Source organism: Lithobates pipiens, unplaced genomic scaffold (genome assembly GCF_037356315.1).
Source record: "Lithobates pipiens isolate NorthernLeopardFrog02 unplaced genomic scaffold, aLitPip1_a1.2 Scaffold_18, whole genome shotgun sequence".
NCBI classification, from domain to species: domain Eukaryota; kingdom Metazoa; phylum Chordata; class Amphibia; order Anura; family Ranidae; genus Lithobates; species Lithobates pipiens.
Genome location: NW_027507758.1, coordinates 363,124,267 through 363,268,445, shown reverse-complemented (window position 1 = coordinate 363,268,445; position 144,179 = coordinate 363,124,267). Strand labels below are relative to the sequence as shown.

The 144,179-nt window shown below is 41.8% G+C and overlaps 1 protein-coding gene and 1 long non-coding RNA gene across 6 annotated transcripts; one reads left to right on the top strand and one right to left on the bottom strand.

Annotated features, from left to right (window-relative positions):
• Positions 1-30,792: 30,792 nt before the first annotated feature.
• Positions 30,793-142,614, bottom strand: BCL6 (BCL6 transcription repressor). Of its 5 annotated transcripts, none has more exons than XM_077487564.1 (12): positions 142,465-142,614; positions 142,192-142,335; positions 82,831-82,989; positions 43,196-43,237; positions 42,768-42,941; positions 41,426-41,647; positions 39,236-40,192; positions 38,493-38,668; positions 37,708-37,875; positions 36,559-36,689; positions 35,948-36,085; positions 30,793-33,898 (listed from the first exon to the last, which is right to left on the bottom strand). In XM_077487564.1, the coding sequence occupies exons 5-12, from the start codon at positions 42,926-42,928 to the stop codon at positions 33,755-33,757; spliced, it is 2,097 nt and encodes a 698-aa protein (XP_077343690.1). In that variant the 5' UTR covers positions 42,929-42,941; positions 43,196-43,237; positions 82,831-82,989; positions 142,192-142,335; positions 142,465-142,614; the 3' UTR covers positions 30,793-33,754. The 5 variants fall into 5 exon arrangements, with proteins under 5 accessions (XP_077343690.1, XP_077343691.1, XP_077343693.1 ...); XM_077487565.1 differs by having other exon boundaries at positions 142,461-142,594; XM_077487567.1 differs by lacking the exon at positions 37,708-37,875 and having other exon boundaries at positions 142,192-142,596.
• On the top strand, positions 46,677-63,240 carry LOC143988188 (uncharacterized). Its single transcript, XR_013276783.1, has 2 exons — positions 46,677-47,886; positions 58,257-63,240. It is a non-coding gene; the product is annotated as an uncharacterized LOC143988188 (long non-coding RNA).
• Positions 142,615-144,179: the final 1,565 nt, after the last annotated feature.

Below are 144,179 nucleotides of genomic sequence, written 5' to 3'. Positions count from 1 at the left end.
GGTGTTAATGTTTTTTACTGAATTTCTGAAGGTTTCTCTGTCAGTGTTGGCAGGTGTTGCGGGAAAGTCACCTCCCGGAGGTGTGTGTCTTTTCCCCAGTTGTCAGGGAAGTGGGGTAAGGAGATATCCCTGGGTGGGGGATACAGAGAATCCCAGTTAGTGACTAGAAGATACTGAGCGGTGTATTACCTCACCAGTGATATCGGTTCTATCGTGGCTACAGGGAGGCACTCTCCTCCTCTTAACTCAGTTACCATTCCATATTGCCAGCTCATAGAATAGACACGTCTCAATCCTGGGATGTTCTCACCCCATGCTCCCCTCCATTCAGGAAATTACTCACAGCTTCTCCTCAGCCAATGAGAACAGAGGGGTGTGGACTGTGGAGGCCAAAGTGGAAGCCCAGTACTGGAGCGTGGCTGTGGGGCCCTAGGACCTGGACTTTGTGGAGAATATGATAATATGACAGAGAGGTGGCAGGGGACCCCTGGAGCTAGGGACAGGGTTGCGATTGTGACACCTGCAAACCCTTTTGCCATGCCCATGGATACTTCCCATTGGCCATACAGTGGCAGGATCCTCTTGAACACCAGAAGGCAGCCTAATATTAGCAACACAACAAGAGAAATTGGCACAGGCACACATTGCAACACCGGATCATCATCTTCCATTCTGAAAGAGAAGATGGCACATAACATTGGGCTTAGGTAAGCCAAAAAATGAGTTTACTTATTTTCAAATGTGAATGGGCAGAAAAAGGAGGGGAGTGCTTAGATGGTAAGGTACGGAGATGGAGGTGTAAAGTAATGGTCCAGGGGTTAGCTTTAATTTTGTGCATTTGTGTGGCAAACACATTTCACTGAAGGAAAAGGGACAAGTGTGAGCAGTGGGGTTGATTTACTAAAGGCAAATAGACTATGCACTTTGCAAAGTGCAGTTGCACACTGTAAGAACTGTTGCTCCAGAGCTTAGTAAATGAGCAGAAGCTCTGCTGACTTCCATCATCCAATCATTTGCAAGCGAAAATGCATTTTTTTTTTCCATGCACTTGATTGGGTATTCTTTGCAAAGTGAAGCTTTACCTCATTTACTAAGCTGTGGAGCAACTGCACTTTGCAATCGCACAGTCTATTTGCCTTTAGTAAATCAAACCCATTGTCTTATAAATGTCTTCACTGAAGCTGGGATCAGAATAACTTCCTCTAAATCAATATAAGCAGATGATGGATTAAGCTATTAGTTTGCAGTAACTTTTATGTCATCAGCATCCCACTCAAGGAGGTTGTCTGAGGCTGGCCTAATTTCCTGCTACATGGCAAATATTATATGGAAGCTTATCTTATCTTACCTTACTAAAAGTAAACACAGGTAAATTCCTTTTACTTTACATATTTATTACTGAAATATTTATTTTGCCTTGAGTAATAATCTGGCCTCCCATGGCTCAATTTATACCACAGTACATTGTGTGCTGTAAAAAATAAAGCTTTCTGCTGATTCATTATAATACTATAGTAATTTATTCATATTTCTGAGATAATTAGCTACCTTTATGAAGGGCAATCTAACCACTGATTTTGTGTAGCTTCTGATATTGTATTAAATTATTGAATATGCAAAGATTCTCATCATAATATATCAGGTCTATGACGAACCGCCATGGAGAAGACAGCCGCTTTCCTGTGCATTTGGTTTGGTTGAAAATGATTAAGCATTGTTGTGCTTAGCGAATGGTTGTCCAGCCTATACGAGTTCATGGTTAAAGGTTAGATTAGGATTAGAGTTAGGGTAAGCATTATTCTTTAAAGGATTTATGCCCTGTACACACGGTCGGAAATTCTGATGGAAAAGGTCAGATCGGATTATATTGTCAGATAATCCAATCGTGTGTGGGCTCTATCAGACCTTTTTCCGTCGAAAAATCCAACGGAAAAAATTTGAGAGCAGGATCTAAAATTTTTCGACAAAAAAATGAGATCGGACTTTTTACGATTGTTTGTAGAGAATTTCGATCGGACAAAGTGCCACGCATGCTCAGATCAAATTACGAGAGCAAAGCTATTGGCTACTAGCCTCTACGTAGTCCCCTCGTACACAACAAACGTCACCACGTTTCCGAAGAATCATATTTTCCGACAACTTTGTCCGACCGTGTGTGTGCAACACAAGTTTCGGACAAAATCCGTCGGAAAAAATCAGACGGATTTTGTGGTCGGAATGTCCGGCCATGTGTACAAGGCATAAGTGTTCAGGCTAAAAGGATAACTTTTTTTTCTACGTATGGACATCCTTTAAATGGCCTCTGCCCCCACATCAGGTGTAGCAGAATCCCTCAGTTGGGCTTTTCTTCTTTCACACATGGGCAGAAAACTCTCAATTTGTTTCCACAGGAAAGGTGTTTATTGTACAGTATGTCCAAGAAATAAAGGAAGATTATTATGTGCATATGCCCGAAGAAGAAGAAGGGGGTATGACTTTGAGGTTTAGCAGTGGCAGCTATACAGCTCCCAGTGAGTTGAAGAAAAATGTCCCCAAGGAAGAGGACAGATGAGTATAAAACTTGGGGAGCTTGACAAGAGGTAATTTAAAGGATAACTTTAAAATAAGTACAGTTATTTTATACGGTTAAGTGTTAAAAGTTTTTAAGTTATGTTAGATTTAGCATTAAAGTCAAATTAGGTTGTTTCAGGGGTTCGTTTTAAAGACTAAAGCCCTGTAAACATGGTCGGACCATCCCGATCACCAAATCCATTGGATAATTTCCAACGGATTTAGTCCTGAACTGGTGTGGCATACACACGGTTGGACAAAGTTGTCAGAATTTCCGGTCGACAAGAACGTGGTGACGTAAACCGCATACGACAGGATTAGAAAAGGGAAGTTCAGCACCATGTGCGGCACCCTTTGGGCTCCTTCTGCTGATCTTGTGTTTATTCGCGGGTTAGTAGAAGTTTTTTTAGAGATGCTTTACAGTGCGTGTAGTCAGTTCGCATTTGTTTGTCATTGCGGACTATATCTTGGTATAGTATGCTTTGATTTTCAGTGCTTATTGTCCGCTCGTTCTGGTTTTCAGTATGTTCTTTCAGGCCTTGCTGTTTAACAGTGCTTTCTGTTAGTCCGTTCTGACCCGGCGACCGTTTTGAAGCCATGTTTAAGCCGTGATAACGTGCTATATAAATAAAGTCCATTGACTAGGAAGAAGCCAGTATGACGAAACATGTCGGGGGTCATGGCCACGCGGACATAGATTTCATTGATTTCAGACGGTACCGATCGGAATGGTTCGTAAACAGTCAGAGCAGGTCGAAATTGGTCGGAGTGGGTGTTAGACTGCTCAGGACTCGCTTACCTTCCTCACAAACGGTGATCACCGTTTGTTTCATCAAAATAGCAGCTGTTTTTTCACTGATATTTTGTTGTATTTTATTGTCTTTTTTGGCGCGGTGGAGGTATTGAAAAAATTTTTGTGGAGGTCATTTTCAGTACCAGTAGACTAATAACATACAGAACACAGGAACTTTCAAAGTTCAACTTTGAAAAGTGAAGACAATGTCAGACATGAGTATGTATAAAACTGTGTTGATATTACCTTCATCACATGGGGTGTCACCCCTGTAAAAGCCAAATTTGGAAGATGCACACAAATTGTGACTCAAACTGGCCATTTTCCTCTTAATCCCATGCCTAATGTCAATGTGTGCTATCTCCCATCATGGGGGATCAATGTACGTGTTTTGGGGGTGCAACCCCTTCATCTCAGCCACTTTAGTAGCAAGGAAGGGGTAATTCCAAATTTGGCTTTTCTAAAAATATAAAAGTGTTTTTTAACAATGAAATAGGATGCTAGCTAGTTTTGGGTGTTTCAGATTCTCCCTAAAACATCAATGATGTTCTTCATTTTTTGTTGAACTTCATTGATATTTTTCTTGATATTATCTAAATCGCGATTGCACCCCATTATCTTCCCGATGATGATCTGGGCACTTTCACTGGTAAAATAAGATTCTTCTTCCACAACATCCACATCACCTAAAAATAAACCAAAAAAAAACACTGTGTATTATAAATATGCAGGCATACATTGATTAGCTTACCTGAAGCTGTGGTCTCAGACACTCACCTGTTGTGGTGCCAATTTCGCCAATTTCTACAATCTCTCCTTCCTCCTCTGCTTCTGGTGTTGGTATTTCCCCTTCTTTGGGAGGTGTGGGGTCCCTGGTGTCCTCAGACATCCCGAGTCTTCTCTCCCCTATGAGAATGTAAAAAAGGAATAATTAGCACACAGATATTTGAGGGCAGTAATAGGAATATGAAACATTGCTTGGAAGTGTCGTACAATTGTGTTTTTTGGCAGAGTTCAAAGCTGAAAACATTAAATGTGTCCTCAAATGGTAGAAAATAAAAATAAAAGTATAGAATTTGTACCATCATCCAGAAATCAAATAGTGTAAGGGTTGGTAGCCTGATCCCCAACCAGGTTACCAGAAATGGAGGCAGTTTGGACTATTGCGGTACAATAAGAACAGTACAATGAATAATATAACAAAGTAATAATAATGAAAGATACAGGTGATTTTATTGATGCCAGAAAACAAATCATCATTTACATATTAAAAACATAAGCACAGTACACATGTATATCATCAGTGAGTAGTCACAATACAGCTGTTGATCACAGATATCAGTTTCCTCGACTAGTTTCGCGGACTTATACCGCTTCATCGGGAGGTTATCTGTGATTAGATCAAAAAAGCGAAAAAGTAATCAAAAAATGAAAATAATAATAATAATAAAATTTTATACAGCATCCCAATTAAGAAATCTGATTCAAAAAAGTTAAAAACGGGTCAAGAGCGACACAGCTTACCCATGCTCCAAACAGGCGTCAAGCTCACAGTGCTACCACCTGATAAATAGCTGAAAACTTTATTTTTGACACTTTCTAAAGCTGGAATACTTACCTGTTTTGTGAACAAATGTAGTCAAGTGCAACTTGCCAAAACATTGTCTTTTAGAGGGCTAATAAACGATGTTTATTACGAACGATTGAACCAATGAACATGAAAGTGGCCATTTTAAACTGTACAACATTAAATCAAAGCACATGGAGCAGTATGCAAGCAATTATAATAATATGAACACACAACAACTATTTACTTTTTTGAAGCACTCGCTTGATCCTTCTGTACTGATCGTGCTCCCTCAGTTTCAGGTCTGACCATCTTTTCCTCAGTTGATCCATGGATCGTCGTACCCCAAAATTCTTCTGAAGACCCTTCACAACTTTATTCATGATCTTGGCCTTTCTGCCATTTGGGTTTAGGTAAGGTCCATACTTTCCATCATAGTCGTTCCTCTTCAATATGTCTACCATCTCCAACATCTCTCCAAAAGACATATTTGAGGTCTTAAATCTCCTCCTCCGGGATCAGGACATTTCTGCCTCTGGGCTTTCCTCGTCCTCCTCCTCGTTACTAGTATGCTTTGTGTGCACCTGCTGTGCCTCCGCCATGTGCTCTCCCCACTGCGCTGAAAGAGAAGGGGCGGGGAATAGACTAGAAAGGACGTCAGGGGCGGGTGGAGTTTCACGCATGCGAACTGTATATAAACCACAAGACGCGCGTGTTGTACATGTCTGTGAGCAGAGGGAGGAGCTGACGCGCCGATCATTCAAAAGAATGTACAATTTTAACTTGGTACATGACTAGCCTATACTGCTTCTAGATTGAGGCCTATATTGGGACAAGATTAGGAGAGTTTAGCCTGACATTAGGGTTTGTCTTGTGTTGTGTCTTGCAGATAATAATATGGATGGGTTTAACGACCACGGCTTTCTCCTCCTGTTCATCGACAAGTACAAGGAGCTGCCATGTCTGTGGCAAGCTAAACATTCCCACTACCGCAACAAATTAAAGAGGCAGACAGCAATGGAGAAACTGCTGGAGTTTGTGAATCCAGTGGTCCCCAGGGCAGACATCACCTATTTAAATCAAAAATTGGTGGAGTACATATCTGAGGAAGTGCAAGAAGGTGCTGGAGTCCATGAAAACTGGTGCTGCAGCAGATGAAGTTTATGTCCCCAGGCTGTGGTACTATGAGAGGATGCATTTTATGTCAGACCAGGCTGAGGTCAGGGAATCCCTCTCTACTCTTCCTTCCACGCTTCCTTCTATGCTTCATTCCACCCCTGAGTCTTCTGACACCCAACCTGGGCCTTCCAGTCAGGAAGGTGTGGAGGAGCCCAGCTTCAGCCAGGTATAGTATTGTTATACATATTTTTGGAGTAAAAATGAATGATGTTATCTTGATTTTTGCTCACTAATTGCTGATTTTAGAAAGTGTTTTACATATCAATAGACAGTAGTGGCCAAAATATTTGGGCCAAAAATGAAAAATGCTGGGCTCAGAATGATAGTCTTTTCTATTTGTTAACAATTTGCAACAGTCAAGAGCTGAAAATTGTGTGTATTTGATGAACCAAAAACTAAAACTATGTCCCTTTTTCATACACAGGAAGACCTCAGCCAGGAGGAGAGTGTGGAATGCAGCAGCCAGGAGGAGGCAGTGGTAAGTGGCAGCCAAGAGGTGGGCAGGCCTAGGAGCCTGACTCAATCCCAAGTCCCTCCCCTCCGCCTTCCACCCAAAAGGGCCAGAAAGGGGGGAATGTGGAGAAGTCAGCGCTCAAGCTAATTGGGGAGGCTTCTGTGGCACTCAAAGCCACCCCCACATTTTAAGAGGCCTTTGCCTTCTTGGCTGCATGCAAACTGAAGGAAATGGAGGAGGGGCAATACCTCATGTGTGAGGAGCTAATTATACAAACTCTAAATAAGGGGTTGAAGGGCCAAATGACACAAACAACACACTTGTGTGACTTGGACCATGCTCCTCCTCCTTCTGACACACCTCCAGCACCACAGCCACAGCCAGGAAGGAAGCGTGGAAGGAAGACCAGAGAGTGATGACCTGGGTTCAGTCTGGTCTGACAGAAGATGCAGGCTCATGTATGACCACAGCCTGGGGACATAGATGTCATCTACTGCTGTTCCGGGTTTCTTGGACCTCTGGACCAGACTGTTCTCCCTCAGATATGTACTCCTCATGCCACCAATTTTTGCGTTTAAATAGTTGATGTGTGCCCTGGGGACCAAAGGCTTCGCTAATCTCCCCAGTTTCTCCAGCGCTGCCTCTCTCTTTATTTGTTTATCACAACTAAATAAACGTTTTTTTTTTTGGTTCAAGAAATACTTGCCTATGTGTTTTACTTCAAAAGGGACAGCTTATTTGTGAGTAGGCAGGTATATTTCCAAAATACAAAGTCAAATTAATAACAAGGGGCACCAACACCAAACAACCTCCTGGAGATTAAAAAAGAAAACAATAAAATAAAAAGATAATAATGGTGTTGTGGTAAGTTGACACAGAAAACACACCAAAAAATTACGAAGATGAGCAAAATGTCAAAAAAGTGATCTTGATTAAAAAAACAGCCACAAAATGTAAACAAAAAAATTTGGGAGATCTGACGAATCAAAATATTGTATTCATGAAATCAGGAAAAAGAGTAAAGAAATATGTTTTGGAGTGTGTGTGAATATGAGCAGCAAAACAACTTCATTCATGTAACATTATAGAGAAAAAGAAAATGCGCTGCATTAAACAATTTTTAACATTGCAGCATGACAAATGTGCTATATCGATTACAAACGCTAGTTTTACCTGACCGAGCGCTTCCATCTCAGAATTTATTCTGAGTATGCGTGGCACTTTGTCCGTCGGACTAGGCTACACACGATCGGAATTGACGCGCATCGGATCATTTTGTCGGAAAATTTTATATCCAGCTCTCAAACTTTGTTGGTTGGACATTCCGACGGAAAAAGTCAGATGGAGCCCACACACGTTCGAATTATCCGACAACACGGTCCAATCGGACATTTTCAGTCGGAATGTCCGACTGTGTGTACAAGGGCTAAGAGTTACAAGTTAGCTGTTAACATTGAGAACAGGTAAAATTTAGGGCTCAGATGAGAGTGAGTAAAGGTTAGCATAAAAGGCAGGTTCGAACACTATCACTGAGCATTGAAAACCACAACCAAAGGGCCTCTATATGGCTTTTTCCTATTCCTCAGAACTTCAGTCCACCTCTGGCTGCATACTTTGATGCCACTCATAGGCCTCATCAACCAACAGCATACCACTCAATTTTTTGATATGGGAACGAGGGACAGAGGCGGCTCTAGGATTTGTGAGGCCTTAGGCGAAACTTACACATGAGGCCCCAATCACGCCCATAATGGGAAAAAAATTCAAGCAATAAAAATGGCTGCAAAAAGATGCACCGATCTAGCAAACAGTTCATCTGCACCACTTCCAGGGCACTCTCCTCACCCATCAGACATATGCAGCCATTAAAACATCTGGGGCCCACCAAGGTGGCAACCCCTCTAAGAATTTCCTGTGTCTTGGGAGAATGGGGAGGGGTTGTCACTGAGCCATTCCACATCCGCAGAGGAAGTAGAGTGGGGGGATCCCAGCACAGTGCAGGGGGAGCAAGAGAGGGGAAGGGAGACAGAGAGAAGGGGTGAGAGAGGGGAGGGGGAGCGAGAGATTGTGAGAGATAGGGGGAGGGAAAGATAGAGAGGGGGAGGGGAGAAAGACATTGTGAGTGAGAGGGAGAGTGGGTGACCGAGAGGGAGGCAGAGAGGGGGGTAGATAAAGGGTGCACAAAAGGGGAAGAGAGAGGTGGAAAGAGGAGAGGAGGGGTGGGGGAGAGAGAGGGAGGAGAGGGAGGAGAGAGGGAGGAGAGAGGGAGGGGAGGAGAGGGAAGGAAGAGGGAAGGAAGGGGGAAGGAAGAGGGAAGGAAGGGGGAAGGAAGGGGGAAGAAAGAGGGAAGGAAGGGGGAAGAAAGAGGAAGGAAGAGAGAGAGGGAAGGAAGGGAGAGAGGGAAGGAAGGGAGGAGAGAGGGAGGGAAGGAAGGGAGGAGAGAGGGAAGGAGAGAGGGAGGGAAGGAAGGGAGAAGAGAGGGAGGGAAGGAAGGGAGAAGAAAGGCAGGGAAGGAAGGGAGGAGAGAGGGAAGGAGAGAGGGAGGGAAGGAAGGGAGAAGAGAGGGAGGGAAGGAAGGGAGGAGAGAGGGAAGGAGAGAGGGAGGGAAGGAAGGGAGAAGAGAGGGAGGGAAGGAAGGGAGAAGAGAGGGAGGGAAGGAAGGGAGAAGAAGGGGAGGGAAGGAAGGGAGAAGAGAGAGAGGGAAGGAAGGGAGAAGAGAGAGAGGGAAGGAAGGGAGAAGAAAGAGGGAGGGAAGGGAGAAGAAAGAGGGGGGGAAGGGAGGGGAAAGAGGGGAGGGGAGAGAGGGAGGGAAGAGAGGGGAGGGGAGAGAGGGAGGGAAGGGAGGGGAGGGGAGGGGAGAGAGGGAGGGAAGGGAGGGGAGAGAGGGAGGGAAGGGAGGGGAGGGGAGAGAGGGAGGGAAGGGAGGGGAGGGGAGAGAGGGAGGGGAGGGGAGAGAGGGAGGGAAGGGAGGGAGGGGAGAGAGGGAGGGGAGGGAGGGGAGAGAGGGAGGGAGGGGAGAGAGGGAGGGAAGGAAGGGAGGGGAGAGAGGGAGGGAAGGAAGGGAGGGAGATAGGGAGGGAGAGAGGGAGGGAAGGAAGGTATGGGAGAGAGGGAAGGAAGGGAGGGAGGGGAGAGAGGGAAGGAAGGGAGGGAGGGAAGGAAGGGAGGGGAGAGAGGGAGGGAAGGAAGGGAGGGGAGAGAGAGGGAAGGGAGAGGGAGGGAAGGAAGGGAGAGAGAGGAAAGGAAGGAAGGGAAAGAGGGAAGCAAGGAAGGCAGAGAGGGAGGGAAGGAAGTGAGATAGAGAGGGAAGGAAGTGAGATAGAGAGGGAAGGAAGGGAGATAGAGAGGGAAGGAAGGGAGATAGAGAGGGAAGGAAGTGAGATAGAGAGGGAAGGAAGTGAGATAGAGAGGGAAGCAAGGGAGAAGAGAAGGAGGGAAGGGAGGGGGGGAGAGGAAGGGAGAGGGAGGAGAGAGGGAGGGAAGCGGAGGGAGAGAGGGAAGCGGAGGGAGAGAGGGAAGCGGAGGGAGAGAGGGAAGCAAGGGAGAGAGGGAAGCAAGGGAGAGAGGGAAGCAAGGGAGAGAGGGAAGGAAGGGAGAGAGGGAGGAAGGGAGAGAGGGAGGGAGGGAGAGAGGGAGGGAGGAAGGGAAGGGGGGATAGAGGGAACGGAGAGAGGGAGGAGGGGAGAGAGGAAGGGAGGGAGGGAGAGAGGAAGGGAAGGAAGGGGGGATAGAGGGAAGGGAGAGAGGGGGGAAGGGAGAGAGGGGGAAGGGAGAGAGGGGGGAAGGGAGAGAGGGGGGAAGGGGAGAGAGCGAGGGAGGGGAGGGAAGGGAGAGAAGGGAGGGAAGGGAGAGAAGGGAGAGAAGGGAGGGAAGGGAGAGAAGGGAGGGAAGGGAGGGAAGGGAGGGAAGGGAGAGAAGGGAGAGAAGGGAGGGAAGGGAGGGAATGGAGGGAATGGAGAGAAGGGAGGGAATGGAGAGAAGGGAAGGGAGAGAGAAAGGGGTGGGAAGGGGTGAGAGAGAGAGAGAGAGAGAGAGGGGGGGAGGGAGAGGGGGGTAAGAGAGAGAGGGGGGAGGGAGAGAGGGGGAGAGGGGGTAAGAGAGAGGGGGGAGAAAGATAGAGGGGGATAGAGGGGTAAGAGAGAGAGAGGGGGAGGTGAGAAAGAGAGGGTGAGGGAAAGGGGGAGAGAGAGATCTAGAGATCTGTCCCTGTCTGCAGTCCCTGGGGGGGAAAAGAGCAGGGAGGAGCTGTAGAGTGCTGGGGGTGGGGACCGGAGAGTGCTGGGGGGTGGGGACCGGAGAGTGCTGGGGGGTGGGGACCGGAGAGTGCTGGGGGGTGGGGACCAGAGAGTGCTGGGGACCAGAGAGTGCTGGGGGGTGGGGACCAGAGAGTGCTGGGGGGTGGGGACCAGAGTGTGCTGGGGGGTGGGGACCAGAGAGTGCTGGGGGGTGGGGACCAGAGAGTGCTGGGGGGTGGGGACTGGAAGGTGCTGGGGGCCAGAGAATGCTGGGGGTTGGGGGGCGGAGAGTGCTGGGGGCCAGGGAGTACTGGGGGGTGGGGGGCATTGCGTGCTGGGGGGTGGGGGGCGGAGAGTGCTGGGGCCAGAGAGTGCTGGGGGTGGGGGCTGGAGAGTGCTGGGGGCCAGAGAGTGCTGGGGGTGGGGGCTGGAGAGTGCTGGGGGCCAGAGAGTGCTGGGGGTGGGGGCTGGAGAGTGCTGGGGGCCAGAGAGTGCTGGGGGTGGAAGGTGGAGAGTGATGGGGGCAAGAGAGAGAAGTAGGGGGTGTAGGGTGGAGAGTGCTGGGGGCCAGATAGTGCTAAGGGTGGGGGGTGGAGAGTGCTGGGGGGGAGCTTGAGAGGGGAAGCAGAAAGAATTGGAGAGCAGGGGGTGCTGGCGAAATGGGGGTGGAGCCAGGGAGGACAAGAATTGGCTGGAGCGCAGGAGGGGCGGAGCCAGGGAGCAAAGGGAGGGGCTAAAGAGCAGGAGGCGTGGAGAAAGGGAGTACAAGAAGGGGCGGAGCCAGGGAGCACAAAGGGGGCTGGAGAGCAGGAGGGGCGGGGCCAGGGAGCGCGCGGAGGGGCGGAGCCAGGGAGCGCACTGAGAGGCAGAGCCAGGGAGCGCACGGAGGGGCCGGAGAGAACGGGGATGCAGAAAAAGTTAGATAGGAGGAGCGGTGTGGAGACTGCACATAGATAGTGGAATTGATTTTTCCATATTCCTTCATGCAACCGCTGAATGATCACTTCTCCTCCTCTCCTCCCTGCAGACATTCAGCGGCTGTATGGATTAATATGTAAAAATCAATTCCACTATCTATGTGCAGTCTCCCCACCGCTCCTCCTATTCAGGCACACAGGGAAGGCTGCACGGCACGGGCACTCACCTTTGCTCTGGTCGGCAGCATAAGAGTTCCTCCCTCTTCACACTCATGGTGGGACTATCCAGCTGGGTAGTTTTTCAGAAACACCCCGCTCCGACTCCAGAACCAAATAGGAGGCAGGTGCGGAGGAGAGGTCTGGTGAGCGGCACAAGAGAGAAGCTCAAGTGAGGGTCCCACATGGACATGCCGCCCTCATGCCGTCTGTCATCCAGCCGCTGCGCCACCTAGAGGACTCTACTGTCCCGCTCCCCGCACTTGCTGCCACCGGATTATTTACAGGCAAATTACTCGATTGCGAGGCCCTTAAGACTGCGGGGCCTTAGGCAATCGCCTAATTTGCCTAATTAGAGAGCCGCCTCTGACGAGGGACACCTATTATCAAAAGTGTGTAGGCATAGAACACACCCCCTGCTACACCACTTTAAAGGAGAATTAAACAAACAAAATTAGTTAATATATAATATAATATATAAATAGTTAAACCTAAAAGTGCTTTTTTTTCTACTGGTTTTTGAAATTTACAAATGCAGCAATTTAGAATCCGTATGAAAGGTTTAGCACTGGGAAATACTTTTTGAAAGATAAATAGTGCATTTTATTTACAACTATATGGATTAGAGCAAAATGAGGGACAAATGAGGAGGAAAGAGTAACAAAGGGTCTTTGTTCCAAATCAGGGACAGTCCCTTGAAATCAGGGACAGTTCGGAGCTATGTAATAGAGAGACATTGTAGTAGGCAGGCAGGCTGAAGTTCCAACTACACAACCTAGAATATGTTTGTGCAGGTGTTTGGAATAAGGAAGTGCTGTTTTGTCTGAAATTAGTCTGAAGAACAAAGCTCTGTAATATAAAAGCCTGTAGATTTATCAAAAAGATACATTTACATACATTCCTGATAGTTCACAAGAAAAACACCCTGCACCTTGTGATATCTCCACTGCCCTTCTGGAATATGTCTCAAATAAACTATATGTTTTTGAAAATTAATATTCCTGAAACCACAGTTGGGTTTTAGGGGTAATTTTGCTAAATTATGGTTTCAATACCAGTCTGGCTGGATTGCACTTCTCCTTGACCACAGGTTTCGCTGTCACCGCCGGCAAGTGGTAGAATGCAGTTTAGCTGGGTGTATTGAGTGCCACATTTTCTCAAAACCAGCCCAGTGGGAGTGTTCTCCTGCTGTGCACTCGGACAGGTGGTATTTAAGGTACTGACATCACGTGTTTCGGGGGGTTCCGGTCCAGAAAATATTTTCTGTCTGTTTGGTCCTGGTCCTCCTGACCAGCCCCCATGGCCCTCCTGGCCTGGTGTGCGGATCCATGCAATTCCAAGTCTCGAGGCTGGACTGCCCGAGGTGAAGTAACTGCAGGGACAGGCCTGAATGGAAGTTGAGGCCTGAGAATTCAAAGGTGGTCTGGTGCCGTCTCATCTAAGGAGAGGCCCAGCAACTGGAGAAGCATCCAGGGGAGGACTCTTCAGGCGAAGGCCATGCACAAGGCTGGTTTCTCTGCAGGAGCCTGGAGGCTCAGTTGAAGGACACTTCATGGATGTGCATTCATACGGTATCGCCGGACCGGCTGAGAGATACTGGTACCGTATGATAGTTCTCTAAATTTGTCTATGACCCTCAGTTACGCTTAAGTCTGTGGCAAAGACTTTTCTCAAGTATTTCACATCCAAGTCTGTGGCAGAGACTTTACTTAACACCCTACTGGTTCCTAGGCCTAGTGAGAGGAGGTCAATCCGGAGGTTGCGAGAATCCAGCTGTGAAACGGTTATTCTCTGGATTTCTTCTATAAGAGACTTTCTATTTCTGCAGTCCAAAAGTACCTGAACTTCCTCCTAACCCTCTACCCTCCATTAAGAGACTGTGTTATCTTCTAAATAAACAACCCAAAAGAAGATCCAGTTTCTGCATTCTTTGGGCCATCTACCATGGGAAACCTTAGACAGAGACGAGGATAAGAAGGTAACGGTAAGCCCAATAAAACCAGCAGCTCCTTCGGGGGTCAGTGCTACATGTGACTGAATTTAAACCTCTAATCTAAATGGAATAAATAATGGCACTGTAATTAAATATGTGCTAATAACCCAAACCAGTGAAGAATCTAAGTAGACACTGAGAATATATATATATATATATATATATATATATATATATATATATATATATATATATATATATATATATATATATATATATAAATATTAAACAACAAAATCCCTATTGAGTAATAATCATGTGAAAGAAAAATTGACAAAGAAAATTATGAAAAACAATGTGAACAAACACATCATATCATATAATAAACAATACACCCTGTGACAAATGTGGCATAATAAAAGTGTTGGCATAAAGTTCATAAATATTGAGTATTCCGATAAATGGTCAGAAAGGTATTAAAAAGACTGTTTGTTGTTCTTTGTGCGTCCACCACACCTCAGTGCTTGTGCTTCCACTCCCACTTAAAGATTTGCACTCACCAGCTACAATTGCCTCCCACTCTCGTGTTTGGCATATTACACCTGAATCCCACTATTGGGGGTTAAAGGTAATCTCTAGATTTTACACGTGATCTCCAAACAGTAAGTGTAAATGCCACAAATCATTTTCCGATTTATTTATTTTTAATAGGAAAATGAAGGGATACTCCAAGGAAGGTGGGATCTGAAGCAGTGATAATTGCTGTTCATCTATTCCCGTGGCCTGATAGATAATCATAAATGGTCTCTTCAAGCAGCTTTTGATAATAGCCTTTGCAATGGACCTGTGGAAGAACCTATACATACATTGCTGCAGATAAAGCATGCCTTTTATTGATTACCACACTGCCTTCTATACATTGTATATGGTATACGGTATAAGCTCTGGGTGTCTTTCTTTTTTAAGGGAAATTCTTATATTAAAGTCTTGAAACAGGAGAGGCTCGTGAAATATAGACTTGTCAAAATATGTTATTTTTTTGTGGTTTTTATTGTAGTCAGGGGACTAAAACAGCAGTTCTAAGCAGCACTACTGAGCTGTAGAAAACTAGTATAATGTCCACTACATCTCTCAGTTCTTGGACAATGTGGTTTTCTTTTTCTTCTTCTCAGGGGTACAGATCAGCTTCTCTTTACATCTTCAGGAAACGGATCTCAAACCACCACAGACAGCCTGCCTTTTAGCTGATATGGGCACCAAACAAGCACCAATCAAAGAACAGACCTTTGTTACCCAACTATGGTAAGAGAGAGCAGGTCAAACTAAAGTTGGCCATACTGTAATCGAAATTCGGATAGTTCAGCATGGTCGACTGGTCCAAGGTGTGGCCATCAATTAATCAACTTCTGTTGAAGGGGCATGCTAGAGAGTTTTTCTCAATTGGCTGTGGCCACGAATTAGCTGCATCTACTAATCAGTGTATTCTGACAGCTGCAGGTCCCACTGTCATAATACAATGTCCTGGTGGGGGGGGGGGGGGGATTCCTCCATCCACCTTGTTTATGAAGATGGAGGAATCTGTTTATTCTGGCTGAATGGAAAACAAACTAACAGCTTATAGACAGACTTAATAAGAACCACTTACAACCTCTATATAGCAACAGTAATAGGAGCATACCTTCTGTAGTTTAAAGTTTGATGTTTCCTGCATCACCTGCATCATTTGTCACTTAAAAAGTAGATTTAGGCTGGGTTCACACTAGAGCACTGAGCAGCTCACAGCAGGGGTCCAGTGCATCTCCATTCTCCTATTCAGGTCCGATTTCAGCCTGATATTTTGGCTACATTCGGACCTGAAACGGACCAAAAGACGCATAGGACTCCTGTGCAATTTGCACCAGAGACGCTGCAGAGATAGGTGAACCAGCTCCAAAGAGAGCCGGTCACAATATCCTGCTATGCTAGTTGTATGTGGGGAAACCTGCATCCAAGTCGCAATAGGTTGAACCCAGCCTGAATCTGTTGGTATTGATGATTTTACATCAAGCTTTCTGTGTGAACGAGACAGAGGATCTTCCCTTATGACAAGCATGTGCATTCTAGAATCTCCAGATTACAGGTAAACTGTATCTCAAAGAACAATAATAATAATAAAAAAATAGAGTACTTGGAATGCATGCACATTTTGCCATGTTGTATTCCTCTAAAAATGCTGCAAATAATGAAAAATACTCAACATCTGCCAGAAACGAAGTGTGCACCTAGCTTCATTTTTAGGCCTTTTTCATACTTGGTGTACAATACGGTTCACCCATGCAGGGCCAAGTGCATGCACCAGGTGTTCCATGCATCCCTGTGCAGGCAGTCCCATTAATATCTATTGGGACACAGCAGCTGCATGGACACAGTGGGGGTTATTTACGAAAGGTAAAATGCACTTTGCACTGCAAGTGCACTTTAAAGTGCACTGAAAGTGCACTTGGAAGTGAAGTCGCTGTAAATCTAAGGGGTAGATCTGTAATAGGTGGAAGCTCTGCTGATTTAATCATCTAATCGTGTGCAAGCTAAAATGCTGTTTTTTATTTTCCTTGCATGTCCCCCTCGGATCTACAGCGACTTTACTTTCAAGTGCACTTTCAGTGCACTTTCAAGTGCACTTGCAGTGCAAAGTGGATTTTCCTTTAGTAAATAACCCCCAGTGTGGCAAACTGACATCCATGTTGGTGCTGGTGCATGTGGGTGTGGGTCTTCAAACTCACACTGTCTGCATTTAGGGACCTGCAAACTGCACCCACACAAATGTCATGTAACATGAGGACACGGGGCCACACAATGAGATTGGAGGAGAAGCAGTTCAACCTTAAACTGCGCAGGGGCTTTTTCACTGTAAGGGCAATAAGGATGTGGAACTCCTTCCACAAATGGTGGTGTCAGCGCGGAGTATGGCTATTTTTAAAAGACTCTTGGATGTACATCTTAAAGAACACAACATACAGGGATATGGGAAATAATTATAGACACTGAAACACGTACACCTTCACAGGTTGAACTATTGTCTTTATTCAACCTTTTAAACCAAGAAGAACCGCGCTCTCTAAATACACACACTTCCCACGTGATACCAATATTCCAACAGATAGACCGTGTTAATAAATATAAAAATATATATATAAGAATAAAGTGCACAAGTGTTTTTAAATAATCATAGTGAACATGATTACCACTAACCCATAAATACAATTATGAATCACATATAAACTTGCATATTGATAATCTAAAGGCTAAAATTGAAAAAAATATAAAAAAATACATAAAAAATTAATCAAAAAAAGTCCTCATTGACAACTGAGTATATCCTCATATGATAGTCCTCAAAAAAACAAATCTGACTTGTGAAGTCAATTATAGACAAATAAAACACCACGTGTTGGTTATAGTGTCCAAAGGTTCTGATTCCTTGCTTCATAAACCGTGAGACATGACGTAGTGTACAACCACCAAATATCAAGATTGGCTCCTTACCAGATGTCAAAAATTTATTCGCACATCAAAGGATCAGATCATGCTACACATGCTCCTCAGTCCTCCAGAACTCCACCCTCTTCCGAGATCATGGTACAAAAAGGACAGTATCAGACAATTCCAATCACACAATGGCAGCACGGTTACAGCACTGTTTTTCTTGGGCACCTGTGCATTATTTTTGGTGAAGGTTTCTCAATGACACAAATATAAATCTTTTGTTATTCTGAAGAAATCCATGTGTGTTTGTCTGTGCCTTTATTCAACCTTACCTACTATGTAACTATGTCATATTGGGAAACAATAGCTGCTTCCAGTGGTGGCTGGTGCTCAAAATTTTTGGGGGGGCGCAAACAAACTGAAAAATTCTGAAAAAAAACATCAATTGCTGTCACTGTGCCATCAAATCAGCCACTGTGCCCATCAAATGCTGCCACTTTGTCAACAAATGCAGCCACTGTGCCATAAAACGCAGCCACTGTGCCAATTAAATGTATATCTGTGAGCTTCCGCGCTCTATGCAAAATTGGGAAAGGTAAAACAAAAGCAGCAGCAATCACTATATGAGTGGATTCTCAATCTATGGACCAAATTAAAAAAGGGGGGGTGTGTGCGCTCGCTTTTAAACCAAAAAATCTGAAGAAATAACGAACAATCTTATAAATAGTGACCAGGTGTAAATGAATGTGGAATATGTGGACCAACAAAGGTAATAAATAAGTGGACATAAAATATGTGGACCAGCACGGGCAATTAAAAATAAAAGGTGACGTTAGTGCAAACTATAGGTAGAAATTACTACATACATGAGAAATACATAAAACTTGTGCATAAAGTATTCAAAACAAATCAGTGAATCGCAGCAGTAAAAACAGTGGAATGCAATATGGTACAAACCATATATGTGAAACACAGTGATATTAGTGCGTCAAACAAAATAAGATGCAGACATGCAACTAAAAAATCGCGGCAAAAAAAATAGATCAATAAATTTAAAGTGCAATGTGCCAAAAGTGGGACGATCCTCTGGTGGTGATCCGTGCCAGTAGTGCTATCGCTAGGTAATTACCTCCCCGCTGCGGGATTAAGCAGCGAAAAAAACACCAAGGCAATCAGGGAGCAGAGGATGATCCAGGAGATGGCTGTACAGCAGAGTCTTGGGGATGACACAAATGTCTCCAATTTCCTCGTGTATGGTCACCGGGCTCAGAAGGATAAACCAAAAGATACCGCCATAGTGTAGTATTTAAAACACAATTTTATTTCAAATAAAAATATCTACTCACAAGGGAATGTAAACAAAAGCACAGCAGACCGCCGAGCGTCTTGCCCGGATGTAGACGTCACTTCCGGTTCCTACGCGTTACGTCATCAATAGGACTTCAACTGCACTCAACTGCACTTTAAATTTATTGATCTATTTTTTTTGCCGCGATTTTTTAGTTGCATGTCTGCATCTTATTTGGGACACTTTAGTTTGACGCACAAATATCACTGTGTTTCACATATATGGTTTGTACCATATTGCATTCCACTGTTTACTGCTGCGATTCACTGATTTGTTTTGAATACTTTATGCACAAGTTTTATGTATTTCTCATGTATGCAGTAATTTCTACCTATAGTTTGCACTAACGTCACCTTTTATTTTTAATTGCCCGTGCTGGTCCACATATTTTATGTCCACTTATTTATTACCTTTGTTGGTCCACATATTCCACATTCATTTACACCTGGTCACTATTTATAAGATTGTTTGTTATTTCTTCTGATTTTTTGGTTTAAAAGCGAGCGCACACACCCCCCTTTTTTTAATTTGTGCCAATTAAATGCTGCCAGTGTGCCCATCAAATGCTGCCAGTGAGCCCATTAAATGCTGCCAGTGTGCCCATCAAATGCTGCCAGTGTGGCCATTAAATGCTGCCCCTGTGCCATTGAATGCTGCCAGTGTGACCCCCCGCCCGCTCACTCGTCTTGGTGGGGTAGCAGGTGACGGCGACGATCGGGGTCCTTCAAGCCAGTGTCTCGTACTGTCCTTATCTCCCAACTCCCATCCTCTCCTCCTGATAGGCATCCAATAGCAGCGCCTGTCATTTAAACCAATCAGGTAACAGGTAACAGACCTGATTGGTGGATAGGCGGTTCAGTGTTGACACCTATTAGAGCCTATGGCGCTAATCAGGTGCGTCAAAAACACTCCAGCAGCTGTAATTCAAGCGCCCAGCACACGGAAAGGGCCCAGACGCCTATATGGGGGGTGGCCGCGGCAGCCATGGATAGATTCATGCAATGCATGAATCTATCAATAGTGCACAGAGGGGCTGGCAGGAGAGAGGGGATGGTGCCCATGCGCCCTTAATGAACAGGCTGCCACTGGCTGCATCTGTGCAACACCTGTGTCTCAATAGATATCCATGGGACTGCCTGCACAGGGATGCAAAGATGTAAACACAACCCTGCACAGGCATACGGTATTGTTTGCCTTGTGTGAACGCTGACAACATAGTGCTTTTCCTGCACTGAATAACCCAACCAACGTAGTCTGGTTTTCCTTCTGGACTACAGGATTTCACTTATCCCCCCACCCCTCTCTGTCCCCCTCCACATGAATGTATTTATTTATTTCTTAGCAAAACAGTGTTGCTGCTTTGACTCCAAAGAGCCTATCTGCATACTGTCTACATACTATGCAGTACAGGGACAGGGCTCTTGGGAAATGTAGTTCTGGGGGATGCCTACATCAATAGGAACTGCGCAAGCAGGGGGGAAGGGAGACGTTTAGGGTTAATTTGGGTAAAGCCTAGACATATGCTTTAATTTCTATTTGAGAATACATTTCACACTTAATATCTCTCAGTGTTTAATTTTGCAAGCCTGGAAAGCTTCTCATCTATTGATCTGTATGTAGTTCAGTGTTATATATTGCTCATTAAGTCACCACAGGGCATAGATATCCTCAATCTCATTTATCAGGTATTTCCTGTAGAAGGGGCTTACCTTTCACTTGTCCTATCTTTTGTTTCTCGATATGTATTCCATTTCATAATAGTCTGCTGATTTTTCTCTGAGTAACACAGTATGGTTATCCAAGAGGAGATGTTGTAACAAAAGCATGAGGGTTGCCATTTATACTTTTAGCGGCTACTAGGAAGAGCTGAGTCGTTTATTTTAGGAATGTAAAAATGGATAACAGCGGAGTGTGAGTTTCAAAAATTGAACCTTAACACAGAACACAAAAGATTTCCTACTTTTTCAGTACTGTGTTACCTGCAGGGTTAGCAATTTGACCTGAAAAAGATTTATTTGCCGTGGACTTGCAGCATGCCAGTTTGAAATAGAGTTTACTTTCCCTTTTATTCCACTTAGGGACTGATCCTGTTTTACGTCATATCACATCTTTAAAATAGGGCCCAATGTCAAGAATTTGCTTACAAGTGCCACCTAATGACCTTCAATGATCTGACTAGCAAAGTTGAGGTTAAATCTCACACAATAAAATAAAATAAAATATGTTGTAGAGCAGGGGTGTCCAACCTTTTGACCTTCCTGGTCTACATTGGAAGAAGAGGAATTGTCTTGGACCACACATAAAATACACTAACAATAAGGATAGCTGATGAGCAGAAAAAGTTGGACAGATCACAAGTTAATGATCATTGATATACTGTATATAATACACCCATCTGAGTAATAAAAATGTATGTTATTTCTTATATGTTTTATTATACAAGTAAAGAAGGGCAACATAAAAATAACAAACATGTTATACTTACCTGCCCTGTGTAGTGGTCCTGCGGACTCGATGTCCGCTACCCGCGATCGTCTCGAGGAGAGGAAGGACTGGGAAATACAAATGTAAACAAGCATTTCCCTGTTCTGCCTAGTGACACTGACATTGATCACAGCTCCCTGTAAACGGGAGCGGTGATCAGTGATGTGTCACACACAGCCCCTCCCCCCACGGTTAGAATCACTCCCTATGGCACACTTAACCCCTACACTGCCACCTAGTGGTTAACCCCTTTACTGCCAGTCACATTTACACAGTAATCGATGCATTTTTAATCACACTGATCGCTGTATAAATGTGAATGGTCCCAAAATAGCACCAAAAGTGTCTGATGTGTCCGCCATAATGTTGCAGTCCTTATAAAAATCGCTGATCGCTGCCATTACTAGTAAAAAAAATTATAAAAATGCCATAAAACTATCCCCTATTTTGTAGATGCTATAACTTTTGTGAAAACCAATCAATAAACGCTTATTGTGATTTTTTTTTTACCAAAAATATGTAGAAGAATACGTATCGGCCTAAACTGAGGGAAAAAAAAAATTTTTTGGGGGATATTTATTATAGCAAAATGTAAAAAATGTGTTTTTTTTTTTCAAAATTGTTGCTCTTTTTTGTTTATAGCGCAAAAAATTAAAACTGCTGAGCTGATCAAATACCTCCAAAAGAAAACTCTATTTGTGGGGAAAAAAGGGCGTAATTTTTGTTTGGGAGCCTTATCGCACAACCACATAATTGTTAATTAAAGCAATGCAGTGCCGAAGCGCAAAAAGTGTTCTGGTCTTTGGGCAGCCAAATGGTCCGGGGCTGAGTGGTTAACATTAGTTAGGTTTTGCCTGAACTTCCACTTTAATGCAGGGAATGCATTAAGGTAAAACATATAGGGGGTTATTTACGAAAGGCAAATCCACTTTGCACTACAAGTGCAAACTACAAGTGCAAAATGCACTTTAAATTACACTGAAAGTGCACTTGGATGTGCAGTCACTGTAAATCTGAGGGGTAGATCTGAAATGAGGGGAAGCTCTGCTCATTTTATCATCCAATCATGTGCAGATCTACAGCGACTGCACTTCCAAGTGCACTTTCACTTGTAGTGCAAAGTGGATTTGCCTTTCGTAAATAACCCCCCATTAACTTTTGAACCATTTTAAGTATCTTTAAATGTATAATTTATCATTGGAATGACTGTTTCTGATAGATTTCCTTGTTTATATTACTGATGTGAACTATTTTACCATTCATTTTAGCTATATTTCCACCAAGTGACAAGACAAATTAATATATATTAGTTTTAGAAATACTTTGCCATTTTGCCAATAATTGTATGGCTAACCATAATTACAGTGGATTGAAGCTAGGGAAGAAACTTCATTCCAGATATGATATCTGCTTTGACCATTTATTCACTTAACTTTGATATCACAAGTTTCCCTTTTTGATTTTTTTTTACCCTGGAGAAAACTCCAGCAGCAAACTTGCAGGCTGAGACAGTGCAGCCCAGTAAAGGAAATTTGGCTTGATCAGCAGGGAACATTGGAATTTCAATCAACGAGTGGCCGTCCCTGCTTGACAGAAGTCAATCATTTAATTGACTTCTGTCAAAGTGACATGTACTATAGTTTCCATGAATGAAAAGCACTCTATGAATGGAGGAGGTTGATATTTCATTCATCTGCCTGTCCTTAATTCATAAAGTGCTTTTTATTCATGTAAACAATGGTACAGTTTCTATGAATGGAGGAGGGGGGTGGCATTATTGACACTCTTGGCAAGTGCCCTCGTGACAGGTTCAGTGCTTGTATTAACCCTGCTGCACTGGAAGATTATGGCTGCAGGGTATGGGAGGAGTGGAGTTGACATAGGACTTCAGATTTCAATAAGGACAGCCAGCACCAGCACAAGGGACACGTCTCATTAAATGTAAGAACCATCCCTTGTGCTGATTAAAAAATTAAAAAAAATAAACTTAGGTTTTTGTTTTGTTTCAGAAGTTTTGCTTTGATGTAACTCTATATGCATCAATACATTATAGAATGCATTTCTTTCAATGAAAGTAGCGTAAGTTCCTAGATTTTACCTATTAGCAATCCACTGTACAGACTGGGAGAAGAAAAGTAGAACAACGAGCAAGTCAGCTGTGCTGCAATGCTCATGTGTTAACAAAGGATATGCTGATAGGAGGATGGAGCAGAATGAAAGTGCAATGGGGTTTTCAGCCTGCTGTTTCTCCTTTCACTGTCCAGTCACAGGCTGAAGGTGAGTGGGAAAACTGGAAAGTCAGTGAACTGCAGCAGGGGAAAAAAATCAAGTCTCCTCTGCCAGGATGGATTGTACTAAGTGGCAGAACTGTGTAAATCTAAGAAGTGAGTGGACAGAAATATAAATCGTTAGGCAGGTTAAACAGCCACAACATATGTATTTCATCTTTGTAGTTAGCTGCTTTCCTAGAGTTCAGCTTTAATCTCTGACACATTTTCAGGCAGTTATTAGCTGCAGGGAATATGCATGAGAAGCAATTTCTTGGTACTGCTCTTTGCACGGCAACATTAACCCATAAATTGAAAGGTTTTTTATTTTTTGTTATTTATGAATAAATACATATCAATACATGTGCTTTAAAGGCATAGCCAACCATCTGCAAACATTTAATAAATGCACTCATAAAATAAAAATGTGTGTTTGTTACATTTCTGCGCTCAACCATGCAGAGCAATGCAACTGAGAAGTTCCACAGAGAAAAGGATTGAGCCAGCAGTATCATGTGACCACAGCTTCAGGTAAGTAATATGGGCATTTGGATTTTTCTTAGTCGTGGTTAGTAAGATAGGGTTGTGATGGAAGTGTGGGTGGAATCCACCAAACACAGAGATCAAGAGGGATTTTAGGGCCCTCGACCAAGGGGTTCTTTGTTTGGGGGGGTTAAGAAAACAGGGAGTCAGATAAGGGGAAGGCCACTGGGCAATAATTCCAACACTGTGAGGGACATGCAGAAATATAACAGAGTGGCAATAGGGCACATCAAGTGATAAATCCAGAGGCACAGGGCACCAATCTAGTACAGCAGGGACATTACAATCACATGGGCACAATCTGGGCACAGGGAGTAGAAAGCCACAATGACAGTCCAGGGTCACAGGGCAACATTCCAGAGACAATGAGGAGCAGGCCACAATCTGGTACAGCAAAGTCCAGGGGCACATGGTAGCAATTCAGTACAGCAGGGATTTAATCCAGAAACACAGGGCACAATCTGGGCACAGTGAGTATCAGGCTACCAAACAGTACAGCAAAGTCCAAGGGCACCGGGCAGCAATTTAGGAACTAACCAGTGAACAGTGGCCTCAGCAGAGGAAGCCCAGGCAGCTTGGTAGGGAAAAGGAGGTCTGGCAGGCAGAGGTTCTTTATAGGCACATCACAGGTCCTCAGATGTCTGTGTGTCCTGGATAGACATATAGCTGTTGTAGGAGGGGCAGAGAATAGAGTAAAGTCCCAGTGTCCAGAATGCCACAGAGACAATGCAGAGCTACAGGTCCCAGCAGTGCAGAATGCAAAGTACAGAACAAACTATCTGTCTGCACAGTTCCAGGTGTCTTCTAACCTCCTAGTGAGACCTGTAGCCATCAGCTCATTGGTTTATTACTGAAGAGACTCTCAACAGTCTGATACCCTTCCTTGTTATCAGGGTCCTTTGAATACAGCCAGAGTTCAGGGGGTGCCGAAGTATCTGGCTCCTTCCTGCTTCAGTATACAATAATTTATGCACTACCTACTGAGTGCAGCTTCATGTCGTACCCCTGTTGGGACACAGGAACGCACAAACCAAATTAGGCAGATAAGTTGACTTCATTACAAACTGTATCTGGACCAGAGACTGTCAATTTTATAAAACAAAATTTAAAAAAATCCAATATTTCTAGCCTCTGTTACAGGGGCAAATATTTAATAAATGCACCCATGTAATAAAAATGGGCAATTATTTCATTTTTGCAATTAACCATTCCGAGTATTGTAATTGAGAAGAAGTACCCCAGGAAGTAAATGGAAGAAGAAGAGAGAAGGACTGGGCTGGAAGTGCCATGTGACCACAGCTTCAGGTAAGTAATATGGGCATTTGGATAGATTTTTTTCATCCACGTGGCTAGTTAGATGGGGTTGGGAGGGAAGGGTTTAAGGGGGTTAGGGGGTTCTAGTATTCTTATGTTGAGCTTTCAGTCTGTCATCAAAAACTGGAAGTATGTTTTTTTACCATATGGACATCACCAATATTTCCATTATATGTTAGAAGCCTTTGACTGAAATATTAAAAATTGTTGAATCCTGGCTAGAAAAACTGAAGAAAACCTGAATGGTAGATTAACTGTTGGCCTGGTGCCAAGCATTATGTCTCAAGCCTCAGTGCTATCATTAGAGTACTATAAGCTTGTGCTTTTGGAACATTCATTTAGTTCAGTACAAAAAATGTGAGCAGCATAATCTAGATGGGAAAATGAGTACAACACGTAGCCTAAGACATGCCACATAAGGACACACGCTCTGTGGACTTTATCTCTCTTGGCTGGGTTCCAAAACACTTACCATTTTTGTTTAAACTAAATGTATGTTTATTATCGTCTGCTACAAGGCCTTGTCCATGTGGTTGCACCATGATCTTGTTTACAAGCCCTGCCTGTCCTCAAAGGAACTCTTAGTCACACAAAAACAAGGTGGGAAACACACTTTTCTTTTACTTTACATATATAATAAACTACCGAAGGCTGGCTGCTCTGCCTTTTAGTGCATTGTCTGTTATATTTATGTATAATTCAATGAATAAAGTGAACTGTTCAATTTCCAGTGTATGGGTACAAAGTGGTGCATTTCTAACCTGCTCCATCAGCTTTTTTTTAAATCACTCATTCTTTCCCCAAATCCAGGTAGACAAAACAATGTTGTTACTGAGATGCAAATTTTAACTACTTGTCAAAAGTCAGTGAGCCCCCCGTCTTCAGCCCGCCTCCCCCCAGCTTATGACATATGCAGAGAGCAGAGAAATGGCATGGTCACAGGAAGGTGTTTTTGTACTGGGTACTGTGATTAATAGCCTGGACAAAAAGGCACCCAAAGGGCGAATCTCTGGGTCATTTGATCAGACTAGAGCGAAGTTTTGGTTCACTGATAATGCACCAGCACATTTATTAAGCTCAATAGATTTGCAGTGGTTTTTGCAGAACAGGATAATTTTTTTTTATTTCCATAAAGGACAAAAGTAAAGGACAACTGTACACCCTGACAGTCCTCAATGGGTCATCTTAAGCCTGCACATTCATACTGTGATACCATTTATAATCTGCAGGCCCACAATGAGCACAGATCCCTATAGGAATAAACAGGTCTTTTGGCACACAGCTGAGGAAGACTTGGCAAGGAAATGTTAAGACTGTGCGACTCATGGTGGGGCTGAACAGTGAAGATCACTTTATTGAGGACAACGGTGACTATTGGACCAGGTGGGCTGAGCTTAGCAGAAAGGCTGCATTCCTCAAAGGATATTTTGTACCAAAGGTAGAGTTGTATTTTAAGATACTATTGATACACAGCTTTTTCAAAGATGGGTCAGAAACCTTCCGATTATGTATTGATATAGATCTATACACCGATTATGTATTGATATAGATCTATACAATATCTCACAAAAGTGAGTATACCCCTCACACAATGTAAAGTAGTGAGTGTACAGCTTGTATAATAGTGTACATTTTCTGTTCCCTCAAAATAACTCAAACACACAGCCATTAAAGAGGAAGTAAACCCTGATGAGTTTACTTCCTCTTTCATTCCCTGCAAAAGCAAAGCATAATGGACTACTATGCATCGCATAGTAGTCCATTATGTGTCACTTACCTGACACAGGAGCCAGCCAAGTCGCCGCTGTCCCCTGTAGTCCGCCGCATCCATCTTGTTGGTGGCGTCTCGCAGCCCCACCACTGTCATTCGGCGAAGCCGCGATGACGTCACTCCCGCACATGCGCACGGGAGTCGACACGCGCGGCAGCTCCATTCTTGGAAATGCCGCGCTCAGTGCGCCTGCGCGCCGCTGTCTACGGTGCATGCGCCGTAGACAGCGGTGCCCGTTTTCGGGCAAATACCTCCTAAACCATATAGGTTTAGGAGATATTTCTTGGACCTACAGGTAAGCCTTAATCTAGGCTTACCTGTAGGTCAAAGTGGTTTGTAAGGGTTTACAACCACTTTAATGTCTAAACCGGACTGTTGGACATTTTCACTTAGGGGTGTACTCACTTTTGTTGCCAGCAGTTTAGACATTAATGGCTGTGTGTTGAGTTGTTTTGAGGGGACAACAAATTTACACGGTTATACAAGCTGTACACTCACTGCTTTACATTGTAGCAAAGTGTAATTTGTTCAGTGTTGTCACATGAAAAGATATAATAAAATATTTACAAAAATGTGAGGGGTGTACTCACTTTTGTGAGATAATGTATATATATCTTAAACAATACTGGGGTTTAGGCCATTTTAAATACAAAATAAATTCTCTTGGAATTTATTTTTATTTTTTTTCAATTAAATTAGGCCATGATAAGGAAAGGACTCTAATGCCCCATACACACCATCAGATTTTTTGCTGATTTTTTTCCTTCAGGTTTGCCAAAACCATGTAGTGCAAGGGCCTGCCTGATTCCATACAAATTGAAACTCCTAAGGTTTGACCTCATATTATATGGTTTTGGTAAATCTGATGGAAAAACTCAGCAGAAAAACTGAGCGTGTGTATGGGGCTTAAATCATGAGCAGAATGCAATAATACAATTTGTAAAACTGTGTAAATCACAGTAGGTTAGCTGGAAAATGATCAAAGGTCTTTCATAAGGAGATACCAGTGATGATAAAATTAATGGAGTTTTGATTTGAACTTATTTTAAAGGTCCTTGCTTCTTTATACAGCAAGTGAAATACATGGCGGAAGGACATTCATATTTTCCAGACTTTACTAGATACATGCTTGTTCCAGGCCAGTAACTCAAAACAAAGGTAGTGATGATGACTTTTAAAAATTCACATCCACACTGAAGTGCCTCAATTGCCTTTGTGAACTGGTAAGGTTTTGGTCTAGTTCTGAAAACATCCAAAAATGGAGCGTCCTGAACTGAACATGGTAGCAAATTCCAAGAATTCAGACAAAAGGAAGTAAGAATGATTAAAAGGTACTTTTTCCTTCAGTAAGATTCATACTCAATATTATCATGTCTCTAGCTCATTAGAAAGGAAACTGAAACGAGACATTTGGAAGAATTAACACCAGACAGAAAATCATCTGTGTAAAGGGGAATGCCTTCATCTCCATTTCTATGTGCAGAGCACTCACCTTGTGATCCAACTACACCCTGTTAGGTTTACATATTACATAACTCAACCACGACCCCAGAAATCCCCTTCTCCCCAACACACACCCTCATTCAAATAGTGAGTGGGGTCAAATTTTACAATGGGCGGGTCTTAAAGAGCATTAAATACCAGGAGTGCATTACATACAGAGGGCAGAGTTCAGGGGTACACTACCTACATAGTGCAAAGTTCAGGGGTACACTAACTACATAGTGCAAAGTTCAGGGGTACACTAACTACATAGTGCAAAGTTCAGGGGTACACTACCTACATAGTGCAAAGTTCAGGGATGAGCTACACAGAGTTCAGAGCTAAGCCTTCTTCCACAGCTGCTTACCTCTGCATCCTTCCTTCACATCTCACTTTCACCCCTCTTCAGCTCTAAACATCTGCATGCAATCCCCCCCCCCCCATGCCTTATTCTACCCCCTCCTTAAAAGCTTCCACATGTCCAACTTTTGATGCTGTGTTAAGCAGAAGCACCCAGCCGGCTCTAGTACCCTCCCTCACACTGTAGTTTGCCCCGTCTTTCTCACTTGCAGGGAGATCATCCAGTGGGGGTGTCGGCATGCACACTTTACCCTCAACACCTGCATCTCCCTTTTCCCCATCCTGCACTCAGTGGGAGCTGCTCAGGAGATCAGATCTGTAGGAGCCTTTGGGAAACAAGCTGTCACTTATAAACACAGAAGCCAGACTTCTGTGTTTACAAGTGATGGTGGTGAGCAGAGAGCAGAGGTGGTGGAACTGAGTTCCACCAAGTTCCAGCTGAAAAAAGCCCTGCTTGTAATGATTATTAACCACTTTAGCCAATTTACCCTCTTCCTGACCAGGCCATTTTTTGCGATACGACACTGCATTACTTTAACTGATAATTGCGCAGTCGTGTGATGCTGTATCCAAATATAATTGATGTTACTTTTTTCCCACAAATAGGGCTTTCTTTTGGTGATATTTGATCACCTCTGCAATTTTTATTTTTTGCGCTATATACAAAAGACAGACAATTTTGAAATAAAACCAGTGTTTTTTTATTTTCTGCTATAATACATATCCAAAAAAATATATATAATGATTGGTTTGTGCAAAAAAGTTATAGCGTCTACAAAATAGGGGAAATATTTAGGGACTTTATTTTTTATTGCTTTTACTAGTTATTGTGGCAATCTGCATTTTTAGTGGGACTAAACATCAAAACATCAAGTCCTTTGATGTGGTGGTTGCATTGCATTTCTTTTTTTTTTTCACCTAAGAAAATTTTCAGCAAATACAGAAAATACCAGTTGATCCTGCCAGAAATGAAGAGTCCTTGTCACTTCCTGTGACCAGCACCAAACAATATCTTCCTTCCTAGCTAACTTCGGTAAACTACTAATTGCCCTGACTCCTATGTAATGGAGATGGAGATATGGAGATGTTGGTTGTCCATATCAGGAGAGAAAATGGGTGACAACCATGGCTCACAGGGGAGGAGTGACATAGCCACCCAGAGACAGAAAGTGTGTTGTTTGCAAGATTACCAGGTGAAAAATTAATGCAGCTACCACACCAAGGACCAGTAAGCTGCCACATATCAAATTTTTAATTTTGGGTTTAGATACAGTTTAACCGTTTCAGTACGGGACACTTTCACCCCTTCCTGCCCAGTACAACACAGTACCTATATGAAATTGTAGCTTTTTTTTATAGCAGATAGAGCTTTCTTTTGGTGATATTTAACCACCACTAGGTTTTTTATTTTTTACTAAACAAATGAAAAAAGACCGACATTTTTGAAAAGAAAAAAAAAAAATATTGTATGATAGGCACTGGTATGCTGCACTAATTATCAGGGAACTGATGATCATTGCCCTGATAGCAGTGCAAATATGCCCTGTAAGTGGAAAGCTGGTTGTTGGCTTTCCTTTCCTTAAGACACTGACAGCGCTGAGGAAAGGAAATGCCCATACCCGGGCATTTGTTTACATGTGATCGACTGTGATTGGACACAGATGATCACACGGTAAAGAACCCTGATCGATGATGTGCTGTGTCTGAGGGACACAGCTTACCGCCAATCGAGGAGCATGAGTGGCACAATGCAAATAACGTCATGGCATCAAGTCAGTACAGTAAAGCCACCAGCTGTCATCATGCTTTAGGCTAAGTGGTAAGTGTCAACATTTTAGACACGAAGTTTACAAATTTGTATGTAGAATACATAAATCTTTCTAACACACAATGCAAGAAAACACTCGGACGCAGCTGTCTTGCTGTTAAAGATTTTATTTTTCTACTTGTACAGCTATTGTTTACATTGCAGTTTTAGAAACAGCCCAAACCCTGTTTCCCGGCAGTTCATTATTAACAGAAGCAGGACAAAAAGCATATGAAGTCAACGAAAGGAGAATAAAAACAAGAAAAATGATTGACCTTTCCTAAAGATTAGTGACTAGCTTTAGGCTGTACCTTGGAAAAAAAAAAATTGGGTTCAAACATTCATTAACCCCTCCACTGCCAGGAGGACTAGCAACACGTTGCTGTATCCCTCTGGCATTGATGAAGTTAAAAGGCACCAAAGACAAAAAAATTTACATATTTACAAACATACAATTAGAACAAAAAAAAAAAAAAGTTACACAATCCTTCGACAGGGTGTCTGAGTTTTTTTTTTTAAACGTACTGTAAACCTTCACATCCAGAAAACAAATAAACAAAAAATACAAATAGACTGTTGCGTTTAGACAAAATATCTTCTCACGTACACTGGTGCAATACATTAAAATATCTTGTAAGTGCTCTATCACAATAAAACAAATCTCAGATTGGATTCTGCCCGCAGATACAATCTAAACGTTTGCTGTATTTCAGACTTTTTTTTTTTTATAGCGCTTTGTTTTGTTTGTTTTTTATCTTTTTTTTGTCTTTTTTTGTTTTTCATCTTTATTACATAGGTATATTTATATATATATATATTTTACAACTCTGCCATAAATTCCATTTCCTTTGGTTAAAACTATAACAAAAGTTAAAGCCCTCTCTTAAAAAGCATTCACAATAATTCTTTGTTCTATTTTTTTTTAACTCGTTATATTGAGTGCACATGTTGCATACCGTAAAATTAAATACTTTTGTATATTTTCAAGGGTGCAAGAACGTTTGAGACTAGAAAAATATTGGATTTAGGTGCCTCCTAGTGCTGGTAAAATATTGCAATCATAGCAAAAAAAGGCACCTTCTGGGTATCACATCAGCCTAATTTACAAGGCAAGGCTACTTCTGGACACCACAGACCCTCATTGCTTTTACAGGACAGGGGCTAAGGCAGGGTGGGACAAGTGCCAAACTGCTCAGGCACAACAAAAATCAATCCCATTTGAAGAAGGTCAAGTGAGTCTATCATGTCTAAGGAAATTCCTACCTTTGTGCTGCCTTGACCGAGATCAGTCTTAACTTTGTATTGCCCTGCTACTCTGTAGCAGATGGTATTGGGGATTAAAGAAAGGAGTATGCATTCATGCTCCCCCACAATCATTAATACACTCGGCACCCGAGGCAACACAGAGCCAATGGATGGTGAGGCGACAGCAAGCCAAAAACACATAGGTTAGAGCCTTACTTCTACCATCCTTGACAAAGTGCACCTCAGTACCTTACTGCAAGGTAGGAATTTCCCTAGCCACACTTATGTACTGAACAAAAGCTTGGTGCATTGGTCTTTTAGCAGCCAACAAATGTACATTTCTAGTTCCCCCTGATTTCCGAGTACATAAGACCTGTGGCACTAAAGAATACATTTGATAAAAGTGCATTCAGTACTGTGTGCACATTGAGCACACAGCACTTCGCCCTCTACAAATAAACACTTGGGGGTTGATTTATTAAAAGCAAATATACTGTGCACTTTACCAAGTGCAGTTGCATTCTGCAAGAGCAATTTCTCCAGAGCTTAGTAAATAAGCAGAAGCTCTGCTGTCTTCCATCATCCAATCACGTGCAGGCAAAAAAAAATATTTTCCTTGCACGTGATTGGGTATTATTTGCAACATGAAGCTTTACCTTGGCAGAGTGCAAAGCCTATTTTCCTTAATAAACATCTCACACAGGAGTTGATTTACTAAAGGGCAGTGCCAAGTGAGCATTTTCCATGCTAGTATTTAAGCACAAATGTAGTATTTCCATTACAAGTTCATCCACTGCTAAGTGCTTCAAAAAGTTTGCCACCTACCTTGTGCTTAAAAAGTGCTAGCATTGAAAGCCCTGTTTCTTAAAGATTATGTTTGTAACTATTGTCTTTGAAGGTCCCAAACATCACATCAAAATTCTCTGTATCACATCAAATATCTGTAGGGGTTGAATTATGGGTTCAAGAGTTACTTGTAGACAAGGTGCTTAGTTCAAGTGCTTAGGCTTTGTTGCATCCATAGAATACATTTCCCCCAGTATAGGGATTTAATTTTGTAACATTGTTCTAAAGATTCACGTCTAAATGACTGGTATTCCCATTTTGTACCATTTTTCTTTCAGTCACAAAACATTGTGGTTTTGGTTCTAATACCATTCTACCAAATAACACACTATAAGCCACTAAAAAGGTGCTTTCTGCAGGATTTCTTGGCAAATATTAGCAAAGTAAGTACGTTATAATAATGCCTTAATGTAGGCTTCAAACACTTTGATCCTCCAATTATTGTTGAAGTAGAAGAACCTTAAATTTAAAGCTAGCACTTATACTTCAGCAACAGATGTTTTCCAACATGCTAATCATCTTCTGAAGCAAGAAGGCCTTACTGAGCCGCTTTACATATAGACTGCATTTCATCCATTTATATGGCTGATGCTTCAGACATTATAAACTGCCCCACAGGGGAGCGCCAGTGCATTAGAAGCTGGGTCAGCACAGCTGGCTGTAAACCTGCCTTTTGCATCACCAGCCGTCTCTCCAAATTCAGTCATTACCATATCACTCATGTTCTCTTGTGCTGAGAATTACAAGGATGAAATGATAAAAGAGTGCATGGATACTACACCATATGAATATAGGAAAAATATATTTTATATATTTATATATATATATATATATTTATATATATTAGTTTCTTTACACTAAAGGGTGCACATTTCACATGACCAGGACAAAAATAAAATAAAAATAGCTAAACCCGTTTTGTTTCACCCATCTGCACTAACAGGTCAAAGAGAGGCACTCCAGAATCGGTGTGGGCAGAGCTCAGCAAGACTTAGGGAGTTCTACTGGAAGCTCTGTGGAGGACACACGATACTGGACTTTTGTGTTAGTGATTGCTCCATGTTTTTGACGTAAATGAAGTCTCAGTTGGCTCTTGTGGCGGAAATGGAGGTTGCACTTTTCACACTGGAAAGAAAGGGAGATGAAAGTTAACATATTTAAAAGCTGAAGGTCATCAATACACTTTAACACTGGTAAAGTAAAGATACATGGAACACAGTACTTCAGAACATATTTTCATTGCAATCACCACTGCCAAATATTGAAATGGGGGCTTGTATAGCTACAAGGTGATGGCTAGTCCTTATCTATATAAAGATTTATTGAAAAAGCTAATACTGTACAATAGCCCATAATAGACTGCAGTCTACTGCCAGGTCATTAAAAGATCAATTCCTGTTAGTTTCAAAGGGTTACTGTATGTTGTCTTTTGTTGCGAAGATTAAACTAGAAATTCTTTACTTTTCAAATTGAAGAAGGCGGTTAGGAACCAGTTTTTGGTTAAAAAGTCAAAGTATGATAAAATACACATTACTAGCACTTATAGTCCATGGTTTATTAACATCTGATAACCATTAAGTAAAACAAAATGCCTAATATTGATCTAAAGCAGAAAGAAGGCAGCATTTCTCCACTATTCAAGATTGTTTTTTTTTTGTTTTTGTTTTTTTAGCTACAGATAGACAACCCCTATTAAATGTCTTATATTTGTTCTGCCCTAATAAAACCCAGATAAATGCCTCTGTATTAGAACAGAGTGGCTGCCTTAGCGGAATCACCTCCACTGAGCCTGAATAATGTGAATGCATGGAATGCAGTAAGTGTTGGAAAGTATTTTTCTCTACTGATTACAAAATTAAAATTTCTAATTTAATGCTATTTCAAATTCTGATGAGTGGCTTACAATAGATGCTGCATTCCAAGGTTTCAAAATTTAAAGTGTTACTAATCCCACATGAGTTAATTCAGTCTAAATATGCAGTAATGCATGCTTGTTATACTCAGTGTGGAACCTAAGGGGTTAATCCTCTGCATTATGTAAAAGGGATGTTTGAACCTGTTTCCTGTGATCCTCCCCTTCTTTTACTGTCCCCAATTCATCTCCTGATAGAACAGAGCCTTGGAGGCACTCTGCACATGCTCAGTTAGATATGTATTGCTAGAGAGTTTTCTTCTTCTTTTTTTTTGGGGGGGGGGGGGGTGCATGTGATCGGCACACAGCCAATCAGCACTGTCCAGACAGAGGGTCAGGGGTTCTGCAGCCCCATAGGACAGCCAGCAGAGAATGAAAACTCAAGCTTTAACCAGTGCTCAGCCAGACACTGATAGAAGCCACAAGACTGCTATACTACACAGGCATACCCCACTTTTAAGTACACAATGGGGTTTATTTACTAAAGCTGGAAAGTGCAAAATCAGGCTAATTTCTGCATAGAAACCAATGAGCTTCCAGGTTTTATTACCAAAGCTTAATTGAACAATCCGAGGTTAGAAGATCATTGGTTTCTATGTAAAAGTGAGACTGATTTTGCACTTTCCAGCTTTAGTAAATAAACCCCATTGTTTACTTAAAAGTAGGGTATGCCTGTATACTGCTGATGAGAAGAGGCATTTGGCAGTTTACATTTAATAAAATAAATGCATTCTATGTTCTGTGTACTGTGGGAGACCAGATATAGTGAATGTAGGGTCCTAGGTTTAGTAACAATTTAAGTTTCCTGTAGAATCAGCAGGAGTGCTGTGCACTGGCACCGATCTAAAGGATCTCAGGGCTTATGGTGGCTCCTTTCCCTTGGATGCTATCAAACCACAATTGTGTGTGTCTCCACAGACACACAGACAAAAATCCTAGGATCAGAAGCCACTCCCTCCTCCAAGCAAATAGATGGATAGCTGCTGGTGTCTGAGCTGTCCCTTGCGACTTGATACTTGATGCATGATCTTCCCGAAAGGAAGTTCACAAAAGCTGAGCTAATGGATCTGGAATCAGGGGCAGTGAATACTAAATAATGTTAATGTTTGTGCCTCCAAAGATCTCAAATTATGAATTGGGAAATTACTGGGAATTGGGTATATCATTTTTTTTTTAAATGCGTTACCGAATAAACTTGGAGCATTTATTACTGCTTTAAACCTTTTCTGATTGAAACATATTGGACTGAATAAGTGACTTACATGGTAGGGCTTCTCTCCGGTATGAATACGGAGATGGCTCTTTAACGTCTGCAAGTGTCTGAATCTAGTGCCGCAGATCTCACATGGGTAGGGCTTTTCTCCAGTATGGATCAACACATGTGCACGAAGATGGGCAACCTGTGAGCATAAAGCAACAATTATATGAACACATGATTTCTCTAAAACAGACATAGTGGCATTATGAATGATATCGATACATGTTAATTAGGTACAAACGGAAATAAACTGAAATGCAATGCAAAGAGTAGGAAATGTCTTTTCACATTTGATGCTCAGAAAACTGTGGATCAGAGTGCCAAATATAACCCTATCCAGGTGGAATATATCAGAAGGCTTACAACTTGGTGCATTGGGACAATAGGGTACAATAGTAATGTGGGAATCAATATTATATATTACCCACCAGCTTCCCAATCCACCCAAAACACTTTGTGGATGGTTTTGTTTATTAGCTCCAAATGTAAGATGATAATACATTTTAGTTATTTAGAATAAAAGGGTTGAGTTTAGACTGTTTCAAGTAAACAAGTATTTGGCATTTCTATTTAAATGCTAAATTAATCCTAACAATATTCCGATAAGAATTGTACCTGTACAAAGCGGGCTCCGCAGGTCTCACACTTATATGGTTTTTCTCCAGAATGAATTCTTGTATGGGTCTTTAGATTTGCAGGCCGGTTAAACTGTGCACCACAGATACTACAGCGATATGGCTTTTCACCTAATTGACAGAAGACAAGATTCATTAAAATACAAATCTTAGATTTAAAGGAATAAAAACATTTTACTGTAGCCCTTTCTAATATATGCATACCTATAGGAAACTTAACATGGAACGCAAGGCAGAAAGTATTTTCTAGCTATGTAATGGTGCTGCATTGCATGTTTCTCACTTTTTTTTTAAGTTTTTCCCTTACAGAGGTTGGAAAAGTCTAACCATTTTTTACCTTAATACATTCTCTGCATTAAGATAAAAAATGTCCACTACCTGTTGCTTACCCCTCTCTTCCCTAAATACCTACCTGAGCCCTCACTTGATTGAGCACTGTGCCCCTCTGCAGCAGCACTAGTCTCTATTCCTCTTCTCACAGGATTGCTGCAGTCAATCAAATCCTGTGAGGTGGGATTAGGGACTAGCAACGTTGTGTGTGTGTCTATGGATGCACAAAGCCCAGTAAAGGATCAGGCCCCAATGTATGCCACCATAGCAAGCTAGTTGCTTTGGAGGAACATGCAGAGAAGGCAGAGTGGAGACTTCTGGTGGGGGACCCCAGAAGAGGAGGTTAGGGGCCACTCTATGCAACATCATTGTGCAGAGAAAGTAAGTATAAACCTATTTTTTATTTTAGGACAGAAAAAAAAATCAAGCCTTTACGGTCACTTTCAATTGAGAGATTAGGTACCTGTCTGACATACAAATATCAGTCTAAACTGTACATCCCTATAGCAACTTGCTACACTATAGGCACTGGGAAGCATTGTCATCACTCAGCAGACTTTAGGTGATGTGTGCACAGAAACACCACCCACCCATACCCCCCAAGGAGTGACTAACATTAAGCTGCATTAAAGTGGTTGTGCCTTGGGCAGCCGTGTATGTAGAATGTCTTCCCAGCTTCAAACCAGTGAAAATGATGCAGCCACAATGCTTAAAAAAAAAAAAAAAAAATTCCCCCACATTTAGCTGTATAAAGGTGTACTTGGCTAAGTGCAAATAGGCAAGGATATCAGCAACACACCAGTATGAACTGTCTTGTGGCTGGCCAGGTTCCCCTTGTAGCGGAATGATGCTTGGCAGCGGTCACACTTGTAGGGCTTGTCACTGTGCATTTGTAGAGTGTGTCTTTTCAAGGAACCCTCTTCAGAGAAACGAGAGTCACATTCATTGCAGAAGAATGTACCATTTTCTTTAGAGGGGAAATGGAAAAAAAACACACACACAACATTAGAAATACCAAAAATGGGATTTAAAGACAAAAGTGTTTTGACCCTTACCAAACAAAATTCAGCAATTGAAATCTGTTTGCCATAAGTTACTGTATTTGCAGTGCTTTACTAAATAAGCTTATAAAAAGGACAGATGTGCATTTTTTTGTGCATAAACTCAGAACTTACTGCACTGGCATCATGAGCCAAAATTTGAATTCTCATTCTAACTCGGAACTCAGTTAAGCGCTTTCTTTTTTTTTTTATAGCCAGCAAGCATTGGATTAATGTTAATTTGCCATCAATGCAGAGACAAATAAACTGAATAGATACGGGTATAATTTCACTAAACTGTAACTATATTATTATCAACTACACATATAGGTATACCTTGTACAACTACTGTAAAAATGTATCAAAGTACTCAAGTCTGTGGGATTCACAGAGCAAGATGGTATGTTTAGTTTAAGTTTTTGTACAATTAGTCAATAGATGGGGACAATGAAAAAAATATAAAGCATATCCCAAAAACAGGCCAATGGGATAAAGTAACATTTTTATACGTTATTATTAAATAGTTGAAAACTTGGACACATACCACAGCTTGAATCTGAATATTCTGACCGAGTCTCAGTTATCTCTTCTCCGAAGTTAGAACCAGGGGTGTGAGGACACATTTCAGGAGGGGACTGTGATGAAAACATGCTAAACTTAGATGTGTGGATGTAGAGAGGGGAATGTCCTTCACTGCTTAGGGGTGATCCTTCCATTGTCCTGTGGAAACAAGCCATATAACAGGTTTAGAGGGCGAATGTACAGCAACTGACTATTAACTGTCAAACTGAACGTCTACTAAAAGAGTATACTTTTAAAGAGTAACTCCAGCCAAAACTTTTTTTTTTATGGGCAGAATAGGGAAGGATTGTGTTACTTTTTATTTTCATCTGTAGCCCTTGGGGATGTCCCCTTCTTTTACCAGATGAGTGCAAATCTTTATTTGGGGACACATCCTGGCAGTTTTCATTGCTGTAGCATCTCTCTTGGAGATATTTATCCTCACTTTGTGTCCAAATTACAGCTTTGGGACAGGATGTGAAGAGAAAATCTTTCCAGCGGGCATACAATCAGCAGCCAAAAAAACAGGGTCTATCTTGTCCCCAACCTATCTAGAACAAAAAAAAAAAAATGTTTTGGCTGAGTTTCAATTTTAGGAAGAATATGAAAACGAATCAACAATAACCAACCATAGTCATTTTTTACTGTTATAAATGCTCTAAAATAGAACACGTTGAAATTCAGTTGTGTGTTACATTGTCTTGTTAAGTAGGCCCATAAGATTACCTGTTAACAATGCCATTAAGTTTGCTAGCTTGTGATACTGCCGAGTCATCAGTGTTCCCATTAAGCTTAGATGACGTCTGGATGTCCAGGTTTTCAGACTTAACTGGCTGTTGACAGGATGATTGAGATGTGTAGAACTGTGGAGACAGGTTTTCCATTTCACTTTGAGCGGTACAACCTTTTTCATTCTGGTTGAGGGAATTAAGCAACTTGTATTTTTTCCAGTTGCAAGCTTTTGGGTCAGTAAAGGCTTTGGACACTGGAGAACCAGATCCTTGTGAAATGCGGGCATTTTTACTGCTGCTGGATTCTGTAGGAGAATTAGGCTGGCAATCTGACTTTTGAGGGCTTTGAGGGCTTACAAGTCCCTTACGACTGACAGGAGAGTTTGTTGGTTTAAAGTGCTGAGTGATTTCATCCTCTGAAGATGTCCGCTCCTCCTCTTTCCCTTTGTCACAGCTGTAGTATGGACTGCTTCTAACAGAGGGACCAGCAGACCGAGAGCCTGCCAGGACATTATAGTGAGAGTCACTATGAGGGTCTTCCAGTGCTGCCTCCTTTGGAGAGTAGACATTGTGGCACATATTTACAGATATATCCAGGACGCCTTTCCTGTATTCTCCTAGCACAGTCCTTGAATTTTCTCCAGGTAACACACTGTCCTTAGGATACCTGCTGGTTCTTTGCATTTCAGTCATTTGTACATCTCTTGCCTCATCCTCTGGAAATAGGAACCCATGCACTGGAATGTGACTGTACAGAGGGTAGGAGGATGGAGATCCACTGTAAATGTTGGGAATGTAGGACCTTCCATCACAAATGGTTGTGTTACGAACCGATACAGTATTTTCTGGCATCTCACAGTTTCTGTAGGCCATAACATCTGGAGGTAACATTGTCCTGCCTTGCAAGAATTCCTCTCCTCTGGATGGCTTCACAGAACTCAAAATATCCTCGCTGAAAAAAATAACACACAAATCGTTAGACTTTCACAGAATAGGACAATTTGCTTTTTTTTACCGTAAAACCATTTTATGCCAAGCCCTTTTCTGACATTTCTTGCTTACAAGTTAAAATCCGTATTTTTTGCTAGAAAATTACTTAGAATCTCCAAACATTATATATATATATATATATATATATATATATATATATATATATATATATATATATATATATATATATATATATATATATATATATATTTTTTAGCAGAGACCCTACAGAATAAAATGGCAAACATTGAAATATTTTAAGTCACACAGTATTTCAAACACAATTTTTGGAGGAAAAAGACATAATTTCATAATTAAAAAAATAAATAAAAAAATAGTAAAGTTAGCCCAATTTGTTTTTATAATATGAAAGTTGATGTTACGCTGAGTAAAAAGATACCCAACATGTCATGCTTTTAAATTGCGCACACTCGTGGAATGGGGACAAACTACGGTACTTAAAAATCCCTGCAGGTGATGCTTTAAAAACCTCTACAGGTTACATGTTTCGAGTCACAGAGGAGGTTTTGAACTAGAATTATTGCTCTAGTTCTAACAATCACGTGTGTGATACCTCACATGTGTGGTTTAAACACTGTTTACATTTGTGGGAGCCACTTACATATGCTTTCGACTTCTGCGCATGAGCATGGAGGGATGGGCGCTTTAAATTAAAAAATGTTTTTTCTTATTTTCATTTTTTTTTTTTTAAACTGTCCCTACAAAAAAAAAAAAAAACAATTCTGATCATGCTGTCAGAAGGATGTCCCTTGTGACAACAATAAAAATTATCAGAAATTTTTATTTTTTAACCGGAAGAATTGGCTGCTCAATGACCAGGCCATTTTTTGCGATACAGCACTGCATCGCTTTAACTGACAATTGCGCGGTCATGCGATGTTGTACCCAAACAAAATTGACATCGTTTTTTTACACACACACACATCCCTGTTCTGCCTCTTGTGCCCACGATCGCACGTGGGTGGCGGTCATCGTGGCGGCTGGTCCTGAGCATCCGCACTCCTGCCTGCTATTAGGGACCGACACATAGCTACGATGGGTAAAGTTCTGCTTTAAGCATTTGGGTTCTACCAAAGAAATTGAAAAGCTTGGGTGGACTGGCTTCTTTAAAAAATGTACTTCAAGTGGAAGAAAGAAAACACAGATCAGTTAAGCAAAATAAAATAAAAGTTACCTGGACTTGAGGAACCTCTGACAGGTGTCTACAACATGTTCCATTTGTAAGTAAAGTGCAGTGCTCATAACCGCCATGATGCTGCTATCCCTTAAACTAAGCCGAGAAGTGTACATGAACTCCAGCAGGACTCGGAAACCCTCTGCACTGATTTCTGGATCAAGGTTTATGATGTTCATATTGCACTTCATCTGGTCGGTGAAGATTGTATAAAACAGCCCGCTGTGAAAGAGAACATTTTTTGAGATTTGTAATCTTCTCAGAATACAGAATACATTGCATACACATTTATTCTGCTATGTTGTCTGCTACTGAGGGTAAACAGTGTAAAAGTTCAAAAGAGAGGGGAGCAAGGAAGTTGGGACTTTATATGAAGCACAGGATAGCGATGGATAATTAGGCTGAACGAGGGAATTTTATTTATTTGTGACAATTGCATTATTATTATGGGTATTGTTACTGTATTTACCATTCATTTTGATACCAACAGCATGTGTATGCTTACAAGCTATCTATGTGAATAAAATTCCCTTGTACAGCCTTATTATCCATCGCTATCCTGTGCTTCACCCAACTTCCTTGCTCCCCTCTTTTTTTATAAGGGATGGAAGTGCATGACCTTACCGGGTCATGATTTTACCTAAAGTCCCATAGGGATGGACATACGTGACCTTACTAGGTCTAGGCTTCCTAAAAGTCCCTAAATGTCTCTTCGTTTCTCAGTGTAAAAGTTCAAGGCATCTTATACTCAGCTTGCACTTTTTTTTTTCCTATAGGCTCCTTTGGGAGTTATTTACTAAAACCGCATGGTGTAAAATCGAAACCAATCTACTTCTAAGTTTTATTGCCAAAGCTTAATTGAACACGCTGAAATTAGAAGCCGATTGGCTACCATACATAGCTACACCAGTTTTAGTAAATCTCCACCTTTGTGTCCTGAGTGGCCATGACAGGGATCTGAAAACTTGTTCACATCTAAGGTATTCCATATTTCTTCTACTGCTGAAGAAAAGGTCAGTTAGCAACTCTAAAATGTATTATCCCAACAAAGATGATTTTTGGAGTATATGGTGACGCAATGCCCTGCAAGTGTTTTCTCCCATAATCAAAAACATGCTAGTAGTCAAATTGGCCTCCACCCAAACTGACTTTAGTGTGTCTGTTGTAAAGTATTAGTATGTAAAGTCATTTGGGTCAATGGCTCTCCATAAACACTCTAGGGGTGAAAAGTATTGGCACTATAAAGAGAGTATAATAGGCAAAAAACAGAGTAGGATTATAGTGAAATGCAGCTTAAAACCTAATAACTATCATGCTGAAGTTTGACAAACTTCATTTTTACCTGCACGCCATAAGGACTGTCTTGTGAGCTCGAAAGTGTTCCCTGTTCACAACGATGATCACATCTGTCAGAATGTCCCTACTTCGGAGACGGTTCAGGTTCAGGAGAACATCACTGGCATGTCGAGTGAACTGAATACAGCTGTCAGTTGCCGACGTCATTTTTGCCCCTATCCTAAAACATAAAAAAAAAAAAAGGCTACATTTAAGGTCAGAATTTATAATACCTGAACAACTTTTCAAGTTAAAGCACTTAGGAGAATGCTTTGGCACTCTCCTAATTCAAACAAGTTTCAACTTCCACTTTTAGCGGTTTGTGTTATTTGTGGATCAGTGAATCTTCAGCAGTTATGAAAGTGATGAAATGTGCAGGTGCAACTCCCTCTGCTCAGACAAAAAAAAAAAAAAAGGCAAAACATAGACACTTACCCCAATTCTCACTTCAAAATTCAAATTTCTCTTCTTTGGTGGCTAAAAGAAAGAAATATATATTGAGTATGCTAGTGAAAACAAAAAAAAATGGACAAAACCTTGAAACAGCAGCGACAATAGATCTTGAAGGCCAATAAAGCCCAGCATTGTCCTCCTAAAGAGGGGTCTAAATATTTTATGCAAATCAAAAGCTGCCAATCTGCCATGCCTTTCTGTAGAATTATGAATATAATTGTTAACATTCTATACATGAAAGCTACCTACTTGTTCAGAATAACACTGAAAAGCTAAAGAAGACTGATATTGCAGACTGCAACCTACTTAGTATAGAGATTAATCCATGGTCTAAACTGGAGGGGGTCAACCTTATACGGGTTAACATGAAAATGGGACCTAAAGTGGAGGTGTAAATCGTTAATCTTCCTCTTCTTTGGAACTTTGAAACTAAGCATTTCCCCATGCTGTGGTTTCTTCTTTTTCCTGAACACACACCTTCACATACACAAAGGGCTATAGAAGGATGCTTGAAAAAAAAAAAAAAAGTACTTTCAACTGAATTCTGAAGCTGATGCAAGGCTCCCTGGCAGTCTACAAAAATACTGTTGCAATGGATTTAGATTACATTCATTTACGTACTGTATAACTGTCAGCACCCCACTGGTGCTTCACAAATTCCTAGTAAAAGGGTCCAAGTTTGGGCGATTTCAGCATATTATACAAGAGTTTCACTGTACCTTAAAGAAGGTCCAAACCATCTGCAGAGTTTTATATATATATATATATATATATATATATATATATATATATATATATATATATATATATATATATATATATATATATATATATATATACATATATATATATATATATATATTAAATACTATTTATTTAAGAAAAATAAGAGGTCAAAACTATGGGGTTGATTTACTAAAGGCAAATAGACTTTGCCCTTTGCAAGTGCAGTTGCTCCAGGGATTAGTAAATGAGCAGAAGCTCTGATGACTTCCATCATCCAATCATGTGCAAGCAAAAATTTGTTTTTGTTTTTTCATTTTCCTTGCAGGTGATTGGGTATCCTTTGCAAAGTGGAGCCTTACCTCATTTACTTAGTTCCGGAGCAACTGCCCTTGCAGAGGGCAACTGCACTTTGCAAAGTGCAAAGTCGATTTGCCTTTAGTAAATCAACCCCTATATGTCTATGGGATCATGTTATTTATTTTAGTATAGGATACTTGCCAAATCCAAAACTTCAGTTCCTCATGTAACAAACTGTTTTCTTACTATGGTAAACTACTATACAAAGCCAATGCCACCACCGGCCTCAGTATCTCTGGGGAGTTAATAAACTGAGAAAGAAACTGTACTCATGACACAACAAAACTATTGTCACACTTCTTTTCCATAGAAATAAAAATACGCCCCCATGGTTTCACTCACTTCTTTGGCAGCCTAACTTTTCAAACAAACATGTTAAGTAAGGGAGATTGCATTTGAAGCCACAGAACCAATTTTCTCCATCTAGACATTAACCCTTTCTATGGCAGCTTACAAGCATCCTAATTGTAACTGTACAAAAAAACAATAATTGCAGGTATCATAAATAACCCAAATCATATTACCTGACACATAAGAGGCTGACAACAGTCTCCTGTGCACATGGATTTGCTGGTAGAGTATTAACTGATGTGCATCCCATTTTACCACTAAACATCACCTGCCCACAGATGCTATACATTAACATTGTTTTCTGCAGAGGAAAGGGGGTGGGCATTCCAGCCATATTATTCTGGGAAGTATTTGACTCAGACCTGGATTACTTAATCCATCCAACTCTGCTAGAGTAAACTTTCCAGGAAAGCCAACCTAGGACAGGCTTCCCACAGTCTGCATACATATACATACTGTATATCAATTCTTCACAGGCTCTAATGCATTTGGCAAAGTGTTCCTATTCTCAATTGCAGCAGCTCATGGGAACAATTTAGAAAACAACCTGCTGCAGGATAAAAGATTCTAACTGATTGTTATTGGTTGAACTAGATGGACTTCTGTCTTTTTCAATCAAACTAACTATGTAACTATTTTGGGGTCTGCACATTGGATGAATGAGGCTCAAAACAGCTTATTATGTTAGGTAATGCAGAATGATGATGATGATGTATGATTAAAGTCACCTATAGCAACAAGATTATGTTTAAACTGTAACTCTAGCCTTTTTTAGTTTTGAACAGAGTGGGAAAGTTTTAAAGCAGAGTTCCACTCAAAAATGGAACTTCAACTTTAAGTGCAAGTGACCCCCTGACATGCCACATCATTTTTTTGGATGGGGAACGGATACCGTCTTTTTGGGATCCAGCTCCCACTTCCTCCTGGGGCACCGCGGCGCGGGAAGGAAGTTCACCCCCCCTTATCACAGGTCCCAGATGCTTGCCCAGCCAGTCACTGTGCACAGCGTGTCTCGCGCATGTGCATGTGGTGCCTGGCTGTGAAGCCACAGCTGGGCGCCCACACTGACAATGCCAGTGCCACAGAGAGGAGGGGGAGAGGAGCGAGGCTTCGTTCGCCCGCATGGCTGTACCATGGGACAGGTGAGTGTCTGATTAATAAACGTCAGCAGCTACACTTTTTGTAGTTGCTGACTTTTATATGGGTGGAGCTCCACTTTAATAGCTTCTATCATTGTTTTATTGCTCTACTGAGATTTACTCTTCACTTCCAGTGATTGAGGAAGGTTGGGGTTAAAAGAAGAGGAAGTAAGGAGAAATCTCCCCAAAGGGAACACAGGTAACAATTCAAACCTTACTGTACATGTTTACAACTCCATCCAAAAGGTAAAACATATTCTGGCTGGAGTTCTACTTAATAGGCAGTAAAAGGTGAATTCTACTTGGTCCCCATGGTTAGTACAGGCTTCAGCTTTTTATCCAGGCCAATGCAGTATACATAGCAAACACTTAGGGGATGACTACTAAAACTGAGAGTGTAAAATTGTATGCAGCTCTGCATAGAAACCAATCAGCTTCCAGGTTTTGGGCCTCATGCACACTTAACGTTATAAAAACACCAATAGCTTTAGCTGTAGAAAGCTGTAGCATGATTTTTTTTTTAAATAGAACAAGCTGAAGTTAGAAACTGATTGGCTACACAGCTGCAGCAAATTTTGCACCCTCCAGTTTTAGTAAATCAACCCCCTAGTCTATGAAAAATGTATTATACATTTTTAAATATGGTCGTTTATTCGTTAACATTATTAGCATGTAATAGTAAATCAAGCCAGTCTTTTAGAGGAATTAACAAATCCACCAGTAGATGGCGATAAAAGAGCTCATATGTATAGACTGAAGTGCTTTGCTCAGTTTTGTCATGCCTAAAATGAATATTAAGCTCCAGAGCCAGAAATAAAACATCTGGGGAGAACCTCTTTCATTCTGCATTATTATATTTAATGTAATAGCTTTCCTCTGTACAACACAAGGCTGGAGAGACCTCTGTACTATCCAGAGCGGTTAATCCCTATGCAGCCAATAGGTTTCTCCGATATGTATATATAAAAAAGGCCCAAACAATATATTTTTCACTGCTGCTTATTTGGCGTTATCTTAAACTTTACTACAGTGATCTTGTCTCACATGTGCCGAACACACGTCATGTTCACTTCAAATATTATGCACAGTGCGATACTTAATTCAGACCTCAATGTACAAAAAGGTACATTTATGTAAACCGGTCCCCAGCTATGGGGTTGCAAACTGGATGACACACAACAATAACTAAATGCTGTATTGAATATTGTTAGCTGCAGCCATAAAACTGCTTTATTAGATATATGGTAGCCCAAAGAAGATTCATCAGAAACTGACAAAGACTTAAACTATCTAACACCACCAGCAATCATTCATATCTGCACAGTTAGCTATAGCTGCGAAGAAGCTTGCTATGGTTTCGGTGATGGGTCTCTACAAAGCCTCAGAGAAAGTGTAGGTGGCAGATCTTTCTAATGGAAGCAGTGGAGATTAGAAAGCAGAGTGGGATGTGTGATATCACTCAGTGTAATGTTTGTTTCATTATGAATGTAAAAAGAAGACTGCATGCTCTGAACACTCAAGACATACAGAGCCCTTTTATTTTCACTGGAATCAGTCTGCTCCTGCTAAGGTTCAATAGTAGTAAAGTCTTGATCCAATATTGTAAGTCCGGCAGTAAAAATGTTTAATACCCCAAGATTAAAAAAATAAAATAAAGAAGGGGGACCCCGTCAAAGCAAGAGTTAAAGTAGAAACGATTCAAGACGTAGACAGCGCTCATACCACCCAGACACTTCAAGGAAAAAGGAAGCGTTTACTTGATCTTAAACAGGCTGGCTTGGGAGTCTAATTTGGATGGCTTCTTCGTAGGGAGAGGAAATAAGGGCCGATTCTCCTAGTTTGCTTTCCAGCTGAGAATCACTTTCAAGTTCATTGGATTAATTATTTAAAAATACACAAGCCGCCTGGGATTTGTGACTGACAGAGAGATCTCCCTGCAATGTTACTCATTCCTTATTTAACCAACAACTTGTAACAGTACCAGAGAAGTGCCCGTTCCAAGGGTTACACTCACAGGAAAGCGCCGGACTGGTTAACCCTCTTGCCAAGCAGCCAAGAGAGATCAAGCGAAGACACAAGCCTGGGACACCTTATAGGAAGGTATGGCACTGGTTATGAGTGTACAGGAACAAATACAATTCCTCTATTGTAGGAATGCAGATGTTATATTCTATCAATAAATATACAAATATATATATCCATTTAGTCGTATCCAACTCTATTTGGGCCCGGCAATCTGCTGACTTTTTCAATAGAATTTTCTTGGCAAAGTAGGTCACCAAAATGAACGAGCTTGGGTTGAGTCTGAACCTGGAAGGAAGCTGTCAGTGCCAAGCCGCTCAGCTGCCGCTGGGGCATTCCTTGCCCTGCAGTTGGATGTAAACACAGAGGCAGGGATTCTCATGACATCATTGACCTAATATGGCCATATGTCTATATCAAAAGCATCTCCGTCCCTCTAAGCATCTGCGGTTTTAGGGTAGGGCAGACCCTACAGCTGATTAGGCTGGCACTGACAGCTTCCTTCCAGGTTCAGACTCAACCCAAGCTCACCCTTAGTCATCAGGTCTTTCTTCAACCTCCCTGCAGCTGCTTAGCTTGGGAATGTGATTACACATACTAGGACTCATTTAGACAGGAGCCATTTAACCTACCAACATGTCTTTAGAGCAGGTGTCTCCAAACTTTCCAAAGAAAGGGCCAGTTTACCGTCCTTCAGACTTTAGTTGTGCTGGACTGTGCAAAGTGGGAGTAAACAATACCCGATCTTTGGTATTAAGGGGAGAAATAGTTGGTGTCAGTGGGAGGAATAGTGTGCTAATGTTGGTGTCAGTGGCAGGAATAATGCCTCAAGGGCCGGATAAGGGCAAGCAAATGGCCTCTCGAGTTTGGAGACCAATGTTTTAGAGTGTGGGAGGAAACCTACTCAAGAACAGGGAGAACATAACCTACCCAAGAACAGGGAGAACATAACCTACCCAAGAACAGGGAGAACATAACCTACCCAAGAACAGGGAGAACATAACCTACCCAAGAACAGGTAGAACATAACCTACCCAAGAACAGGGAGAACATAACCTACCCAAGAACAGGGAGAACATAACCTATCCAAGTGCAGGGAGAACATCCATGCAGGGCAATAAATATAGCAACTAAAAAGAAGTTACTCTGTTTAAAATATTTTGGAAACTTCAGGAAAAAAAAACAACTAAAGGGAGCAATAATACTGTTTCATTAAATAAAAAACACAAAATGTAAACTAGCTACATGAAATATAAGTGCTGTATCTGGCTCCAGGGCCACCGTTTGAAGACCACTGCTTGTGGGAGGAAACCTACACAAGCACAGGCAGAGCATGCAAACTCCATCCAATATAGCAACTAAAAAAAGTTACTTTGTATTCTGAAAACCTCGGGAAAAACAACTAAAGCAAACAATAATAATGTTTCAGTAAATAAAAAACACAAAATGTAAACAAGCTACATAAAAAATAAGTGCTGCAGTTTGGAGACCACTGCTTTATAGTGTGGGAGGAAACCTACCCAAGAACAGAGAGAACATACAAACTTCACGCAGGACAATAAATACAGCAACTAAAAAAGTTACTCTGTTTAAATTATTATTTTTTCAATAATAAAGTACAATTTAAAACAGTAAGTTTGGAGTTTAAGTGATACACTTTATTGGCTAAAGAGTAGCCTTAAAAAAAAGGCAACATGGAAAATCCTAAACTATATATCTATTAATAGATATTTCTGTATCCAATGTCCTGTAGTTTTGACACTGCAGTGCTGACGTTTCGTAATAATCCCAATTCTGCAAGGCGAATATAAAAGCCTTTCTGTGCATCTGTACCACGACTTTGATTAATGTTGTGGAAATTATTAGGAACATACTTTTCAGGATTATATATTGTAAAAAAAAAACTCATGTATTTACACAGACATTCTTGAAATAGATGCCGTACATTCTTGTGCAGCACATCATTTCAGTTCCCACCGGTCTCCAGAAGGCCAAATGCCTTGTGCGTCCAGTGGGTGGCGCCAGCCCCACTCTTTTCGCTTTCTGGCATGCAGTTTCCATTATGGCTCAAAAAGTTGTTATTGGATAAACACACTCACACGGTCGCTCTTGTGTTTTGGCTTTCCTCGCTTTAAAAAAAGAAACATTTTTTTATGGCGTTTTGAATCTTGACACAACATGTGATTTTGTTTTTTTCCACCAAGTCACCCTGGCTCCAGAAGCTTGGCTGGGAAATAACAGTGTTGAAGTGAAATGGCTTGCGGAGCTGGCAGGGAGCTGCCTTGGAATGCATTAGCTAGTAGCACTGGGAAGAGACACCTCCTTTGTAATAGGACCTGAGCGGGCTCACTGACAGTGCCAAACACATTCCTAGCCTCCCAGGGATGACAGAAAGGGGATTTCTATTATGGGGACAGCTAACCTGTACTTCTCACTCTTTTTGTGGCTTGTGCCACCCAACCGGCTCCGCCACAGCGTAAACCCAAATCAATGGCACAGAGGCCAAGTCTAAATGTAGTCAGCCTTCCAGTAAGTGCCAGATAGCCCTGAGCAAAGCATACGATAGCCCACTCTCAAACTATCCGCTGTTATTAGCATGCCACATAATTCCCTTAAAGTTCAAATTAACTCTCAGTTCAAATCAGCTAAATACATTCTGGGTGCATCAAGACAAAAGTTCCTTCAGTTCTTTTATTTTCTAAAGCAGCCACAACCTAAATAGAAAAGCCTGTCCCCTGCCAACAGCTGCAAACTAGGAGCCTTATTCCTTTTATGTGAAAGCAGGAATCTCTCTGCTTCTTACTGAATGAAACCTATAACTTTGCAATCAGCAAAGCAAATGCCCCCTGCTGATTGGTTCTGGGGGTCAGACCTCTGCAGAGAGACTGCTGTTTCCACACAGAGAGCAAGAGACATTCTCTACAGCAAACTGGCAAGGAGAGGACTATACTGCTCAAATCGAAGGTGCTTTCTAAAAAGAAAAAAAACTGCAAGGGCTCTTTCTCCCAGGCATGGAGTTTATGTAGATATTGGGGTCTATGCATATATTGGGATCTATACAGATATTGTGGTCTATGCAGACATTGGGGGTCTGTGTAGATAATAGGATGTATGCGGAGGTGTATGCATATAGTGGAGTCTATTTAGACTTTAGGATCTATACAGATTTTGTAGTCTATGCAGAGTCGGGGGTCTATGCATATATTGGGATTTTTCTACAGATATTGTGGTCTATGCAGACATGGGGGGGGGGGGTCTATGTAGATTTGGAGGTCTATGTAGATATTAGGATCTATGTAGATGAATTACATTGGAGTTTATGTAGATATCAGGGTCTAAGCATATACTGGGATGTTTACAGATATTGTGGTCTATGCAGACATTGGGGGTCTTTGTAGATTTGGAGGTCTATGTAGATAAGGTCTATGCAGATTTGGGGATGTATGCATATATTAGAGGCTATGTAGATATTAGGGTCTATGCAGATTTGGGGGTGTATGCATGTATTGGAGTCTATGCAGACATTGGAGTTTATGTAGATATTGAGGTGTAAGCATATATTCACTGGGAACTATACAGATATTGTGGTCTATGCAGACTTTGGGGGGGTCTATGTAGATTTGGAGGTATTAGTGTGTGTGCATATATTGAAGTTTATGTAGATATTGGGGTGTATATATTGGAGTTTGTGTAGATATGGGGTGTATGTATATATTGGAATTTGTGTATATATTGGGGTGTATCTATATATTGGGGTGTATGTGTATATATATATATATATATATATATATATATATATATATATATATATATATATATTGGAGTTTGTGTAGATATTGGGGTGTATGTAGATATTGGGGTGTATCTTGGGATCTATACAGACATTGGGGGGATGGCAGAGAACAGAAGAGCAGACAGGAGAATTTGCATGCCTGACTGATGGAAGGATTTTGCTGAAACCCGAGCAAAGGCTAGCGCCTCATTGGAGCCTTCCAGCCAGTGCAGAGGAATGTGAATCCTCGGGTTAACCTGTGCGGAGCCGCAGGGATGTTAACCCTTCCCTGTCCCGGCTGAGTGCTCGGCGATCCCGGCTCTGTGGTTTCCCCTGCACGCTGCTGAAGGTTCAGAAAACAAGCGGCGTGTCTCTAAATTTAGCGAGTCACCGGGGAATGGGAAGCAGGGTGCAGAGCGCGCGGCGCCCGCCAGGGGTCGCCCCCTCCCCGGCCATCTCCCAGACAGATGTTATTTACCACGATCGGGCAGAGGGCTGAGTGTCACCCTGCACACAACACGACACCCCACAAACCTGCCCACCCGTCAATCTCCCGTGTTTATATCAATGTGGAATGTAGAATAAAGAAGGAGCACCCTGTATATATATATATATATATATATATATATATATATGGAGAGAGAGATCTATGTGTGACACCCCCCCCCCCCATGACACCTCCGCACCCCATCACCACACATGGGGCTCACTGCCTGACATATAAATTAGTGGGGTGCGGACATGGATGGCTTCCTCCAGGAATAGCGTGTGGATCCCGGCCAAGACACTTCACTGTGGGACGATGATTTACGAGGCTGGATGACGGTGCCAACTTCCTCCATAGTAAACAGACAGAGTACATAGAGAACCTTCCATCCTTCCACCTGATCCTCCATACACTGCACTGTCTAGACACGGGCACCCCCTCCCTCCCAAGAACCCCACAACTTCCACACAGGACCCGGGATGAGACATCTCATCAGCCCTACAACACAACACTCATCAACATCACAGCACACATGTCACCAGCACTGGGATCGATCAAATAGAAGAGATCACAGGGGGGGGGGAGAAGTGGTCAACCCTACAGCACACAAGTGATCAGCTTTAGAATCCACAAGCGATCAGCACTGGGATCTATCAAATATAAGGGATCAGCCCCAGACGAATAGAAGTTATCAGCACTGGGATCCAGTAAATAGAAGGGATCAGCCCCAGAAGAATAGAAGTGATCATCAGTGGGATTCATTAAATAGAAGGCATCAGCCCCAGAAGGGCAGAAGTGATCAGCACTGGGATCTATTAAATAGAAGGGATTAGCCCCCGAAGGACAGAAGTGATCAGCACTGGGATCTATTAAATATAAGGGATCAGCCCCAGAAGAATAGAAGTTATCAGCACTGGGAGCCTGGGAGCCCAGTAAATAGAAGGGATCAGCCCCAGAAGGGCACAAGCGATCAGCACTGGGATCTATTAAATAGAAGGGATCAGCCCCAGAAGGACAGAAGTGATCAGCACTGGGATCTATTAAATAGAAAAGATCACATGGAATGAGAAGTGATCAACCCTACAGCACACACGTGATCAGCTTTAGAATCCAGAAGTGATCAGCACTGGGATCTATTAAACAGAAGAGACCGGCCCCAGAAGGATATAAGTGATCAGCACTGGGATCTATTACATAGAAGAGATCAGCCCCAGAAGGATATAAGTGATCAGCACTGGGATCTATTACACAGAAGTGATCAGCCTCAGAATACAAGACAGATCCACCCTACAGCACACAAGAGATCACCTGCACCGGAATCTATACAAACAAAAAGATCAGATCTCTAAAAAGATCAGCCCTCTAAAATCACAGAGATCAGCGCTGGAGCACATAGCACCGATCACAAGTCCAATAACATATAGCAGAGATCAGCCCTAGAATAGAAAAGTCATCATCCCTAGAAAACACAAGTCATATCAGACTGAGAAAACAAGGAGAGACGATCGGTGTCATCGATACCACTGATCATCCCTGGAATAAAAAAGTGATCATTCCTATGCCTCACACAGCATGACGATCTCTCTAATATAGCAGTGAGGATCGGTGGCACGCACAGGTGGCACCGATCACTCCTAGAATATAATAGTGATCATCCTATAACAGTGATCATCCCTAGACTAAAAAAAAAAAAAAGTAATCAATCCTAAAGTAATAAGTCCTATACCATATAACGTGATGGTCCGTCTAATATAGCAGTGACGATCGGTGTCATAGATAGCAGTGATCAGCCCTAAATTACAATAGTGAGCATCCCTAGAATAAAATGTGATCAGTCCTATAAAAAAAAGTCTAACATACAACAGTGGGGATCGGTGTACTGGATAGCAGTGATCAGTCCTATAATACAATAGTGATCAGTCCTATGATATAACAGTGATCAGTCCTATAATATCAGTCCTATAATACAACAGTGATCAGTCCTATAATATAACAGTGATCAGTCCTATAAAACAACAATGATCAGTTCTTGAATAAATTGTGATCAGTCCTATAAAAGTCATATAACAGAGTGATGACCGGTGTCATAGACAGCAGTGATCAGTCCTATAAAAGTCCACTAACACAGAACAGTGATGATCGGTGTACTGCATAGCAGTGATCGGTGGTATACTAGTGATCAGTGGTATAATAGTGATCGGTGGTATAAAAGTGCTGTGAGATATATGAGCGGTGATCGGTGTGGTAGGAAAGTGCTGGGTGGCATGGCCGGTGTATATTAGAGGAAGGCAGACAGACATAGAGAGGCGGCATGCAGACATCCCGGGAAATGTCCCCAGCGCTCAGTGTGTCATGTCACAGAGGAGAGAATTGTAGAATAGGGGAGACAAGAGAAGGTAGAAGGAGCAGACATGGAGAGCTGACGACTTCAGCAAGTGACAAGCTGTAATAAAAAAAAAAGTGAATTAAAAAGAAAAGCGGATCACCTGGTCGGGCTTTCCTAGAAAATCCTTGCATCACCACTTCTAAGAACCCCCAGTTCTAAGAATCAACAGGGCTCAATTCTCGGAATTTTAGCTTCTGATCTTACCATTATAAAGAGGCGGGGGAGGACCGAGTGTCCGCCAGCCAACCCCTTTCCCTTCTCTCTCGTCCTTCCCGCTCCTCACACGGCTCCCCTTCTCCTTCCACGCACATTCCCCGGGCACCACAAAAAATGCCCGATATCGGGGGGCCCGCTTGTTTGGGGGGTGCTCCAGGGGAAAGGCATTTGGCATTTCTCGGCCTCCCCTTGGCAGCTTGGTACGGTCCGGCTGGACGGATCACGTGGGGTGTCTTAGGCTCTGACGTAGGCTTTTAACTTGGAAGGACAGCCCAGAAATTCTGAGAACTAATTTGCTATTCTGTGACATAAGAGAAGGGAGAGAATTGTAGGAAATGTGCGCTCCCCGGCATCCCTGCGGACGTGCTCGCTCCCTGCGCGCGGGGCTGTGTTGTGCGCATGTGCGGAGGGTTAGACACAGGCCGCTTCATGCGGAATAGGGCCAGCTCACGCTACTAGTGCCCCATAGACGTTGTTTGACACCTGTCACCAGAAGGAAAACTACTGTAGCTCGTGTGTCCCATTCACACTGCAACGCAGCACCAAAAAGGTTTCATTGCCACTTGTATAGACTTTTATTAAAGCAGAACATTACCCATAACAACCTGATAAAAAGGAACTTTTTTTTAAGCAAGGAACTAACATTCCACATTAATTATTCTCCCAACATTAGTGTGTGCTGAAAATGGTCTCCAGTATTGCCCCTGTTAATTCTTGCTAGAGGCTGCCATTTGGCCGAAGCCCAGAGAACCCGAGCAGCAGTAAATCTTAAGCTGGAAATTAACCCATTAATTTAACCGCTTCACCCCCGGAAGATTCTACCCCATTCCTAACCAGAGCACTTTTTGCAATTCGGCACTGCGTCGCTTTATCTGACAATTACGCGGTCGTGCGATGTTGCACCCAAACAGAATTGACATGCTTTTTTTCCCCACAAATAGAACTTTGTTTTGGTGGTATTTGATCACCTCTACGGTTAAATTTTTTTGCGCAATAAAGAAAAAAAAAAAAGACTCAATTTTGAAAAAAACGCATTATTCTTTACTTTTTGCTATAAATATCCCCCAAAAATATATAAAAAAAGGATATTTTTCTCAGTTTAGGCCGATACGTATTCTTCTACGTATATATTGATTGGTTTGCGCAAAAGTTATATCGTCTAGAAAATAGGGGATAGATTTATAGCATTATTATTTTTTTTAATAGTTATTTTTTTTACTAGTAATGGCGGCGATCAGTGGTTTGTATCATGACTGCGACATTATGGCGGACACGTCGGACAATTTTGACACATTTTTGGGACCATTGGCATTAATTGAGTGATCACTGCGCTTAAAAATGCATTGATTACTGTAAAATTGTCACGGGCAGTGACGGGGTTAACACTAGGGGGCAGTCAAGGGGTTAAGTGTGTGCTACTTTATGCTCTAACTGAGAGGGGGAGGAACTGTGCAGGAAAGGTAACAGATTGCAGTTCATACTCTGTAGCCTCCTGCAGCACATACGTGCGCCCCCTATTGGCCACAGGGTGAAGCGACGTTGCATAACGTAGTTTTGCCCAGCCGTGCCATTCTGGTCAGCATGTGTTTAACAAATACAATCCTGGAATGCCAGGATCGCTAACTGTAACATTGGCTTGTGTCCTCAACCAAACTGTCAAACCATCAAATGTCTGGTGTCATAAATGATCACATGTGCAGCACCATGCCAGTTGCAGATCAAACAGAAGCCGCTTCCTTTTCTGTAAAGGAGAGGAAGGTTTAATTCCGCTTTAAGGTTGTCAGTTGATCAGCCTCTAAAAACTCTGCCTAAAAATGGAGAGCAACTGAGCATTAGATCCGCACGATTAATCATTAAGAATCGTTATCGCGATTTTTTTCCCGTTGCGATCTTGACAAAGTATTTCCCAATTCTTTCTATGCAGAGAATTCTCTCTGTTCTGCTAAAGCCGACAGCTGTCAAAAGAAAGGGGAAAAAAAAAAAAAACAGGGCAGTCTGCGAAGAATCACTACATTCTTTAGCAGTGGAACTTAAGTATAAACTAAAAATGTATTCTTTAGATCAAAGGAATAAACTTTGGTGTGTAAATGAGGGAAGTTTGACTACACTAAACCTTTTTTTGACATTTGTTGGTTTCAAGTTAAAATCTTTTTTTTTTTTGCTAGAAAATTACTTAGAACCCCCAAACATTATATATATATATATATATATATATATATATATATATATATATACACACATATGTATAAATAGGGGCTAAACACACAAAAACACCTGAAAAATAACCAAATATGCTCAGGTGTGAATTGGGTCTATACAATACATTTTTTGGTCCCTACAGACTTCAATGGAAGCACCTAAAAACATGCCTAACACATGGCTCCACATTGTCCCTGATTTTGATGGACTGTCTCTGATTTCAAGGAATTGTCCCGGATTTCGAGGGACTGTCTCTGATTTCGAGGGACTGTCCCTGATTTTGAGGGACTGTCTCTGATTTCGAGGGACTGTCCCTGATTTTGAGGGACTGTCTCTGATTTCGAGGGACTGTCCCTGATTTTGAGGGACTGTCTCTGATTTCGAGGGACTGTCTCTCATTTCAAGGGATTGTCCCTGATTTCGAGGGACTGTCTCTGATTTCGAGGGACTGTCCCTGATTTTGAGGGACTGTCTCTGATTTCAAGGGATTGTCCCGGATTTCGAGGGACTGTCTCTGATTTCGAGGGACTGTCCCTGATTTTGAGGGACTGTCTCTGATTTCGAGGGACTGTCTCTCATTTCAAGGAATTGTCCCTGATTTCGAGGGACTGTCTCTGATTTCAAAGGAATGTCTCAGATGTGGAAGAATTGGAAGAATTTTCCCTCATTTTGGTCTGATCCATATAGTTGTATATAAAATGCACTTTCATCTTTCAAAAAGTGTTTCCCGATGCTATACCTTTCATCCAGTTTCTAAACTGCTACATTTGTAACATTTAAAAGCCAGTATAAAGGAATAGTAGTGGTAAAAAATAAGCACTTGTGGGTTTAACCAATCATTTTTTTTGTATAATTCTCCTTTAAGGGGGTGTGGCAAGGGGTGTGTCCTATGCCTATATACTTTTGCTAATAGGTGTCCCTTGTTCCCAACTTAAAGAGGAGGGCCAGTTTAAAAAAAAAATAATTAAAAGTCAGCAGCTGCAAACACTGTAGCTGCTGACTTAATAAGCACACTTACCTGTCCAGGGCGCCCGCGATGTCTGACCCGTCCCTCGGCTCTCGGGTACCGGCGCCGCCATTTTGGCTAAGGGAAACAGGCAGTGTAGCCTTGCGGCTTCACTGCCTGTTTCCTACTGCGCATGCGCGAGTCGCACAGCGCTTTGTGAACGGGGCGCGCTGTGTTCTGGGACACAGTTCCCAGAACACAGCGCGACCCATTACCCAGAAGACGCAGCACAGAGGAGAGAAGACAGAAGATCTCTGCGGAGGAGGAAGAGACAGATTATGATGATGTGTCTAGCAACAGGCATTTCTGGTAAGTTAAAAAAAAAATAGTTTTCATTTTTTTTTGGATTTTATTCTAATTTTTAATGTATTTTTTTTTTCAGGGTGGCCCTCCACTTTAAAAAGTTGAGGGGTCTGCCTAATATACATTTGTCATGCTTCTCCTAGTACCTAGCTTTCTATTGGCTAAAACAAAACACTCAAGTCCTAAAACATCTGTATTAACATTCGGAACACTCCACACTTGCTGTGCACTTGGAAGTGCAGTCGCTGTAGATCCAAGGGGGACATGCAAGGAAAATAAAAAACAGCATTTTAGCTTGCCCATGATTGGATGATAAAATCAGCAGAGCTTCCCCTCATTTCAGATCTTCCCCACTTTAACAACTGCACTTCCCAGTGCACTTTCATTGCACTTGTAGTGCAGAGTGGATTTGCCTTTAGTAAACCAACCCCCAACGTAACAACCCTAACTGATCAGCAGTGAGCGGAATTCAGTTCTGCACATGCGCAGCACCACTCTAAGGCAGACGTGGACGAGCGAGGAGCGCGCACCTCTGCAGGGGTTCTGGGGATGCCGTATTTCCCACAGCACCGGATCCTGTTCTGTACTGTGTGTTGCACATAATCCACTTTCTGCACCCAGCACACAGGGGGACACTGCATAATGCAAACAAATAAAAGGCTTTCTTTTCAATATTCACCAGATGCCATCTTTTCTATGAACGCCCATGTCCTAGGCAAGGGGCCAGTGTCAGGTCTGTGCCCCACACAAGCTGCTTTTGGGGTCCTATCTGCTCCCCCTCCCCCCCAACCCATGTGCAATTTTCAACCTGGACTAGGAGCAAATCCTGCTGGATCTCTATTGGACACCTTGCATGGGAAGAACGGATTCTTGTTTTATATTGGCAGATTTTTTTTTTTTTTTTTATTATTTTTTTTGTAGGTACATTCATTTCTTGAAGCATCCGGCCTTTTCATTTCTAGGGGGCATATGTTACTTTTCAGCTGTTTCAGAGGACTCTCTTGGCATCTTTTATTCCTTGGACTAAAGTGGTATGGTATTGTGGCATTTGTTCTATTTATTTACACAAATATAATGACATATTTTGGAGTTTTTTGTGTCAAGGTAATGTACATTTATTTAAAAAATGTGTAAAGACTCTGGATGTTTATTATTATTATTATTATTACTGTGAATGTCATGTTTGTGTGTTGGTTTGGACCTTTCCGTCACAATCAGATCCCTGCCTGGTTGAGGACACTCATTGAAAGCCATAGAAATTGGCCTGGAAAGTTTACATAGAAGCTAACCTCCAACAACCCCAGCTCTCAAAGCGTATGTTTGGTTGCATAGGTGGGGTTGAATGTCTACAGGAAATATACATTGATTGCTCTGTAACATAATAATACAAGTCAGGTTTCCCTCCCCTTATTGCATTGGCTTCTAGAGAGGACTGTGGAAGCAGCAGCCCATAGACTGATGGACTGAGAAGAAGCAGCACTACTCTTACCATCAGTAGCCAGAAACAGGATTATAGCCCTACTAATCAGATTGACCACGGTTTATTGTGGCTGTCTGTGTCTATAGCATGGCAGCATTAAAAAGTGACACCATTGCATGCTACGTTTGTATTTATTTATTTATTTATTTAGAGGATATCAAACGTTCTGTATTTTATAGTCTGACATACCGGAAAAGGTTATTTTGTTTCTTTTTTATTCCTGCAGAAATCTGCACAGTGCCTGCAGAAGCTTATTTTTATTAGGTATACATTCATTCTTTTTGGTTTTTTTTGGTTTTTAAATAGTAGTAGTTAGTTACATCCAACTAGACTTGTTCTGTTATGTTAATGTGATGACTATTAGCTATATTTAATGACCTGGATAAATGGGAACCTTCACAGACGTGATTTAAAAAGAAAAAAAAACAATGCCAAAGACAGCCCAGTATAGGAATAATGGATGGGATGCTTTTTTTTTTTTACTTCCACTGTTTACAATAAACATTTTATCCCAATACCCTGTTCATTTTTTATTACCATACTGACTTACTGATATTACTATTACTATTATTGTAAATGTATTTGGTAAACTGTAAGCAATGATGGCCACCCGGTTCTGAAATTGTCCCTTATTCAATGTTAAAGTGTTATCCCGATACCCTGCTGATTTTTTCTATCACTAGGCATACCCCACTTTTAAGTACACAATGGGGTTTAGTTACTAAAGCTAGAAAGTGCAAAATCCGGCTCACTTGTGCATAGAACCCAATGAGCTTCTAACCCCAGCTTGTTCAATTAAGCTTTGGTAATAAAACCTGGAAGCTCATTGGTTTCTATGCAGAAGTGAGCCTGATTTTTCCCTTATTAGCTTTAGTAAATAAACCCCATTGTGTACTTAAAAGTGGGGTATGCCTGTACTGACTTACTGGTAATATTGTAAATGTATTTGTTAAAATGTAAGCAACGATGGCCGTCCGGTCCTGAAATTGTCCCTTAATCAATGTTAAAATGTTATCTCAATTCCCGTGTTTATTATTTTTATCACTATACTGACCTACTGATATCAATGTAAATGTATTTGTTATGTCTTTAAGCTGTGATGACACTCCTGTTCTAAAACGATGCCTTATTTCACGTTAAAATGTTACCATTCTTAATTACACCCATACAAAAGAAGCATTCCTTTTTCTTTCTGTTCCTTTCTAAAATTCTTAAACTGGCCTCACATTATACAATTTTCTTGTTCAGTTTTCTTTAGATTTACCTTCAACTATGTAATGCAAGGGCCTGATTGCATACAAACTGAAAGGTCTGACCTCATATTATATGCCTTAATATAATATATAGGAACTGAATGTAAAATCTTGCTTGACAGGTGCAGTAATTAATATGGTAGAAGATTATCTGTGAATCCCAATGTAATACATGTAACTTGTCGTTGAAAATATACATGCTAATCATGTTATGAACCTCTGTAGCCTAAAAAAAGCAGTTTATTGATTTATTAAGAGCCAATAACAATATTACTGAACCAAAAGATCTTTTAGTATATTAAAATGCATATCTTTGTAGGAAAAAAATAAATAAAATATACAAGCTGATCATGTTATGAACCTCTGTAGCCTAAGAAAAGAGCTTATTGATTTATTAAGAGGCAGTAACAATATTGCTGAACCAAAAGATCTTTTAGTATAATAAAATGCCTATCTTTGTAGAAAAAAAAAGAAAAGAAAAAAAAAAAGGAAAGAAAATATTCATGCTGATCATGCATGCAGCGAGTATAATTCACCGTAGCATGTATTTACTTTTTTCATTTCTAGTAACCTCCTTTGAACCTGACTTTGTTACTGCCTTCAGATTAGGATGAACCTGGCTGTTTCAGTAACTAGCCCCGTCTTGATAACCAAAAGCATGTAACGAGTGTAAACTGGTTATACAAGCTGTATTTCATTACCTGCCCAAATGTTAGTATTTTAGCTAGGCCCTAGTACAGCCTCAAGGCTCATCTGGCATGTGATAGGCTGTGTGGATGCAGTAGTGTTTTGGCCTTTTTTTTTTTTTTTACGTGACCTACTTTTGAACAACTCGGCAGAGCACGCTTAAGTTGTTAAAGGCCCAACATCCAGTGAGTGTGCAGGTAGCACGTATGTCTGATTTCTTCCCAGACTATACAAAGTAGAATGCCCATCATAGCTGTACCCTACTTAAGCCTGGTGACCCAATTTATTCAAAGAAGGTAGAACATTTTAATGCTTGTTTCAGAAGACAAGAGTGACGCTCTACTATGAGTTGAGCAATTTAACCCTTATATAACAGTGAACACATCGACAAGTATGCTCAGTGTTTGCTATTGCATGAATACCTGTTGATAGTATAATGTTGCAAGCTATATGTTTATATGTTTTTGTAGCAAAGTGCAATATAAAGTGTCCTGTTCGATATTGCTCTATGGCACATCTGACAACTCATACATGTCCCCGGCTTAATGCCACCTGAGTATGTGTCTTGTTTCAATGCCCTTCTCGCTCATGATCCTATTGCCGAAGATTTAAGCTGTTTCTGATCCTTGTACCAAGTAGAATATAATAGACAAGCCCTGGTACTTTTCCATTGAGAACAACTGTTGCTTGATTTGTTTGTACCCTGCATGTAGAAGCCTTTCACATTACATTCCAGTCATGGGTGCATTCCCATGGGTCCTAAGCCATAACACAGCTTCTGCCCTGAATCTTCACTTACTGCTTTCCACCCATTTCATTACAAAATACCCCACTGCTAATCCTGGTTAATCAATAACAATAGCCAAGACCGGTCAATTTTTAACTCATCATACAGAGTGCAAAGTCTAACTATTACAAGAGCTGCACCAGCTGCACACTACAATTCATGGGTATGCAGAACCTGCCAAAAAAGTTCTGCGTTGTGCTATAATCTAACATTAGAAAAGACTTCTTGAAAATTCTGAATCAATTAGTGGTGTATAAAAAAAAGAGGAAGTGTCAATCACCGAAGAATGCATTACAATACCCAAGCAGCTTTTGCATCAGCACTTAGCAGACACTGATTATGAAGTTTTCTTTCCTTAAAGACACTATACTTATATAAAGATCACCTAAATAATGTGATGTTCTTTTATACTACTACAGAACACCACAAAATGTTTTGTCACTTTTTAAAAATTTTTAAATTATTAATACTGCTACCACCATGACCACTGCTGGGTATAATAGGAAATAACTTTTGCACCATCACCTAGTAGACTACTTTCAGATGGGGTGATGTCACAGTCAAGTCATCCCACCTGTGCTTAGCACTATTCATTGTTCCCCTAATCATATCTAAGCCATTTGTTTCTATACTGTGACAGAGCTACTTTCACTTGAACAGTTGTGATTAGCTATGGTGGCATTTAAACAGTGTAAGAACCCTGGCTGTAAAACAAAATGCATACTAATATTATTGTTAACATTATGTTGCATTAGGAGGTATAATGGCAAATGAAATCCAATTTGAGACTCTGTATAACATGTGATGAAGATGCTGCAAATAAATAAAGAAAAAAATAAAATATTATATACATATACATCATATGCATTCTAAATTATTCTCCAATGAAAAAAATATCTGAAATTACTTACAGCATCAATTTGGTTATGTGGCACTGTGGTATATATATATATATATATATATATATATATATATATATATATATATATATATATATATATATATATATATATAGGAGACTAGTGACAGTGAACAAAATAATAACATGAAAATCAGGTCACACTGTATAACAGGATGACCAGTTGCCAGCTGCCGCACTGCGGTCCATATATATATATATATATATATATATATATATATATATATATATAATATATATTATAAATATATTTATTATATATATTTATATTTTTATATATATTCTGTATATGTGAGATCAGGGACATTGATCATGAAAAATCATAAGACCAGTGACAATGGCCATGAGAATCATGTCACACTGTAAAGCAGGATGGCAAGTTGTTGCACTGTGGTCCATGTATATATATAAATACATTGGGGCTATATAAGTCATAATCATAATATATATCTATATATATGCGAGAACAGTGACAATGAACATGAAACATCATGAGACCAGTGACAATGAACTTGTAATGTTTAACAAAATGACAAGTTGTTGAAAAGTAGATAAAAATTGTAATATCTTATTTAGGAATATTTTTTGCAATTTAATCACTGTAGCGCCATATATATTTATTTAAAAAAAAAGTAAAATATTTTTGGAGAAGGTTAAATCTTTACAAATAACTCTGGTTGGCAATGGTAATAATAACTACGAGGGCTTGACAGAATCAGACTTAACTGGAAAATCAAAGCACGCAAAATAAATATTCCTAATATTCCAACTAGTTTAACTGGTTTCTCAAGTCTGTTATTAATGCTTACATGCACGATTTATACATATTTATTGTAGGTAATCTCTGTCAAATTTATATAAAACCAAATAAACTGCTATTCCACAGCTAAAAATAGATTATGTTATTTTACATTTTATTACATGTCAGCTAATCCCAATATTAGACGTGAACATTATTTATAGTAGAAATAACTTTTCTCCAGCATAGACGACACAGCCAAATCATCCTTGCTGATTTCTTGTGGATTGGTACATAGTTTCATACAAATAGTGTATATTTGTAGTTATATGATACTACTAATATTTTTCAGCTGAGAACATTTAAACACTCACTTCATTCCAAGAGATCTAGAGCTATCCTAAAATTAGATTAGACTTCCAATAACTACAGTGTTAATCCATGTGTATTATGGGATAGTTGGGGGGGGGGGGGGGGTAAAGAATCGCAATGCTCAGAAAACAATAAAGTGTAAAGATGGACAAAATCAAAAATGACATATATGATACAGCCTGTCAATAGCATTACCACAGCAGTCTTTGTTTTTCAGAATTCGCCGTAACATACTTTTATTATCTGTTGGTAATGCCAGTAACTCTGTTACTTTTTAGCTTCCTTTACTAGACCGAGAAGTCCAGCAAAAGTGGCCGTCAGAGTGTTTAGACAAACCATTTAACACTTACAACGGTCAGCTTTTAGTCATTTGTTTAAAACATTTATCCCAAAAGCAAACACACCTGTTGCTGTAACTGCTTTAAGGTGTTAGCCGGGGTTCAGCTTTAATTAATTGGACACCTAATACTACCATACTAGTCCATCTAATACTACCCTTTCCACTGGTTAACAATGCTACTGTCGGAGGGTTGCTAAGTTGTCCCTCCGTAGATACATGAGGGAGTGAACATAGCCACCCTAAGACAGGAAAAGGCTGATTTACTAAAGGCAGTAGGCTGTTCATTTTACAAGAAAAGTTGCACAAGGGAATTTTCTTTACATCTTAGTTAATGCGGTGATATTTCACTTTGCAAAGAAAGCATTTTTGCTTGTACATTATTGCATGATGGAAGTCAGCAGCACTTCACTTAATTCACCAAGCTCTGGGCAAAATTCACTTGCAAAGTGCAACTTCCCAGTATTGCACGATGGAAGTCAGCAGCACTTCACCTCATTCACTAAGCTCTGGGGAAAATTCCCTTGCAAAGTGCAACTTCCCTGTATTGCATGATGGAAGTCAGCAGCACTTCACTTCATTCACCAAGCTCTGGGGAAAATTCCCTTGCAAAGTGCAACTTCCCAGTATTGCATGATGGAAGTCAGCAGTACTTCACCTCGTTCACTAAGCTCTGGGGAAAATCCCCCTTGCAAAGTGCAACTTCCCTTGCAATTGAACAATCTATTAGTTGCCTTTAGTAAATCAACCCTGACGTGTCTGGATCAGCAGTTGAAAATAATGGGAAAGAAGCCTGAAAAATGAAAACTAATGTATCCACCACATCCGAGGATTGAGCTTGAATACCTTAAAGCGGGGTTCCACCCTAAAGTGGAACTTCCGCTGATCGGAACCCTCCCCCCCTCCGGTGTCACAATTGGCACCTTTCAGGGGGGTGCAGATACCTGTCAAAGACAGGTATTTACACCCACTTCCAGGCATAGACTCCTGTGGGAGTCAATGCCATTTCCTGTCCTGCCGCGCTGTCTGATGGGACACACACGGGTCTCAGAGACATCGCAGAGAATTCCTATTGTGCTGCCCGACTCGCGTATGCGCAGTAGGGAACCGGGAAGTGAAGCCGATTCGCTTCACTTCCTGATTCCCTCCCCTAGAATGGTGGCGGCAGCAGCCGAGAGCCGAGCGATCGATCGGCCTCGGCTGTCGGCATCGCTGGACTCCGTGACAGGTGAGTGTCCATTTATTAAAAGTCAGCAGCTGTAGTATTTGTAGTTGCTGGCTTTTAATATTTTTTTCCGCAGTACAGTCCCGCTTTAAGTTATTTTTTTGGGTTTACACACACTTTAGGATTGACGTATGTCTATGTTTTGACATAAATATGTCCTAATAATTAAAAAATGTATCATTTGTGAGTAAGGGGCTAGACTAATTTACTGAAGACCCAAGCAAGCCTCCTCCTTAGATATGTATTTTTATCTGTAGCCATTTATCTGCATGTACAAGTCTCCTATACATACACATTTAAGCACAAACATTCTTGAAGCGCAAATATGTCTATTTTGAGTCTTTTTATATTATTGAGATTCATGCTATAACTTAACACGGGAATTTAAGGCAGGTTAGCTATGCAAAGCATGCTGCCTTTTCTGTGTTTTAGTACTCTGCTTTGCATCATGTCATGTCTACTGTAACAGACATGCTTTGCAGACAATGCACTTTGATAAATTTAGACAAGAGGGCCATAATGGCCAAACAGAGATTATCTTGCTTGCTTTGCCTTGTTATCTAAACTTTATCAGATCTCGCTTGTGCACTGTCTAAGAATTGTGGGGGTGGCTATTAGGAGCTGTTTATTAGCTTCATGTTAAGTCATTTTCTTTTTCAGTCATCAGTGATATTATAATTGGATTTGTGTCATTTCTGTTGCCTTGCACACACATGGCTTTGCAGAGTAAATGCAGCATTCTTGCAGTACACACGTCCAGAAATATTTGAGTGCATTGCTAAGTGAATTAATATGAAAGGAGTTCCCTTGTTTCATTCTACGTACCTTTAGTCCAGTGCTTAGGAAATGCAGATAAAGCACATTTTACTACTAGTCTTTATCTGCAGATAACACTTGTACATGTGAATACGTGGTTGACACTTCAATTTATTCTTCGATTATTATTATGCAGGGATTTATATAATGCCAATGGTATATATCAAGCAATCAAAAAATAACTCTTATATGCCATTGACTAGTTTGAGTGCAGGAATATTACTGGTCGACTTTATTTAGATAAGTGATCCTGTCTATATATGAAATAAATAGGTGCCATTTCACAGAAATACTCATAAGGGGTTATTTACTAAAACAGGAACAACCAGAATCTGGTGCAGCTATGCATAGTAACCAATCATCTTCTAACTCCAGATTGTTCAAGTAAGCTTTAACAATAAAACCTAGAAACGGATTGGTTACTATCAGGGGCGAACTGACCATTCAGCCACTCGGGCACTGCCCGAGGGCCCCAGGCCACTAGGGGGCCCATCAAGGTTGCCAGCCTCAGTAAAACCAGGGACAGTATGTAAAAATATGTGTTTTTTTTACATCTACCTCTGAAATGTCCATTAACGACATCCTTTTGGTCTAAAAATCCAGAGATTATAGCTGCCCCAGGTCTCCAGTACATTCTCAGCCAATAGAAACATATCTGTGTATACTGTGTGTACATGTATGTGTAACCTGTGTGATTGTATACTGTGTGTATGTGTTTGTGCTTGGGGGCCCCATAATCTCCTATTGCCCGGGTGCCCCATAATCTCCTATTGCCCGGGGGCCCCATCAGGCATGTACTGGCCATTGAGACTACAGGGAGTTTCCCGGTGGGCCGATGGCTCAGTGGGCTGGTTTCAGTGACAAAGTAATGGCTGTGCGGCTCGCCCTCAACTTCACGCAGTGATGTGAGAAAGATGAGAAAAATACAAAGGAGAATAACTGAAATAATAAAAGAGGTTAGTGAGGACTCCTTATGTTATGCTACTTTTTTTTTTGCACAATTGCGTATAGTTTTATAAACGGTTTTTGTGCTTCTTTGCAAAATTAAAGTGGGCTGGTCTGGATGAAGTCCAGGACCAAATTTTTGTCCCAGTCCAGCTCTGGGCCCCATGAGTTGTCAGTCTGCCCCTGGTTACTATGTAGAGCTGCACCACATTTCCATGTGCACCAGTTTTAGTAAATATTGCACATAGGGTTTTATTTACTAAAGGCAAATCCACTTTGCACTGAAAGTTAATTAAAGTCGCTGTAGATTTGAGGGGGACATTATAAAATCAGCAGAGCTTCCACTCATTTCAGATCTACCCCTTAGATTTAGAGCGACTGCACTTCCAAGTGCACTTGCAGTGCCAAAGTGGATTTACCTTTCATAAATAACCCCCATAGTCACAAATGGGACACCGCTGTTTATGTTGGCACCATCTCAAACATTGTGACATGATTCCAGCACATTGTTTTGTCATTAGACATGACAATGGGTAGCTCAAAGATGCAATGCAGCATATAGCAATATAGCAATTACACATAATTTTGCATATTGCACAAAGTGACGGAATTAATGATATGAACTTGTGGTCCTTTCATATGTTCAGTCAGTGCAGGGAATTTAAAGAGGAAGTAAACCCTGATGGGTTTACTTCCTCTTTCATTCCCTGCAAAGGCAAAGCATAATGGACTACTATGCATCGCGTAGTAGCCCATTATGTGTCACTTACCTGACACAGGAGCCAGCGAAGTCACCGCTGTCCCCTGTAGTCCGGCGCATCCATCTTTTCGGTGGGGTCTCGCAGCTCCGCCGCTGTCATTCGGCGGAGCCGCGATGACGTCACTCCCGCGCATGTGCACGGGAGCCGACACGCGCGGCAGCTCCGTTGTTGGAAATGCGCACTCAGTGCGCCTGAGCGCCGCTGTCTACGGCGCATGCGCCGTAGACAGCGGTGTCTGTCTTCGGGCAAATATCTCCTAAACCGTATAGGTTTAGGAGATATTTCTTGGACCTACAGGTAAGCCTTAATCTAGGCTTACCTGTAGGTCAAAGTGGTTTGTAAGGGTTTACAACCACTTTAACTGCTACGAATTACCGGATGCTTGATGCAAACACAAGTTAGCTTCACTTTAGTAAATCAGCCCCAAATTTTTAGGTAGCCAGCTAGAACTACGAAACCTGTCTGTTATTACAGCTGCACCACTAAAAGATATTGAATTCTTCTTGCTTGTTGCCTGTTATGCTCTGCCACATAAGTGTTTGGTTTTTTTTTGGAGACGCCATCAATAAATCTAGAAAGTATAATCCTGTTTCATGAAAACAGTCCTTCTTGCAAAAAAATTACAAATCAAATGAGGTAAAATCCCAAAGGGTTGATTGACTAAGGCCCCATTCACACCTGAGCGTTTTGTAGCTTGAAGCTACAAAACACTGGAGGGAAAAAATCTTTTATTCTCAATGGAGATGGTTGGTCCACTCCAAGTTGACCGAAACTGAACGCCTGAAGCTCAAACAAGTTCTGGGCCCTTTTTTGTCGCTCGAATCGGGCAGATTTGGGCGTTTTTCTTCTTTTTACATTGGTGACCTTATGCCCTGCACAAAATCGCAGCAAAACTCAGTAAAAAATGCTGCGAAATCGTGGTAGAAACGCTGAAAAAATTGCGGTAAAATCACACAATTTTCTGCCTGAAAACACTATGCTCAGGTGTGAATGGGGCCTAAAGGAATAGAGTTTGTCTACTTGGCTGTGAATGTTCACTTAGTTTAGTGAATAAGGTAACGTTGTGTTCACTCTAAATATCTTGTTATGTGAATAGGAAAAAAAAAAATCCGGATTTGTCCAACATGACGGAATGATTGACGTGAATGCAGCTTTGTCTTATTCAATAAGCTAAGTGAACGTTCGCTCTGCAGACTAAACTTTCTAACTTCTTTTGTAAATCAATCATCATGTGTCAGATGGCTGCAGTTATGTCACACGCTTTACACCCATGATGTCAAACAGTTTATATTAGATTAACTATATCAGAATTTGCTGAATGGGATCTCTTTATGGCAGTGTGCTTAGAGGTTCTTTATCAGTAGCATAGCTAGATATGGTGGGGGCTCTTAGCAAAGTCATAAGGCATTCTAACCTCCATCGTAAATAAAATTACTACCACTACTGTTACCCATGCCTTTCTAAAACAGTAACTAACAACATTGCACATGTATTCCCTTACATAACAATCTGATAGGGGGTACATAAACTATATGCTTTTATTGTGTCAAGCCCTATTTACTGTGCTGCCTTAATAAATGACTATGTAGCCCAGAATTTCCAGTATCTTTTTACTGCTTAGCCCCAGAGAAGTCAGGTGGTCTTGGAATGTTAGTTATCCTGCTTCAATTTGTATTATAGCTGACATGTGCAAAGCTACAAAATGGGAGTTACATCATAGCATATGTCGTAATGTAAACCTATAGTGACAAAAAATACATAGGCTGCCATTGTTGACATTATTTGAAAAAAAATGATGGCTGCTGTTTTCAGCTTTATTTGAAAAGGCTGGTTGCCTGGTTGTTGCTAACTTTAAGGCTTCTAATCTCTGATTTTAAACAAGTATGCAGAAAGTAAAACTCAAGTGAAGTTATAGGTTGGGGTTGTTGCCATTTGTTTGTACTGTTGGTCAAGTAAAGTTAGAACTACTCATTTGCGTACTTGTTTCAGTCAGTGTCTCAAAAAGTAATGAGTACAGTTAGTCAATAAGAGCCAGGCACTTAGCTTTTTCATGAGTAGAAGTAAGCAATGGCAAGCTCCATGTTTCTCTCACTGCAGTTTTACTTTGATTGACAGAGCCAGTGTTTAATTCATTATGCTTAACATCCCTGGCGGTATTCCCGAGTCTGGCTCGGGGTGAGATTTCAGTACCAAAAGCGGTAACCCCCGAGCCACACTTGGGATCTCATCGCAGGATCCATGTAGAGGTTACTTACCTTTTCCTCATCGCAGGATCCATGTAGAGACTACTTACCTTGTCCTCTGGATCCCGCGATGTCTCCCCGCTGTGATATGCGAGCCACCATGTCTCTCTCGATCTGTCACAGTGCTGGGCTCTGTTCCCTGTGAGCGTTGCGACGCACGGGAATGGAGTTCAGCTCCAAATTCAAAAAGTAAAAAACACAGTATAGATACAATACACTGTAATCCAGGGGCGGACTGACAACTCATGGGGCCCCAGGCAATAGGAGAAAATTATGGGGCCCCTGGGCAATAGGAGATTATGGGGACCCCCAGGCAATAGGAGATTATGGGGCCCCTGGGCAATAGATTATGGGACCACAAAGTATACATACACACACATACAGTATACACACACAGTATACACACACAGAATACACACATACACACCGAAAAGGTACTGGAGAGGCGGGGCAGCTATAATCTTGGGATTTCTAAAAAAACACAGATTTTTACATACTGTCCCTGGTTTTATTGAGGCTGGAAACCCTAATGGGGCCCCTTAGTGGTATGGGGCCCTCGGGCAGTGCCCGAGTACCCGAATGGTCAGTCCGCCCCTGCTGTAATCTTACAGATTACAGTACTGGATCAAATAATTAAACACCCCCTTTGTCCCTTGTGGTTTTTCCAGTATCCTGCATGTAGTTTTATATTATAAATACTATTCTTTCTACCAGGAAACTGGAGATTGTCCATAGCAACCAAAAAATGACGATTTACGTCAAAAGTGCTTTTAGCGATAATAAATTAGAATCACTTGCAGAATTGAGCTTTAGTGATTCGTGAGGAAATTCATCATCAAACACTAAAAGTAATGACAGCGACAATTCTGCAACTGAGCAAATTTCTGTGTTTTTGATTTGATTACATTATTGAATAATTTTTATTATTATTTGTTATAATTATTTATAGTTATTTATTATATTATAATTTATGATTTTGTGTTTCAAACTTTATCATACCCGGGATATCTACTAGCCTCTGATTTGGACAGATTTATGTGAGTTATTTCTAAGAATTACAGGCCTACAATATAAAACGCAAAATTTCCATGAAAAATAATGGTACCGCTTAGCACTTAAAATCTGAAATAATCGTACCGTCAAGGAGGTTAACTTGCATTAAAATGACATTTTCAGTTTTCCAGCTTTTTAGAGGTAACATCATGATGTTTTTTTTAAATTTTAATTAAAGCACCAAATAAAAAATAAAAATTCATACAATAACCTGGTTGGGTGATTTATATATCTTCCCTCAAAGTGAAATTTGTCAGATAAAGAAAAACACTCCAGTCTGGGTGAACTAATATCGCACCTAAGTCTTCCAACTTTCAGAATGAAAAGCTTTCTAATCTTCACACAATGGGGTTGGTTTACTAAAGACATATGGGCCATATTATTAAAGCAGTGAATGTGGCTTTCACCAAACATTCAGTGCAGGTAAGTCTTTCGATTTCAAAGGTATTTAATTGCAGTGATTAACCCCCTAAGGTCTGTGTCATTTAACAGATGTGTTTGACTCTAACAAAGGTCACATTATCACAAACCCATATAGCTTGCAATTGGAAGCTTTGACTGAGAGCTGTTGGTGACAGCTTAGTTAGTGTACTGGAAGCATGCAGCCATGAAGGCATTCATGCAGTGCTTGGGGTTGAAGCCTACATTTTTTTACTGCTGCATATATGCATTACAGGGTCAACAACATCATTAACCTACAGCAAATGTTTGGTGAATAGAACATTTACTGTTTCATAAATATGCTCAATTGACTGTTCCCTTTGGAAAGTGGATGTTCGCTTAGCTTTGCGAATAACATGAAGCTATATTCACTGGGAACCTTTTACCAAAGCTAAGGGTGCGGCTCAAGGCTCCAACAGGTCCTCATCTGCTATCAGCCACTGGGAGTGCAGGCATAGGGTAAAGGGTAGTGAATAGAGTAAAGCTTTATTAAGTTTAATTGTCTCATCACTTGTGAGTAAAAACCTTGTTTTAGCAATAATCCTTTCACATGTTTGGGTTATCCATGTGAATATAGCTTCATTGCAAAAGAAGAAAGGGCCCAAAAGACACACACCACAACAAAACCCTATGTGTGTAAAGTGAAAACGGCCATAGACAGCATTCCATCCAGACCACACCTTCAACATGTTTCACCCCACTCACGAGGCCCATTCATGGGGATCCCCATTATTAAGCCCCATGGGTGGGGGTGAAACACATTGGCGGGTGTGTGGCCTGGACAGAGCCCGGGCTGGGGCTGTTTTCACTTTTCACACATAGGGTTTTATGGTGATGTGTGGCTTTTGGGACCATTGTTCTTTTGCAATGAAGCTTTATTCACTTTGATAAACCAAATATGTGAAAGGACTATTACAAAAACAGGGTTTTTACTAACAAGTGATAGAACAACTGAAATGTATACAGCTTTAGCCTATTCACTCACTTAAGTGAATGTTCACTTTGTACATTAAAAATGATCTACTACTTTAGTAATGTAGCCCCTTTGACTTAGCTAATGAATATCCAGATCCCAGAGGAGCAATATTTGTTATCGATTCTGAAGGCACAGACTGGCAGTGGAGCAAATTTGGGGAGGTCTGCCAGTGTCTTATATTGGTGTAAGCTCATCAATAGTTCATCAATAATAAAAGAAAGCATATACCCTAGTCACAAGTATTCTATGTTTTAGATTTGATAGTTGACACCACATGGCACTTACATAGTGTAAATAATATATGTATAATCCTCAAGTATTTAATGATAATACTTCACATAAGTTTTGGATAATTTTCTTCATTATCATTACTATCATTATCCAGAGTCAAACTATTATGCTGCAGTATAGCACAGGGATATTAAGCAATCCACAGATGTCCTTGCCCCTCTGGAGGTTGCAGGCTACTTTCCATTCCATGCACCCAAAAGGGACAATTAAGTGCCAATTAACCAACAAGTGTGTTTTTTAGACAGAGTGTATGGGTTCTAATTCATGATATACACCAAGCCATAGCGTTGCATGATATTTACCTGCCACTTGATCTCATTTGTGTGATTGATGATAAAGCATCAATGCCTACAAAGAGCTAATAAGATCCTAGCCAATAAGATCCTAACTGACCACAAACAAGCAACACTGCAAAACAGAATAGAGTGAGTAAGTTTCCAGAAGAAAAGCTGTGATTCATTAAACAGAGCTTACTAAATGAATGGGAGCTCTGCTGACTTCCATCACCCAATCATGTGCAAGCGAAAAGGCTGTTTTTGTTTTCTTCATTGTCCTTGCATGTGATTGGGTATTTTTTGCAAAGTGCAGCTTTACCTCATTTACTAAGCTCTGGAGCAACTGCATTTGCAAAAGTGCACTGTCTATTTGTCTTTAGTAAATCACCCCCTATGTGTCTTCCACTGTAATTCCCTACAGTGCTTTCTATTGGATGGATTGAGAGCAGTGCAAAGATCCTCAATTTTCAAGGGACAGCTAAAAAAAAGTAACTAGCAAATATGAGTGCTTTCATGTACATTTATTTTTATTTATTTATTTCAGGTACTTATATAGCGCCGTGAATTTACGCAGCGCTTTACATATACATTGTACTTTCACATCAGTCCCTACCCTCAAGGCGCTTACAACCTAAGGTCCCTAACATACATTCATATATGTATATATATATATATATATATATATATACATATATATATATATATATATATATATATATATATATATATATATATATATATATATATATATGTATATGTATATGTATATAAAATATATATTGCAATCTATTCACTAAAAAAGGTTTAGAAAAAAAATGAGGACAGTTTAATACAATTACATCAACCTACATCTAAATATCAAAAAACAAATAAATTAATCCTATAAATTCAATTTGAAGCTGAACTCTGGAAATGAAATAGGTTCTACCCTTGCAGTTGGCCCCTCTGTACTGCATTGGTGGAAAATTTGTTTAGTGAGGGGCGAATGAATAAGGGATAAGGACGCAGTCCCGGAATGAAGAGGGCCCCAAGATATTCTCATTGGTCAGCATTTGCTAAATGCAAAGGTAAATTAAGCCTTTAAACCGAGACCCTGCGCTGCATAGCAGTTCACAGAGTACAGTACACACATATTTCAGAAAGTGAGCTAAGAGTAACTCTAAAATTACTATAAGATAAGTGCTATTCAAGTATAAAAATTCCAAAAAGTTATCCCCCAGACATTTACTTCTCAGTGTTGGGCTATTTCACAGTCCAAAAAAAACAACCCACCAATCCAGTACTGGGATACTGTATTTAACTTCCTTGCCTTGTGGAGTTCAAATCTTCTAGTATTATATAGGCAATTACATTTATAATATAATTCAAAAATTATTAAAATGTAAAAAAAATCATAAGGATTGGATAATTTGAAGATTTGCAGATCTATTTTAAATCATATTTGATGGTTCTTTCTTCTTTGTTATGTGTCTTAGACGGTCATGTCAAAAGAACTTGTCAGTGGAACTACTCTTTTCAGTCTTTACAGTGCTATTGCATATATATTGTATATGGTAGGGTTTAGTTTGCCCATACCTGATCCAGTTGCTGTAAGGAAGGCACCTGATTTGAGCTTTACCTACTGTGTTTAGCGTTCCCTAGGAGCCAGTGCCGATTATTGAACATAATGTTGCACTGAGAGATTTTTCCCATAGATTGCATAATACAAAAATCTGCAGTCAGTATGTGCATGATACCAATCCCTCAAGCTTTTAAAGGACTGTGGGAAACAGAAGGGAGTCTTTGATGTGACCTTGTGGATTTGAGGCCTAAAGCCTGCTCATAGATATGAAATGATTGTCACCTTACCTAGCCCAATACTTCAGGATCAGGAAATATTTGTGTATCTGTGAACAGTCTGCAACCTTTGCTAGTATCCCACAATTTTGCAGGACAAAATTAGTCCAAGTTGTATTTTTCCAATCAGTGGGTGTTATTCCATGAAAGAATGTCAAACATGTGTATGTGTAGCCTAAATGAGCCACCATGCTTATGCCAAAATTACTCAGAACAGTGATTGTTTAGTTTTAGATTTTCCAACCTAAATGTAATGCTTTAGGTCAGGGGTCTCCAAACTTTAGCCCTCCAGTTGTTCAGGAACTACAATTCCCATCATGCCTAGTCATGTCTGTGAATATTAGCGTTTTGCAATGGCTCGTGGGACGTGTAGTTCCACAACAGCTGGAGGGCCGTAATTTGGAGATCCCTGCTTTAGATGACTGTGTGAAAAGTGGGCGTGGTTAAATTGCACGCAATCTTAGGTGTGGCTTAAGGAGGCTAAGAATCTCAACCCAATCCCAGTATACATTGCATGCATTTGCCACACACCTTGCACCCACAAAGTACTCCTTAATTCCTGTGCTATGATTGAGAGTCCAATAGACACACATTAACCTCCCTGGCGGTACCATTATTTCGGATTTTAGGTGCTAAAAGCGGTACCATTATTTTGCATGAAAATTTGGCGTTTTATATTGTAGTCCTGCAATTCTTAGGAATAACTCTCTTAAATCTGTCCAAACCAGAGTCTAGCAGACATCCCGGGTATGATAAAGTTTGAAAAATTAAATCATAAATTATAATATAAGAAATAATTATAAATAATTGTACCAAATAATAATATAACAATAATAAAAATTATTCAATAATGTAATCACATCAAAAACACAGAAATTTGCTCAGTTGCAGAATTGTCACTGTCATTACTTTTCAGTATTTGATGACGAATCTCCCCACAAATCGCTATCGCTCAATTCTGCGAGTGATTCTAATTTATTATCGCTGTTTTCTAGCTGCTCTAAAATCATTTTTGATGTACAGTGACAGTTTTGGTTGCTATGGACAATCTCCAGTTTCCAGGTATAAAGAACAGCTTTTATTATATAAAACTACATGCAGGACACTGGGCAGACCACTAGGGACAACGGGGATGTGAAATGTTTACATACAGCAATGTTATCTGTAAGATTACATTATACTGTATGTATACTGTGTGTTTCACTTTTTGAATTTGGCACCGATCTCCGTGCCCGTGCGTCGCAACGCTCGCAGGGCACGGAGATCGCCGATGTGATAGATCGAGCGAGACACGGCTCGCTCGTACAGCGGGGAGACGACGCTGGATCCGAGGGAGAAGGTGAGTATTCCTCCTCCTGGATCCAGCGATGCAGTCCCGAGTCTGACTCGGGGATACCGCTAATGGTATAAAAAATCCACCCCGAGTCAGACTCGGGAAAACCGTCAGGGGGGTTAAGGTAAATATGAATCCTAACCTTGAAAAACAACCCAATTCCATTTAAACCCTTAGAGTCGGCGCTTGCTGGCCCTTTAAGGGGGTTTCGTTTGCAGGAAGGCAGGGTGGGGCTTATGGTCATGTGACCGCCGTTATTGGCGGTCACATGATCATGAAGCTCCCGCTCGCAAGCTGCAAATGGGAGCTTTCAGTTCGTCACCAATAAATGTGCCAGGAGCGCGCAAGGTGCACGCTTTGGGCACAGCGTGCGTGCGTGCAAATATGCAGTTACTCGGCACCAAGTTCCGGCCGCATAATTGCATTCGCTCAGCGCCAAGGAGTCAGAATAGAAATAAAAGGCAAAAGTAAATACCTGTATATAAAATCATTATAAATACGTATTTTTTTCTTTTTTTATAAGTGATCACATATTCTCTGTTCTCAGCTGCATAAGTACATCAATCTTTCTAGTGAATGGCTGTGTGAAGGGGAGGGGGGAGTTGTCAGCACAAGACTGATCTTTGAAGGACAGGCAGGCTGTTCTCCCAGCACAGCCAGAAAACTGACCACTCCGGGATGGATGTGCTCTCATGCCCTGGCTTGCTCAGTTTGAAATAGGAGTAGGTGCGGGAGGATTGGACAGGATCACGAGGTACTTCAAACAAAGGAAGCAATGCAAAAGAGAACAGGATGATTTTGTAACACAAGTACAACAGGCACATATCAGGAATATGAAATGTGGGAGTAACATATTCTTTATAGGCTGAATGCCTTCAAATAAACAATATTTGGGACAGGGCCAAGCAGCCTTGCTTTAGAAAACATCCCTGTTGTGTTTTCTTTATTCTGTGCATGTGTGTCATGGCTCCATTCATTCCTATAGGGAGAGGAACGCACTGAAGAACTGCTCGAGGCCGCCTTGAATACAGCTCCCCATAGGAAAGAATGTAGCTGCTGCACACATATGCAGGATAACTAAGACACAATGAGGAACCTTTTCAAGGTAATGCTGTGTGACTCCGGGCATGGCCACGTTACATAGAAAAACTTGTTGAATTGAGGAAAAGTGTTCCATTTTTCTACTACACTTTCTTAATATGACACTGCCCTGTCCCCTAGTACAGCTACTGCCAGGACTAAGAACATGAAAGACCAATCAAACGTAGCAACAGAGTAGAAATAAACATTTGTTGAATGGATATTGGTTAATAAAAAATTTGTATTTTGTTCAATTTGAATGTAAAAATGCAGATAACATACTTTGTTGTCAGTTTAACTTCTATTCAGAACATTTTAAATAACTACAGTTGATACTGGGCTAACTGGGCTATTTGAAAAAAAGGATTTTGATGAAATATCACAGAATTTTCAGTAATATATCGTTGCTTGAGTTTAGTTTATTTTAGTTACCTGAAGAACTGCAAGATATTGCAGCCGTAACACACCATAAAATAAACTGACATAAAGGGGTTGAATTATAAAAGGCAAATAGACTGTGCACTTTGCACAGTGCAGTTGCATTCTGCAAGTGCAGTTTCTCCAGAGCTTAGTAAATGAGCAGAAGCTCTGCTGACGTCTATGATCCAATCACGTGCAGGCAAAAATGCTGTTTTTTTTTATTTTCCTTTCACGTAATTGGGTATTCTTTGCAATGCAATGTTTACCTCATTTACTAAGCTCTGGAGCTACAGGGATACCCATGTGACCAATGCCATGGTGCTGGTCACATGACTGCCACAGTAGGAAAACTGGCACACAGTTTTCTTTATGAAAGGTAACTATATATCAATGTTTTTTTTTTATTTTCATTAGTTTAATGGAACAAGGGTGTTAAGAAATCTGGGGGTTGTGACTAATAAGTAACAGCTAGGCCACTAGAGTTTTCTGAAGCAATGGCAACCATATATCTCTTATGAAATGTTTACTTTAAATGGCCATGTGATATGTCAGCAAATGTATACAGACTTTATTTATCTCTTTAGTAAATGTAGGCTGTAAGGGACACACGGCACTGCTGAGCACAGTAATACATATTTAATAGCACGGTTGGCATAGACCTGCCTTCCCATGCATACAGAAATGCTCTGTGCCTTTGCCTGTAAAAGGTGAATTCCATAACAGGACAATTGTATAACACATCACTAAAATGTGACTACAGGCATACCCCACTTTTAAGTACACAATGGAGTTTATTTACTAAAGCTGGAAAGTGAAAAATCAGGCTCACTTCTGCATAGAAACCAATGAGCTTCCATGTGTTATTACAAAAGCTTAATTGAACAAGCTGGGGTTAGAACAGGGGTCTCAAACTGGCCCTCCAGCTGTTGCAAAACTACAAGTCCCATGAGGCATTACAAGGCTGACAGTTACAAGCATGACTCCCACGGGCAGAGGCATGATGGGACTTGTAGTTTCACAACAGCTGGAGGGCCGCCAGTTTGAGACCGCTGGGGTAGAAGCTCATTGGTTTCTATGCAGAAGTGAGCCTGATTTTGCACTTTTCAGCTTTAGTAAATAAACCCCATTGTGTACTTAAAAGTGGGGTATGCCTGTATAAGAAACGATGTTGCAAGGGCCTGAAAATAACAAGTTTAAAGCCTAACTCCAGGAATTGGATGAAAACTACACTTGCAGTGGGGCCACTTCTAGTTTAGGGGTGCAAGGATAAGGAGTAATACTTAACTTATTCCTCACCCCAGCAAGCTCCCTTCAGTGAAACATCCTCTCTAAGGCACTGCTGGCCATGATTGCACTTCTGCCTAATAGCTCTGCATTGTACATTATGACATTGAGATACTGCCCACAGCCCAGATTACTCGAGGGAGAGGAAGAGATTGCTGGAGCCAACTAGAGCAAGGTAAGGGTTACAGCCTTTTAATCTTGACTAGACTGGGATCTGTGATGTGCAGACAAATGCAGCCCCTGTGTCAAAAAATTTCTGAATTCAACCTAAGCTTATTGTAACAGCCAGACATGAGTGGTCTACCATGGTGCAAGTCACATAAGCCTTAGTAAAAAACTGAGATTTTTTTTTCTTTTGCTCCAAGCCTGTGCACACGATAACTAAATAAACTGAAATTTTAGCTAGTACCTAAGTATATGTCATTTAAAATATGCAAGCACAAAATATATTCAAAATGAGATATTTTATAAAAAAATTATTAGTGCAAGGATTTTATTTTAAGTAAAGCTACAAGTTAAATGTACTAAACTGCCAGACTGTATTGATTCTGTTGACAAATATTTTGCAAGGCTCTTTATAACTGCACTAGCTACACTTTATTAGCTAACAGTTGCCAGCTTTCTCTACCAAAATAAGGAAATAAATATTCATAAATAGGTAGCAACTACAGTCCAGTGTTATATTTGTGTTCTATTACTGTGGCTGGTGTCAAGTCACACTTCTGCTGGTCAAACTGATAAATTACTGGCCAGGTGGCAGCATTAATAGATACACTGTCAGCGTTGAGTACACTTGCAGACAGTTTGGGATATTCAAGGGATTCAGTATGATAATATGTCAAAACAAGACCTGCAAAACAGGCTAATCCCCTTCATGTACTTTTACCACCTGGTAAAGAAAATCATTTTTCCTTTTACTAAAAAAAAAAAAAGTCAAACCAGATTTAATTTTTTTTTCCAAAAACAATATGTATATAGTAATTACAAATAAGCTATTGAGCCAAAATACAGTTTAGGTATGTACCTACGCCATTAGTGCAGAATATTTCCAAGAAGTATTGATTTAATAATGATTCTATCCATGTAGTTTAACTGACACCAGCCATTTATATTAATATATGCATATATATATACATTTAGCTGCAAAATTCAAGTTGTACTACCCTGGGTACTCTGTAATATAAATTGTGACCTAAATATTTAGCATAGACTAGATTAAGTATTATATTCCAGGTTTATTTTATTTGTTATTTATTTTTTATTTAGAACGAATAGGTTTCATAACTAAATATTTATGTCTGCTATTTAATATTTTTAAGTTGTATTTGTGTTATCAATATCTATTAATACAAGTATCACTGCTGCAACATAATAAAGAACATTTGGAAACTATAATCATGAAAACATTAAAATGTTTGAAACCGTGTATAATATAGTATGCAGTAATGGAAATGACTATGGGATTGAATTCAAAGTTATATTTTTTAGTGACGGTCATTGGAGCCAATTTACCAAAGGAGTAGAGAATGCCCACTTACCTCAGTGAATGAAACAAAGATGTTTTCACCTTTAATAAATGTGCAGCATTTTTTTTCCTGGCACATTACTGTATGATTATAGTGAACACAGTTTAAATATTTAGTGATTATTTAGTAAATCAGCCAATTATGTCAAGCACATGCAATAAAGATATATAAATATGACATCAGATGTGTATCTCTACACAAGAAAATGCAATATTGGTGATATCATTAAAGCTCTTGACAAACATCACAGGCATTTTAATACAACACGTTATTCTGCATCTCAGGGAAATGTCCAGACCCCTTGATTAACTTCCATTTTTGCTATGCTATTTAAAATATACTCATACAAAAGTTTTATATTATTGGATAGTATTTAATTAAATTCTTCTTTTCTCCATTTCTAAGAATATTATTAAACATATATAATGCAGTTTTAATATTATCTCTATAAAACAGATTGACAAGTGATTCCTTCCTGATGAAATAAAGACTGAAGAACTCCCGACTAGGTCATGAAAACTTTGCAAAAATGTGTCCATTTTAACCAATAAATCAATTGTGTCCATTACCTCCTGCTAAGTGAAGAAGTAGATAATGTTTACTTAGCAAAGATAATGTTTACTTGGCTAATTACATGAGATAAAGCTGTTTACTTTGTTTACTTTGAATATCCAATCATATGAAAGGGAAATTATTATTATTATTATTATTCAGGGTTTATATAGTGCCAACAGTTTGCACATCACATCACAAAATAAAGGGAGATAGTCACAATACAATGCAAGACAAAAGGCATACGTACTGGCTAGTATTCCATTGTTTCACTTCTCCCTCAGTTTTTCTCTATCACTCAGCTAATGTGACCCTAACACTGATGGAGAAGGGCGGGGGAGGATCAAACAAGAATACTATACATGCGAATGGCATCCTCCATATCTACTGATGATGTCATTGGTCGTTAAGATGCTGGCAGCTAGAAGGTAGTAATGGTGCACAATGAAAACCTGTGGCTTTGTGTAACCTAAAAGGCAGGCTTCATCGACACACTGGCTTGTATACAATTTTTGGTCAATTTTTTGGCATTTTTCCAAGGCACCCCTGAAGAAACATCAAGGTACCCCTGAAAAGGATGAAAAGTGAATTTCTTTTGCACATGATTGGATGGTAAAGAGGACACAGCTTCACCCTATTTGCTAAGCTCAGTGAACGTTAACTTACATATTGAACATTCACTTTGCTTATTGACCAAGCTCTTCTCAATTAGTAAATTAACCCTAATGTCTTTTAAAAAGAAAAATCCACTGGAACACATAGAAGCCTTGGCAAACTGGTTCAGCATATCTGCCAATCTCAAATAACATTATTTTAAAATCATTTTCTTTTAAAGCCAGCTCTGCACTAAAATCCTGAGCCCCAAAGTGTCCCACCTGCTGTAAAGGTTAGTGCCCACAGTGACGTCTGTCCCACACTGACATAAAGTGTATCCGAACCACCAAAAAATTTCATATATTGCAGCTTATGAGTCATAAGATGTGATGGCTGCATTTTTCAGCCTGTTTTCTGTTTATTTTTACCTGGTGATTCTGCTAGTAACACACTTTCTGTCCCTGGGTAACAATGCTCACTCACTCTACTGCATCAAGGCAACAGGAACTGGACCGGATTACTGGAACCTTCTGCTCTCCTCTTCATCATAACATACAAGGGAAGAGTTTTGAATCCATCAGAACAACCTAATTGATAGGAAGGCAGCACAGGCAAAGAATAAAGAAAATTATCAGCTATAACAATTTCTGGCAAGATCAACATTTAAACATTTCAATTTAATTTATCAAACAAATATAACTAAAACATTTCAATATTTAACAGACCAAAAAAGGAAGCAAATGAGAGAAATTCATAGCCAGGGTGTGCATGCACTTTGAGGCCTACCTGCATTTACAATAAAAAAAAAAAAATATATGATATCCATAATATATAAATAATACATATATATATATATATATACATTAAGGTATGCATTTCATGGAAATAACATTATCGGTGTTCGATAATAATTTAAAAATCTTATTTCTTTGTGTAGTTTGTTGTTGCATATGTGCAGATAGACAACCTTATTTTTTCATTACATGTGCAGGTTCTGCTTCCTCCTACTGATTCTCTTATCTCACTGCAAGTCTTGCACACAAATTTGACTGATAACAACAGACTCTGCATTCTCAAGTGAGGTGAAATACATCATTCAGAGGCTGATTAACTAGAGTTGAGAATCTTTACGGAAAAAAAACTATAGTTTGATCACTTTGAATACCTTCTGTACAGATTAAATAAAAAGAAATTTGCCTTTCACATGAATGAATGATTGAACTGCATTGTAACTGAATTTATTAAATAAAGGTATTAATTGCAAGGAAAAAATAAATATAAATAAGATGTGTGTCTATATATATATATATATATATATATATATATATATATATATATATATATACATTTTTCTTTTATTTAATAAACTAATTTAAATCTAACTAATAAGTGTCCTGCTTGTTCAATGTTATTTTATTGGTAGATCCACTAGAAACAGATCTCTATATCCAGCCAGTCAGTGTCCCTCTTAATGTTGTGTATGTAATGTTCTGCATGTAATTAATACCCAAATAATTCTGTCTGCAGGCATTTTCAAAACTGATTTTCAGTATCCAGGTACAAAACAGTATTGGTAACTTGCAGTGTAACTTGTTGACATAAAGTCGGAGATTTAAACAGAATGTGCCAGAAATTTGGATTTTCCACATTGCTATTAAAGCAGCAAGACTTTGTGATTCCATATTGTTTCATTCAGTACGGCAACACTTTGATTTTATATTATGTGTTATTTATGATTTGCTTAACATTATGGATGGATTTTCGGTTGTATTCACTGCTTTATAATAAAGTCAATAAAAATGATGTAACTCACAGCATTTTCTTTTTAGTATGTGGAATGTTTGCAAAATATTTTTTGTCAGAAATGGGCAACCTTTAACACTGCAGCTGTTGCTGAATGTTCTCCCCCACAACATTTAAGCAATAGATGCCAAATCTTACACCCCAGTAATATTTTTATACAATAAATCAGATAGTGGAGCTTCCAATGCCTACTGAAATTTGAAAACATATATGTGCTTTGTGTAGATTTAATAAAAAATGAGAATGCTTATGAGAATATATTTTTTCTTTTTTTCAAAATAATGGAGAATCCTTAAGAATACTTTGTGATTGCTTTGTATATATTCTTTACAAAAATAAAAAATAAAACTGAAACGGGCACTGTGTATATATATCTGAAGAATATAAAGTGATTATAAAATAAATCAAGGTTAAGCACATTCCTATGAAAATGTTTATATTAAAAAAAAATAAAAAATCTTGTTCACATGCTTAACATCTGTGATATCAGGAAACAGCACACCATTCCAGCGTATTATATGTATCAGTCTAAACATTTACAGTATGTAATAAAATGGAACACCAAAGTTAATAATCTGATTTTTTTTTTTTTAACAGTTTTGCAGTTGGAGCATGGATTTTAATTGATTGCAATTGCATATTATTGTTTTTCTTTTTTACAAAGTAAAAGGGAATCTGTTAAGAATCATGATACCAACTTAAGCCAGCAGCTGTCATTCTCTGTCCTGTGCCATACATTCCTTTTTTCTGTAGTGAAGCTGAATATTTTCAGCTTCACTGTTAGTAACATCATTGACTGATAACTAGAATGCGCCAGAGAATTTGAAGATCATATTTTGAGGCTTTTCTCACTAGTATTTTATTTAAAGTGGCTTAATCATTAAAAGAGACTCCTTACAATCAATCGATCAAATAACATATGCCATCATTACAAATTATTCTAATTCTTTAAAAAAAATAACTCCTTCTTCCTATGACTAAAAGAGCTGTTCTCCCAGCTTGCAGCCCCAATCACATGGTCTCTGTCTGCCCCTCTGTCTGCTCCCGGACAGTGCATATCCAGGGAACCCAATTCCATTAGGCTGTGATTTTTTTATACCTTTTATACAGATGCATTTTTACTGCCTTTGGAGGTTTCATCTGCATATACACTAGCTCAGTGGTCATCAACCCTGTCCTCAGGGCCCACTAACAGGCCAGGTTTTATGTATTACCTTGGGGAGATGCAGACTAGAATACGGCAATCTCTGAGCAGCAAATTATATCACCTTTCAGTATTTCAGTTATCTTGCAAAGCTGGCCTGTTAGAGGCAGGGTTGATGACCACAGCACTAGCTTATTTTATTTTATATAGAATTGCTTATGACATGGTCTTTCCACAGATATGCACAAACAAAATCTTGGTTGTCTCCTGAGGAAGCCTACGTTGCGCCACGAAACACGTAGGAATATCAGACAGAATATGCATCAATTCAAGTGCTTTTGCAATTTTGAATATATAAAATCCAACAGGAGCACATGTATATTGTGTCTTTTGTAATTTAATATACACAAAGCTTAATATGTCTGATTTTAACTTGAACATTTAATACATTTTGTATCTTTTTTTCCTTTTTTTTCTATCAATTTTATTTGGCACAACTCATGAAAGTCCCATGAAAAAAAAAATCCTTCTTGCTTCTCATATATTTTAGAGTTATGCCATTGTCTTAGCAACTGTAGCATTTTCTTTATTTGTACATTAAAACACCGGTTCTACTGGTTTTAATCAGTAGGGCTGCCCCCATGAACATAGATAATTACAAAATATACACAGAAACAAGTTCTTTTTTTTTTTTTTTTATATATATTAACAATGACAAATTTGTTTATAAGAAGTTGGGCTGTTTGATATGAGTATCTAAAATCAGACCATAGTTCCAATTTAAAGGGCCACTACCTTAAACAATAGTTACTTTTGTGTTTCTTTATATGCTATTAGAGTTTAAAGGGAACCTAAAGCCAGCCTCCAGTCCTCAGATCAACTGTAGCTTATTGCACTCCCCTATTAGCTTAAGATACATCTTGAGCTTTTTTTGTTGTTGTTGGTTTACTTTTTTGTTGAGCCCAGTCCCCCTGCCACCAGTCATGCCTAGGTGAGGATGATGTGTCCCTGCTCCTACAGCCTTCTGGAATATCCTTGTCACATATTCCAGGAGATTGCAGGAGCAGGACTCACAGCGGCCAAGTCCCACCACTAGTCATCGGGGGCCAGATATAGAACCTGGAACAGACAGCTATCTCCCGATTGTGTAAGAGAAGAAGATGGTGGTCATGTTATATGACGATCATGGCATACACTGTATTTGTTGAGCAGGTGAATATGTTTTCTGGAGAGTTCCCAGAAATACGGGTAAGAAGGTACTGAAAAAAGTGAAGAGGGGAGTTATTTTTTAAGTGGGCACCATTCCATTCAGACAGACGCTCATTAACAGCACTGCCAAGCTCCTCTCAGAACTGGGCATATTTTTTTGGGCTGCATGATGCTAAAGTATACAGAGCACCTCAAGGAGAAATGGTAGCCTTGGAGTCGTCAACATCTGATCAGCTAGGGTGCCAAGCAAGGAGACTGCTACTGATCAGCAGCAAGGGGTTGTAAAATATCTCCTCCACATTCAAACACATAAAAACACCGGCTTCCATTCTTTTCAAATAGACACAGTTCTATAAACTCTCGGGAAATTTACTTTTTTGTCTGTGAATATTATTAAACTGTTTTACATAAGCCAACTCATAAATTATGTTTTTTTAGGTCCTTCAAACACTATAAAGGAAGATAATGGAATATCCTTCGTCTGCAGTTTTGACGGGAAAGACGAAGAGAAGGGTTAATGTGCTTTTTTTTAAGCCAAAGCCCACAGGAATGCCAAAGGGAATATTATTTAATCAAAAGTGCAAATAAACTCTGCACGATCAGGGTTGTAAAACAGCGAGAGAAATAAAAGGATGTTGTGTTATACTCTGAAGATCCATATCCGAAGAGCTACTGTGAAGTTTTCCAAAGTCATCTTTAATATGGGGGCAGACGGCTTATTGTTGTTGTATTTTAAATATAACATTTTAACAGGGCCTAGTTACTGTTGAACTGCATATGATAGATCTCTGTTGGTAAATACATAAAAACTTTATGTTCTCGGGCGGAATCCAGTGCAATAAGAAAGGCAACTATTCAAAGCAGCCAAAACCATGTAATGTGCATACACATATGCATAATTAAAGGAAATCATGAAACTACAGGCTGGCAAGGAGATAATAGGGACCATTTAAATTTAGAGAATGGAAAAAGATAAAATAAGATTGTTGCTTAGAACAACCAATACGGTGTCAGCTTTCATGTTTTACAGCTGTACTCCAAGCAAAGGGATACAATATACAAACAAATTATACTTTTGTTTTACCTGCCAATTTTTTTATTTCCATCTATTTATGTCTGTCCTCCTCCCTTAATCTTTGACTGGACACAGAAAAGAGAAGAAACACATTGGTGAGCTTAGCTTTCTGTCATTTTTCTGTCTCCTCACATCAGCATGCACTCCAGCACAACTGAATGACTTTGCCCTCCCCCCCCCCAGTCTTAGCTCTGCTGTACCATATAAATCACGTCTGTAAATAAATTGTATGTGCAGTTATACAGTTTTTCCTAGGATTTAATTTGCTTGTTTATAAATAATAGAATGTGCAAATCCATTTACTGGCAAAAATAAGATTATCATCTTTGTAAAGAACTGATATAAAATCAAATTGCAGTATAGCCCCTTTAGCACAGTGATTATATACACATACCTCCCGACAGTCCTGTATTGTGCAGGACCAGTGTTATTTTTTTTCTCAGAGAATAGGTGCAGGAACTACACGCTTCTAAAGCCGCGTACACACGGGCGGACTGTCTGGCCTACTTAGTCCGCCGAAACACATTTCAGCGGACAGTCCGCTCGTGTGTGGGCTTCAGCTGACTTTTTCAGCGTGCAGTCTGGCGGACTAAGTATTTCGGAATGTTGGAAATACTGTCCACTGGACTCGCATTTCGGCGGACAATCCGCCCGTGTGTGTGCCAGTCCGCCATACTTTTGAAATGAGCGGACTTTTCCCGCCCGGAGAAAAGTCCGCTCATTTCGAGCGGATATCCAGGTAGGCGGGCCCGCGACGGAGACGTCGCTGGCCCCGCCGCCTGGTATGGACTTAAAGGGGAACCCCAACGCCGGAAAAAATCGGCGTGGGGGTCCCCCCCAAGTCCACAACAGACCCTTGTCCGAGCACGCTACCCGGCCGGCCAGGAAAGGGGGGCGAGCGAGCGCCCCCCCCTCCTGAGCCGTACCAGGCCGCGTGCCCTCAACATGGGGGGGTGCCTTGGGGAAGGGGGGCCGCGCGGCCCCCCCACCCCAAAGCACCTTGTCCCCATGTTGATGAGGACAAGGGCCTCTTCCCGACAACCCTGGCCGTTGGTTGTCGGGGTCTGCGGGCGGGGGGCTTATCGGGAATCCGGGAGCCCCCTTTAATAAGGGGGCCCTGGATACCGGCCCCCCACCCTATGTGAATGAGTATGGGGTACAATGTACCCCTACCCATTCACCTGTGGAAAAAAAGTACAAAAAAACACAACACAGGGTTAAAATATTTTATTGCACAGCTCCGGGGGTCTTCCGTCTTCGGGGGTCTTCTCGCCGGACTCCTCCGCTATCTTCTTGTAGCTCTTTTGCTAGCGGAGGAGTCCGGCTTTCTTCCTCGCCGCCGGCCTCTTCTCCCGACTTCGGGGGTCTTGTCCCCCTCTTCGGTTCTTCTGCCGGGCCACCGCGCCTTCTTATAGCTCTTTTACAGGCGGTGGCCCGGTCTCCTGTCGCCGCCGTCGCCGCCGCTTTCCGTTCTTCTTCTTCTTCTCCAGGAGATGTTGCCTCGACGATCTCTCCGGCCGGAATGCCAGGGACGCGCTCCGCTTCCACTTATATAGGGACAATGGGGCGGTGTCACATGGCTTTATGTCACATGGGTTGGTCACATGGTGACCCCGCCCCCTTACGATGTCATAGTCCCCATGTGACATCAACCCTTGTGACCAACCCATGTGACATAAAGCCATGTGACACCGCCCCATTGTCCCTATAAAAGTGGCCGCGCAGTGCGTCCCTGGCTTTCCGGCCGGAGAGATCGTCGAGGCAACATCTCCTGGAGAAGAAGGAGAAGAAGAAGAAGAAGAACGGAAGGCGGCGGCGACGGCGGCGACAGAAGACCGGGCCACCGCCTGTAAAAGAGCTATAAGAAGGCGCAGTGGCCCGGCAGAAGAACCGAAGAGGGGGACAAGACCCCCGAAGTCGGGAGAAGAGGCCGGCGGCGAGGAAGAAAGCCGGACTCCTCCGCTAGCAAAAGAGCTACAAGAAGATAGCGGAGGAGTCCGGCGAGAAGACCCCCGAAGACGGAAGACCCCCGGAGCTGTGCAATAAAATATTTTAACCCTGTGTTGTGTTTTTTTTGTACTTTTTTTCCACAGGTGAATGGGTAGGGGTACATTGTACCCCATACTCATTCACATAGGGTGGGGGGGCGGTATCCGGGGGCACCCTTATTAAACGGGGCTCCCGGATTCCGATAAGCCCCCCGCCCGCAGACCCCGACAACCAACGGCCAGGGTTGTCGGGAAGAGGCCCTTGTCCCCATCAACATGGGGACAAGGTGCTTTGGGGTGGGGGGGCCGCGCGGCCCCCCCCTTTCCCAAGGCACCCCCCATGTTGAGGGCACGCGGCCTGGTACGGCTCAGGAGGGGGGGCGCTCGCTCGCCCCCCTTTCCTGGCCGGCCGGGTAGCGTGCTCGGACAAGGGTCTGTTGTGGACTTGGGAGGGACCCCCACGCCGATTTTTTCCGGCGTTGGGGTTCCCCTTTAAGTCCATACCAGGCGGCGGGGCCAGCGACGTCTCCTTCGCGGGCCCCGCCTACCTGGAGACGCGCTCGAAATGAGCGGACTTTCCTCCGCGTGTGTGGGCGAGTCCGTTCATTTCAAAAGTAGGGCGGATAGTATGGCGGACTTAGTCCGCCGTATTAGTCCGCTCAAAAAGTGCCGTGTGTGGGCAAGTCGAAAGTATGACGGACTGTCCGTCGGATTGTCTGATGGACTAAGTTGGCCAGACAGTCCGCCACGTGTGTACGCGGCTTAAGTCACTTCATGTCTCTGCCCCCTACCCACCTCCGAGCACTGACCCTTGTTCTGCCCCTACCCACCTCTGAGCACTGACCCTTGGTTCTGCCCCTACCCACCTCTGAGCACTGAGCCTTGGTTCTGCCCCATACCCACCTCCGAGCACTGACCCTTGGTTCTGCCCCTACCCACCTCCCAGCAGTGACTCTTGGCTCTGCTCCTACCCACCTCTGAGCACTGACCCTTGTTTCTGCCCCTACCCACCTCCAAGCACTGAACCTTGGCTCAGCCCCTACCCACCTCTGAGCACTGAGCCTTGGTTCTGCCCCATACCCATCTCCGAGCACTGACCCTTGTTTCTGCCCCTACCCACCTCCAAGCACTGACCCTTGGCTCAGCCCCTACCCACCTCTGAGCACTGAGCCTTGGTTCTGCCCCATACCCATCTCCGAGCACTGACCCTTGGTTCTGCCCCTACCCACCTCTGAGCACCGACCCTTGGTTCCAACCCCTACCCAGCTCCCAGTACGGCCCCTTTTACAGCATATAGAGCCAAGTATCCTTTTGTAGTGTTAAGTTATTTGTATGGAATTTGGTAATGATAACAAGAAAAGCAATAAAATAGATCCCCTGTAGCCAGCAGCAATAGACCCCCTCAGCACCAGCAGCAGCAACAGATCTCCCAGCAGCCTGCACCAATAGACTCTCTAGCAACCAGCAACAGTAGACCCCTGCCTAAACAGTAGATCCAGTTCCAGCAACAATCCCCCCCCCCCAAGTAACAAAAGATCATCCACCAGCAACAATAGATTGCCATGCAAAATTAGATCTCTTTAGCAACTATAGATACATACCTCCCAACTTTTGTGATGTGAACGAGAGACACCTTTTACTAAAGGTATGTAGGCATAAGACACCCCCTGCTGTGCCCTCTTAACTGCTTCCAGACCGCCCACCGCACGTATACTGCGGAAGGGCAGACCAGCTGCATGAGACAACGTACCTGTACATTGTTCAGTTCTTCAGGGTCCGGGGCATACGTGCGCCCCCCCCCCCCCTGCAACCTCCTCCCCCCGGGACCATGCAAGCCAATTAGGAACACAGACCTTTCTCTTCCCCCAGTCAAACCATCCCACACACAGTTAGCAAACACCCCCTAGGAGCACATTTAACCCTTTAATCGCCCCCTATATTAAGCCCTTCCCTGCCAGTATCATTTTATACAATGACAGTGCGTTTTTTTTAGCATTGATCACGGTATTGGTGTCACTGGTCCCCAAAAAGTGTCACTTAGTGTCAGATTTGTCCACTGCAATATCGCAGTCCCACAAGAAATCTCCGCAATTACAAGTAAAAAATATAAAAAAAGAAAAAGTCCATAAATCTATACCATATTTTGTAAACGTGATAACTTTTGCGCAAACCAATTAATATGCGCTTATCTGGATTTTTTTTTATACCAAAAACATGTAGCAGAATACATATTGGCCTAAATTGCTGAAGAAATTAAAATTTTAATTTTTTTATTGGATATGTTTTATAGCAGAAAGTAAAAAATATATATATTTTTTTAAATTGTCAGGTTTTTTTGCTTATAGCGGAAAAAACAAAAACCGCAGAAGTGAACAAATACCACCAAAAGAAAGCTCTATTTGTGGGAAAAAGGGACATCAATTCCATTTGGGTACAGTGTCACACGGCCGCAGAATTGTCAGTTAAAATAATGCAGTGCTGTATCACAAAAAATGCTCTGGTCGGGAAGGGGGTAAAACCTTCCGAGGCTGAAGTGCTTAAAGGAGAATTATACAAAAAAAAAATTAGTTAGACCCACAACGGCTATAACTGCCTATGACTGCTTTATATTGGCTCTTGACATTTAAAAATGCAGCCGTTTAGAAATTGGATGAAAGGTTAAGCACGGGGAAAAACTTTTTTAAAGATAAATAGGGCATTTTATTTACAATTATCAGACCAAAATGAGGGACAACGGAGAAGGAAACAGGGACAGAGGGACATTGTTCCAAACCAGGGACAGTCCCTCAGAATCAGGGACATTTGGGAGCTATGTAGATACCCTAACAGCCTGCATCAGTAGACTTGATGGAGATGCTGGAACTGCGTTCCTCCGCGTTCCTTCTGAAAAAAAGCCCTATGCAGGTCTATCCCACTTTTTAACCCAAATCTCACAGTCCCATGGACTTTAGGTTTGTCCCGCAAAACCCTGCATTAATCCATCTGCCTGTCACTATAACTATGGGCAGCAGGTCCTTGCTGCCTAAACACTCCCCAAATTAGATGGAGTTGCTTATCTTTGTCCCACTCGGTCCTTGGTTTTTGCAAAGGAGTTCAAGCTCAGTGAGCTAACGGCAGCAATGTAAAGTAATTTGTTATCTGAACTTCTGCACACTGGCCAAAGCAAGAGTCCAGGTGCAGAACCGGTGGGCTGCTGTGTAAAATTTAGGTTTATCTGTACTTCATATTCTGTCAACAATTTGACTGCCTCACCAATATAAGTTACTTTTATAGCTAAAACATGCACTGTCTGCAGCAATACCAGGTGGTGGGAATTATCTGGTATGGATTTTGGGGGGGACCCCTACGCCATTTTTAAAAAAAATTGGCACAGGGTTCCCCTTAATTTCCATATCAGACCTGAAGGGCTTGGTATGGGTTTTAGGGGGACCCCCACGCAATGTTTTTTTAAATTTTGGTTCTGGATTCCCTTAATATTCATACCAGACCCAAAGGGCCTGGTAATGGACTGTGGGGGGGGGGGGGGGGGGGGGCATGCCATTTTTTTTCAATGAGTTTCATCTATATTGCTGAGATCTGACAATTCATTACAGCTACGATCAGTTTTAAATGACAATTTTTCCTTTAGGAATGTAATTTTTCTGTGGTACTGTTCTAAATACGGGAAAAATTTGCCACTTTACAGGCATAATATAGACACCCCCAGGCACGATATTTTAAGGAATATTTCATTTTTATTGTTTCACTTTAATCATTAAAATAATCACTGATAGTGAAAAAACATCAGTTTTTAAAAACGTATTTTGCATTGACACATGTCACCTGGGGCATGACCCGGGTCCCCAAACACTTTTTATGACAATAACATGCATATAAGCCTCTAAAATTAGAACTTTTGATTTTTCAGGTTCGTGACTTTAACGGTGTTCTTGTGTTCTTCTGAATTTTTTTCCTGTTCTGTATGTTCTGGTGCGAACTGAATCGGGGAGTGTTCGGCTTATCCCTAGACACAAGCAGTATAGTTTCAGCAGAGGGAGGCCGCATGACCACGAACAGATGAGGAATCCATAACTCCCAATTTTTGAATGTGAAAATGAGGGACACTTAAGGAAGACATTACCCTGTGGGGCTTAATGTGTGCCACAACAAAAAATAGGTCTGGTTAAAGAAAGCCGATTATTGGTTGTGGGTTAATACAGTATTCTGATAAGAATCAACAAATAAATTGAATAATCTCATACATCTCTGTACACATTACCCCCCCCCCCCCCCATACCTACCTGTACCAATAAAATATGCTTCGATAACTGTGTCGCAAGTAAGAAACCTACAGGCACACACAAATGCCATTACATATGCTTTGTGCACACTGAAAATAGAGAGCTTATGCTTTGCCTGTGCCTACCTTAAGAAGAACTTAGAATTGTCAGGATCTGTTTAGCAACCAGCAGCTGTTGAGAAAGTGGACACTTTGGTCAGAAGCAACAGTACAATATAGTGTATATAATGTAGGAATCTGTAAGGCAGAGTCCAAGGGCCAGTAGCTTGTAACACACAGAGTGCTTCAGTCAATGCCAGGTTTAGGAGTACATAACACACAAAGAGCAGGGATCAGGGGTACATAAGCCACAGTAGGGGCCAGGATTACTGAACAAAAAGAGTGCAGGAGTCAGGGGACAGAAAATTAAAAATTCCTCACTCCCCCACTTAAAAAAAAATCCAGTACTAATCTTTCTGTCCCTATCCCAGCACACATTTTACCCCTCAAATCCCCCTCCCAACAAAAATCGTATACTCCTCCAATTCCCACTTCTAGTACAAATCCTCTATCCCCCCCATCAGAAATATTCTTTCTCCCAATCTCCTTATCCCAACATAAATCCTCTATCACAATACAATACCAAATATGCCTTCTCCTACCACAAATCGTCATCCCCACCATGCAAGACATGTCAAAGCTGAGGAGTAGCTCAGGGGACACTTCCCTCGACTCTGATGCTTTTGCTTGTGACAGATACTTGGTGGATACAAATGACAGCGGCTGCAGTAATCGGGGATCACAGAAACAGGGACGCAGCAGGAAATGCAAGGCACGTGCCCTGGCCTCCCGGTGCTAGGGCGTCCCTATTAGAGTTTTAATGTAAATTAGTGGAGCAAAGTGGCATAATTTGTTCTGGCATTGGGCTCTGGGGAAAGAACCTGGATCCACAGGATGTCAGGATTTTGTTTCAATTTTGGTATTATCCCACAGGATCTAGGATGGTTGGGAGATGTGGGTAATCTACTGAACACCATTGACCTACACTGAACACCAATGACCCCACTTACACCAGCATTCCTAACCATCCTCTCCTTCCATAGAGTATCAGTCACCCCAGAGCACCAATGCTCCCCCCAATGAGCACTAGTCCCAACCCTTTCCCCCACTGGAGAACTTCTTCTCATATTGACCGTCAGTGAGAAGCATTTTCTTCCTCCAACTGACCACCATCTTGGGACATTTTCTCTTCCCATTAACCGCCAATGTCAGACATTTTTCCTTTCACTAACCACCATCACTAATCTTTTTTTTCCACCTGTTGACCACAGACACTAAGTATTTTTCTGCCCACCAAGACTGAATTTTTTCCTTACACTGATATTTTTCTTTCACTGACCATCAATTCCAGGCATTTTTTTAATCCCGCTGACCACTAACGCTGCCCATTTTTCTTTTTATAAAAATAATTTACAAATAACCAGCCATCCATTCTTCCTGCTGACCAGAAACATGAAGGGGACTATGACACTTGCTGACCACTGCACTCTTTACATTGTGTTGTAAAAGTACTTAGCATTTTACATTTTATACTCCTGACCAAAAATTGATTGTCTTAACAACAGCTTACAACTATTTTAATGACGGTATTCTTTGAGGTGGGCTCAGACAAGATGTTAGCGCCCTGTTTATGTTCTGTTTTTTTTTTTTTTAAGATGATCCTTAAGCTTTATGGGTGTCTGTGTTACTCTCACTTGTCATAAAGTAGGTAAGGAGTATTTTTTGGGTACAAGGACTGCAGCATACGTGTGCAGTATGTTCTATAGGCTTAGACAATATTTACCAATGTTCCTTTAGGTCAAACACAATCCAAAGCAATTTAGCTCCACTCACTTTTCGCCCACTGTTTTCTACTTTCTGGGTTGTCCCTCTTTCCTAACTTCTAATGTTGGGAGGTATGCATAAAGTATTTTTAATCTGGTATAATAAAAATGCTGATAATGATTTCTGAACTCTTTGCCATATTTTAGGTTGTAATTCTTGTACAATTTAATATTAAAAAGATATGAATGGATTCATTTAATTTTTTTTCTATTTTACTAAATAAATGTAGCTTCGTCCACACTGCAGATAATTGATGATGCCAGGATTCCTAATTTTTGTGATTCTCCACAGACAGCAGAGATCTACATGGCAATATTCAGGGTAATGAAAAACTGATAAATTATGGATTCTTTTTATATGACCATCACTATAAATGATGGCCAATATAGTATTTCTACCTCCTAATTACAGTGACAGTGTTACGGTTGTAACATTTCTCATGCAGCTGGATAACTATTTTTATTATTTTAATAAAGAAGAGGAAGACAGAGAAGAAGAAGTTACTGTCTGGAACTGACTTTGGCCGTGCAATGGGAATCATAGGGTGAAAGTGCTACTGTGCAAAATGCGGTGCAAGTTAAAATAGATGCAGCTCAATTACAATATATATATATATATATATATATATATATATATATATATATATATATATATATATATATATATATATATATATATATATAAACTCTTTAGAATGTTCCTGTTATTTCAAAAATAATTTTCAGTCTTTTTGAAAGCACAAAGAAGCTGGAGGAGATGAGAATCACCAATATGCACAAAAGGATTTAAACGGTAAAAGCATTTTCTTAAAGTGTAACTCCACTTTTGTTGAGAAAAAAACATTCCCCTCTAGGTAATCTATGTACATTACTAGGATTATAACAACCTTTGTTGCAGATTCCAACCTTTTGTTATTCTGAAGAAATCCATGTGTGTTTGTCTGTGTCTCTGTAATGAGTGGGTCTAATGGGAGGGGTTTCATAATTATTAGTCAGCTGCTGGGCCTTCCTCCCTTTAGATGTGTTCCCATTGGAAATATCTCACCAAAAATGACATTTTTGTTGCCGGGGATGCCTGAAATCTGACTTGTATCTTAGTGCAGACTTCTGGGAAAATTGGTGAGCCAATCACACAAGCAGGAATTTATGTTTCTACAACTCCATGTAGCCATATTGCATTGCATTTATAGAAAATTACAGAGGCTGCAGATTGAAAAGAAAAGGTAATTTTTAATAACATTCAATTACAATATGACTTGTATCGAAATTGTACACACTATATTATCTTTCTTTATTTGCCATTTTATTTCCCCAAGAAAATGGAGTTACCTTTTAAAGAGAAATTATGGCAATTGTTTATGACATACCCAGGTGGAAGACACCTATTTATCCCAAACTTGGTCTGCTGCCACCAATAGCCATTATCTATTACACACCTATTATTTGGCATTGTTGGACTACACATTGGCAGTGGGTGTTTTTGGGTTGTCCCGCTCTCTCTTGCTTCTCCTTGTCGGTGGCGGTATTTCACCATCCAGCTCGGGAGCTCTTCTGATCTCCTGCTGTCCCCGCCCGCCTGTCTGGAAGGGTGGAGCCACCCACATATCGGCATCGTGTTTTCCACGCCCATCGGGTGACACCTACCTGGCGTCATTGTGTATGGGCTGTGTATACCATCTCAGGTATGTGGGGTCACTGCGCCTGCGCAGTCCCTGTGGCCGGGAACATCTCCAGCGCTTGCACACCTCATTACCCCTAAATGATGTTGGGGGCAGAGCAACTGGCCCGCTCAGGGGTCCAAGTTGGAGGCCTGACATGGTGGTGATTCTCATTCACAGCTCTGTCCATGCACACAACAGCTGCACTTCTATGAGGGGAAAACATCCATCCACTTCACTCAGGTAACCACTGATGTTTTTCAGTTTATTTCGCACTCTAGTATGGTTCTTCATTTGTACTTATACTTTAAATTTTTTCACACCCCCCCGTGCACCTTATACATAACTTATTATTATCCTCCTCTGACATTTTTAATGAATATTTTTACTGTCCCTTCAGTCTCCCAGTCCATACCAGCGTTTACCTTATGCTAGCTCATGTATTTTTACATGCATACTAATTTATCTCATTAAGCTTGACTGCATTTGCAGGGTCTTTCAGACACACATATATACTCTTTGACTATTTTTTAGCTGTGATCCATGGTGGACAAGGTGAGACTCCTAGAGACACTTACACACGCACCACAGCCATGTTGGCCCTCCAGTTGTTCCCTGTGGGGGTTACTTTTTGCTCCGCTTCCTCAGCTCCCGAGCTGGATGTCTGTTGCTGCCGCCGCCTGTGAAGTCAGTGATTGATTACCTGGCCCACCCCATTGGTGAGTATGGGGTCTTGCACTCAGACCCCTCTGACCACTCACCTTCTTGCCAATTCTGTGTAACATACATTTATTTGGTTTACTGCTTGTATTGCGGATACATTAAAGCATCTACCCCTGAAGAAGCGAGTGTGGTCTCGTGAAACACGTTGGGTATTACTGATGCCTGTATACTTTTGATGCCTAACATGTTTTTTATACACACTGTATGTATACCTCATTGGCCTTTTCATTGTTGCTGGTAATGGACTGGGGGGGGGGGGGGACTCTTGTCATTTTTTTCAATGATTTTTATCTATATTGCCGGGATCCGACAATATATTACAGCCGCAAGCAGTTAAATGACATTTTTTTCCTTTAGAAATGTCATTTTGCTGTGGTACTGTTCTAAACATGGGAAAACTGTGCCACATTACAGGCATACTATAGACACCCCCAGGCACGATATTTAAAGGAATTTAATTTTTATTGTTTCACTTTTTGCATTGATACATGTCCACTGGGGCCGGACCCAGGTCCCCAAACACTTTTTATGACAATAACTTGCATATAAGCCTTTGAAATTAGCACTTTTGATTTTTCATGTTCATGTCCTATAGACTTTAGCGGTGTTCGCACACATTTTTTGCCTGTTCGCAAGTTCTGGTGGAAACCGAACCGAGGGGAGTTTGGCTCATCCCTAGTGGGAATGTGTTCAAATCGCATGCTTTCCTGCACCCGCAGCAAAAGCACTCTTCTTAATGGCACTCTCACACATTCCTGTGCTGGAAAACACATAGCACTATGTGGTTTCCCTGTGGCTGCGATTTTAGAAAAGGTGCAGGGACTTTTCCCCATGTTTTAAATGGGAAACCTCAATAGTGTTAACCTGGCCTTGGTCAAGCTTTATCACTTACTAGCTCATCCTTACTGCTTTTTGCATATGCTTGCTGCTCATTGTACAGTACTGAACAAGCTAGTGATAGAGAGGTGACATGAGAAGGTTAACGGCTACACCAGGAAGTTACCTGCCTGTCTGTGCAGTGGGGCAGAGGTATCCCAAGACTGGCTTTCTGTGTATTTGTTACCTCTATGGTAAAAAGCACAAACACAACAGATGGAGGGTGTGCGTGTGTGTTTGTGTCTATACATATTATACATTTGTACAACTACAGAGCACAGTATGTGTAATCCTCAATATTTATCAATCATGTTGATCTACAACTTCCTTTTTAATATTCTTTAAGTGTGTTTACCACTAAATTAGCTCCACACTGTTTTGTTTTTGTTGTTCCTCACCACTGGACGGCCTAGCTACCTCATTAATCATTCTCTGCACTCTTTAGGCTGTCAAGTTTGAACAGTTTAATTTGCTTTTACTGGACTTAAGCCTGGAACTCAAAAACACTTTTGGTAGTTCCTCTACTTTAAACAAATACACGTTCACTTCTACAGACTGTAAATATTTCTGTAAATAATTTATTCAAATGATAGGAAATCTATTGTAATTTTTGCTAATTTAGGATTTTTTTCTAGCTTGCAGGAAAGCTTTTCTCAGAGTAAACAATACAAATAAAGGAGAAAATGAGCACCCTTTATTATTTCAATAAAAGCCAGAGTGTTATTCTCCGCCTTTGCTCACACAGTAAAACTGCCAAGGAGACACAAGAGGTCATTCTACTTCGAGATGGACCTTTTGGTTTGCTGGTAAGCTGCCTTTGACTTCATCTGTAAGACATTCAAGCCAAAGGTACAAGGCTCATCTCTTTCCTCTTGCTAAAGAAGCAATGACGAAGTTACAAATATAATTACTAGGTTGTCGCTACTTTTCTATTTAGACATTCTGCATTGCGTGATCCTCTGTTCAATTATCAAAGTACAAATGATGACGGTTGGGGAACAGTCCACAGCAGAAGTCAATGTTAGTGTGTATATATATCTATATATATATCTTTATATATATATATATATATATATATATATATATATACTTAGATATATACTTTGAAAATGGAACATTCAAAGTTTTTGTTTCAGATTTCATCTGACAATTAGTAAAATTTACCAACAACTTTGTCATATAAGAAGGGTCCACCTAAACATCCATTTACTTTACATCCAATCAGGCAGACCTTTGCACTCCACAGTAGTTGGTAAACTTGCTGCACCAGTTTATAGACTTTGAAGATGACACATAACATCTGATCTAAACATGTTATTTTTTTGGTATAGACAGTAGCTATTGGTAAAGCCATATGTGTAAGTATAAGCTAATAGGAAGGCCCAACACTATCATTTCTAATGCTGTCCCCTTCTGTGCATACTATTCTGATTCCAAATAAGCTGCAGCTGCTTGTGCAGTAATGGGAGGAAATTATTGAATGAGTTGCCTGTCACAGGATTAGGCCTACAAATAAAACTAAGTTTTAGGAAGGTCGTACACCCCTTCTTGTTGCATCATGAAGCTGATGCTTTATTATTATTATTATTATACAGGTTTTATATAGCGGCAACAGTTTGCGCAGCACTTTACAACATGAAGGCAGACATTAAAGTTACATTACAATTTGGTACAACAGTGCTGGGACAAGGTCATCCAGCGCCCAGGGCAAAGATGCCAAACTGCGCCCCCCTTCCCGTAGGGTTAGGGTCAGGGTGCCCCCTACCCCTGCAATAAACCATTGCGCCAGGGGCAGCCGTCCCTCCTGCCCACCCCTTGTCCCGGCCCTGGGTACAAGAGGAATCAGAGGGCCCTGCTCGTTAGAGCTTACAATCTAAAAAATCACAAGCTTTATGTCTATTTGGGAACCCCTCTGTAATTATGTCCATTTGATTTCACATACTGGTCCTTAAGTAGGATGTAGTTTGGTTGCTAATGGCAACAAACTACACTTTTGTGTTTTTTTCTTTCCTTTCTAAATATCTATATTTGCCTAACAAAATATTCTGAGGAAAGTAGCCTTATCTTATATCATCTTGTATCGCTGGAAATCTGGCAACGATAATATCCAAAGCAAACATCTCTGATGGTATGCAAACCTTTTGACTTTATCACGTCTGTGCAAGAATTCCAGATGGGATAAATAAGGAACTGGAAAACCATCCTCATACATTGTTAATTGATCTGCTTTTAATAATATTCAATACATTTATTATTTTATAAGGGAAAAAGCAATGTACAGATAGCAGAAACAGGGCCATATTCATACTACCTGAAGACTTTCCTCACACTAACGCCTATGTGAAAAATTATTTATTCTGGCCATTGAAATTAATTAACACTCAAGTGCTAAATTCGCCTAGCGTTAAGGTGCATTTAGATGGATTTAGCAGCGTCAATCGTTTTTTCTGCCAAAACTCTGCTGCTCCTGGACGCACTGGCAGTGGATATTTTCGCCTGCCTCTAAAAGCCTCTACCACTAAATGCTTCTGAAAGCCTATGTGTGCATGGGAAATTGAATATCATGCAGGGGAGTTAGGAGACAGGAAAAAAAAAATGCCTGATGCCACTAAAAACAACTGCAAAAACATCCAGTGTGCATGAAGCCATAATCTGTCAGACAGATAATTTTCCCATCCAGCTCAGTGGATTTATAAATGGACTTATGTTGAGCTTGGTGGTGCTTGCAGGCCACCCCTGGCATGAATTTCAGCAGGAATCATACAATTTGAGCCATCCATGGAGGGCTTTAACCCTCCCCGTATGTGCTAACCCTCACAATAATCTTCCTCATAATATTAACACTTGTTAACAATTAACAGTTAACAATTTTTAACAATTTTTCCTTTCCCAAATAACACTAACTGTTCCTGGATCCCTAACAAAATCCCTGACATTAGCCCTCAGAATAACCCGCCCTGTAGCACTAATCCTTAACCAGATGTAGACCACCCCAAGCACATTTTACTGCGGCAGGGTGGCCGCTCTGTGCCGTTTAACGTACAGATACTTGATTGTGCACTCCCAGGTCTGGGGCGCGCACGCGTGCCGCTGACATTTTGCTCCTGCTGTGATTGTACACGGAGTCAATCAGCGGGTCTGGTGAACGCGATGTCCGCTGGGACCTGCCGATCATTCTGGGCACAGTCAGCATGGCGATCTGCCTATGGAAAAAAGGTAGGTCGCTGTTCTGTGACAAGGGAAGGCAGTGATCTTGTGTTTTTGCTAAGCAGAAAAACGGATCTATGCCTTTCCACAGTACAAGTACTCTCCACACCGTTAGCAAGCACTCCCTAGGAACACATTTAACCCTTTGATTGCCCCTGATGTTAACCCCTTCCCTGCCAGTGTCATTAGTACAGTGACAGTGCATATTTTTAGTACTGATCACTGTTTTAGTGTCACGGTCCCCAAAAAGTGTCAAAAGTGTCAATTAGGTGTCTGATTTGTCCGCCACAATATCACAGTCCTGTTATAAGTCGCTGATTGCTGCCATTACTTGTAAAAATAAATAAATACATAGAAATTCCGAAAACATATCCCATAGTTTGTCGACACTATAACTTTTGCGCAAGAACCAATCTATATATACGCTTATTGTGATTTTTTGGGGATTTTTTCTTTGCCAAAAATATATAGCAGAATACATATTGGCCCAAAATGATGAAGAAGTTAGATTTTTTTATTGGGTATGCTTTATAGCAAAAGGTAAAAAATATTGGGTTTTTTTCAGTTGTCGACTTTTTTTTGTTTATAGCACAAAAATTTTAATCCACAGAAGTGATCAAATACCACAAAATAAATCTCTGTTTGTGGAAGAAAAGGTCATCAATTTTATTTTGGTACATCGGCGCACAACCACGCAATTGTTGGTTAAAGTAACGCAGTGCTGTATCGCAAAAAACGGCCTGGTCATGAAGGGGGTAAACCTTCCAGGGCTGAAGTGGTTAAACTAACTCTTCCTGGAACCTTAACCCTCCTTAAAGTGGAACGTCACCCCCGCTTTATTACCCTCCCCTTACTGCCCTTCCATGCTACCCTTTTTAAAAAATCCAGTACTTGCACATCTCTGCCAGGTATTCAGAATCTGGCAGAGACCTACTGCATGTCTGCACAAGCACCAGAGATTCTCACGCATGTGTACAGAAGCTGCTAATTTTCATTGTCTGGGACATGGCTAAGACTCGCAGCATCTTTTCACAAGCGAGTTCCATACCATGTCTGCAAATGCACAGATTCTCACAGCGAGGAGATACTTGGCTTGCTTCCTCAAAATGTGTGACATGGCAATCCCAGGAAGCAGAGGAGGTCCGTATGTAATGTAACTCTCATCTAGATTAGAAAGCAGGAAGAGCTGCCTTGCAGCACATAAACTTGTTCTAAACTTTACCAATAAACATAAAACATTTTCCAGTTCCGTAATAGGGAAGGGGAAGAACCAATAGAGAGCAGGTTCATGTCATGCAGTGGTTCTTAAAGAGGAAGTAAACCCTGATGAGTTTACTTCCTCTTTTTTTCCCTGCAAAGGTAAAGCATAATGGACTACTATGCATCGCATAGTAGCCCATTATGTGTCACTTACCTGACACAGGAGCCAGCGAAGTCGCCGCTGTCCCCTGTAGTCTGCCGCATCCATCTTGCTGGTGGCGTCTCGCAGCTCCGCCGCTGTCATTCGGCGAAGCCGCGATGACGTCACTCCCGCGCATGCGCACGGGAGTCGACAAATGCGGCAGCTCCATTCTTGGAACTGCCGCGCTCAGTGCGCCTGCGCGCCGCTGTCTTTCGTTTTCGGGCAAATATCTCCTAAACCATATAGGTTTAGGAGATATTGCTTGGACCTACAGGTAAGCCTTAATCTAGGCTTACCTGTAGGTCAAAGTGGTTTGTAAGGGTTTACAACCACTTTAACCTTTCTAGTGCAGTGACCCCTTGATAAAATTTCCTAACTTGTAGGGACCCCTAGTTTTATTATTTTCGTAGCGTGGGTTGTCAGCCCAAGGCAGGACAAGTAATTTGTGCCCCTAACCCATGGACATTTAGTGCTCCCTGAGTCCCTTCCACTCGTACAGTATTAAAACCCCTTATGGTACATCACTCTTTCTCTTTGTTCTCCTTCCTTTCCCTTTTATCTCTCTCTATCCTAATCTCTTGTTTTTTTTTCACCATCTCTCTTTCTAGCCGTCTTTCTTGTTCTTTCTCTACCTTTTTCTTTGTCCCTCCCCCTATTTTCCGCTCCCTTTCACGTATTCTCTATTTTTATTCCTTCTCTTACTTCTTGGTGTGGAGGGTAGGGGTAATGGGATGATTGGCAGTACTGGTGGGAGGTGGGATCAGTGGCAGTGCTGGGGGGAGATCTGATCATCCAACTTAGGTGCTCTTAATCAAGGTCATCTGCTGATCTGAGAACTGTAGTGGGGACTTTTAATGGCAACTCTAATCACATGTAGCTTTACTCACTGTGTCTCCAGCTTGTGGTGTCTCACAGCAGTGACAACTATGCCAAAATCAGGAGATAGGGTCTCCTCCAGCCCTTCCCACTTCACATTCCTCACCAGTCAGCTGAACTCTAGTCTCTGCCTCCCACCCATGCTGTGAACTGAATGGGTGGCTGCAAAAAGTCAGAGTGGGCAGCCCGTGGGCTCCAGGAAAAGCCCTGCTTGGCGGCAACGGGCACCAGGGACAACCCTGCTGGGTGGCTGCGAAAAGGCTGGGAGAGCATCGGATTCGGTGACCCCTGGAAAATCGTCATTTGCCCCCAGGTTGGGAACCCAGATGTAATGGGAGAACTTAATGTGAACTTAATGTAAACCTTACAAACTCAACTCTCCTGAGCCAGGATTCCCTGTGCTTAAAACTGTCCAGCACCAAATGAATCCAGCAGAAGGATCCAACATATTATATATTAAAAATATTGATGAAATGTGTTTTGTCATGGCAATTGCTGATTTTTTCTTTTTTTAATTATGAATTTTGCACTGGGCCTGTGAGGAAGTGAAGATTTGTTGGACAAAAATAGCAGTTAGTAACTTTGTGAAAGAAAAATAAATATCTGGATAATGGATTCTTTGGTGCATGGGATGGTTGATCCATGCAGAAGACAAGTAACTGACAAGCCCAGTATTTACCAACGCTTCACTTGCAACTTTAATTTTCTTTCCTGTGACTTCCATTGCCTAACTGACCCTGCCACGAAACCGGACACACGGGTTGATTTACTAAAGGCAAATAGAATGTGCACTTTGCAAAGTTGCACTCTGCATGAGCAGTTGCTCCAGAGCTTAGTAAATGAGCAGAGGCTCTGCTGACTTCCATCATTCAATCATGTGCACGCAAAAATATTTATTTTTCTCACACATGATTGGGTATTCTTTGCAAAGCTTTCCTCACTTACTACGTTCTGGAGCAATCCCTCTTTGTTGCAATTTTCACTAAACCTGTTCCACTGAGAAAAAGTCAGAAAAAGTTAGTAACAGAATGTAGTGAACACTTTCATTTGATAAATGCACTGTATGTTTATGACACTGAATGATAAATGATGAAAAAGAGTGACACGCTGCTATAGTAAACACTGCAATTTAAAAAATGCACCATGATTGATGTTAGAATGGCAACGATGAGTGTGAACAAGACTCCCCCGGTGCATGCTGTGATTGTGATGTGAAACACTATGACGGATAGAATTACTGATGTGCGGCAATGGTAAACGCTGCAATTTAACAAATACACCATGACTGATGCGAGCATGACAATGATGAGTGATAACAAGCCTTCCTCAGTACATGCTGTGATTGTGATGTGAAACATTATGACTGACTAATGTTCTGGACAGCTCTGAGTGGAAGCATCCAGCTACTCTATACTGCACTGAGAAAATTACTATAGTTGTGCTTTCCTATGTGGCATATCTGATGGCGCAGTTCATCCTAGCTGACTATGGGACTATGGCAATGGGCAGCAAAGCACAGGGAAGGGAGATAACCTGAAGTATTCCGGACACCAGGAATTCTTTGGGCAAATTATCAGCCCTAACACTTTAAAAAGAGATAAAGTTACTAGCTTTATGTTCTGGTATAGCAAACATTAAAAATGTGCTATTTAAGAGGCAGTGCTCATTTATGATAATTTACAAATATTATCAATAAAGTAAATAACAATATGTGATCATATAACATTCCAAATCAAAAAGTGCATACTATAAAGAAATATAGTACATAAATAAAGTCCATGTGTTTTTAAATCCAGCAAGTATGCATCTCTGTTTGTATGTCCCAAAATACCACAAATAGTCCAGTATTAGGAATAAAACCTTGAATTCACCGTGCGTCACTGTTCCATGAATTTACACTATACTCTTCAACTGTGCAAAGTGCCACCATTCACCCAAATGAATGAAGGCTCACCAAAACTCCATGACCCGCTGAAATCTAGTGATCATGGTAACCATGTGTATGTAAACCAGCTTGCTCAGCTCCTCTCCAGCATTGGGACACTCAGTCAGTTCCGTTCCAAATTTAGCCCAAGATGCATATAAAAGTTTATTACAAAGATTAAGAACATTCACATACGATGAATCAGAATAGCACATCTCATTATTCCAGCAAAGGTCGGTACGAACTGCTGTATCAGGCCATGCCCCTGCTAATTTTGCCAAATAATGACATCTGCAGGAGACTGCCCAAATGCTATTCATCACACAAAGATATAATCTTTGGAGAAGGAAGGTGGAAGGAAACAAAAATGCTTGCCACATCAAAGAGTGATGTAACAGTAACACTTTCACCAATAGAACCATCTTGTGGATAAATATATTAAAAAAAAAAACAAAAAATAAATATCAAAAATATATACTAAAACAACAAAAAAAAATTGATTGATTATTTTCTATTAACAAGAGCTAATTTTTCTATTACTAAAAGCAAATCAAACTGAAGTCATAGGTTTTTCCACAACCCGTCTTTCTCAGGGGGAGACAAATAAAGTGGCACCAAATAATTGTTGTGGTCAAGGCTCAGAACTGCGTATTGCACAAGGTGCAAGGTTAAGGAATGTGTAACACACAGAGCACAGGACTTAGGACTACGAATCACACAGAGCTCAGAGAAAAATCAGCACATGGGACAGTGCATTTTAAATTCAATTCAAACTAAGCTGCTGGCTTAGTTAAAAGTCCTTTGCCACCTGTTTCGGGTCCTTTGGTGCAATTAACACCTGTAGCGCTGGAAGATCACAGCTGTGAGGGCTATATGCACACAGAATATAGGTGGAGAGCTTGCTGAATTTCCCTTTTCCTCCCCAAGCAAAAATCTGTCTTCCTTCATGTGTCCCTTCCCAAAGTAACCATCAATTGCTCACCTCTGCACCTCCATCCTCATTAGTGATGGACGAACGTTTCGCCCGGCGGTCGTTTCGCGGCGAATTTCCGACTTTCGCCGTCCGCGGGTTCGAACGCCTTTTTCCGTCGTTCGCCCCGGCGGACTTACGTGTTTAATGTATACAAGAACTTTAACCTTTCGTGACACGTTTATCATGTGTTACAGGACAACCAATTGAGACATGACAGCTCATGGACACTTGGACATTCCCCCTAACCTATAAATACACCCGATCCGGTGGCCATTTTACATTCTTTCTTCTGTCACTGTAGGGAAAGGATCCTGTGTGGAGTAGGGACAGAGAAAACGCTAGCTATTTGGTACACAAAAGTTCTTTTCAGGACTGGTATAGGTGTTAGGTCAGCAGCCTGAGTTTCTTTTGTCAGTTTAGATAAAGGGACAGAGCGCTGTATGCTGCTATTTTAGGGACAGCTCAGCCAGATTAGTCTTTCTTCATCATCATCATCATCATCATCATTAGCTGTTACTATCAGGTCCACAAAAGAGCTATTCCAGCTAATCGTTCCAGCCTACTCTTTTTTGCCAATTTGTATAGGGACAGGCAGGAAGCAGTGTGTCAGGCAGTGAGGATAATTTTAAAGACTTGCTGTTACTATTAGTTCCACAAAGGTTCTTTTCAGGACTGGTATCAGTGGTACGGTAATAGGCTTGTACACGTATAATATTCTTTCTTCCAAATATAGAAAGAATATTATACTTGACTGCTGCCCTTCTGCTGCAGTCTGCTAATCATTCACAACTCACTTGTTCCACAAAGCTCTTTATCAGGACTGGTAACTTGGTCTGTCTAGGGTGCTACGGTACATAGGCTTGGGTGCGGTACAGTCTGCTGTTCTGTAAGGACCGCTATCGGTCCACAATACATAGGGTTGCCGTGCACTACTGCTGACCGCTGCCCTATACTGCAGCAGTCCTTCAGCGGTATAGGGACTGACGCACAGTCTGCTAAACACTAATACACAACCTGCTTGGTCCACAAAAGTTCTTATAAGGACTGGTAACTTGGTATAGGGTGCTACGGTACATAGGCCTGAGTGCGTTACAGTCTGCTGTTCTGTAAGGACCGCTATCGGTCCACAATACATAGGGTTGACGTGCACTACTGCTGACCGCTGCCCTATACTGCAGCAGTCCTTCAGCGGTATAGGGACTGACGCACAGTCTGCTAAACACTAACACACAACCTGCTTGGTCCACAAAAGTTTTTATAAGGACTGGTAACTTGGTATAGGGTGCTACGGTACATAGGCCTGAGTGCAGTACAGTCTGCTGTTCTGTAAGGACTGCTATCGGTCCACAATACATAGGGTTGCCGTGCACTACTGCTGACCGCTGCCCTATACTGCAGCAGTCCTTCAGCGGTATAGGGACTGACGCACAGTCTGCTAAACACTAACACACAACCTGCTTGGTCCACAAAAGTTTTTATAAGGACTGGTAACTTGGTATAGGGTGCTACGGTACATAGGCCTGAGTGCAGTACAGTCTGCTGTTCTGTAAGGACCGCTATCGGTCCACAATACATAGGGTTGACGTGCACTACTGCTGACCGCTGCCCTATACTGCAGCAGTCCTTCAGCGGTATAGGGACTAAGAGTTTTGTCACAGGGTGATTTAAAAAATGACAGGCAGAGGAAGAGGCAGGCCCTTCCGCAGGGGTGGTAGGGGTAGGGCAGGAGCAACAGCCTTGAGCCAAAGTGGGAAGTTGCAGAAGGTGCGTTCAATTACTTTAAAGGACGCACCAGACTTGGTTGAGTGGCTCACTCAGCCTTATTCTTCTGCACCCTCCTCATCCTCTCGATCTGCACCCTCTTCTTCACTCTCTGCTATGTGCACCCCCAAAGACACTACCACCAACAACACCACCACCACCACATACCTTCCGCTTGAGTGCAAATGGGGGCCTTCATGCTCCAGTGTTTTAATAGGGACCCCCGTATAAAAAGCATGAGGGTCAAGGACCAGTACTGGGTGGCAACGTACTTAGATCCCCGGTACAAACACAAAATGGCGGAAATGTTACCGCCGTCGCAGAGGGCTGTCAGAATGCAGCACTTCCAGGCCTTGCTTCGAGAAATGCTGCATTCTGCTTTTGCGTGCGCTGGCAGAGGAGCAATTCCCACTCCCAGAGAAGGATTTGCGGGTACCAATCCAACAGCGCCTGCAAGAAGAGGCCGGTTTGAAGATGTGTTGGTGACTTCGGATATGAGGTCATTCTTTCAGCCGACCCATCGACAGGTGTCATCCGGATCCAGCATCAGGGAACGCCTAGACCGTCAGGTGTCCGACTACATTGGGTTAACGGCCGATGTGGACGCTCTGAGGAGTGATGAACCCCTAGACTACTGGGTGGGCAGGCTTGACCTCTGGCCAGAGCTTGCCCAATTTGCAATCGAACTGTTGGCTTGCCCCTCATCCAGTGTCCTGTCCGAAAGGACGTTCAGCGCAGCAGGGGGGATTGTGACCGATAAGCGTACTCGCCTAGCTCACGACAGTGTTAACTACCTCACATTTCTAAAAATGAATGAGGCATGGATCTCGGAGGAATTCAACACATGTGATCAGTAGACCATGTATATGTCTATAAACAATTTTTGGAATCAAGCACACAGACCTTCTTAATTCATTTGGCTCACTTCCCTGACCCAAAAAAGCACACCGTACTATATGCCCCTACCCTCCTCTTTGAAGAGGTTGAGCGGTGTCATATTTCTACTGGGGCTGCTTATTATGAGGGGTTCCCACCATCCCTGTGCTGTGCTGACTTCCTCCTGGGTGTTCTTATTATGAGGGGCTCCCACCATCCCTGTGCTGTGCTGACTTCCTCCTGGGGGTTCTTATTATGAGGGGATCACACCATCCCTGTGCTGTGCTGACTTCCTCCTGGGGCTGCTTACGGTGCTGCTGTCAGCGCTGTATGTCACGGAGCTGCTGTCAGCGCTGTATGTCACGGAGCTGCTGTCAGCGCTGTATGTCACGGAGCTGCTGTCAGCGCTGTATGTCACGGAGCTGCTGTCAGCGCTGTATGTCACGGAGCTGCTGTCAGCGCTGTATGTCACGGAGCTGCTGTCAGCGCTGTATGTCACGGAGCTGCTGTCAGCGCTGTATGTCACGGAGCTGCTGTCAGCGCTGTATGTCACGGTGCTGCTGTCAGCGCTGTATGTCACGGAGCTGCTGTCAGCGCTGTATGTCACGGAGCTGCTGTCAGCGCTGTATGTCACGGAGCTGCTGTCAGCGCTGTATGTCACGGAGCTGCTGTCAGCGCTGTATGTCACGGAGCTGCTGTCAGCGCTGTATGTCACGGAGCTGCTGTCAGCGCTGTATGTCACGGTGCTGCTGTCAGCGCTGTATGTCACGGAGCTGCTGTCAGCGCTGTATGTCACGGAGCTGCTGTCAGTGCTGTATGTCACGGAGCTGCTGTCAGCGCTGTATGTCACGGAGCTGCTGTCAGCGCTGTATGTCACGGAGCTGCTGTCAGCGCTGTATGTCACGGTGCTGCTGTCAGCGCTGTATGTCACGGAGCTGCTGTCAGCGCTGTATGTCACGGAGCTGCTGTCAGCGCTGTATGTCACGGAGCTGCTGTCAGCGCTGTATGTCACGGAGCTGCTGTCAGCGCTGTATGTCACGGAGCTGCTGTCAGCGCTGTATGTCACGGTGCTGATGTCAGTGCTCTGTATTACGGTGCTGCTGTCAGTGCTCTGTATCTCCTGCACCCTCTTGTTTGCCTACCCTGGTCCCTGACCTTCCCTCTCCTCCATTGCCTTCATTAGCTCCATAGTCCTGAATTGTCAGAACAATTTCCCAAATAAAAAAAAAATGCTTGTAGTTATCGATCCCAAATTCACCTCATACATGTATTATGCTATTGTCCAGGTGGTGGGACTACGTGCTACCCCCTAATAATTACCCCGTGGCCGCAAATTCGACCTAAAGGTTTGCGAAATTCGCCTCCCATTGAAGTCAATGGAGCCCGCGGCGAACGGTCGTTTTCGCGAACGTTTGTGTCCGTTCGCGTTTCGCGTTCGCGAAACGTCCCGTCGGAAGTTCGTCCATCACTAATCCTCATCTCACCTTTGCAACCCTCACCCACAGCTCACTTCTTCTCCTGCCCACAGTGCACCATCTTCTCCCCCATCCACAGCTAAACTTTTCTTCTCCCTATCCACAGCTCAACTCTGTTCCCCTGTCCATAGTTCACCTTAGCACCCTCTTCCCTCCATAACTCCTCTGTCCACAGCTTACACCCCCTGTCCACAACGTACCCCCATCCACAGTATATCCCGACAGCTCACCTCTGCATAAATCCCACCCTCCTTCCCAGCTCTTGCCTTTGCACAAACCCACCCCAGCTCTTACCTCTTCATAACCTGCTACCTGCACTCCAAAGTGCTATCTTCTGCACAAGTCCCCCCCCCCCCCCCCCCACATCTGTCACCCCTGCACAACCCCCCCTTTACAGCTTTCACCTCTGCACAAATCCCCCCTTCCCAGCTCTCACCTATGCACAAATCACAGGTCTAACAGGTGGCAGGTGGAGACAGAAGCCGCCTCTTGAATCCCCACAATAAAAAAAATGCATGGCTATGGCTACGGCGTAGGGACCCAGGGCACCTGCTAGAATTCAGAAGCTGGTAGAGGATGTAAGTAATGCAGAAAACCTCCTCTACCGCCTTCTGTGACAGGTTGGAGAGGACAGACCTGCTGGAGAAGGCGGAATGGAGTTCCACCACGTTTCGGCTGAAAAAAGCCCTGGGTTTCTTCACATAATTTTTTTGAATATATTGCAATTAAGCAACAATTAAATCAAAAATGTTTGATATGCAGCACTGTAAAAAACACCATTATAATTATGATCTCCCTAAAATGTCCAAAACACAGTCATGTAGACAAATGAAAATGAAAACATCTACACCAGAGGCATATTGGCCAGAGATCATAATGTTTGTTTTGGGTTCTGAAAAAAAAAAATGGAGCACCCACATGGGGAACAGTCCTGCTACTTAACAAAGCAAATGTAGTATTTACATTGTAGCAGCCAACATGTGGCCTATGGTAATGAATGCCTAAATTAAGATTGAGATACTTAGCCTGCTACATTCTTTTCACCAGCAGTAACCAGTCAGATTCCAATAACTATTATTTTTTTTGTTCCAATAATTCTTATTGAAATTTTAAAACAGCATACAGAAATTTATGCTCAAATATTCATTAGGGACTTGTTGAAACAAAGATGCAGTGTCCAGTATGATCAGTGACCCTGATCAATTACACATAAACAAAACATAGTAAGAAAGGATATAACTTGGTTAAAGAGACTCTACTGTCCCTTGGTAGCATCCTATCCCTCTCCTCTTTCTTTATTATGGCATAACTGGACCAATGTCAAGAAAAGTGAGGGACAAAAAGAGAGAGAAGGAAAGGGAAAAAAATGGGGGGGGGCAAAAAACAAAACGGAAAGAAGAAATAAAAAATCCCAATTATTATTTTTAAAGTTCAATTTAAAAAAAAGAAATTGATTGCCTGATGTGGGCGCCTGAGCCTATTAGCCTTATAGGAATCAACCCGATAAGAATTTATAATTTATTTTAGTGCCACATCCCTAAAATTTAAGCTAATATTCTAAAATTTAAGCTAATATTGAAATTTTAGTACTGGCATGGGACTTCTAAGGCACAGCATTGGTTTTACTGTTAAAATACATTTTTTATTGTTTATATTGGTCTAAAACATCAATATATGTTATATAAATTCTACATATAAAATGATATAAATATATAATTTCAATGTTAGCCCCACCAAAATAGTGTGTTAAGTGAGGCTACACTCTAATATAACAGTAAATAATATCACATTTATAGAATGTGATTTATTTATAGGTGGTACGTTGTTCCCCAGTTGGTAAAATACAATGGTAGCCATTAAGATCACAAAAAAGCAGACAGAGAAGGTTTTAAAAGGTAAGTCGATTTACATGGGAAAAAAATATTGCAAATAAAAAAATAATATAACATTTGCAATGGGGGCACAGGTCATATTGTGACATAACATTATTTGGCAATAACATTATTAAAAATGAGCTTTCCTTTTGAATCGGCAGCACTATAAATTTCTGTAAAATGCAAAGCAACATGGCAACCTGGAGGCCTTATGCATACAGTGTACAGAACGCCCACCGGAAATGGCATTTCCTGCTTTTGTGATTGACTCACTGATTTTCCCAGAAGTCTGCACTAAGATACAAAGCAGATTTTGGGCATCCTCACATTCTCTGCACTAAAAATGTCAGTTTTGGTGAGATACTCACAAAGGATTAATCACGTCTTATGGAATTCAGATCCTGACACTTTCCTCAATGCAACCCTGCAAATACAGCAGCTGATTGATATTTTTAAAGTCACTTCCATTTACATTCACTTTGCACATCAACACAGACAATCAAACAACAGATATTTCTTCAGAATAACAAAAAGTAGGAATCTACAACAAAATGTATTAAAATGTTTGCAAAGTACAGAAATCACCCAGAGTGGAATGTTTTTTTTCTCAACAAAAGGTGAATTATTCTTTAAGGTATTCAGAAAAAAGGTTTTCAGAAAAAGGTTTAAAGTATGTCTTATGCCCTGTACACACGGTCGGAATTTCCGACGGAAAATGTGCGATCGGATCAGGTTGTCGGAAAATCTGATCGTATGTAGGCTCCATTTGACTTTTTCCGTCAGAATTTCCGACACACAAAGTATGAGAGCAGGATCTAAAATTTTCCGACAACAAAATCCGATCGTTTAAATTCCAATCGTGTATGGACAATTCTGATGGACAAAGTACCACGCATCCAATGGAGACAACTGTTTTAGAGGGGATTTTCCATAATTTTGGGAGATTTCTTCTATTTTCATGTAACATTTCTACAAGTGAAGTGAAGGACATTTCCCTAAGAGTGTACAGATATCAAAAATATCCCTTCCCCACTCTATCCAAAACTAAAAAAAAAGTTTGGCCTATTCATGCAGTTTAAATATAATCTTACACAATTTAAATTATTTTAAAATTAGTTCATAATCATTTTTCCACTACAATGTAGAAGAGGTTTTGTGACATTTCAGAAGTAAACTGGCTTCAGATGTACTGGATGTAAGGCTTTATATTCATTCTTAAAGCACTACATTCATTTTAGTCTTATTGTGTATTGGCAGTACATGCTGGTACATTTATCCTGCATATATTGCCTAATCTGATATTTTAAAACTGAAGCTAACCTGATTACTTTCTTGGCAGTGGTGGCAATGATGCATAAATATTGCATTCATCTCCACTGATGTTCTAAAATAAATAATACAGCCAAGAGTTCCTACTTTGAATGAAAAGAGTCAGTGATTGCAAATGTCACTGGGCAGGACTAGTTCCAGTGTATCTGTTTTTTCCAGGTTCATAGGCCTTCCTACGATTTTAGTAGCAATACATTTGAAAATGATGCAAAATCTTACACACAATATACAAATGTCTATGGGTGCACCTATTTATCCCATTTGGCTGCTGCCCAAAGGATTTTAAAATGTGTGCATAAGTTTATGTAAGGTTGTGTGTAAGCATGTTCCAGCAAGTCTATTGAAAGGACTTTAGATCTTAAGCTGCAATAGATTGTGTATATGACTACAGACACTATTATAAAATATGAAAGAACTCTAGACATTTTTAGTACTGTGTGCATTTTGATGCGCTTGTGCATTAATTTTAATGCATACATCCCGCTGCTCTAAACCAGTTGTTAAAATCTTTTTGCATCTATAAGTTACTACTCAGATGGTAATTGATTCCATGTAGGATTTATTTCCAAAATAATTCCTGGCTACCTACCCCATTGATTTTTTTAAGACTGCTCTGCACTAGGTACGTTCCAGCACATTTGGTGGGAGTGCCTTACAACTATTTAATTTTGGGACCCTTGTGTCAGTATTTTTAAAAAATCCAGCTACCTGCAACAACTGTCAGTTCAAACTATTCCAACACATTTTTTTATGTCAGCGGGGAGAGTCATAGAAAACAACTGGAAACAGGCCCGGACTGGGACAAAAAATAGGCCCAGGCATTTTGTATTGAGCAGCCCATGACATGTTAACCGGCCTCTTCCCCACTCTCCTCCCTGACAGATCCCCTGAGAGGGGAGGGGGAACCCACCAGAGGTGTGGGGGAGGGGTGAGGTGGGACCAGGAAAGAGCATGGGGGTTGGAGAGCACAGGCAAGAACCTTGAGAACATGGGGTGGGGCGAGAGCACAGGGGAGAGGCAGAGAACACAGGGAGGAAGAGGAGAGCACAGGGGGGCAGCATAGAGCATAGGGGGAGGTGGAGAGCACAGGGGGGCATTGGAGAGCATGTGGGGAGGTGGAGAGCACAGGGAGGGTGGCAGAGAGCACAGGGAGGCTGGCGGAGAGCATGGGGGGTGGCGGAGACCATGGGGGTGGTGGGGAGCATGGGGGCGGCAGAGAGCATGGGAGTGGCAGAGAGCATGGGGGTGTCAGAGAGCATGGGGATTGGGGGGAGGTGGAGAGCATGGGGGTGGAGAGTATGGGGGATGGCAGAGAGCATGGGGGGAGGGGGAGAGTATGGGGGGGTGGCAGAGAGCATGGGAGGAGGTGGAGAGTATGGGGGGATGGCAGAGAGCATGGGGGGAGGTGGAGTGTATGGGGGGTGGCAGAGAGCATGGGGGGATGGCAGAGAGCATGGGGGAGGTGGAGAGCATGGGGGGATGGCGGAGAGCATGGGGGGATGGCGGAGAGCATGGGGGAGGTGGAGAGTATGGGGGGATGGCAGAGAGTATGGGGGGAGGTGGAGAGTATGGGGGGGTGGCAGAGAGCATGGGAGGAGGTGGAGAGTATGGGGGGATGGCAGAGATCATGGGGGGAGGTGGAGACTATGGGGGGTGGCAGAGAGCATGGGGGAGGTGGAGAGTATGGGGGGTGGCAGAGAGCATGGGGGGGTGACAGAGAGCATGGGGAGGTGGCAGAGAGTATGGGGGGTGGCAGAGAGCATGGGGGGAGGCGGAGAGTATGGGGGGAGGCGAAGAGTATGAGGGGATGGCAGAGAGCATGGGGGGGAGGTGGAGAGCATGGGGGATGGCAGAGAGCATGGGGGGAGGTGGAGACTATGGGGGGATGGCAGAGAGCATGGGGAGGTGGAGAGCATGGGGGGATGGCAGAGAACATGGGGGGAGGTGGAGAGCATGGGGGGAGGTGGAGAGCATGGGGGGATGGCAGAGAGCATGGGGGGATGGTAGAGGGCATGGGGGAGGTGGAGAGTATGGCAGAGAGCATGAGGGGAGGTGGAAACTATGGGGGGAGGTGGAGAGTATGGGGGATGGCGGAGAGCATGGGGGATGGCGGACATCATGGGGGTTGGCAGAGAACATGGGGGTTGGCGGAGAGCACGGGGGATAGCGGAGAGCATGGGGGATGTCGGAGAGCATGGGGGGAGGTGGAGAGTATGGGGGGATGGCAGAGAGCATGGGGGGATGGCAGAGAGCATGGGGGGAGGTGGAGAGTAATGGGGAAGGTGGAGAGTACGGGGGGATGGAAGAGAGCATGGGGGGATGGCAGAGAGCATGGGGGTTGGCAGAGAGCATGGGGGTTGGCAGAGAGCATGGGGGATGGCGGAGAGCATGGGGGGGTGGCAGAGAGCATGGGGGGGAGGTGGAGAGCATGGTGGGAGGTGGAGAGCATGGGGAATGGCAGAGAGCATGGGGGGATGGCGGAGGGCATGGGGGAAGGTGGAGAGTATGGGGGAGGCGGAGAGCATGGGGGGTGGCGGAGAGCATGGGGGGATGGCAGAGAGCATGGGGGGTGGCAGAGAGTATGGGGGGTGGCAGAGAGCATGGGGGGGTGGCAGAGAGCATGGGGGGGAAGAGGAGAGCATGGGGGATGACAGAGAGCATGGGAGGGAGGTGGAGAGTATGGGGGGATGGCAGACAGCATGGGGAGATGGCAGAGAGCATGACAGGATGGCAGAGAGTATGGGTGCGGTGGAGAGCCCAGGGGGAGCAGCAGAGAGAACCAGGATAGGAGGAGAGGTGAGGGCGGCTGCATATAGAAGAATAATTCTCTCCATCCTCCTCCTGCAGTCTCTGAATGCTTCTCCTTTCCCTCTCGCAGGCATTCCGCTACTGCAGGAGGAAGATGGAGAGAATTATTCTTCTATATGCAGCCACCCCCACCCCTCCTCCTATGCAGTTTACAGGGGGGCTGAACTCACGGTTTCTTTTCAGGCACTTCCGAAGGTGTCTGCTCTGGCTTCTCCTCCCGTCACTGATGGCTGACCCACATGGGCGGCCGTGCAGTCGCGCAGAGGACGCCGAAGGCGTCTCATCTAGCTCCTCCCCCCTGCACTGATTGCTGAGTTTAACTGGCAGCCGGGGCGGTCGAGGAGAGGCTGGATGAGCCCCGCAAGGACTTGCAGCCTGGCGGCCCCGGCGGCCGCGGCCCACCGGGCAAGTGCCCGGCTTGCCCTATGGCCAATCCGGGCCTGCCTGGAAATATCATACTCTGCTCTACCAGGAGTTCAAGGAGTCACACAAACACAGGGGGAGATTTACTAAAAGTGGTGCACTCAGAATCTGGTGCAACTGTGCATGATAGCCAATTAGCTTCTAAATTCAGCTTGTTCAATTAACATTTGGCAATAAAAACTGGAATCTTGTTGGTTCCTATGCAAAGCTGCACCAGATTTAGTAAATAACCCCCTATACTTAAAAAAAAAGACTATCAGAATTCTAGACTGAAAGGATAGACAAATTAAGGAATATCTTGACTGCCTGGACTGAGCATTGCCTAGCTTTCACATTTCAACAATGTCTCATTAATTATTTCATCTACAAAACAGAAATGATATGCCACTGCCATGAAGTTCAGTCACATTTACTAACTCTTCCTCCTTTACTTCCTGCCTGCAGACCATCCACTAATTCTTAAATGTCCCCCCCCCCATTGTTTTTTCTTTCTTTATTCTAACCACCCACATTCTCTCCATTCCTGATCACACTTCCCCCACCCCTTCCTCCTCCCATCAGGTTCTTTACCCATTATCAGACTTTCTGCTCATCTTGACATGCAATTAAATGTATTTAGCTCAATAACCCTTCTGTTGTTAACACTCAATTTTTACCTTCCCTTTCACCAACTCAAGGTTGACCAATTTCCCTACACCACTTAAACCACCCCCCCCCCTTCAGAAGTTTTGACATTACAACCTATGCAAAATGTCTAGTGGTTGTAACTTAGCACTAAAACATAGGGAAGACTGTTTTGTTTTTCTGCATGTTTCCTATGTGTTTTTCTACATGCTGCTATTAACCTCCCTGGCGGTATGATTCAGTCTGGAATTAGGTGCTGAAAGCGGTACAATTATTTTGCATGGAAATCTGGCGTTTTATATTGTAGTCCTGTAATTCTTAGGAATAACTCTCTTAAATCTCTTCAAACCAGAGTCTAGCAGACATCCCGGGGTATGATAAAGTTTATAATATAATAAAGAATAATAAAAATTATTCAATAATGTAATTAAATTCTAAAACACTGAAAAAGGGACACGTTTTGGTTGCTATGGACAATCTCCAAATTCCAGGCAGAAAAAACAGTATTTATAATATAAAAGTGCATGCAGGGCATTGCACAGACCACTAGGGATAAAGGGGGTGTGTATTTTGTAATACAGCACTGTAATCTGTAAGATTACAGTGCTGTGTGTGTTTTGTGTCTTTTTACTTTTTTAAATTTGCCGCCGTTCTCCACTCCCGTGCGCCGTAACGCCGCAGGGAACGGAGCTCGGCGGCATTCGGCACTGTGAATCGAGCGGAGGACAACTCGATCACACAGTGCAGGGGACATCGCTGGATCCAGGGGACAAGGTAAGTAACTCTCCCTGTGTCCTCCCTCTATCCAGCGATGCGATCCCGAGTCTGGCTCGGGGTTACCGCTCCTATCAGTAAATTCCTAACCCGAGCCAGACTCGGGATTACCGCTAGGGGGGTTAACTAAAGCAAGACTTCACTCTTTCAATCAACATTGACTATTTTTAATCCTTATGCTGGTAGAATTAGTAAATAGATAGGTAAATAAATCGTATTTACTTATTTTAAAATCTTTTTTTTTTATTTCTTTAGTTACTTCGGAGTGTCCAGGCCTAGACAAATGATATCATACATCAGCTAAGCTGTCAGCTAAGTGCACTTTCCTGCTGCATGCCTGTGCTAGGGGCAGATAGAATCAAGGAATTCAATGCTACATGAATTCTCTGCCCCTACTCAAGATGGACATGCCCAGAAATGCTTGGGGGGGGGATGTTTTTACAAAGTGAGTTCTCAGCAAAATAAAGCCAGTCAGACATGGATGGATGGGTATGTTTGCTTTAAATAATAAAAATTTATTTAAGAACATTTTTAGTTTGTGGTGCTCAGATGCAGTGTAGTTCAGCTTTAACACCTGTATAACCTAGTTCTGTTTACATGTTATTTTTTTGGTAAACACTGTTACATGCTATATGAATGATTTTTTGTATATTAATGTAAAATCAATATCAATCACATTGAGAATCCCTCAAAAATTACTCAAAAGGGCGTGGGTTTTTAAATTGAAGAAGTATTAATGGTCCCTTTCTCTTTACAGGTAAAGGAATCTATCACAGGTAGTAGAGTCTGAAGAATAAAGATGCGTTAGAAGTTAGATCGTAAGCTCTCTGATTCCTCTTGTACCAAATTGTATTGTAACTATGCTGCCTGCCCTCATGTTGTAAAGTGCTGCAAAAACTGTTGGCGCTATATAAATTCTGTATAATAATAATATAATAAAAATGCCCAACTCTTAGGGCCGGTTCACACTGCAGGCGATGCGAGGCGACACCGACTTGCCTCGCCGCGACCTGCCGCGACCTCAGCGGCAACTTGCAGATGACTTCTGTATAGAAGTCAATGCAAGTCGCCCCGAGGTCGCCCGAAAGTAGTACATTAGTGTGAATGTAGGCATAGTTCAGACAGTGTGAGTGTAGTAACCGTTTAACACAGAATATTAAATTGTGTTACTGCAAGTTTAACGGCGTATATTTCAGTGCATTACGTGCCATTTAATGCAGTACATTTCTGTGCATTAGTGCACGCTTAACGCAATATTTTCGCTCTTTTTTCACTTATGTCGCAAAAAATAAAAAACCCAGTGGTGATTACATATCACCAAAAGAAAGCTCTATTAGTGTGAAAAAGAATGATAAAAATGTTGTTTTGGTACAGTGTTGCATGACAGAGTAATTGGCATTCAAAGTGTGAGAGCGCTGAAAGCTGAAAATTGGTCTGGGCAGGAAGGGTGTATAAGTGCCCTGTATTGAAGTGGTTAAAGTGCATCCATGTACACATTTCCACATCTATATTGCATTGTGTTAATAAACACCCCCCCCCCCCCCCATCATGTCTGGCAGGATAAGGACAGCCAGAAGTTCCCATGGCATTGTGAGGGGGCCAGCAGCGTATGTGTCCACAGGCAAAGGTGGACATAGTCAGTCCTCAGGCAGGACATAATTACCTCTGTTTAGTGATGTTGCCCGTGCTATCCAATCACAGCATGCAGAGAAGGTGTTGGACTGGCTTACTAAACCATCCTCATCCTCCTCATCCTCTGTCACCCAAGAAGAGACTGGAGCACATTCCACTGCAGCTGCCAGAGCGGCTAAACCTGCCTCCTTGTCCGCAACTATTCCTGCCATAGCCCCAGCATCAGGCATGGAGGAGTCAGCTGAGTTATTTGAACACAGCGTCAGCCACTTACCCCTTGACAATGCACAGCCATTACTTGATTAAGATGTTGGTTCTGAGGTTGAGGTTGAGGAAGGCGGGAACATAAGCCTACAGAGAGGGAACACTGGTACACAAATTGACAGTCGTGTTCCTCCAACCACAGAGCATTGCCAAGTTGTCTCCAGTGATAATAAGGATGGAAGAGATGATGATGATGAGGTCACTAATGTAACTTGGGTGGCAGATAGAGCAGAGGAGGAAAGTGAGGGTGAGGCACAACCCCAACGAGGCAGCCATTGCGGAAGAGTAGAGAGCAGCCACCCTATTCCTTCACATTGTGGAGCGTTTATCTCCAGACCCAGTTCCCACAGCTCAGCTGTCTTGGCCTTTTTTAGCAAATGTGCAGCTGATCTCAAGCACATCAAGCATGGCAAAAACACCAGCTATTTCGGTACCACATGCTTGACAAGGCATTCAACCTTCAACCACCACTTGTTTGCAAGAGCACCTGAAAGCCACACAAAAGGGCCGCAAATCTGTTCCTCCTCCTCCTTACTCATGTCATTCTGCCCCCTCTATACCTCATGACCTCTCAGCAGCTTCCACTGACAGGGATGATGGTATAGCGCAGGGTGTCCCAGGTCCTTGCAACACATCTGCCAGCAGCACACCACTAGGTGTAGACTAAAGGCAGCGAATTTCTCTGCCCCACCGGCTGCAGCGAAAAATTCAGTCACTGCCACCCACATGCCCAGCATCTAAATGCAAGCTTGTCAAAGCTGTTGGCTCTACAACTTCTACATTTTTGTCTGGTGGATTCTGTCCCCTTTCGTGAATTTTCAGAATGTGCTATACCACAATGGCAGGTTCCCAGTCGCTCTTTATTTTCATAATTTAAGCCAGGAAAAGATGCTTTTTGTTATAGGTCAAGGTTTTTGTGTGCATTAGGTTCACTGCATTATGTGGACACATACTACTAGAGAGCCTCAAAGTGTTAATGTCGTCTCAAGAGGTTGCTAATACACCAGGGCTGCTTGCATATTATAATAATATGGGTTTGCCTTCCCCGTTATTTGTTTTTTTTTTTCAAAAAAAAAGTGTTTCCTAAATAGGTATCCAGGGTTGGAAGATCTGCTAAAGCAGGCCAGAAGAGTCTGTAACCTTTTTGGGCAGTCATACACAGCCAGTGCTCCCTTGGCTGAAATTCAGTGTAAATTCCACTTGCCCATAAACCGCCTGCTTTGTGACGTGCCCACCATGTTGAATTCAACTTTGGCAATATTGCAGTGGCTGCACATGTAGCAGAGGGTCATCAATGAGTACCTGTGTGAGTATGGCACAATGACAGGCTTAGGTCGGCTCTGCTTTTTTTCCCCATGCCAATGGCTGCTAATAAAGGATGCATGCACTGTACTATCACAGTTAGAGAAGGCCACAAGGATGGTGAGCTGTGATAATGCATGCATTAGTGGCACAATCCCTGTTGTGTTCCTGCTGGAGCAGACTCTGCGTGGCATTATGGACAGAAAACTCGAGGCAGAGCAGCGGGAGGAAGATCAGAACATGATTTCCTTTCAAGGCCCACTTTATGCAGACACCATTGTTCCCTTGCCATAGAACACACAAGAAGAGAGGGAGGAGAAGGAGGAGAATTCGGACAGTTTTGGAGGCATTGAAGCAGAGAAAGACATACGTCAAATAGTAAGAGTTGGTTTTCCATCCGCAGAACCCTTGTGAGTAGTATGTGGCTGAGAGGAGGCAGTTCCAGATGCTATAATCCTCAGTGACCCCAAAGATTCTGCTTCTCATGCCTCTGCAAATTTGCAGTGCATGGGCTCCGTCATGCTTCAAAGCCTGTGAAAACAGGGATGAAGAGCTTTCCAGTCGATGATCCACTGGGAATAGACCACTGGCCAGAACTTGCCCAGTATGCAAATTAAATGCTGGGCTGTCCTGCATCCAGCATGCTTCCTGAATCAGGGCTGCTGTAGGCAGGGCTCAAGTCCTGCGGGAACGCATGGGAACAGAGTTCCTGTACTTGTTTCCACAACAGGAACTCAGTTCCCGTTAGCAGCCATGTCCTGCAAGACTTTGAAGTATGCGAAATGTGTGGCAGGTGCTACACCAGCAGCCGCCGACACAGCTCGCAATAATAAGTGCCGCACACCAGGGGTGGACTGACCATTCATGGATTGCCAGTAGGGGACCCCATGACAGCTTCCTCTTCGATCTACCTGTCAATCACAGCTAGCTGATGGGTAGATCAGGTCCCTGCTGCTAAGAGATTGTATTTAGTCAGACCTCTCGTGATGCGCTTCCCCCCGCCGGCTCCTCCTGATTTTTGTCTCCTCACCTCCCCCCCCCAGTCTCCTGTATACTTGCTCTGTGTATCCCACTGAATCCCCCCTCCTCTATCTTTAGTGCCCTATAATGAGAGAACCCAGAGAAGGAGCACAGCTATTCTGCTCACAGGAAATGCAGGGAGAGAGGTGAGCTGAGGGAGGAACATCAGTTTGGGGTGGTAAGCTGAGCACAATACCTGGCAAAGTTTAATGCCAGGAGGGAATTTTATGTGGAAATATGTGAAGGGTTGGAATAGCATCGAGTGTGTGTTGGAGCCCTGCAGAGATTGCAGCCCCCCAAGCTAACATACATCTCCTAAGCAGGAACACATCACTATCTCCCCAAGCATTCTGTGAGGATAATGTGCAGTTAATTTATGACCTTTCCTTTTAACCCTGTGTTATCCCAACTCTGTTCAATGAAAAGTGTAAACTCACCACATAAACACTCTATATACAAAATAACATACCCCAATAAAGATCAGAACATGATGTTCATTTGCATGGAAGCACAATTGAATGAATGCTGATTATTCAGAGAATTACCGTATTTATGTTTATTGAGTTTTTCTTTTTTTTATGTACTAATAGTTAAGCTTCATACACACAATACGAAAATTGGATGAAAAATACCACTTTTGAAGTGTTCGTGTATATGAGCATATCATTTTTTATTTTTTTGGTGGGGGAGTGGATCTTGGGTGGGAGTTCCCACACTTTTTTCCCCAGGACTTGACCCCTGGCTGTAGGTCATGTTACTGATAATAGAACTTGTCTGTCCACAGACTCGGTGGACTGTCTGACATTTATCAAAATGAATCAGTCCTGGATTACCAGCAGCTATGAAGCCCCTGATGCTGATGTTGCTGATTAAGTGTTTTTGGGATGTGGAATCTCTGCAGGACTTCTAGGCTGCCTAGCATTGTGGGTGTTGATTTCATCTGGATATCTTTTTTGTTCTAGCTTTCATGGACACAATTAACACCCAAAGAAAGACCAATTTTTCCACACCTGTTTGACAAATGCATATCATTGCAATTTTTGACAGCAAGGCCAATTCTTGCTTTCATCAAAAGTAACTCTATAAGGTTACGGTGTGAAGGCACCACCGACACCCAATTTTTCCCCACACCTGTTACATCTAACCAAAGTCTGTGGAATAGACACAAGAATCTATCCAAAAAAATCTCTACTCTTGCTCCCAGGGCACTACATCGTAGCCTCATCATACAGACTGGCTCCGCAAGCCATTGCTTACAAAATAAAGAAAGCTTGCAGGGAAAATGTAATTTTTTGGGCTTTGCAAATGCAATTATTGCTGCAGTAGCTTCTATACACAGTACAGATTTGCCGCTTTACAGGTAGACTAAGGGGACCCACCAGGCACTATATTGAAAGGAATTTTTAATTTGTATGCTTTCACTTTAAGCATCAATAAATCACCACTCATTTAAAAATGAAGTCTTTTACAAACTTATTTTTCATTGATAGATGTCCTCCAGGGCAGTACCTGGACCCCAATAACCATTGTATGCCCAATTACTTGCATATAAGCCTTCAAAATGGGCACTTTTGGTTTTTCACATTTAGGTCTCATAGACAATGGGGTTCGTTATTCGGTTCCGAACCTTAACGTTTGTAGCTTCTATACACAGTACAGATTTGCCGCTTTACAGGTAGACTAAGGGGACCCACCAGGCACTATATTGAAAGGAATTTTTCATTTGTATGCTTTCACTTTAAGCATCAATAAATCACTGCTCATTTAACCACTTCAATACAGGGCACTTAAACACCTTCCTTTCCAGCCCAATTTTCAGCTTTCATCACTCTCTCACTTTCAATGACAATTGCGCGGTCATGCTACACTGTACCCAAATGAAATTTTTAGCATTTTGTTCGCACAAGTAGAGCTTTCTTTTGGTGGTATTTATTCACGACTCAGTTTTTTATTTTTTGCGATATAAGCGCCAAAAATGCGGAAATTTGGAAAAAAAAACAATATTTTATTTTTTCAATTTTAAAAGAAATCCAATAAAATCAAATGTTGTCATAAATTTAAGCCAAAATGTATTCTGCTACATGTTTTTGGTAAAAAAAATTCTGTTAAGTGTATAATAATTGGTTTGTGTGATCACGGACATATGTACGCAAATGATCACGTACATATGTGTGCAGATAATCATTGGAATATGTGATTTTAGTGGAACATATGTGGGGGACATGTGTTTTTTTATTTGGGGACATGTCTTTTTATTATTTGAGGACATGTGTGTTTTGGGGACATGTGTGGTGACATGTGTATTGTAGTGACATGTATGTTTACACTGTAGGTTTATACTAGGCTGGTGATCAGTTAGTAAAAAGCTTTAAAAACAGCTCATACTCACTGATCACCAGCCGGCTGCAGCGATCTGCTCTCCTCTCCTCAGCGACGACTTCCGTGTGAAGAGAGGAGAGCTGATTGCCTAGCAACCGGCTGTTTGTTTACATCACATGACAGCCGTGATTGGACACGGCCGTAATTTGATGAGGAGGGCCAATCACAGAGCCCTCCTGCCGATCTGAGATGCGCTGTGTCCGTGTGACACAAGCACATCGGGATTGCGCCGCTGCGCGGGCACGCGCGCGCGCGATCCCCCTCCTTCTGATGGACATTCCTGAACGTCCTCTCAGAAGTAGAGAGCTCCCACCCGGCCGTATATGTACATTGGCCGGGTGGGAAGTGGTTAAAAATGAAGTCTTTTACAAACTTATTTTTCATTGATAGATGTCCTTCAGGGCAGTACCCGGACCCCAATAACCATTGTATGCCCAATTACTTGCATATAAGCCTTCAAAATGGGCACTTTTGGTTTTTCACATTTAGGTCCCATAGACAATGGGGTTTGTTATTCGGTTCTGAACTTTAACGATGTTCAAAATATCTGGTGCGAACCATACTGGGGGTCATTCGATCCATCCCTACTGAGCATAAGATGAAGAAAAGCAGAGGTCAATTTAAATAAAACCACAGATCTACACTAAATGATCAATAGATTGAGAGATATGGGCAGCTTCAGCTGTATGCCAATTTCAACTTTTTTTTAATAATGTTTGAGCCTTCATATAACCTTAAATGATCAATAGAGAAGCTTGTAAGGGGATGGGGCAAGACCAAACGTATCCTTTACATAAAAACTAAATGGAAAAAGTACATTTTAGCCAGGGGCGGACTGACAAATCATGGGGCCCCCAGGCAATCAGAGATTATGGGGCCACACAGTATACACACACAACAATATACAATCACACGGTATACACAAACATGTTTCTATTGGCTGAGAAGGTACTGGAGAGGTGGGGCAGCTATAATCTCAGGATTTTTAGACCAAAAGGATGTTGGTAAGGGACATTTCAGAGACAAATGTAAAAAAACACAGATTTCTACATACTATCCCTGGTTTTACTGAGGCTGGCAACCCTGATGGGGCCCCCTAGTGGCCTGGGGCCCTCAGGCAGTGCCCGAGTGGCCAAATGGTCAGTCCGCCCCTGGTTTTAGCTGTTCATTTATCTGGATCAACTGACTTTTTGATATGCAGTTTTGGTAATCACTAATTTTGTATTCTCTATCATATAGTCAGTTTGAACTCTTCAGGTATCTGACAAGCTGACTTTAATTGGATCTTAAAGATCCTGGACCTTGACTTTTTCTTGCAGAATTGCAGACATCCATCCTGTATAACAGTCTTAGCACTAGTTGGCACTTACTGATTTTGAACTGTAGTTTTGCAATCCATTGAAATTTATATAATACTGTTACTGTATGTTACATTAGAATGAATCTAGTCTTTCCTATCAATTGAAGTGTCATGGTCCAGGTCCTCACAAAGGTGGAGACATGGAATTCTTTCTGTGCATCTGGATAAGGCCCCTTTCACACGGGGCGGATCAGTAATGATCCGCCCCGTGATGATCCGCTTGCTCAGTGGGGATCGCTCTGTTGTCCCCGCTGAGCCGGCGGCGGACAGGGCGGTCTCCGCACACTGTGCAGGGACCACCCTGTCAGCTCTCCGCTCTCCTCTATGGGGATCGGATGAGCACGGACCGTCTGTCCGTGTTCATCCGATCCGCTCTGCAGCCGGATAGAAAAATAGGATTTTCCTCCGTCTGCAGAATCGGACAGTAGCGGAGGTGGACAATAGCGGGTGTCTGTGGATGTTCATCCTCAGACACCCGCTATCCCATAGGGATGCATGTATGTCCGTATTTCATCCGCAAACGGATGGATGAAATATGGACATACTGTCCGCATGTGTGAAAGGGGCCTTATGGTTTACTTGTTCTATAATGTGGACTAAACCTTCAGTACTCCTGTATTCCTACATATAGATGCAAGAGACTGATACCAAATGGAAGTAGGGTACTTACCCTGCTTGTTTTTTTCCGAATAAAAAAATTTGCTGGGATTTCAGTTTAAAATAATTAAAAAAATCTGAAATGTCATTGTTAAATGCGCAAGTTAACTAGCTGTCTTTCTGGTCCTCTGACCTCAATATGTTAAGATTCAAAGACTGGAACAAGTATTCTGCCAAGAAAGTCAAAATCTAAACTTGCAATCTGCATTATTGTTCCCAGTCAATGAATTAGAAAGGCTGGTTTTAGCCTTTGTATTGTTTATTGTCACACTTATATTTATGATTAAATAGCAGCAAAATCACGCAAAATCCCCCCAAAAGATCAACAAATTCACTAGGCTAATGGCAATATAAGCTAAAATGGTAATAAAATCTAGGAATGTCTTTTCATCAAAAAGAGAAAAAATAACATAAATGATTAGCATACAGTCCTACAATTGAATCAATAAAGTGAATAAAAACTTGGCAAACAAGATGGTCATATGGTTGGAAACAAACAACAGAAGCACTGTATCGTTCATAAATCTTATAAAATGGTGAATGTGCGTAAAAGAAACTTATACAAGAATATGAATATTGAAATCTGTTATAAAGGTGGAGGTTTATTCACAAAAGATTTTCATAGTTGGTAAGGTTGAATAAAGACACCAGTCCATCAGGGGCGTACCTAGAGCATTTGGTACCTGGGGCGGGTCCTATATCTGACACCCCCCCACCTTAAAATGTAAAAACACCCCACTGTGCCCTCTGCATACCTCTGCATCCTTCTGCGTCACTTCTGGTTTACTCGGCTGCCAATGGCGCTGTTTAAAAAAAAAATGACAGTGTTCAGAATCGCAGTTTTTGGCGATCTGAATACTTTCAAGGTGTTTTAGACCCTCGATCCCTCCATAAAGAGTACCTGTCACCACCTATTACTGTCACAAGGGATGTTTACATTCCTTGTGACAGCAATAAAAGTGATCAATTATGTAAAAAAAAAATGTAAAACATTTTAATGCGTCCCTGCGAGCTCGCGCAGCAAGGAGAACGCACTCGTAAGTCGCACCCACATATGTAAACGGTGTTCAAATCACACATGTGAGGTATTGTCACGGTCAGAGCAAGAGCAATAACTCTAGCACTAGACCTCCTCTGTAACTCTAATCTGGTTACCGTTAATTTTTTTTAAAGCATCACCTATGGAGATTTTTAGGTACCGTAGTTTGCCGCCATTCCACGATTGTGCACAATTTCAAAGCATGATATGTAAGGTATCTATTTACTTGGCGTAACATAATCTTTCACATTATACACAAGAATTGGGCTAACTTTACTGTTTCGATTTTCTTAAATTCTTGAAAATGTCTTTTCTTTCCAAAAAATTGCTTTTGAAACACCGCTGCACAAATACAGTGTAACATAAAGTATTGCAACAATCGCCATTTTATTCTCTAGGATGTAGGCTAAAAAATATATATAAAGTTTGGCAGCAAAAAATAGGGATTTTAACTTGTAAGCAACAAATGTCAGAAATAGGCTTAGCCATGAAAGGGTTAAATTTAGGTGAATATGTATTCTGCTGCAAATTTGGTGGAAAAAAATGCTTATAAGCATATATTGATATTGGTTTGCGCAAAAGTTAGTATTTACATATTATGGGATATTTTTTATGTATTTGTATTTATTTATACGTTTTTTGTACTAGTAATGGTGGCAATCAGTGACTTATAGGAGGACTGTGATATTGCAGCAGACATTTGGACACTAACTGACACTTTTTCACTTTTTTGGGGACCAGTGACACTAATACAGTGATCAGTGCTAAAAAAATATGCACTGTCACTGTACTAAGGACACTGGCTGGTAAGGGATTAATATCAGGGGTGATCAAAGGCTGTGTGCCTAGCCTGTGTTTTCTCACTGTGTGGGAGGTGCTTTTACTAGTGGGAGGCATGGATCTATGTCACTGCTTTGCAGGAATACATGATCCATGCCTTCCCTACTGACAGAACTGCAATCTTCCTTGTTTACATAGGTAGACTGCCATTCTGCTCCTCTGCTGAATCATCGGTGGGTGCCAGCAGAAATTCCGTCCATCGTACCCGCTGATCGGTGGGTCGAGCGATGCACGCCCTCTATTTAAAAGAGCCGGATCATGTATGTTTATGTGATCCGGTGCAGAGATGCCACCTTTTAGCGCTAAAACTGCTATAGGGCGGCCCTTAAGTGGTTAAACGGAGAAAATTTACCATTTTAACCACTTAAGGACCGCCGTATTGCCATTGTACGTCATTGCAATGGCACAGGCAGGCACAAGCACGTACATGTACGTGCCTGCCTTCCAGCGGGTGGGGGGTCCGATCTGGCCCCCCTCCCGCTGGATACGGCGGTCCGGCTGCAGGAGTGATCCGTGATGAGGGGATGGCCGTTGGTTTCTGGCCGCCCCCTCTGGATCGCTCCTGGCCAATGAGAAGCTTCCTCCCACTGTGTATTGTATACACAGGAAGGAGGAAGTGATGTCATTCTCCTCGGGGCGGTTTTTTTGACCGGACTATGAGGAGAAGACAGAAAGTAAGTGTGCACCAACACTACACTGACATGTAGGTACACACAGGCACACAAACCCCCCCAGATCCCCCCCCCGATCGCCCCCTGATCCCCCCCCCCCCAGTCACAGTGTCACTGATTGCAGTGATCATTTATTTACTGATCACTGCATTCAGTGTCAGTTGTAAAAGTAAAAACTGTCAGGGCAGTTAGTGTTAGGTCCAGGGTAGCCCCCTATCACCCCCCAATAAAGGTTTAACCCCCTGATTGCCCCTAGAGTTAACCCTTTCACCCCCTTTTGCCAGTGTCACTAAGCGATCATTTTTCTGATCGCTGCATTAGTGTCACTGATGTCGCTAGGTAGCTAGTTATTTTTTTTAGGTTCACCGCCAGGTTTTTATAGCGCTAGGTACCCCGATATACTACCCAATAATGGTTTTAATCCCCTGATTGCCCCTAGTTAACCCTTTCACCCCCTTTTGCCAGTGTCACTAAGCGATCATTTTTCTGATCGCTGCATTAGTGTCGCTAGTGTCGCTAGGTAGCTAGTTTTTTTTTTAGGTTCACCGCCAGGTTTTTATAGCGCTAGGTACCCCAATATACTACCCAATAATGGTTTTAACCCCCTGATTGCCCCTAGTTAACCCTTTCACTCCCTTTTGCCAGTGTCACTAAGCGATCGTTTTTCTGATCGCTGCATTAGTGTCACTAGTGCCGCTAGGTAGCTAGTTATTTTTTTAGGTTCACCGGCAGGTTTTTCTAGCGCTAGGTACTCCCATATACTACCCAATAATGGTTTTAACCCCCTGATTGCCCCTAGTTAACCCTTTCACCCCCTTTTGCCAGTGTCACTAAGCGATCGTTTTTCTGATCGCTGCATTAGTGTCACTAGTGTCGTTAGGTAGCTAGTTATTTTTTTAGGTTCACCGCCAGGTTTTTATAGCGTTAGGTACCCCCATATACTACCCAATAATGGTTTTAACCCCCTGATTGCCCCTAGTTAACCCTTTCACCAGCGATCACAGTATAAGTGTCACTGGTGACGCTGGTTAGCCAGTTAGTTATTTAGGTTCCCCGTCAGGTTTTTATATAGCACCAGGGACCCCCATATACTACCTAATAAAGATTTGAACCCCCTGATTGCCCCTAGTTAACCCTTTCACCAGTGATCACCGTATAAGTGTTACGGGTGACTCTGGTTAGTTTGCTTTTTATAGCATCAGGGCACCCACCATTTATTACCCAATAAAGGTTTAACCCCCTGATCACCCGGCGGGTGATATCAATTAGGTTTTAGGGTCAGAGTCTGCGTCGCCCCAGGCAGCGCTAGGTTAGTGCCAGTACCGCTAATACCCACACGCAAAGCATAAACCTCCGGTAGTGGTATAGAATCTGAACAGATCAATATCTGATCTGATCAGATCTATACTAGCATCCCCAGCAGTTTAGGGTTCCAAAAAAACGCATTGTTAGCGGAATCAGCCCAGATACCTGCTAGCACCTGCGTTTTGCCCCTCTGCCCAGCCCACCCAAGTGCAGTATCGATCGATCACTGTCACTTACAAAACACTAAACACAAAACTGCAGCGATCGCATAGTCAGGCCTGATCCCTGCGATCGCTAACAGTTTTTTTGGTAGCATTTTATATTTAAATCCGGAAGGCAGTGCTTGGTTTTCGGGGTCCCGTACATGGCTAGGCTCCCAAAAAGTCCCCCACATGTGGTATCCCCGTACTCGGGAGAAGCAGCAGAATTTATTTTTGGGGTGTAATTTGACTTATGCCCATAGCATGTGTGAGCAATATATCATTTAGTGACAACTTTGTGCAAAAAAAAAAAAAAATTGTAAAATTCCTGCAACTTGTGGCAAAATATAAAATATTTCATGGACTCAACATGCCTCTCAGTAAATAGCTTGGGGTGTCTACTTTCCAAAATGGGGTCATTTGGGGGGGTTTTGTGTTATTTTGGCATTTTATGGCCTTCGAAACTGTGATAGGTAGTGAGGAGTGAAATCAAAAATTTGCACCCTTGGAAACCCTGAAGGCAGTGATTGGTTTTCGGGGTGCCGTACGCAGTTGACTCCCAAAAAGTCCCACATATGTGGTATCCTCGTACTCAGGAGAAGCAGAAGAATATATTTTGGGGTGCAATTCCACATATAACTATGGCATGTGTGAGCAATATATCATTTAGTGACAACTTTTTGTAAACTTTTTTTTTTTGTGTGTCATTATTCAATCACTTGGGACAAAAAAAAATATTCAATGGGCTCAACATGCCTCTCTACAACTTTCTTGGGGTGTCTACTTTCCAAAATGGGGTCATTTGGGGGGGTTTTGTGTTATTTTGGCATTTTATGGCATTCGAAACTGTGATAGGTAGTGAGGAGTGAAATCAAAAATTTGCACCCTTAGAAATCCTGAAGGCAGTGATTGGATTTCGGGGGGCCGTACGCAGCTAGACTCCCAAAAAGTCCCACATATGTGGTTCTCCCGTACTCAGGAGAAGCAGCAGAATATATTTTGGGGTGCAATTCCACATATAACTATGGCATGTGTGAGCAATATATCATTTAGTGACAACTTTTTGTAAACTTTTTTTTTTTTGTGTCATTATTCAATCACTTGGGACAAAAAAAAAATATATTCAATGGGCTCAACATGCCTCTCCACAACTTACTTGAGGTGTCTACTTTCCAAAATGGGGTCATTTGGGGGGGCTTTGTGTTATTTTGGCATTTTATGGCCTTCGAAACTGTGATAGGTAGTGAGGAGTGAAATCAAAAATTTGCACCCTTAGAAATCCTGAAGGCAGTGATTGGTTTTCGGGGTACCGTACACGGCTAGACTCCCAAAAAGTCCCACATATGTGGTATCCCCGTACTCAGGAGAAGCAGCAGAATATATTTTGGGGTGCAATTCCACATATAACGGTGGCATGTGTGAGCAATATATCATTTAGTGACAACTTTTTGTAAACTTTTTTTTTTTTTTGTCATTATTCAATCACTTGGGACAAAAAAAAAATATTTAATGGGCTCAACATGCCTCTCCACAACTTCCTTGGGGTGTCTACTTTCCAAAATGGGGTCATTTGGGGGGGGGGGTTGTACTGCCCTGCCATTTTAGCACCTCAAGAAATGAGATAGGCAGTCGTAAATTAAAAGCTGTGTAAATTCCAGAAAATGTACTCTAGTTTGTAGACGCTATAACTTTTGCGCAAACCAATAAATATACGCTTATTGACATTTTTTTTACTAAAGACATGTGGCTGAATAAATTTTGCCCTAAATGTTTGACTAAAATTGAGTTTATTCGATTTTTCTTATAACAAAAAGTAGAAAATATCATTTTTTCTCCAAATTTTCGGTCTTTTTCCATTTATATCGCAAAAAATAAAAATCGCAGAGGCAATCAAATACCATCAAAAGAAAGCTCTATTTGTGGGAAGAAAAGGATGCAAATTTCGTTTGGGTACAACATTGCATGACCGCGCAATTACCAGTTAAAGCAGTGCAGTGCGAAATTGTAAAAAGACCTCTGGTCCTTAGGGTGTTTATTGGTCCGGGGCTGAAGTGGTTAAGAAAAAATGAAGGTCATTTTGAAATTGATAACAGGAGCATGTCTCAAAAAAGCTGGGACAGGGCCATGTTTATCATGGTGTAGCATTACCTCTTCTTTTAACAACACTCTGTAAACATCTGGGAACTGAGGTCACTGGAGTTTTGAGAGGAATGTTGTTGCATTCTTACCCGATATAGGATTCTAACTGCTCATCAGTCCTGGGGCTTCTTTGTCGTATTTTTCATTTCATGATGCACCAAATATGTTTAATTAGCATACTCTGCTCTTTAACCATGTGATCGGCTGTGTCCAATCACAGGCAGTCGCATGTAAACACAGAGATGCCGGTAATCAACGCTCCTCGACTCACACAGAGTGTGTGGCGAGGAGAGTCGATCAGCGGCATCTCCACGCAGGAGGAAATCTACACATGCAATCAGGGCACTGATCATCAGTGCCCTGATTACAATATAGCGCCAACAGTGTCACCAATCAGTGCCCACCATTGCCCACCAGTGGCAGCAATCAGTGCCCACCACTGCCCACAAGTGCCACCAATCAGTGCCCATCAGCCATGCCAGTCAGTGCTGGCTATTAGTGCCGCCTATCAGTGCTGTCCATCAATGACCATCACTGCTGTTGATCAATGCACATCAGTGTTGCCAATCAGTGCCACCCATCAATACCCATCAGTGCCCATAAGTACCACCTATCTGTGCCGCCTATTAGTGCCCACCAGTGCTGCCTATCAGTGCCCACCAGTGCTGCCTATTAGTGCCCATAAGTGCCATCTAAAGTGACCATCAGTACCGCCTATCAGTGCTCATCGGTGCCACACATCAGTGTCACCTATCAGTGTCCATAAGTGCGGCATATTGATGCCGTCTCATCAGTGCCACCTAATCAGTGCCCATAAGTGCCGCCTCATCAGTGCCTATAAGTGCCACCTCATCAATGCCCACCAGTTCAGCCTATCAGTGACCATCAGTGAAGGAGATAAATTACTTAGTTACAAAATTTGCTGACAGAGACTAAATAAAAAAATATATTTTTCAAAATGTTTTTCTATTTTATATATTTTAGTAAAAAATAAAAAACGCAGCAGTGATTAAATACCACCAAAGGAAAGCTCTATTTGAGTGAAGAAAATTATAAAAAATAAATAGTTTGGGTACAGTGTAGCATGACCATGCAACTGTCATTCAAAGTGTCCTGGACAGGAGGGGGTTGTAGGTGCCCTGTAGGCAAGTGGTTAAAACATTCCCACAGTGTTCTTAGCTGGAAACATTTAATCCCATTTAGTATTGTGTAATATCGAGCACAGCTTGGTAAAGTTGAAACGTAATTCTTTTGTCCTACTCTTGCGTCTCACTTTCCTATAGTTTTAGGCACATGTAGATAATCTGTTATCACCGCTACCTAAATTATCCCTCACTTCCACATCTGTAATCAGCTCTGTGTTGTTTGGAATTAGTAGGTCCAGTAGAGTATTATTTCTGGTCTGGGATTCAACCATTTGAATCATGAAAGTGTCCTGCAGTATGTTCAAGAAATGACAAGCCTTGGTTGAGCGATTGGTTCCGTGTACCCAATTAATATCAGGATAGTTGAAAACCCCCATGATTATGACATTGCTCTGTCTCCCTGCCATCTCTAACTGTGAAAAGGAGATGGGTCTCCTTCTCCTTAATGTTAAATGGCCTATAGCATACCACCACAAGCAATTTAACATTTGTTTATTCTTTTGAAGCTTTAGCCATAAAGACTCCACCTACTCCTCACTAGCCCTATTAGAATGTCATTCCTCATATTCAACATCAAGTCACTCTTCACATACAGGCACACCTTTCCTCCTATTCTACCTACCCTGTTCCTCCAATACAGGGAGTACACTTGAACAGTCACAAGCCAGTTTTGAGGTGTCAAACTAGATTTCTGATATTTCCACAATGTCAAAGTCCTCCTCATGTAGTAGAAGTTCTAGTTCTTCCATTTTATTAATCAGACTTCTATCATTTGTTGTGCATGCCTTTTAACTTTGTACTTACGCATATTATTTTATCCTTGTACACATTTTACTTCCCTTTAGGTTTAGCATGCCTGCTAGCCTTAGAAACTTTAGTTTCCCTGTCATTTGGTTTAAGATCCATTTCTCCCCTGACTTTACCCCCATTTGTATACTCTGACTATTGCATTCTGCCTTGTATACCCTCTTCTGATCCCCCCCTGCATCCTAGTTTAAAAGTTCCTCCAGCCTTCTGGTCATCTTCTCCCCAACAGAGCTGCACCCTCCTCATTAAAGTGCAGCCCATCTCTGTTACATTGTTTGAAGGATCCTGGCCTTGTTCAAAGCTAATTTGCCATTTTGTTTCCTAAATGGCATGGGTAGCTGGGCACTGCAATGCTGTACATACACCAAGGAAAGGACATTTAAAAAAATACCAGCTGAGGCCACTGCAGACCTGTCATTGAAGTGTACAGGGTTCGGCAGACACAGCTAGCTGCTCACAGGTGGCAGAAACAGCTGCAGGAATCAGCAGATTCCTGACGCTGTCATTCGCACCAGCGCACCATGTGAATATAGCCTTAATTACTGTACTGTATATATGGATATTTGGATTTTTCTCTCTAGGACAAGACATGTTAGGACTAAAAACACCTGCTCTTCTTCTTCCCATATCAATAAAATAACTGTGGTTAATTTCTTCACACAGAGAGCTGGGCAGGGCTGATAAGACTCCTTGAACTAACACTTGAACAGATATAATAAGACAATTCAAAAGTATATTTAGCAGAACAAAGGGAGCAAATGCAAGACATTGTTAGGTTTTGCATACACTTTAATAATTTGTGGACTAGAACAATGGATAGGAAGATGAAACACAGAATCCTGATACCTTGTTCTGCTTGGACTTGGTTAGAAGACATGGGGGCTGGTAAACTGAACTGAAAAATGAACACATATTTGAACTGTTGCCTATAGTTTCTAATCAGGTTTTACATTTAATTTTATGGGAACATGAAACAAGACGTATTATTAGTCACTATGGGCAACAACTCTATTGTGTTCTAGTTTTCCTTTCACTCTAAGTTTAATGATTCAGCCCATGAAGTATAAGGTGATGTGAGAATGGTGCCATACAATGTTTGTTATGAATACATACATGTGTTTGTGTAGAGCTTGCCATTCCCATAACTGGGTTATGTATTTTGTGAAAAGCTCCACCCAGGTGCACTGTTCCCCAATGTCTATCACTTGTCAGGTTCTTTGTTCAGCATTATTTACCACTTGTGCTAGGCTCTACCTATCCTAAAGTGTTATTTTTCCTGTAAGGTGGGTTCTCTAGATTTTGAAGTGACAGCGTAATATTATTTTTCTTGTGCTCATATTGGATGCATGCGTGATTTTTGCATATCAACATAGCAACAAAGTTAGAACTCCTTTGGCTTATTTGTGTGTGCTAAGAACCTGAAATGTCTGAAACTACATGACTATTCCAGAATATTAATTTGCAGAAATCACAGGACTAAAATAACACTGGGCAGGCATACATTGTACATTGACTTTCTACTGAAATATACCTAGTAAGTCATGCCTTCCTCTTTCACATTCTTTTGAATTATTAGCAAACACCCAATTGAGGAATTTAATGTATATGGAATTGAATGTGATCTCAATTCATAATTCTTTTCCAAGGATGACTCTCTCATTGTGTGGTGTCTAAGCATTTAACCGTTGAGGTATAACTAAAGGACATATTTTTTTTTTTTTTAGATTTGTATAGTGTTGGGAGCGGTTAGAACCCTTGACAAATTCACCCTCTCTTATTGCACTGATCAACAATCTCACTGGGAATAACAGTAAGGGTAAAACCAATATTTTGTGTTGCCACCAGAACAGGAACAGATGATACTTGTTCCTGTGACAACTGTTATATCCCTCACATTTGAAAGATGTTGAATTTTCAGGACAGGAAGAAAGGGGAAATCACCCTAATGAGACACAAATGGCAAAATACATTTTTGGACATGCTGGGAGGACACTGTAAATGGGATCCCCCACACAGGAGAAGCTTTCTTTTGCACCATATTGAAGGCTACACATATTCACAATTATTGCGAATGGTTATTGGCAAAGTTGAATTCAGGAGACACCTACATGGGCATCTCATCTAATTTTTTCAGGATCTTACTATTGTAGTGGGGCATTCCTTAGGTCCTTGTGGTCCCAAAGCTCAGTGTGTGGCCATTAGGTTTTCCGCAAGCACAAAGGCAATGATTTTCATGGATTATTGTAGGTTGACTTATGGTTAATTATTCGTTTTAAAGAGTACATCCTCTCCAGCTCCTGATGATGTACTTAACCCCATAAAGCTTAATTATATCACCAAGCAATTGAAAAAGTCCATATTATTAGCAGGACGAACATGATCAGTGGTGTCATGGGGTGATGGAGGGATATTGTAATAATGTGTTTTGAAGGACTATGTAGGCCCCCCATGACGTTTTTAGGATGTATAGGTCTAAAATTAATAGATTTTATGCATATTTGGTTGATGTCTAGTTAGTGCTCTAAAAATCCCAAATAGTTGAATTTCTTTTTCTGTAGAGAAAAAAGAATGACAGTTGTCCTCTCTTACTTTATACAGAATACAAGGAAAGTCTTGTCTTTGGATATACTTTGATGTGTTTAAAGAATTATGAATGTTTCTAGGCAGGGGTCACTTTGTTACCCATTAAATTGCCTTTTTGCTTTTTACAGTCCTTTCAGGAAGAGGGTGATTTAATTTCCTTCTTGGCTAGATCTCATATATAGGATGAGTGGAGCTTAGCTCAGAGTTAGTTGCTGGCTTATGGAAAAGAGAGAAGCCATGGGAGAGGTGATTACTTAGAGGACATTGATTTAAATTTTTCCTGCCCCTGGAGGGCAGGAATACTTACTTACTCCTGTAACTGAGCACAAAGAGGTACACTACCACACAAAAAGAGACCTGTTATTGCTTAAATTGAGGATGTAATGCATAAAGGATTGAGGAGTTGCTAGTTGGTTTATTGAAACTGTGACTGTAACAAAAAATAGCTTTGGACCTAGCTTCTGACTGCTTCATGTCCCTGAAGTGGACTCTCATGCTGTTGAGAAGGGGGATAGCACACCGTTAAGCTATACTATACAGTGCATGCCACTTGGTGATGAAGAAGGATCCTGGATATCCAATGATGTTGTATACCTAGTCTAGCTAGGGGGCAGTGGTGAATATGCAGGGAAAGGTGCTATTCTGGAACTACAAGAAGTCTTCAGACTTGAAATGACTGGTGTGCCCGGTAAGAAGACATGCTATTGTCAAGAAAGACCAGAAGCGTGATGAGCAAACTTGACAATATGGCTCCCTGTAACCAACACACCATGCGGGTAGATGGCAGGCGGACATGTAACTCTCTGAGGGCTCTGGCTGATACTCATGGCAGGAGAGTGAACCTGGGTGAGTCCTGAGTACTAGGTGGGCCGATTAATGTGCACCTGTGGTGTGAACAGGTGGCCCTGCCCACATGTTTTCAAGGAAAAATTGTGTCTAGTAAAAGAAAGTACAAAAAAAAAACAAGAATGATCATTTTTCATTACCGTGTCACACCAGAACTCAAATAATCTGAATTTTTCTTGTTAATATCGTGGGATAGTGTATACATAATTATAAATTGTCTAAAACAGAGAAGCATGATCTGTGTATCTGGAGAGATCCTGGGCACAGTTCCTCAGCTTAAACTGGCCTCCCAATGTCATCAGATATGTAGTACACTGTTATGGTAGCTGTAACCATAGTAATTTTAATGTTATGATGGAGGTCTAAATTTGTGGTGCGCTGAACCTGATTTACTAAAATACAAGGTTAATTAATTAGAGGTAACCCAGTTTAAATTCATAGGCACATTTTTTTTTTATTGTATTGATTGTGTGTGTAGACTTCAATTCTTTGCACTGCACTTTATACTTCGATAAATCAGGCAGGCAATTTTTTTCAGTTTATTCTAAAATTAAACATAATTTGCCCATACTAATCAAAGTAATAGGTTCTCTTCACAAGAGGAACTATGAACAGTGAGTACTTACTAACCCAGTGCTTCCCAATCACACTGATCTGGGGAAGGCTTTTCTGGGCATGGAGGAAAGGGTGACACTACACCTGCCTCTCCACATTGCAGCATCTGGTGCCTGAGTGGGCAATTTTCATGTGAGAACAGGGGAGCATACAGAAAAATAAAAAAATATGCATGAAAGTTCACATGACATGGCGGGTTTTGGTAGCTGATGTCAGGGAAAACAAGAAAATATACTTTCACTACTTATTGTCCCACTTATTATGGAAAACTGATGCTTTGGCTATTGTGTGCAGGGATCAGGTTTACTTTAACGTGCCTATGACACTGGCATAAGAAGATAGCACAGAAACAAAACTTGTAATAGAATAGGCCAGTGGTCTCCAAACTTTGTCCCTTGGGATGTGGCCCTTTGATTGCCTTTACCTGGCCCTTGGAGCACTATTCCACCAACTGGCACCAATGATGGGGCACCATTCCCCCTACTGACACCAATAATGGAGCACTAGTCTTCTCATTGATCTCAACATTGGCACTATTTCTTCCATTAAAAACAACAATGTGGCATTGATCCAAGGGCATTTTCTACACCCACTGGGCACAGTTTGGTCGCCCTAAAGCCTGAAGGACAGTAAATTGGCCCTTTGCTTAGAAAGTCCACTGGACTAGGGTTTAAACCCTGTAGTTGTTCCTCCAATTTGCTCATTTGGAGAGAAAAATCTTTGCATCTGACGCTTCTGTGAGTGTTGGTTACGTTATTTGTCACCAACTGCATGCTGTGGCCCTATCATCGAACCCCTTTGTCATTATAGGACATAATATTGATGTAGGGGCCAGTGGATGGAACCACAGCACATGGTGCAGGACGCAAACACTTGAACCACACCAAGAAGTGACAGATGTAAACAATTTTGATGAGGTTGTAGCTCTGCAAGAGTCTGAGGAACAGGTGCCCGAGCAGGTAGGTATACATCTCCTTATAGTTACAGATTTTTTTTTAAACAGTGACAGAGTTGCTTTAAAAAAGGCTAAACATACCGAGACAAGACAGAAGTGCTGATCTACTAAATTGTAAAGTGAGGTGAAGTGTAATGAGGTGAACCTGTATCCCACTTCAAACATCCAGTCATGTGCACAGGAATTGAAAAGAGAAAAGAACTCCAACAGAAAGAGATTTAAAAAGAAAAAAATATAACTTTTCATTCACATGACTGGATGGACAAGTGAACATTTCACTGCACTTCACGCTTTAGTAAATCAGACCCAGGAACAAGAGATGAATGATATGTCCGTGACCTGAGTGTTGCTTATAATAATCGCAAGAAATGGACACAAATCAAACAACACAGCTGGGTCGTGCCCATGTCTGTGTGTAACAACTTTTTGGATGTTTACCCTTCAGACCATGCTCAAAGGAAATGAATACTGCATTTAACCATGGCAGTTCCGGGATAGTAATAATTGTGCACACATATATCCCTTTGTGAATGTAGGACTGCGATGTAAGTATACTGTAGCAAGTTACTGGCCACTTTTTAATGGAGTTTCTACATTTTGGGAAAGGGCTTAATCGCCAATGATACCAAACAAATTAACGAAAGGAATTTGTTTGGTGTACAACACTTTATATGTCAACATAATTTTAATGGAGGCACACATCTTTTCATCAACACGTTGTTAGTTTAAGGATAAACATTCACACTTAGACCTCTCTCCTAGACAAAAAAGCTTTCTGTTGCCAAAATGAATTTACTTTATTTGCATACGTTAAGGATTACACAAGCTATAAAACAAGTACAGTTCATATTTCATACCTGCGTAAAACAATCAATAAAAGAACAAAATAAAACAACAATTATGGTGAAATATGTTGCATTGTCTGTTTTTATATTTCATTTTCTATTATCACTACTGCAATACATTTATCGAATAACCATCATGTTTTATAATATACAAAGTTTGGTAGGAATGATTACACAGTGTTCCGTATCATCTGGCTATAAGTATTTAACATAAAAAAAAAAAAAATAACGTGATTACTTACTGAATGATCTAAAGAGAAAATCTTTAATTATCTGTGAATGGTCCAGTCCATGATGCCATGTAGTGGTCAAGCTTCCATCAGAAACTCTTTGTATGGTACAAGTAATTCCTGTAGTTCTTTGGATCTCGTAAATCTGTCAAGTGTCTGATAATGTAATGAATAACTTATAAGATGCATAGAAAAGCTGTAATTCTTCTTGCTAGCATATTAGAAGAAGGCACAGTAGAGATTAGGTATCTTTAGAAAATAGATGAAACGCTCTAACAAACCTGCCTTAGTAATTTGTTGTTTGCAGTAGGTTGAGTCATCCAAACTGAACATGTCGATTACTTCTATATATTTCACTACTGTGCCACATGAACGTCACCCATTACTAATGCCTTGGGAGACTGGTAAGATGGGCGGCAACTTTTCTGAGTTGTGGATTCCTTCCAAGATCCACACATATTCAGCTGGCAAGTCTCCTTCATTGCTAATCAGGAAGCAAAGTTTCTAAAAAGCACAATGAAGTGTTCTTGTCCAGTTTCTGAATTTGAATTTCATCACCTATGGAAGATAAGAGACATCACCTGTCCGTGTCAATTACACACTCATGTATTAGTAGCATTCAATGGTCAGTCCACATGAAAGTGATTTTTCAGTCAATAGCAAATTTCTAGTGTTGTCTTCTAGTTCAGGCATGTCCAAACTTTTTTCATAGCGGGCCGGATTTGATGAAGTGAACATGCGTAAGGGCCGACCATTTTGCTTGACATTCTTTGAACCGTTAAAATTCGGTCTACGTGTGTTCGTTCGAGCTCTAATACACTGCCCAACAAGAATTCTCTTGCCTTTGTGTCTGTGTGTGGGAAAGAGATGAGCTTGGGCGTATTATTTGGATATACCGTATTAATTGGCGTATAACACGCACCTTCACTTTAAGAGAGAAGTTTCAGGAAAACAAATTGAATTTTAAATAAATAATTGTGAAACAAAATAATGGTCAGTGCCCATCAATGCAGCCTACTCAGTGCCCATCTGCAGACCCACCATTGCCAGGAACGCAGCACCATAGCCAGGAATGCACTCACCATAGCCAGGAACGCACTCACCAAAGCCAGGAATGCCCCCAAAATTGCCAGGAATGCACTCACCATAGCCAGGAATGTCCCCACCGTTGCCAGGAATGCACTCACCATAGCCAGGAATGCCCCACCATAGGAAGGAATGCACCACCATAGCCAGGAATGCTCCCACCATAGCCAGGAATGCCCCCACCATAGCCAGGAATTCACCATCATAGCCATCATAGCCAGGAATGCACCATCATAGCCAGGAATGAATCATCATAGCCAGGAATTCACAACCATAGCCAGGAATGTACCACAATAGCCAGGAATGCCTCACCATTGCCAGGAACGCAGCACCATTGCCAGGAATGCAGCACCATTGTCAGGAATGCACTGACAAGCGCCAAAGGAGAATCTCCTATTTACACGGCAGCCTCTTTAATAGAAAGTCCAGCCTCCTTTGATGGACATAAAAGTCGTCCAATCGCAGCGCCGGAGACGGGAATTCCTATTACAGAGGCTGCCCTTAAACAGGAAATTCTCCTGTGTATGGCGCTCGATCCCGTCTCCACCCTGTCCCTTCCGAAGCATATACATCTTTTGTGGCCCCGGCGCTGGGAGATCGTATGTCCAAATAACCAGGCGGGCCGGACTTTGGATATGTCTGTTCTAGTTTCTTTATTTCTCCAAGTCACTGGTAGTGAGACACTAATACCATAGTTCCTATTGAGAGATGTATGAAAATAGCAAGTGGTTTGACTCCTGTAAGTACTATGCACTGAAAGCCTCCACACCTAAAAAAAATTGCCTTGCTTTAGAGCACCAGAAGAACACAGCGTGATTGGCAAACATTAATTTTCATGTTTTTCATCTGACTCATTTGTCAGAGGCGAGTTACTCTCATGTTACTATTACTATTACTGTGTAGATTAGCGCTTG

Bases quoted from the DNA above. Each gene is read 5' to 3' on its own strand.
- BCL6 (XM_077487564.1), bottom strand. From the start codon at position 42,928: ATGACGTCGGCAACTGACAGCTGTATTCAGTTCACTCGACATGCCAGT. The intron at 40,193-41,425 runs GTAACTTTTATT...TATTTTTTTCAG, and splicing joins CAGAGGTTCCTCAAGTCCAG to CGAGGATATTTTGAGTTCTG. The intron at 38,669-39,235 runs GTAATCTTATGG...TTGTTTCCACAG, and splicing joins CTTAATGGCATTGTTAACAG to GACAATGGAAGGATCACCCC.